The 144,179-nt window shown below is 41.3% G+C and overlaps 1 protein-coding gene across 1 annotated transcript; it reads left to right on the forward strand.

The window, feature by feature from the left end:
• The first annotated feature begins 18,708 nt into the window (after window positions 1-18,708).
• Window positions 18,709-104,107, forward strand: PRKCI (protein kinase C iota). The gene is made up of 18 exons (XM_031009716.3): window positions 18,709-19,146; window positions 31,642-31,763; window positions 56,361-56,450; window positions 59,470-59,520; window positions 64,015-64,100; window positions 68,493-68,633; window positions 71,361-71,415; window positions 73,301-73,359; window positions 78,297-78,473; window positions 79,245-79,342; window positions 79,958-80,044; window positions 82,543-82,678; window positions 89,946-90,033; window positions 91,474-91,599; window positions 93,999-94,078; window positions 95,406-95,495; window positions 97,103-97,218; window positions 101,156-104,107. Exons 1-18 carry the CDS (start codon window positions 19,046-19,048, stop codon window positions 101,241-101,243), a joined length of 1,791 nt encoding a protein of 596 aa, XP_030865576.1. The 5' UTR covers window positions 18,709-19,045; the 3' UTR covers window positions 101,244-104,107.
• Window positions 104,108-144,179: the final 40,072 nt, after the last annotated feature.

Below are 144,179 nucleotides of genomic sequence, written 5' to 3' on the forward strand. Positions count from 1 at the left end.
CTTACCTAAAAGTTGTGTTTGACTTGAGGACACAGACTACTCAGCAGGCTGAACTAACTTTCCAGGTCACAGCTTTAAATTAACAAGGGAAGCAGAAAATAAAGACTTGCTCTGCTTGTTGTTGCTGGGTTCCCTCTTATCACACTAAGATTCATTTTAACACTCAAGTGTATATAAACCATAGGCTCATATTTGTTGAGTTCCTACAGTTTTCTATGTGCCAAAAAGAACTTCAAAGGTAAGTTTCCTGCCTCCTGCTTGAGGCATCTAATGACAGTGGGAGCTTTGCTTTAAAAGGCTCAGTGTATGGAGCCCTGGGATGATTTAATTATAGGGGGCTTCCTAATTTGTTATTCTTATCCAGAATACGAAGCCATTCAATTCAGTAAAATATCTCCTGCTTGAGTCATGGGGTGAAAAGCACAGGGTGCAGGTGAACTAAAGCAGCTTTATCTCTGGAGTGCTATTCCCATTGACATTGTATATGTGATTAGGCAGCCAGAAAATCATCATAGACTATGAACTCTGCTTTCCCCCTGATTTATCAGTGGCCCAAAATAGGATATAGTTTAGTTTAATTCAAGGTCAGCAGAAATTCAATATGAAAACACTTGAGTCCATTAGGAAATAGGTGGAAGTGGTGGAGAAAATGAGCTAGTCTTCTGTGTGGGGGGAGCAGTTAGCAACTTTGTTGGGGGGAGGCGTTTACTCCAGAGGCTGTGGGAGAGAACTCAATAATTGAAGGAGGCCATTGTGGAGGTGGTGAGGGGCTGTAGCAGGGATACTATTAAAATAGGTTTATATCTTCTTTCTCTCTCTTTTTTTTTTTTTTCTTTTCTTTTGAGCCAGGGTCTCATTCTGTCTCCCAGGCTGGAGTGCAGTGATCCAATCTCAGCTCACTGCAACCTCCGCCTCTGCGGCTCAAGCGATCCTCCCACCTCAGCCTCCCCAGGGGGACGACAGGGAGGGACTGGGACTACAGGCGTGTGCCACCACGCTTGGCTAATGTTTTTGTTTTTTTGGTTTTTTTTTTTTTTTGAGACAGAGTCTCACTCTGTTGCCAGGCTGGAGTACAGTGGCGCCATCTCACCTCACTGCAGCCTCCGCCACCCAGGCTCAAGCGATTCTCATGCCTCATTCTTCCAAGTAGCTGGGACTACAGGTGGGAGCCACCATCCTCGGCTAATTTTTCCATTTTTTGTAGAGACAGAGTTTCACCATATTGTCCAGGCTAGTAATGTTTTTTGTTTGTTTGTTTTTGTTTTTACTTTTTTTTTTTTTTTTGTAGAGATGAGGTCTCACCATATTGCCCAGGCTGGTCTCAAATTCTTAGGCTCCTTCTGCCTGGGCCTCCCAAAGTGCTGGGATTACAGATGTGAGCCACCAACCCTGGACTAGGTTTACATTTTCAATTGAATGTGCCACCCTCAAAAACAGGTCTGCCTTTTTAAATTGGAGGGTGGCTTACATGTTATGGTTGATTGTTGTCAGTGACAGTGTACTTGGTGCAAACTCTTTCAACATGTCATTTTATTAGTCTACTTTGCCTTTTAGTCTAGCCAGACACAAGTGGGTTCTCAAAGAAAAGAAGAAGAGTTCTCAAAGAATATGAGGTAGACTTATGTGCTGTTGCAATTTATAATTTACTGACACATAGCTGGCACTATTTTGCATTTTTTCTCTTCACTAGTATGTGACCTGACATCACATCTGGATTGTAACTTTCTTGAAAAAATGGAGAGGGCATAGTGCTTGACACCAGTTAACCCTGTCAGAGTCAATTATCTTGAGGTTTCTTAGACTTCTTTGAGTAGTCACTGGCTTTCATTAAATGAGTGTTCCATAATTCTTTTTTTTAACTGTTGACTCCTCTGGTTAATGGAACTCCCCATCTGTGGTTCATTAAAACAAATCTCTTCTTTCACTTGTTTTTTTTGTATTAACATTGTCCTACCTTTTTTTTTTTTTTTTTTTTGAGACAGAGTTTCGCTCTTGTTGCCCAGGCTAGAGTGCAATGGCGCGGTCTTGGCTCACTGCAACCTCCACCCCCAGGTGCAAGTGATTCTCCGGCCTCAGCCTCCTGAGTAGCTGGGATTACAGGCACCTCCCACCACATCCAGCTAATTTTTTTGTATTTTTGGTAGAGACGGGGTTTCACCATGTTGGTGGGGCTGGTCTCAACCTTCTCACCTCATGTAATCCACCTACCTGGCCTCCCAAAGTGCTGGGATTACAGGCGTGAGCCACCACACCCAGCCTGTCCTACTTTACATTTTAAGAATTAAGCAATTAATCCAACCTCAGGAAATCCTTATTAAATAAAGAATGTCATTACCCTTGTCTTACAGATAAGGAAAATGTACCGAAGTGGTATTGTTCAGTGTCAACAGATGTTATTCAACACCTACTATGTGCTAGGTACAGGGGGCAGAGAGATGAACAAATGACAGTTTCAGCTTTGTAGACGTGCCCACAAGAAAGTAAAGTACAGGCTGGGCACGGCAGCTCACGCCTGTAATCTCAGCACTTTGGGAGGCTGAGGCGGGCAGATCACCAGGTCAGGAAATCAAGACCAGCCTGGCCAACATGGTGAAACCCTGTCTCTACTAAAAATACAAAAATCAGCTGGGTGTGGTGGCGGGCGCCTGTAATCCCAGCTACTTGGGAGGCTGAGACAAGATAATCACTTGAACCCGGGAGGCAGAGGTTGCAGTGAGCTGAGATCACGCCATTGCACTCCAGCCTGGGCAGTAAGAGTGAAACTCCATCTCGAAAACAAAAAGAAAAGAAAGTACTATGATACTGTGCAATATGTACTGTAACTGATGTATAAACCGATCACAGAGCAGGAGTATAGAGGAAGAGAAGGAGTGAAGATAATGGACACCTAACAGCCTGGGTGAAAAGGTTAGTTTGTGAATAGTCCCTAGAGAAGGAAAGTGAAAGTCAGGCAAGGATAGTGGGGATTGAGTTAGGGGTGGCATTTCAGGATAACCAGTGGGTCCTCTGTATATAGAGACGGAGATATGTGTCACTGGCATCAATAAATGAGCTCCCCTTTCTGTGATTATCAGGGAACATATGACATTAATTAATTTTTTATATTACTTTAAATTCAAAGTAAAGGGCCGGGCATAGTGGCTCATGCCTGTAATCCCGGCACTTTGTGAGGCCGAGGCAGGTGGATCACCTGAGGTCAGAAGTTTGAGACCAGCCTGGCCAACATGCTGAAACCCCATCTCTAATAAAAATACAAAACTTAGCAAAGCGTGGGGGTGCTGTGCCTGTAGTTCCAGTTACTCAGGAGGTGAGGCAGGATAATCACTTGAACCTGGAAGGCGGAGGTTGCAGGGAGCCGAGATCGTGCCACTGCACTCCAGCCTGGGCAACAGAGCAAGACTCCATCTCAAAAATAAATAAATAAATAAATAAATAAATAAATTTGAAGTAAAACAATTACATTTCAAAGGCAAAACAGATTAAGGCTCAAATTGCTATATGTCATCATCTGTAGTGTGAGTGAGATTGGGTAACTATAATGTAAAAAAGTCTATAAAAAGTACTCTCCTATAATGTAAAAAAGTACTCCCTATAATGTAAAAAAGGAGTGAAGGGAGTACTCAGAGATGGCTTACAGATAAAGTTGGCAACATCAGTGGACTGGTGAAGGGGATAGAATAAGGGAAAAAAGGAGGCAAAGAAGTCATGGGGACATGTGTTTGTTTGCTGTCTATGCTAACTCAGTGAGATTAATTAAGAGAAAAAAAGCGAAATTCTCTCATGAACCTCAGCTGTCAAAACTCCAATAAGAAGTTTTGGTCATTTCTGGGCACAGCTTCTGCCCTGAAGCTTAAGTTAAACAGTTAATATGATATAGTCATATGCTTTATAATGATGTTTTGGTCAGTGATGGACTGCATACAGGTCAGCAGTGGTCCCATAGCTGAAAATTCCTATTGCCTAGTGATGCCATAGTCATCCTAACATTATAATGCAATGAATTACCTTTTTAATGTTTAGGTATGTTTAGATATACAAAAATATTTGCCATTGTCTTACAGTTGCCTACAGCATTCACTATAGTAACATACTGTACAGATATGTAACCTAAAAGCAATAGGCTATACCATTTAGTCTAGGTGTATAGGAGGATGTACCATCTAGGTTTCTGTAAGTACACTCTACACACAATGTTCACCAGATGATGAAATCACCTAACGACAAGTTTCTCAGAACATATTCCTGTTATTAAGCAATGCATGATTGCATTAAGACATGATTGGCCGGGCACAGTGGCTAATGCCTGTAATCCCAGTACTTTGGGAGGCTGAGGCAGGCGGATCACCTGAGGTCGGGAGTTCAAGACCAGCGTGACCAACGTGGAGAAACCCTATCTCTACTAAAAATACAAATTAGCCAGGCACGGTGGTGCATGCCTGTAATCCCAGCTACTTGGGAGGCTGAGGCAGAAGAATCACTTGAACCCAGGAGGCGGAGGTTGCGGTGAGTCGAGATCACACCATTGCACTCCAGCCTGGGCAACAACAGCAAAACTCCGTCTCAAAAACAAAACAATACAAAAACAAATGATCACTGGCCGGGCTCCCTAGCTCGTGCCTCTAATCCCAGCATTTTGGGAGGCCGAGGCAGGTGGATCACTTGAGGTCAGATGTTCAAGACCAGCCTGGCCAACATGGTGAAACCCCATCTCTACTAAAAATACCAAAATTAGCCAGGCATGGTGGCAGGCACCTGTAATCCCAGTTACTCAGGAGGCTGAGGCAGGGGAAACGCTTGAACCCAGGAGGCGGAGGTTGCAGTGAGCTGAGATGGCACCACTGCACGCCAGCCTGGGTGACAGAGTGAGACTCTGTCTAAAAATAAATAAATAAATAAAAATAAAAATAAATCACACAGGACCTGTGTCTATTGCTTCTTTTCTCATTCACCATTCTCCAACTAGGTTATTTCTTTGCTCCACATTAGGACAACCACTCTGATGATTATAAAATGAGAATCTTGGCCAAAATATTTAAAATCTCTTAAGCCTATGGGATTAATGAACATCAGTAAATTAGTTTTGTCCTATTAAAGGTATCACAGTGAGCAACGGCAAGAATAATTTAGCCGAGCGCCCAATGCTTATCTCCACAAGATCACAAAATCACTTCAAATAATGAAGACTTCTAGTTAAATACTTTTCTCTCCTTTTTATGACATTATCACATGCTCTGTGTAACTGCTGAAAAATGCTGGGTTAAGGGTGACAGGCTTCTGTGAAGTTGAGGGTTTAAGTAAGCACCATTTTAAGTACAGCAGAAATAAAATGGGCTGCGAGGCTTGTTCACAATGTCTACCATTGGCTTCCCATTTTATATCATTTGATTCTCAGTTAAGAAACAGTCATCAAAGAGCCAGCAGCAAAATTTTAAAGATGATATAAGGAACATAGCAAACACATTTTTATATTTGATCCTCGCTGCCTGGTATACTGGTAAAGCTAATTAAGACTGAATATACAGGTCTACCTATTCTGATTAGCTATTTTCTTGGTAAAACAGCTGAATTTGTAGAAAGGAAACCAAATTTCCTGAAGATATGATTAATCTTATGCAAGTTTCCTTTTTTTTTTTTTTTTATTGTTTTGAGACAGAGTCTCGCTCTGTCGCCCAGGCTGGAGTGCAGCGGCACAATCTAGGCTCACTGCAAGCTCCGCCTCCCGGGTTCGCCATTCTCTTGCCTCAGCCTCCCAAGTAGCTGGGACTACAGGCGCCCGCCACCATGGCCAGCTAATTTTTTGTATTTTTAGTAGATGCGGGGTTTCACCATGTTAGCCAGGATGGTCTTGATCTTCTGACCTCTTGATCCACCTGCCTTGGGCTCCCAAAGTGCTGGGATTACCAGCTCCCAAAGTGCGTGAGCCACCGCCCCTGGCCTGCAAGGTTCCTTTTATACCCTTTTACTCAATCCTGTTTTCTTTAAGCTAAAGAGATGGCACAAGAGTTTCCAGTATTTTGTTACCAAAAATGACATAATTTTTGTGCCCTGATCATCTTGTATGCATAATTCTTTCTGCCTTGTATCTATTTTAACTATATCATATTGACTTTAAAAATTAATGTCAGAGCACTTCCAGAATGAAGACATGATGAACTCACTAGACATTTTCCCCAGTAAAATAATCATAACTTGTGAAAATTATAAATAAACAATGACTGTTGGATCAGTCTGTGGAGTAATTTATGCCACAGGACAATGTCAAAACCACTGGAGCAATCAGCTAGTAATTAGCAGAGGCTAACAGCTGGGAGTGATATTAACAAAGATAAACCATCCAAAAACTTGACAGGGAGATGACGAAAAAAGTCAAAGAGAACCTGGTTAAAACCACTGTTGGTGGAGCGCGGTGGCTCATGCCTGTAATCCCAGCACTTTGGGAGGCCGAGGCGGGTGGATCACGAGGTCAGAAGATCGAGACTATCCTGGTTAACACGGTGAAACCCCGTCTCTACTAAAAATACAAAAAATTAGCCGGGCGTGGTGGCGGGCGCCTGTAGTCCCAGCTACTCGGGAGGCTGAGGCAAGAGAATGACGTGAACCTGGGAGATGGAGCTTGCAGTGAGCCGAGATCGCGCAACTGCACTCCATCCAGCCTGGGCGAAAGAGCAAGACTCCGTCAAAAAAAAAAAAAAAAACAAAAAAAACAAAAAATCACTGTCATCCCTGAGGAAGGAGGAGGAGAGAGTCAGGATAACAGTGTGCATTGCAAAACTGCACTTTTCTGAGGAGCACCATCAGAGGCTGCACACTGTGAGGGACATAGACTCTGCTGAACTAGTCTAGCCAAGTCACTAAACAAATAAACAAGCAAACAACAACAAAGACAACAAGCCCTGGAGACAGGGGTCAGTATCCAGAGTTGCTGCAATGGAAATGTACAGTGTACAACAAAAAAATTACAAGACATACAAAGAAACAGGAAAGTGTGACCCATTCACACAGAAACTGCCTTGAGAGGACACAGATATTGGGTCTAGCAGATAAGGACTTCAAAGTAGTTATTATAAATACATTCAAAGAACTAAAGAAAACTATGCCTTAAAAATTAAAGAAAGGGGCTGGGCATGGTGGCTCACACCTGTAATCCTAGCACTTTGGAAGGTCGAGGCGGGTGGATCATGAGGTCAAGAGTTTGAGACCAGCCTGGTCAAGATGGTGAAACCCCGTCTCTCCTAAAACATACAAAAATTAGTCAGGCGGGGTGGTGGGTGCCTGTGATCCCAGCTACTCGGGAGGCTGAGGCAGGAGAATCACTTGAACTCAGGAGACGGAGGTTGCAGTGAGCTGAGATCACATCACTGCACTCCAGCCTGTGCAACAGAGCAAGACTCCATCTTAAATAAATAAATAAATAAAAATTAAAGAAAGGTCTGATGAAAATGTTTTATCAAATGGAGAATATTGATAAAGAGAAAGTTTAAAACAAAAAACAAATATAAAATCTAGAGTTGAAAAGTATGGAAATAAAAAATTTGGCTGTGTGTGGTGGCTCATGCCTGTAATCCCAACACTTTGGGAGGCCAAGGCTGGTGGACCACCTGAGGTCAGGAGTTCGAGACCAGCCTGGACAACATGGTGAATCCCTGTTTCTACTAAAAATACAAAAATTAGCTGGGCGTGGTGGCAGACGCCTGTAATTCCAGCTACTTGGGAGGCTGAGGCAGGAGAATCGCCTGAACCCAGGAGGAGGAGGTTGCAGTGAGCCGAGATCGTGCCACTGCACTCCAGCCTAGGTGACAAGAGCAAAACTCTGTATCGAAAAAAAAAATTCACTATAGGGGCTCAATATGAGATTTGAACTAGCAGAAGACATAATCAGTGAATATATTCTGAAGAACAGAGAGGGAAAAAGGAGGAAAAAAATGAACAGTACATCAAGGAAATGTGGGACACCATTATGTGCACCAACATATGCATAAAGGGATACCAGAAGGATAGAAGAGAAAAAGAAACAAAAAATATCTGAAGAAATGATAGCCGAAAACTTCCCAAATTTGATGAAAAAGTTTAATGTAAACCAATATCTAAGGAACTCAGCAAACACTTAAGTAGGATAAATGCAAAGACATATAAACACAGACATTTCAAGAGCAAAATGTTGAAAAACAAAGAGAATCTTGAAGTCAGCAAGAGAAACATGGCTCATGTACAAGGGAACCCTAATAAGATTAATAGCTGACTTCTCATCAGAAACATTGGAGGCCAGAAAGCAGTGGTATGACATATTTCAAAGTGCTGAAAGAAAAAAACATGACCAAGAATCTTGTATTCAGCAAAACTATCTTTTTATTTATTTTTATTTTTTATTTATTTATTTTTTTAGAGATGGAGTCTCGCTCTGTCGCCCAGGCTGGAGTGCAGTGGTGCAATCTCGGCTCACTGCAAGCTCCACCGCCTGGGTTCAAGTGATTCTCCTGCCTCAGCCTCCTGAGTAGCTGGGACTACAGGTGCACGCCACCATGCCTGGCTAATTTTTTGTATTTTTTTTTTTTTTTTAAGTAGAGACGGGCTTTCACTGTGTTGCCCAGGCTAGTCTCGAACTCCTGAGCTCAGGCAATTCACCCACCTCGGCCTCTCAGAGTACTACGATTACAGGCATGAGCCACCACACCCAGCTCAGCAAAACTATATTTTTAAAATGGAGATGAAATTAAGACATCTGCAGATAAGCAACAACTAAGAGAACTTGCTGTGAGCTAAAACGCCTTATAAGAACATGAAAGGAAGTTCTTCAAGCTGAAAGCAAGTTACCCCAGATGGTAAATCAAATCTACATGGAAAAAGAAAAAAAAATGATAAAAGTAATTATGTAAATAATTATAAGAGTGTGTATAATTACAAATTTTTTCTCCTTTCTTTCCTTAACTCATTCAATTGTATGAATATAATTGTATTTTTGGATCTGTAACATATAGGTATGTGATATATTTGACAATAACTTCACAGAGAAGGTAGGTAGGAATAAAGCTGTACTGAAGTAAGGAAATAATACCAGATGGTAACCAATCTACAAAAAGAAATGAAGAGAACTGGAAATGGTGAATAAAAAGGTTAACATAACAGGCTTTATAAATATATGCTTGCTTTCTTGTCTTGTCTTAGCTTCTTTAAAATACATAAAATTACATAAATAATTATAACAACTGGTTTGTAACATACATATGTAATATATATTACAAAAATATTAGCAATATGGGAGGGAGGAATAATTATATAGAAGTAATGTTTCTATATCTCATTGGGATTAATTAGCATACATTTGAGGTAGATCCTGATACGTTTAAAAAGTATAATCTAGGGCCGGCGCAGTGGCTCACGCCTGTAATCCCAGCACCTTGGGAGGCTTAGGCGGGCGGATCACGAGGTCAGGAGATCGAGACCATCCTGGCTAACACAGTGAAACCCAATCTCTACTAAAAAATACAAAAAATTAGCCGGGCGTGGTGGTGGGCACCTGTAGTCCCAGCTACTCGGGAGGCTGAGGCAGGAGAATGGCGTGAACCTAGGAGGTGGAAGTTGCAGTGAGCCGAGATCGTGGCACTGCACTCCAGCCTAGGCAACAAAGCAAGACTCTGTCTAAAAAAAAAAAAAAAAAAAAAGTATAATCTAAGCCCTAGAGCAGTTACTAAGAAAATAACTCAAAATATGTATATTCAGAAAGTCATTGAAGGTATTAAAATCATCCACCAGAAAATATTCACTTAATGCAAAGGGAAGCAGTACAGAGTAACAGAGGAACAAAAAACACATGAGACATAGAAAACAAAGAGTAAAATGGTAGATGAAATTCCAGTCACATAAATAACATAAAAATTAAATGAATTAAATAACTTTTTTTTTTAAGATGGAATTTCGCTCTTATCGCCCAGGCTGGAATGCAGTGGTGCAGTCTCGGCTCACTGCAACCTCTGCCTCCCAGGTTCAAGTGATTCTCCTGCCTCAGCCTCCTGAGTAGCTGGGATTACAGGTGGCTGCCACCACACCAGGCTGATTTTTGTATTTTTAGTAGAGGGGTTTCACAATATTGGCCAAGCTGGTCTCGAACTCCTGACCTCAGGTGATCCCCCCGCCTCGGCCTCCCAAAGTGCTGGGATTACAGGTGTGAGCCACTTGCACTCAGCCAAATAACTTTTTTTGTTTGTTTATTTGTTTTTTTGAGACAGGGTCTCACTCGGTCGCCCAGACCGGAGTGCAGTGGCATGATCTCGGCTCACCGCAACCTCTGCCTCCCAGGTTCAAGTGATTCTCTTGCCTCAGCCTCCCGAGTAGCTGGGATTACAGGCATATGCCACCACGCCCGACTAATCTTTGTATTTTTAGTAGAGACGGGGTTTCTCCATGTTGGCCAGGCTGGTCTTGAACTCCTGACCTGAAATGATCCACCCGCCTCGACCTCCCAAAGTGCTGGGATTACAGGCATGAACCACCACACTTGGCCAAGTTAAATAACTTAATCAAAGATGGAGATTGTCAGACTGGATAACAAAACAAGTTCCAACTATGTGATATTATATATACAGGATATACACTTTAGATTTAAAGACGCAAACAGATGGTAAGTTAAAAATTTTTTTTTAAAGATATACCAGCTGGGCGCAGTGGCTCACATCTGTAATCCCAGCACTTTGAGAGGCTAAGGCAGGTGCATCACCTGAGGTCAGGAGTTTGAGACCACCCTGGCCAACATGGCGAAACCCCGTCTCTACTACATATACAAAAATTAGCCAGGCATGGTGGTGCGTGCCTGTAATCCTAGCTACTCAAGAGGCTAAGGCAGGAGAATCGCATGAACCCAGGAGGTGGAGGTTGCAGTGAGCCGAGATCATGCCATTGCGCTCCAGCCTGGGCAACAGAATGAGACTCCATCTCAAAAAAAAAAAAAAAGATATGCCATCTAAACAGCAACCTTAAGGGAGCTGCAATGTCTATATTACTATCAGAAAAGATAGACTTTAAAACAAAAAATGTTAGCTAGGTGTGGTGGAATGCACCTGTAGTCCCCACTACTCAGGAGGCTGTGGTGGGAGGATTGCTTGAGTCAAGAAGTTCAAGACTGTAGTGTGCTATGAGTGCATCTGTGACTAGCCACTGCACTCCAGCCTAAGCATCATAGTGAGACCCTATCTCTAAATAAAATAAAAACAAAAAAGACAGAAAGATTACTAGAAATAAATTGGGACATTTTATAATGAAAAAAGGGTTAATTCCAAAGTATTAATATATAACAGTCATAAACACATATGCCCCTAACAGCACAGCCCTAAAATAAATGAAACAAAACTAACAGAATTGAAAGGAGAAATAGACTCTTCAACAATTATGGTTGGATACTGCAATATCCTACTTTCAATACTAAATAGTATGACTAGGCAGTAGGCCAACTAAGATATAGAAGACTTGAACAACAAGATAAACTACATTTATTAATAACAGATATCTGTAGAAAACTCTACCTATTAACAACTGAATACACATTCTTCTCAATTGCATGTGGAACATTCTCCCAGAAGACCATATGCTAGACATAAAATAAGGTTCAATAAAGTTAAAATAATTGAAATTATACAAAGCATGTCCTCTGAGCACAACAAAATGAAATTAGACATTGATAACAGAAGGAAATTTGGGATATTCAAAAATATGTGCATATTAAGCAACACACTTATAAAAAGACAAAATCACAAGGGAAAATGGAAAATACTAAGAAATGGATGAAAATGCAAAAACAGCATACCAAAATTTATGAGATGCAATTAAAGAAGTGTTTGGAGTATTTCTTTTGATAGCTATAAACACCTATATTAAAACAGAAGAAAGATCTCAAATCAGTAACTTAAACTTCCATCTTAATAAACTGGAAAAAGAAGGACAAAGTAAACCTAAAGCAACAAGAAGTAAATAAATAACAACAATTAGAGCAAAAATTAATAAAATAGAGAACAGAAAATAATAGAGAAAAATCAACAAAACCAAAAATTGGTCTTTGAAAGATCAACAAAGTTGATAAATTTTAACTCACCAAGAAAAAAAAGAAGACCAAATTACTAAAATCAGCAAAGAAAGAGGGAACATAACTACCAACTTCACAGAAATAAAAAGAATTATTAAGAATTATTAAATTCTAATTTTAAAGAATACTATAAACAATTATATATGAAGAAATTAATAAATGAAATGGGCCAATTCCTAGAAAGATACAATCTACCAAAACTGACTCAAGAAAAAAATAGAAAATCTGAATAAACCTATAACAAAAAAGCAATTGAATCAGTAACTTATTATTATTATTTTTTTGAGACAGGCTTTCGTTCTGTTTCCAAGGCTGGAGTACAGTGGTGTGATCACAGCTTACTGCACCCTTGACTGCCTGGGTTCAAGAGATCCTCCAGCCTCAGCCTCCTGAGTAGCTGGGACCACAGGCAGGTGCCACCACACCTGCTAATTGTTTAAATTATTAGTAGAGATGAGGTCACATTATATTATCTAAGATGGTCTTCAACTTCTGGGCTTAAGCCATCCTCCCACTTCAGCCTCCCGAAGTGTTTAAGATCTTCTTTTTTCTTTTTTCTTTTTTCTTTTTTGAGACGGAGTCTTGCTCTGTCGCCAGGCTGCAGTGCAGTGGCACGATCTTGGCTCACTGCAACCTCTGCCTCCTGGGTTCAAGGGATTCCCCTGCCTCAGCCTACAGAGTAGCTAGGACTGCAGGTGCGTGCCACCACGCCTGGCTAATTTTTTGTATTTTAGTAGAGACGAGTTTTCACCATGTTGGCCAGGATGGTCTTGATATCCTGACCTCGAGATCTGCCTGCCTCAGCTTCCCAAAGTGCTGGGATTACAGGCATGAGCCACTGGGCCTGGCCAAGATCTTCTTAACAAAGAAAAGTGAGAACTGGATGGCTTCACTAGTGAATTTTCTTAAAAATTCAAATAAGAATTAATACTAATTCTTCACAAACTATTCCAAATAACATAAGAAGAGGGATTACTTTCCAACTAATTCTATAAGGATAGTTACCCTGATAACCAAAACCAAAGTCATCACAAGAAAAACAAAAGCTACAGAACAATAACCAGTATCTGTTATGAGTATAGAGGTAAAATTTCTCGCCAAAATATTAGGAAACTGAATCCAGCAACATATAAAAAAATTATACACTATAACAAAATGGAATTTGTTCCAGGAATGCAAGGTTGGCTTATCTCCAAAAATCAATTAATGTAACACACCATATCACACAATAAGAAACAAAACCACATGATTATCTCAATGGACATAGGAAAAACACTCAACAAAACTCAACACCCTTTCATAATAAAAACAGCAAACTAGGAATAGACTGACACTCAATGTGATAAAGGACACACACAAAAAACCTAGAGCAATCATCATAACACTTAATGGTGAAAGACTAAAAGCTATGCATGTAAGACTGGGAACAAGACAAGAATGTCCACACTTCTTCTTCTATTTATTTATTTATTTTTTTGAGACAGGGTCTCACTCTGTTGCTCAGGCTGGAGTGCAGTGGCACAATCTTGGCTCAGTGCAACCTCCACCTCCTAGTCTCAAGCATTCCTTCCACCTCAGCCTCCTGAGTAGCTGAGACTACAGGCATCTACCACGCATCTACCACCATAACTGGCTAATTTGTTTTTATTTTTATTATTTATTTTTATTTTTATTATTATATTTTTGAGACGGAGTCTCGCTGTGTCACCCAGGCTGGGGTGCAGTGGCGCGATCTGGGCTCACTGCAAGCTCCGCCTCCCAGGTTCATGCCATTCTCCTGCCTCAGCCTCCCGAGTAGCTGGGACTAACAGGTGCCCGCCACCACACCTGGCTAATTTTTTGTGTTTTAGTAGAGACAGGGTTTCACCGCGATAGCCAATATGGTCTCGATCTCCTGACCTCATGATCCACCTGCCTCGGCCTCCCAAAGTGCTGGGATTACAGGCGTGAGCCACCGCACCTGGCCTTGTTTTTATTTTTAATAGAGGTGGGGTTTCACTATGTTGTCCAGGCTGGTCTCAAACTCCTAGGCTCAAGTGATCCACCTGCCTTGGCCTCCCAAAGTGCTGGGATTACAGGCATGAGCTACTGCACCCAGCCTCTTCTTCTATTTATCTTGGTAGTGGAGGTTCTAGCTAATATGATCAGGTAAGAAAAAGAAATAAAAGGCATCCAGATTGAAGAGGATAATGTAAATCTATCTGTATTTTATTTTATTTTATTTTTTTTGAGACAGAGTCTTGCTCTGTTGCCCAGGCTGGAGTGCAGTGGTGCGATCTCGGCTCACTGCAAGCTCTGCCTCCTGGGTTCACGCCATTCTCCTGCCTCAGCCTCCTGAGTAGCTGGGACTACAGGTGCCCACCACCACACCCGGATAATTTTCTGTATTTTTTTTAGTAGAGACGGGGTTTCACTGCGTTGGCCAGGAGGGTCTCCAACTCCTGACCTCGTGATCTGCCCGCCTCGGCCTCCCAAGGTGCTGGGATTACAGGCATGAGCCACCACACCCGGCCTCATTTTATTTATTTTTTAATCTGTATTTTAAAATGACAGTCTTGGCTGGTCGCAGTGGCTCACGCCTGTAATCCCAGCACTTTGGGAGGCCGAGGCGGGTGGATCACAAGGTCAGGAGATTGAGACCATCCTGGCTAACACAGTGAAACCCTGTCTCTACTAAAAATACAAAAAATTAGCTGGGCATGGTGGCAAGTGCCTCTAGTCCCAGCTACTCAGGAGGCTGAGGCAGGAGACTGGCATGAGCCTGGGAGGCGGAGCTTGTAGTCAGCCCAGATCGTGCCACTGCACTCCAGCCTGGGCAACAGAGCGAGACTCCGTCTCAAAAAAAAAAAAAAAAAAAAAAAAAAAAAAATGACAGTCTTATATGCAGGAAATCCTAAGGAATTCACCTAATAAACAAGTTCTGCAATACAATATCAACAATATGCAAAAATCAACTGCATTTCTATATAGTAGAAGTGAATAATTCAAAAAGGAAACTAAGAAAACAATTTGTTTACAATAGCATTATAAAGAATAAAATAAGAGTAAAAGAAGTGCAAAATGTATACTCTGAAAATGGGAAAGCAATTAAAGCTGCCTAAATAAATGAAAAGTTATCCCATGTTCATGGATTGGAAGGTTTAATACTGTTAACATGACAAAAACCACACAAACTGATTCACAGATTCAAGGCAATCGTTATCAAAATCTCAGCTGGCTTTCTTAAAGAAATTGACAAGGTGATCCTAAAATTCACATGAAAATGTAACGGATCCAGAATAGCCAAGACACTCTTGAAAAAAAAAAAAGTTGTAAGACTCAGACTTCCTTGTTTTAAAAGTTACTAAAAAACTACAGTAATGAAGACACTGTGATTATTGTCGAAGGATAGACAGATCAATCAATAGAATAGAATTTAAAATCCAGGAATAAACCCTTAAATTTTGGTCATTTGATTTTTGACAATGGTGCAAACAATTAAATGGGAGAAAAAAAGTCTTTTCAACAAATGATGGTGGGATAACTGAATATCCACATGCAAAGAAATCAATTTGGACCACTTACATTAGACACAAAAATTAACCCAAAATGGATCATAAGCTAAAAAGTAAGAGTTTAAACTATAAAACTTCTAGAAGGAAATATAGGTGTAAATCTTCATGATCTTAGATTACACAAAGCCCTCTTAGACACGACACTAAAAACATAAATAACATATAGTCTGGCACACAGTAAAACAAACAAAAACCATACGTGACAACAACAAAATAAATTAGACCTCGTCAAAATTAAAAATTTTTATGCTGCAAATAATACCATCAAAAATATGAAAAGATTAAAAAAATGAAAAGATAATGCACAGAGTGGGAGAAAATATTTGCAAATAATCTAATAAGAGATGTATTTCCAGAATATATAAAGAGGTCTGGCCAGGCACGGTGGCTCACACCTGTAATCTTAGCACTTTGGGAAGTCAAGGTGGGAAGATCACTTGAGCCCAGGAGTTGAAGATCAGCCTTGACATTATAGGAAGACCTAGTCTCTACAAAAACGAGAAAAACAAATTAGCTGGGTGTGGTGGCATATGCCTATGGGCCTAGCTACTCAGTAGGCTGAAGTGGGAGGATCGCTTGAGCCCAGGAGTTGGAGAGCTGTGATCATGCCATGCGCTCCAGTCTGTGCAACAGAGCAAGATCTTGTCTTGAAGAAAAAAAAAAGAAAAGAGAGAACTCTTACAACTCAATGAAAAAAGACAACCCAATTTAAAAATGATTAAAGGATCTGAATAGATAGTTCTCCAAGAGGATATATAAATGGCCAATAAAAACACGAAAACATACCCCAACATCATTAGTCATTAGGGAGATGCACATCAAAACTGTAATGAGATACCACTTCACAACCACTAGGATGGTTATGATAAAGAAGATGGGAAAAAAAACAAGTATTGGCAAGGACATTAAAAAAAACTGAAACCTTCACTGGGTATGGTGGCTTACACCTGTAATCTCAGCACTTTGGGAGGCTGAGGCAGGCAGATGGCTTCAGTCCAGGAGATTGAGACCAGCCTGGACAACATGGCAAAACCCCGGCGCTACAAAAAACACAAAATTTAGCCGGGTGTGGTGGCACATGCCTGTAGTCCCAGCTACTAGCGATGTTCAGAATAGAAAAATTCACAGCAACAGAAAATATATTATTGGTTGCCAGAGGTTGAGGAGAGTGGGGAGTAACTGCTAATGGATATGCAGTTACTTTCAGGGTGCTGAAAATACTCTGGATTTAGGTAGAGGTGATGGTTGCAAAACTTTGTGAAGATACTTAAAACTATCAAATTGTACACTTTAAATGAGTAAATTGTATGGCATGTGAATTATCTTTTTTTAAAAAAATGAGACGGGATCTCACTGTGCATTGTGTTGCCCAGGGACAGAGTCTCGCTGGAGTGCAGTGGTGCAGTCTCAGAGGCTCACTGCAACCTCTGCCTTCTGGGTTTCAGCGATTCTCGTGCCTCAGCCTCCGGAGTAGCTGGGATTACAGGTGCCCGTATATTTTATAATATATTCCATAATTAATCGCTCCGTATTAAACTTGCTGATGCAGGTCTCCAATTGCTGAAAAACCTGATACCAAGTTTTTCAATGGGATTTTTTTGTTTGTTTGTTTGTTTAAGAGATGGGGTCTCACCATGTTTCTCAGGCTGGCCTTGAACTCCTGGGCTCAAGTGATCCTCCAGCCTCAGCCTCTCAAAGGCTGGGACTACAGGCATGTAGCACTTTGCCTGACTCAAGGGGAATTTTTAGTAAGAGTATATAATCCAAGTCTGTAGCAGTTGGAGGATGTCGTACCACGCTGAAGTGTCACACATAACTGATGACTCAGTCCCCCAAGCTTATTTTATCATCGTAAAGAAAGCTATTTCTTTGATTATTCCAACTCTTTCAGCACCAGGACTGCTGCAGGGGCTGGATTCATGCTACCTGTAGTTACAGTGTATATTATGTGTCAGAGCCAAGATCCTAGGAAAGTCAAAGACTAGGTTACAAGAGCGATTCTTTTTTTTTTTTTTTTTTTTTTTTGAGACAGAGTCTTGCTCCGTCGCCCAGGCTGGAGTGCAGTGGCACAATCTTGGCTCACTGCAACCTCCGCCTCCCTGGTTCACGCCATTCTCCTGCCTTAGCCTCCCGAGTAGCTGGAACTACAGGCGCCCGCCACCACGCCCGGCTAATTTTTTGTGTTTTTAGTAGAGATGGGGTTTCACCATGTTAGCCAGGATGGTCTCGATCTCCTGACCTTGTGATCCGCCCGCCTCGGCCTCCCAAAGTGCTGGGATTACAGGCTTGAGACACCGCTCCCGGCCAAGGACGATTCTTTCTAATCTTTGGTAAGCCAGTTTTTACAGAATGAAATGCTCTTGGATTGACTGACTTGATTGGGTAAGTATTCATTGTGCTCTTGTTCCATGCAAGGGCAGTCTGCAAGGGCCTAGATATGGGGGCCCCCAAAGAAGAAAAATCGGTTTTTCATCATATCTTCTGGTTGAGTTTCTTCCTTTATTATATTTGTTACATATGTTATTAAATTATTTCCATAAAAGAGGTTATGCTGAGCAGGTAACCAAATTCTTGTTCCCCCAAAAGACATGTATAATTCAGACGATTTATGCAATTAGAAGAAGGGAGACTTCATCAGTTAATAAAGTCTAGAACGTGAGGAAGCCCAGTCATTTCCAGGACCTTCAGATGCCCAAGCTGGATCCAGGTTTTCCACCCCGACAGCTCCAAGGAGCACGCTGGAGAGACAGACTTCACCAGCGGGAAGGCGCGGCACCCTACGCGCAAGGAACCTCAAGTCCCAGAATCCCATGAGGACTCCAAATCCCAGAAACCTGCACGCAAATCTATCCCGGGTGCCAAGTCGGCCGACCGCAGACGTGACCAAGTTGCGAGGCTAGGGTGAGGTGTCGTAGAATTTGTCCCTACCATTGTCCCTGCAGGGAAGAGACTTTAGTGATCTAGAGCTGGTCATTGTCTCTTTCACAGCTCGCGTGAAAGCACCCCTCCCGGGGTGTTTGATGCCATGATCAGCGTCTCCCATTCCCTCTGTCCCCTTTCTCTGCCCCCGTAAGGATGGTTCAGCCCGGCATTGAGGCTCCTTGAGCTGGCTGGATGGTTGCGCCCGCCCTACCCCGGAATGTGGGCCTTTGGAGCGAGCGAAGTGGGAGGGACCGACGCAGGAGGTGTCTTGGGCCCGGGCGGCTGTAGAGGCGGCGGCGCCTACGAGCAGTAGGAGGAGCCGCGCGGTTCCGGCTGCTCCGGCGAGGCGACCCTTGGGTCGGCGCTGCGGGCGCGGTGGGCAGGTAGGTGGGCGGACGGCCGCGGTTCTCCGACAAGCGCAGGCGGCGGAGTCCCCCACGGCGCCCGAAGCGCCCCCCCGCACCCCCGGCCTCCAGCGTTGAGGCGGGGGAGTGAGGAGATGCCGACCCAGAGGGACAGCAGCACCATGTCCCACACGGTCGCAGGCGGCGGCAGCGGGGACCATTCCCACCAGGTCCGGGTGAAAGCCTACTACCGCGGGTGAGTGTCCTGGGGCAGGGCGGTGGGCGGGAGGGGACAGGCCGGCTCCACTCTGCGTGGAGGAGGGGAGGGTGAGGGGCTGGAGGTGTTGTGGGCGGATTGGGCTGGGCGGGCGGGCGGCTCCGGTGACTCAGGATGAGTGACGAAGTGATAGGGGTGGGGGCGAAGCAAGGGGATGCAGTACTGGGGGCGCCCCCAGGTATGGCGGTGCGGGGGGCCAAGGGGCCAGAGTAGGGTCCGAGGAGGAAGCTAGGGTTAGAGTAGGTGCACCTGGTGTGGACGAGAGACTCGCCTCCTGAGAGCTTTGTAGGGGCCTTGCATCCTTAAGTCTGGGTGTATTTGGGGTTGCGAGTTGAGGATTCCAAGTGATGCCTTAGTTAACTCAGTTTGCTGTGGGGATAGAAAACGGGACTTCTTCAGTTAGCTGGCCGTTTTGATTACCAGCAGGCCTAACGCCTCTGGTTCTCTTAGATATACCTTCATCCCCGTTGTGTTCACGTAGTGTATCTGCACTGCCAGTATATTAGACATAGGGGTTGTATTTAAGAATCAAGTCGATGCGTTTTCAGGGACGTGCAGTGGGTACTTACGTGTCGTCAAGATTAAGTTGCATGTGTGTAAATCAAAATTTTGTGAGCCTTTCTTTCTCAGTGTTGTTTCAACGACTACCCGATAGGGTGAGATACTGCAAGGTGAGGAGACTAGCCTAGTTACAGTTTTAAATTCTCTGATCTTCACTCCCTTGCTATGGTTACAAGAAAAAAACCCAGTTCTAAGTTCATTGTGTTAAATCATTTTCTATCAGTGACGCAAAGTGCCCCCCTTCCTTTAAATTCAGTTGTGGTTTGAATTTTTTTTTTGAGATAATTATGTTTGGGAGCATTAGAAACATGAAATGTTAGTGTGACCATAAAGGTTGGAGACTGAGAAGTCACAGAAAACCCAGCTACTTTGGCTTGCCTTACTGCTTGTCCAGGTAGAAGTAAATTGCTTTAAAAAACTCAAGCAGTGCTAGGTTGAAATTGCAATGCATACTTTTACATTCCTGAGAGGATCAGTGAAGATAGCAAACTCTCAAACTGCCTCTCTTGTTTTGATTTCAAAGAAAATCTAAGCCCCTAAATGTTGTATTGATTTGATGTGAGGACTTTTTTTTTTTTTTATTATACTTTAAGTTTTAGGGTACATGTGCACAATGTGCAGGTTAGTTACATATGTATACATGTGCCATACTGGTGTGCTGCACCCATTAACTCGTCATTTACATTAGATATATCTCCTAATGGTATCCCTCCCCCCTCCCCCCACCCCACAACAGTCCCCAGAAGTGTGATGTTCCCCTTCCTGTGTCCATGTGTTCTCATTGTTCAATTCCCATCTGTGAGTGAGAACATGCGGTGTTTGGTTTTTTGTCCTTGATGTAAGGACTTTTAAATTTGCTGCCATGAAGCCTCTGGCCTCTGTTTATTATTAGCTTGACTGTATGCAGGAGTAGTTTATTGGAGTTATGTTGGACAGTATGATAACTTTGTGTTTAAGCAGGTAAAACTGATTAAGGAGGTTTTGATTTTAAATCAGTACCAAGAAACATGTGGATATTTTTTAAAGTTTGTAGTTGTCACAAGAGCTGTTTTGACTTGAGGATGGTCAGCCATGAACTTTGCAAGGTGAGAAAAAAGCTTCCTTTGCTTTTTTTTTTTTTTTAAACCCTTACCTGTAATTTGGTGAATGAGATGTTTCACTTTATTCTTTTATTTTATTTTTGTTTGTTTGTTTTTGAGACAGGGTCTTACTCTGTTACCCATGCTGGAGTGCAGTGGCACAATCTCGGCTCACTGCATTCTCCGCCTCCCGGGTTCAAGCAATTCGCCTGCCTCAGCCTCCTGAGTAGCTGGGATTACAGGCATGCGCCACCACACCCGGCTAATTTTTGTATTTTTAGTAGAGACGGGGTTTCGCCATATTGGCCAGGCATGTCTTGAACCCCTGGCCTCAAATTAGGGGCTCGCCTTGGCTTCCCAAATTGCTGGGATTACAGGCATGAGCCACTGCGCCTGGCCCTAAGGCTTTCAATAAATTCTTATTAAGTGAGATCATCTTCTCCAATGAGTCTATGAAAGGTAAGAAATTAGTGCTTCTATTTTCCCATTTGTATTAGTTTGACACATGTAAATAGGCCCAGTTAGTAAATGAAAATCATTGTAAACTCCTTTGAGAAGAAATCAAAGTCTTGCTGTACTTCATGGATTTAGATAGCAAATTATCTTGGCTTATTGCTCCAGTTATTAAAAAGAAGAGAATAAGGACATACAGCTTCTTTAGTGTTTGACTACAATTTTTCCAAGACATTCAAGGTAACATTGTCTTTTAAAATCTGTGAAATTTTGCTGCGGCGCAAATAACCTCTTGCCCATTGTATACTGGTCTTTGCTCAATGAAAGCTTTCTAATGGTACCTTCATTTCAAGCCTCATTTAAAGACAATATCAGCACTCTAAATTGTACCAAATTCCTGTCCTCTGAAATTAGATGTTAAGATTATGCGTTTGTATAGTCTAAACTGATGATTGTGGTATTACATAGTCAGCTGCTCATTAATATAGATGAAGCTAAAATGAGTCACGGACAAGGATAGTTAATAAACAGGTTGGCTAACTAGAACACCTACCTGATTTTAAAATAGAAAATCCTTCCTTTATACCAAGAAATGTGAGAACATTCTGCATTTGAAAAAGTTTTCTTTTCTCTCCAGTCTTCTGAAGGGCCATTATTACATAGCATTTCCTCTATCCCTCTACCCTTTTCTTTTCTTTTTTTTTTTTTTTTTTTTTTTAAATAGAGACAAGGTCTCACCGTGTTGCCCAGGCTAATCTCAAACTCCTGGGCTCAAGTGATCCTCCTGCCTCAGCCTCTCAAAGTGCTGGGATTACAGGTGTGAGCCACTGTACCTGGCTCCACTACCCTTTTCTAACAATATTTCTTTCCAGTGAATGTTGACTCATTTAATAGCCAGCATTTTTTTAGTGGAAAAAATTGCCCTCTCTTTTCAAAGATGTGTATAGTGTTATTATTCTGTTAAGCTTGATCTCAGTGAAAACGTGTAATCTCTCTAGATCTAATAACATTTAATTTTTTTCTAATTTTTATTTTATTTTATTTTATTTATTTATTTTTTTGGAGATGGAGTCTCGCTCTGTCGCCTGAGCTGGAGTGCAGTGGCGTGATCTCGGCTCATTGCAACCTCCGCCTCCCAGGTTCAAGGGATTCTCCTGCGGCTGCCTCCCGAGTAGGTGGGACTACAGGCGCCCACTACCACGCCCAGCTAATTTTTGTATTTTAGTAGAGACGGGTTTTCACCATGTTGGCCAGGTTGGTCTCCCAACTCCTGACCTCAAGTGATCCACCCACCTCGGTCTCCCAAAGTGCTGGGATTACAGGCATGAGCCATCTTGCCCAGCCAATTTACATCTAGTTTTTAAGCAAGAGATTAATAGCACTGAAAATTCGATTTTATTGGACACCGCATCTTACTTAGATGCCTTTCTCATGGCCTGCACCCGTCTTTTCCTAGCAAGGAAGCTTTTCAGTGAGGGGCCTTCAATCATTACCTAGTGCTAGTAGTTTGGAGGAAGAGAAACAGGTTTCATTAATTAGTGATAAACTGTCAATGTATGTGCTTATCCTTATATAAAATTACTTGCTATTATGGGATAGACTTTAAGAAGGCAACATCTGGACTGCTCATTTCTTTACATTATATATGTATGGAAATTTTTGCAGAAAGCTTGTAAAAGTTCTTTTTAAACCGCTGCTGTCAAGTAGTAATAACAATACAGAGGATTCCTTCTGTGCACATCTAGAAATAAAAGATTAACTCTTTGCATATTTGGAATAGCTGCTTCAGTGAAGAAGTATGTAGGATTTTTCTTACTGTGAACAAGTCTTGGCAAGACTTGTTTTTGAAAGAAGTGCAAGATTATTTTAGCAATATACTTTAGTAATGGTTCTGAGGAAATACAAGAGGTATCTTGAGGGTTGGGGGGATGTTAGCTAATTGGTCTTAGAGCTTCAGCCATGGCACCTACTCCTAGGGCAGCTGATCCGTAGCTTGGCCAAAGAGAGAAAAAAATAGAGCATGCTAGCCTGGTGCCAAAAAACCCAAACTAAACACAAAAAACCCTCAGAAATTTGAATGAGAAAATATGGAGATAAAATTGGTCAGCACTGGGAACTGAAGCTGGAGTTGGAGGGAGAGTCTGGTGAGGCCAGAACTGACAATGTGCAAATGAAAGATGTGAAGAAGCAGAAACTGAGGAAGCAAAGGAGAAAGAAGCAACTCTGCACAGAAAAATTCTCCCCACAGGTCCTTAGTTCATGATGGCTTTCTAATGCAACTGCAACCCCCCTTTTACAACTTTAATGTCTGTTTTTTTTATGATTGAAATGAGCCTAATTAAAACATAGATTTTAAAAATTCCGGTCTTGCTTAAGATTTCAAATATAACCAGAGATTATTCAAACTGAGTTTAGTAAATATTGTTGAACATTTGTAATCCAGGCACATGATGCTGTCGTAGGCACAGAGAATGTAGAGGTAGGTAAGGCTCTGCCTTTAAGGAATTAAGAGACTTGTGGAGGGAAAGACATATAAGAGTTACAATAGAAACAATTAAATTTGAAGTACGTATGTAAGGTATTTGCAGGAATGGATATTGGGGAGGAGTTTGGGGTGATGGAAGCCTTCCTAGAGGAAATGTCTGAGGCTTTTAAAGGATAACTAGGAGTTTGCCTGGTGAATAATGATGTTAGGTGGGTGTTATAGGCATTAAACAACCACATGGTAAGTTTGCAGAATTAAGATCACTTTGGCTGTTAGTCTCATATTCATTCCTTATTAGGATATGAAGTATGAAGTGGGCAGTGATGAGAAATGAGGCTAAGAAAGTTCACAGGGGCTAGATTGTAAAGACCCTTGAATGTCATACTGCAGAGTTTAGACTTTTTCTCATTGATGAAAATTCTAAGTAAGAGAAATACATGATCAGATTTGCATTTTAGAAAGATAACACTTGAAATTAGTATGGGAGATGGATTGGTGATGGATGAAACTAATTTGGAGGCTTTTGAAGTAGTCCAGATGAGATATTTTAAGGAGAGAGAAAAGAGTATATGGATTTGGTAGAAATTTTAAGGGGTAGTATCAGTAGAATTAAAGATAGCCTTGCAGGGGTGACGGGAGTTGGACAACTCATAGGTTTCTCGTTTAAGAGAGACTGGGGAATGTGGAAGAGATTTGTGGGAGAAGTTAATTAATTGGCTGAATCAATTCACTGAATTTTGAGTTCTAGGTGTTTATGAGGCATTCAGGAGGAAATGTCAGAAAGAATGGAGCAATTATTTACTGTCTGTCTACTCTGTTGCAAGCACTGTGCTTGACAGCTAACCTATGTAGGAATGTGGCTGAGAACGATAATAGAAACAAAAATGACACCAGTGGCCAAATACAGATCACAAAGGCAAGGCACTAAAACTAAATTTTAAAAATATAGAAATACAGAAAGAGGCTGGGTACGGTGGTTCATGCCTGTAATCCCAGCACTTTGGGAGGTCAGGGCAGGTGAATCACTTGAGCCCAGGAGTTGGAGACCAGCCTGGGCTGAATGTGGTGAAACCCTATCTCTACAAAAAAATTAGCCTGTAGTCCTAGCTACTAGGAGGGCGAGGTGGGAGAATCACCTGAGGCCAGGAAGTCAAGGCTGCAGTGAGCTGTGATTGCACCACTGCACTCCAGCCTGGGCAACAGAGTGAGACCCTGTCACACACACACACACACACACACACACACACACACACACATACAAACACACACACACACACACAAAATATATATATATACACACACACACACATACATATACATACACACACATATGAAGTTCCCCTGTAGTCTCTCACTCCCACCTTATTTTATTTTATTAGTTTATTTTTATATATTTAAAGAGTACAAGTGCAGATTTCTTTCTTACATGTTTGTATCATGTAGCCATGAAGTCTGGTCACTTAGTGTACCCATCACCTGAACAGTAAACAGTAAAACCTAGAAAATTACCTGTACCCGATAGGTAATTTTCAACCCTCACCCCCCTCCCACCTTTTGTAGTCTCCAAAGTCTACTATTCCCGCTTTATGTCCATGTGTACCCTTTGTTTAGCTCTCACTTACAAGTGAGAATATGTGGTATCTGGCTTTTTGTTTCTGATTTTTTTCACTAGGGATAATGGCCTTCAGTTCCATCCATGCTGGTGTAGAAGATGTGATTTCATTATTTTTTATGGCTGTCTCGCTCCCACTTTCTAGAGATAGCCATTGTTAACAGTTTGGGATATTCTATATCATATCGGTATATTTATAAGTATAGATATGTATGTGCATACACACACACAGACATACCCTTTTATTTTTCAAATAAATGAGTTCATATTTCCACACATGCATCTGCAACTTGATTTTAAAAATCGTGGTCATCTTTTCATTCCAGGGTAGACAGACCTCTTTATAGTTGGTAATATAGTGTTCTACAGTTGTTGTTGTTGTTGTTTTAAGAGACAGAGTCTGATTCTGTTGCCTACGCTGGAGTGCAGTGGCATGATCTAGGCCCTCTGCAGCCTCAACCACTCTGGGTTCAAGCAGTCCTCCCACCTCAGCCTCCTGAGTAGCTAGGATTAGTTCATGCCACTAGGCTCAGCTAATTTTTTTTAATATGTTTTGTAGAGACGGGGCTGGTCTCAAGCTCCTGTGCTCAAGCGATTCTCCTGCCTTGGCCTCTCAAAGTGTAGAAATTACAGGCATGAGCCATTGCGCCCAGCCACCATAATATGTTTAATCTTTTTTCGGATTGATGAACATTTAAAGTTGTCTTCATCAACTCACTATTTCAAATAATGTTGAAGGAACCTCCTTATATTTAATACATATTCTTGTAAATATGGTCAAAGATATGCCTATCTTGAAATTTGATATTGTTTCCCAAAAGAGCTTAATTTACATTCTTAGCAACAGGACTAGTGAAGCTTCTTCCTTATATTCCCATTGCATGTTATCTGTCTTTTAAATTTTCGACTGTCAGATTGGCAAAAAATGGTAATTTATTTTTACAAGCATCTTTTATATATTAATGATCATTTGTATTTCTTCTGGATTGTTCCTATTTTACCCATTTTCTATTGTATTATTTTTCTTATTAATTTGTTGACAGGACATTGACATTTTGTTAAAGTTGCCAGCATTTCCCCAATCTGTTGCTAGTCTGGAGTTTTTCGTTTTTATGTCATCAAACCTGTCCTTTTTAAAAATTTCCTTGATAGTTTCTGGATTTACTGTCTTAGGTAGAAGTGTTTTTCATCTAAAAATATTCTATTTTTCTTCTATTATGCAACTTTTTTTTTTTTTTTTTTTGAGACGGAGTCTTGCTTTGTTGCCCAGGGTAGAACACAGTGGCGTGATCTCGTCTTACTGCAACCTTTGCCTCCTGGGTTCTAACAATCCTCCTGCCTCAGCCTCCTAAGTAGCTGGGATTATGGGCGCACGCCACAACACCCGGCTAATTTTTGTTTGTTTTTTGAGACAGGGTCTTGCTCAGTCGCCCAGGCTGGAGTGCAGTGGCACGATCCTAGCTCACTGCAGCCTCTGCCTCCTGGGTTGAAGTGATTCTCCTGCCTCAGCCTCCCAAGTAGCTGGGATTACAGGCATGCGCCACCATGTCCGGCTAATTTTTTATTTTTAGTAGAGACAGGGTTTTGCCATGTTGGCCAGGCTGGTCCCAAACTCATGACCTCAAGTGATTCACCCGCCGTGGCCTCCGGAAGTGCTGGGATTTTAGGCGTAAGCCACTGTGCCTGGCCTATTATGAAACTTTTAAAGTGATTATCTTTTCAGTGAATCTGGTATTTTGGGGTTTAGTCATTTATAGGGTACTGACACAACTTTTTTTTTCTCCAAAATTTATTCTAATACCATTATTGGGCAGATTGTCCTTTCACCACTGATTTGAAATGGTAACTCTGTTATGTACTAAATTTCCCACAATGTGCATAGGTACTTTCTATTGTTTCATTGATTTTAGGGGAGAGATCTATTTTTGCACATACCACTATTGGTTTAATTATTGTAATATTATAGTTAACTTTGATATATGTTATGGAATGGCTTGATTCATTATTTAATTTTTTTTTTGTTTTTTTTTTTTGAGATGGAGCCTTGCTCTGTCACCCAGGCTGGAGCGCAGTGGCGTGATCTTGGCTCACTGCAACCTCCGCCTCCCAGGTTCAAGCGATTCTCCAGTCTCAGTCTCTCAAGTAGCTGGGATTACAGGCAAGGCGCTACCATGCCTGGCTAAGTTTTGTATTTTTAGTGAAAATGGGGTTTCACCATGTTGGCCAGGCTGGTCTGGAACTCCTTACCTCAGGTGATCCATCTGCCTCGGCCTCCCGGAGTGTTGAGATTACAGGCTTGAGCCACCGTGCCCGGCCTATTCCTATATATTTTATAATCATGTGCTTTTGTGAATGGGGTCTTCTTGTAGACCTATTACATACTGTTTTCTTTTTGTATGTTTAAATTAAACTTTCCACCTTACTAATAATTTAACTGTCTTAGAATTTTTAAGCTAGATAATGTCATCTGCAAGTAGCAATTTTGCCTCTTCTTTTCTATATCTTGTTTATTTATTTATTATTTATTTTACGTTTTTTGAGACAGAGTCTCACTCTGTCGCCCAGGCTGGAGTGTAGTGGCGTGATCTCGGCTCACTGCAACCTCCGTGTCCCAAGTTCAAGTGATTCTTCTGCCTCAGCCTCCTGAGTAGCTAGGATTACAGGCGTGCACCACCACACCTGGCTAATTTTTGTAGTTTTAGTAGAGATGGGGATTCGCCATGTTGGCCAGACTGGTCTCGAACGCCTGACCTCAGGTAATCCACCCACCTTGGCCTCCCAAAGTGCTAGGATTACCGGTGTGAGCCGCTGTGCCCAGCCTTATTTATTTTTAGCCATAGGCTAGAATTTTCTAGACAGTATTGAATTATGGTAATAATCTCTTATCTTAGTGAAATATAATAGAAAAATTTCTGTCAATTAAAGAAAAAAGCTTTTAAAGAATTAAAGTTAGTGTTATTCAGAAATGTTACTGAGGCCGAGTGTGGTGGCTCACGCCTGTAATCGTGCCACTGCACTTCAACCTGGGTGACAGAGTGAGACTCTGTCTCAAAAAAAACTCAACTGAAAAAAGTGGAACAAAAGAAAAAGAACCATGATAAGTATTTTGCACTTTTTTTTTTTTTTTTGAGGCACATTCCTACTCTTGTCACCCAGGCTGAGTACAGTGGTGTAATCACAGCTCACTGCAGCCTTAACTGCCCAGGCTCACGCAGTCCTCCTACCTCAGCCTCCCAAGTAGTTGGGACTGTAGGCACACACCACTATGTCTGGCTAATTTTTAATTTTTTTGTAGAGACAAGGTCTCCCTGTGTTGCCCAGGCAGGCCTCGAACTCCTGTACTGAAGTGATCCTCCCACATTGGCCTTTCAAAGTGCTGGGATTATGGCATGAGCCACCTTGCCTGGCTGCACTCATTTATTTTCATTTATTTTTCATTTTTGAGTCAGTGTCTTCCTCCATCACCCAGGCTAGAGTGCAACGACATAGTCACAGCTCACTGCAGCCTCAACTTCCCGGGCTCAAGCTGCACTTATTTAGTCTTCATGATAATACTCAGAGGCAGATATGATTATCTCCATTTTTCAGATAACATTGAGACTTACTAACCCACAATACAAAGCGGGGTGTGTTTTTTTTTTTTTAGAGACAGAGTCTTGCTCTGTCGCCCAAGCTGAAGTCCAATGGCTCGATCATGGCTCACTGCAGCCTTGAACTCCTGGGCTCAAATGATTCTCGTGAGTAGCTGGGACTACACTATGCTTGGCTAATTACAAAAAAAATTTTTTTAGAGACAGGGTCTTGTTCTGTCACTCAGGCTGGCCTTGAACTCCTGAGGCGATCCTCCCGCCTCAGCATCCTGAGTAGGTGGGATTACAGGCACGAGCCACCTTGCCCAGCCGAAACTGGACCTTGAACTTCAAAGAGATTTCTCTTTTCCCCTTACTACATTGACAGGGCTTTATAACATTGCTTTTTTACTTTATTGTTACATTCATATTTCACAATTGTTATTTTTGAATTCACTATCTTCTTGATTATTAAAAGGTGGAAATTGCTTTGTGACCTTTTTTATAATAATTTGGGGGGGTGACACTTTGAGATTATATGAATACTCTAGTCCCCCAAAACATTTTGCCCAATGGTCTTATCATTCATGGATAATCCTGCCTAAACCAATTATTATAATGGTTATTGCAAATAAAAGTATTTTTTCAAATAGCCTAATTTAGAAGAAAAGCTTACACTGAGGTAGCAGAAGGACTGAATGTGATTCTTTTGGGGGTTTATTTTTAAAAGCAATTAGTCCTAAGGAAAAACTTTATAATAGATTCTGTATTTTAGAATATAGGCACGTTGAAAGCAGTTTGTCTTCTGAAGCTCAATAGCAAAATTAAAAATGCTTAAAAAAATTCAGCTAAAACCATATCTAAATTTGCCATTTTGGGAATCTTTGTGATAAAGCAGATTATATTCTGTTGAGGATCAGTGGTAAAATAATTTATGCTAGTGCTGAAGTTAAACTGGAAAAAACATCATACATGCATAATTTGTTTCATACCTTTAGAATGTAATATCTTTATTTTGCAGTTCATTTTTAGCTTTGGTACTGTAACAAGGATCTGGTGATTGTGGAATGTTATGAACATAGTGGTTTCGCAATTACTGAGAGAAGTGTTTATATAAAACTCCCTTGAATGTTTTAGTTCCTGGAACTTAAGGAGTGGTAGTTGATAAAGCATAACTCCTTCATTGAGTCTCTGATGGGTATCTATACTTAAACTTTTTTTGTTTTGAAACGGAATCTCACTTTATAATCCAGGCTGGAGTGCAGTGACGCAATCACAGCTCACTGCAGCCTCCGCCTCCTGGGTTCAAGCGGTTATCCTGCCTCAGCCTCCCAGGTAGCTGGGATTATAGGCGCCCACCACCATGCCTGGCTAATTTTTGTATTTTTAGTAGAGACGCAGTTTCACTGTGTTTGCCGGGCTGATTTTGAACTCCTGACCTCGAGTGATCGCCTGCCTCAGCCTCCCAAAGTACTGGGATTACAGGTGTGAGCCACCACACCCAGCCTATACTTACACATTTTTTTTTTTTTTTTTTGAGATGGAGTTTCGCTCTTGTTGCCCAGGCTGGAGTGCAATGGTGTGATTGGTTCACCGCAATCTCCGCCTCCCGGGTTCAAGCGATTCTTCTGCCCCAGCCTCCTGAGTAGCTGGGATTACAGGCATGTGCCACCACACCCAGCAAATTTTTTATTTTTAGTAGAGGCAGGGTTTCTCCACATTGGTCAGGCTGGTCTCGAACTCCCAACCTCAGGTGATCCATCTGCCTCAGGCTCCCAAAGTGCTGGGGTTACAGGCGTGAGCCACCACGCCCAGCCTTATACTTATACTTTTTAAGTATTACACAGATGTCTTAAAAGTATTTGTATGTTCTGATAAGTGTTTTTTAGCTTTTGAAAAGTAAAATTTATGAAAAAGCCTTGTTGTTTACAAATATGTTTACCTTTCTGTTAATTTTAAATGTGGACTTTGATAAGGAAGTTATATTTCGATGATATCCAGTGTAACTAATTTTTTCCCTCTTATTCAAGAAAGATAATTTTACACTTATTCTTTGACAGAGAAATTTCATAGAATTTTCTTCTTCTAGTTTAATTCCAGAATACGTTCTCTCAACCCTATGCCCTCATACTAGTAATCTTGAGGGTTCTTTTAAAGAAAGATTGCTTTAAAGCAAGCAATTCTCTTTTGTCATTAAAATAAGCTATTTTCTATTTTTATTTTTAAAAACTATTTAAAACAATATAATTATGCAAGTGTGTATATATGTATTTGATTTTTTTGTTTTCTTTTGTTTTTATTTATTTTTTTGAGACAGTCTCCTCTGTTGCCCAGGCTGGAGTGCAGTGATGTGATCTCAGCTCACTGTAACCTACACCTCCCATGCTCCCCGCCTGAGAAGGATCCTCCCACCTCAGCCTCTGGCTAATTTTTTTTTGTATCTTTAGTAGAGACGGGGTTTCACCATGTTGCCCAGGCTGGTCTTGAGCTCCTGGGCTAAAGTGATCTGCCCAGCTCAGCCTCCCAAAGTGCATGAGCCACCGTGCCCAGCTTGATATTTTAATTTTTACTTGAATGAAATCACTTACTGAAAGCAATACATGTTGATGCACACACAAAATTACTGAAGTTCATCAAATTGTCAAGCATTCAGTAATATATAGAGCATTATTATTTTTAATCATTTTCAAACTTAAAACTCCTTTTCTTTTTCAGGGATATCATGATAACACATTTTGAACCTTCCATCTCCTTTGAGGGCCTTTGCAATGAAGTTCGAGACATGTGTTCTTTTGACAACGAACAGCTCTTCACCATGAAATGGATAGATGAGGAAGGTGAGTGGTAAAGACAGGGCTGCCTGTGTAAGCATTTTAAGATCTTATTCTATCATTTGTTCTAAAAATATAATGAGTCCTAAAAAGTTTAAGAGGAAAGACTATTAGAAATTTGATGCCATTCTTGTTTTTTCTTTAAGTATTTAAAAGAATACTGAAGAGCACAATCTTTTTTTTGCCCCTTTTACGCCAGAATGATGTGAAATTAACTTGACTTTTTTTTTTTTTTTTTTTTTGAGACGGAGTCTCGCTCTATCGCCCAGGCTAGAGTGCAGTGGCCTAATCTCGGCTCACCACAACCTCCACCTCCCGGGTTCAAGCGATTCTCCTGCCTCAGCCTCCCAAGTAGCTGGGACTACAAGCGTGCACCACCATGCCCGGTTAATTTTTGTATTTTTAGTAGAGACGGGGGTTTCGCTATGTTGGCCAAGCTGGTCTCAAACTCCTGACCTTATGATCTGCCCACCTCGGCCTCCCAAAGTGCTGGCATTACAGGCGTGAGCCACTGTGCCCAGCCTAACTTGACTTTTTTAAGCATAAGGTAAGCATCTCATCAAATAGTGTGATGTTTTACTTTAATTTTGTTTTTTCTTTGAATTAAATTTTTTTATTTTTTATTTTTTAAAGACAGGGTCTTGCTAAGTTGTCCAGGCTGGTCTCCAACTCCTGGCCTCAAGTGATCTTCCCATCATGACCTCCCAAAGTACTGGGATTGCAAGCAGGAGCCACTGCATTCAGCTTCACTTTATTTTTTAATTTAAATTTTTTTTTTTTTGAGACAGAGTCTGGCTCTGTTGCCCAGGCTGGAGTGTAGTGGCATGATATCAGCTCACTGCAACCTCCGCCTCCAAGGTTCAAGCAATTCTTGTGCCTCAGCCTCCCAAGTAGCTGGGATACAGGGGTGCACCACCACACCCAGATAATTTTCGTATTTGTAGTAGAGACGGGGTTTTGCCGTGTTGCCCAGGCTGGTCTTGAACTCCTGGCCTCAAGTGATCTGCCCACCTAGGCCTCCCAAAGTGCTGGGATTACAGGTATGGGCCACCACACCTGGCCCCCAGCTTCACTTTAATTTTGAATATGTGTTGTCTTATATTTTAATTTAAGAGATTACCTATTTTTAAGCTGAATATTACCTTAAAGAAAATATTGTGGAATGAAAGTGATTTTGACAATCATTATTTCAAAGTAGTGGCAGAAACCTGATACCTCAGTGACTTGTGCTCAGAAAACATTTATCATATATGTAGGCTTACGCCTGTAATCCCAGCACTTTAGAGTCTGAGGTGGGAGGATTGCTTGAGGCCAGGAGTTTGAGAACAGCCTGGGCAACATTGTGAGACCCTGTCTCTACAAAAAGTTTTTAAAACTTAGCTGGGTGGTAGCGTGCACCTGTGGTCCCAGCTACTTGGGAGGCTGAGGTGGGAAGATTGCTCGAGCCTGGAAGGTCAAGGCTGAAGATGGGCCCTGATTGTGCCACTGCACTCCAGCAACAAAGCAAGCAAAGCAAGACCCTGTCTCAAAAAAAAAAAAAAAGAAAAAGGAAAAAAGAAGCAAATATCTGTGTGCTGAGGACAGACATTTCCTATCCTCAAACTCATAGTCTGATAGGGAGATGGACACATGTGTAACAAATGTGATAAATTCTGGAACATAAACGCATAGGGGCCTTGAGGAATACAAAGGAAGACACATCTATAATACATCTGCAATGTTTGACCTAAACCTGTAACAGAGTAAAAGTTTTTGAGGTAGAGGAGGTGAGGAGAAAACCATATAGGCTGAAGAAGAATATGTAGAAAGGCACAGAAATGTGAAGAACATGATGAGTGAAAAGCAGTAATTCACTATATCTGAAGTATGAAGTGGTGAAGTATGAATTGGCCTACAGTTTAACAGGATCCACGGGTGAGTTGTATGAATACAGAAATTTGTTTGAGAAGCATGAGACTAGATCCCCAAGAGCTTTGCAGATCACATTAAATTTTATTTTACATGACTATTGTGGAAGTCTAGTTAAAAGGTACCCTAAAGAAAGGGTGGGTTGGGGGTGAGGGATAAAGGCCTACATATTGGGTACAGTGTACACTGCTCAGGTGATAGGTGCAGCAAAATCTCAGAAATCACCACTAAAAGAACTTACTCATGTAACCAAACACCACCTGCTCCTTGAAAACCTGTGGAAATAAAAAAAGAGAGAAGATACCCTAAATATACTGCTTTTTTACAATAGTTTTCTGTTAATTGTTATACAAATAGAATTTCATTTTAAGGAATGTCATAATATTTAGCTCAATATTTGGGATCATTTCTATCTTCCCTGATATAAAGAGCTCTGGAAAGTCATTATTGAAGCTCCAAGCTATAGGTAAACACAAACACATTCTCATTTTTTAAAACAGTGTTCCTGAAGTAATTCATGTTCACTGTTCAGGAAAAAAAGTAGTGCAAAAATTTATGAAATGTAAAAAGAAGCCTCCTGTTTTTCCTTTTTTCTCTCTCCTCCCTCACCAATTCCAATTGTAAGAGAAGAATAGCTTAGTATGTATCCTTCTATATATTTTCTATGCATTTGCAAACATGTATGTTTCTATAAATTCTTTATTAACAGTTTTATTAACATGACAAATGACATACAGCTGATATTTTGCAGTCCTGGTGGGCATGGGGAGCTTGGAGCCCAGTGCCACCCACCCTGGCCCTCCACGGCCTTAAAAAAAAAATTATATGGGGCCGGGCATGGTTTCTCATGCCTATAATCCCAGCATTTTGGGAGGCCAAGGCGGGTGGATGACCTGAGGTCAGGAGTTTGAGACCAGCCTGACCAGCGTAGTGAAACCCCATCTCTACTGAAAATAGAAAAATTAGCTGAGCATGGTGGCAGGTGCCTGTAATCCCAGCTACTAGAGAGGATGAGGCAGGAGAATCACTTGAACCTGGGAGACAGAGGTTACAGTGAGCCGAGATTGTGTCGTTGTACTCCTGCCTGGGCAACAGAGCGAGACTCCATTTAAAAAAAAAAATTATATACGAATCGTTATGCAGTGTTTTCCTTTATAGTATGCGCTGGACATTTTTTCATTTCAGTGTACTTCAATTTGCATCATTACTCTTTTTTTTTTAGTACTGCATAGTATTACATATTATAGATGTTTCATGATTAATCCCTTGTCAATGGACATTTGGACTATTTCTAGTTTTTCACTACCATAAACAATATATAATGAACATTTCTTTTCTTTTCTTTTTTTTTTTTTTTTTTGAGACAGTCTCACCCTGTTGCCCAGGCTGGAGTGCAGTGTCTCGATCTCCGCTCACTGCAACCTCCTCCTCCTCCTGGGTTCAAGCAATTCTTGTGCCCCAGCCTCCTGAGTAGCCGGGATTACAAGCGTGCAACACCATGCCTGCCTAATTTTTGTATTTTTAGTAGAGATGGGGTTTCACCATGTTGGCCAGGCTGGTCTTGAACTCTGGCCTCAAGTGATCCACCCGCCTTGGCCTCCCAAAGTGCTGGGATTACAGGCATGAGCCACCACTCCCAGCCTTATTTATTTATTTCTCTTTTAATATAGAGGCTGGGTTCTCACTATGTTGCCCAGGCTAGTCTTGAACTCTGGCCTTAAGTGATCCTCCTGACCTGCCTCCCAAAGTGCTGGGATTACAGGTGTGAGCCACTATGTCAAAACATATGTATATCGAAACATCATGTTATATACCATAAATATAATTTTTGTCCATTAAAAAAATTAAACTAGTTTTTCACACAACTACATGAAATGAGAGGATTTTTTCATTCTTGCCCTTACCAACCTTAGATATGAATCATTAACATTTTTAAAGATCAGTGAGTGAAATGCTAACCTGGTATTTTAAATTTTGCATTAAGAGGAAAGTTGAGTATCTTTATCTTTTTGACCTACCCTATCACAAAGATAGTTTAAATATGGTTACTTATAAATGTCATGACTATCTCACAATATGTCTTCAGCCAGAAAATGAGACTATATATAATTTAGCACAGTGTGCAACTTATGCTTAGCATTCAATAAAATGCTTCTTATCATAAATGAATATTCTTATTTTAATCCTGATCATTTAATACCATTTATTTGCTGATTAGAGTTGTTTTTCAGTCAATGATTTTCAAATTGCAGCACACAAAGGAATCACTGGATAATGCTTTTTATTAGACGTACTTAGTTTAGCGATAGTCCATTAAACATTTTTATAATACCTTTGTATTATCCTTGCCTGGAGAGTTCTGTTCCCAGATTGTCACCTGGCTGTCTCTCATCATTCAGGTTTTAACTCAAATGTCATGTCCTCCAAGAAGTCTTCCTACCTCCATTCATTTTGTATCTTCTTGCCCTGTTTTTTCTCTTGGGTTTTTTTTTTTTGTATGGTAGAGTGTAAGCTCCATGAGAGCAGAGGTCTTGTCTGTTGTGTTCATGTTGGAGCTGCAGTGCCTAGAACAATACTAAATAATACTATGCTCAAAAAATATTTGTGGCTGAGTGCGGTGGCTCACGCTTGTAATCCCAGCATTTTGGGAGGCCAAGGCAGAAGGATCCCTTGAGCCCAGAAGTTTGAGACCAGTCTGGGCAACATAGTGAGATAGTGAGACCCTGTCCCTACAAAAAAATTTTTTTTTTTAGTTAGCTGGGCATGGTGGTGCACACCTATAGTCTCAGCTACTCAAAAAGCTAAGGTGGAAGGATTGCTTGAGCATGGGAGATCGAGGCTTCAGTGAGCCATGATTGTGCCACTGCACTCCAACCTAGGCGACAAAGCAATATACCCTGTCTCCAAAAAAAGATATATGTGTATATATAAATTTGTGAGTTGTACAAAAGGCTAGCAGCAAGCCTTTCCCTGGTTTAATTTTGCTTCACTTATTGGAGACTTAAGCATTGACAGTTACTGTTTATTCTGGTTTTTTTTTCTTAAAGTAGCACTTTCTGATGAAACAGTCTTATTGTAATGCATTTCATACTTCTTTCTCCCTAAGTAGCTATTAAGTTTCCTAGTTTTCTGGGGAAAGCTGTGAAGCTCTAGGCTTTGTCTTGTTCAAGTGAAAGGTTAAATTTTTCATTAAGGTCTGTTGATTCCCATGCGATCCTTCTTACCTTGCTTAATTCTGATACCAATCTTTTCTTAATTTTAGGCATACAGAGCCAACAGTAATTATTTTTAAGTTACTTTCAATTAGTTTTCAGTTGTAATTTTGTCACCTTTGTTTTTAATCATGTAGGCATTGGGGCATGTCGGTCTGATCTGGAGGAAAAAAATTCTCTAGGATCAAAGACAGGACAGTCACTTGATTTCTCTGGCATATGAGAAGTGCTGTTCCTCAAGCCAAACATTTAATTGTTGGGATTTTATGTTGGAGCAAGTAAAGATCTTAAGCTTACTTCATCTGTTTAAAGAGATTTAAGACAACTGCCCTTTTTCCTTGTACTCAAAACCAGTCTTAGTGATTTGTTTTACTGTGGAAAAACTGGTTTGCTTAATCTAACTAAACATTTTAGAATGAGTAGTAATTTTGTAACCATCATGCCACACTCCTCTTTCTCATAAATTCTTGTGTAACAAAAGTGTGGGACAGGGAATGACAAATGTGACTTTATTTTTTTAACAAATGTAAGTTTTCAGTTCTTTTTTTTAAATTTTTAATTAACAGATAATAATTGTATATGTTCGTGGGATACAGTGTGATGTTTCAATACATGTATATGTTGTGGAATGAAAAAATCAGGGTAATTAACACATCTATTACCTCAAATACTTATTTCTTTGTGGTGAGGACATTTAAAATCCACTCTTTTTGTTATTTTGAAATACACAATACATTATTATGAATTGTAGTCACCATGCTATGCAATAGATCACCAGAACTTACTACTCCTGTCTAACCACAACCTTGTACCCTTTAACTGGCACCTCCTTTCTCTATCTAACTCACTCCCTCCAGCCTCTGGTACTCTCTACGTGTATGAGTTCAACTTTTTTAGATTCCACATATCATGTGGTATTTGCCTTTGTATGCCTGGCTTATGCTTATTTCACTTAGCATAATGTCCTCTAGGTTCATCCATGTTGTTGAATATGACATAATTTTCTGCTCGAGGCTGAGTAGTATTCCATTGTGTGTATATGCCATATTTATTTCATCCGTTTATCCATTGATGGGCATTTCAGTTGTTTCCATATCTTAGCTGTTGTGAATGATGCAGATGCTACAGCGTAGTTCACCTTTGTTTTGAGAGAGAGAGAGAGAGAGAGACAGAGAGAGAGAGAGAAAAGGCCTCACTCTGTTACCCAGGCTGGAGTGTACTGATGCAATTATAGCTCACTGCAGCCTCAAACCTATGGGCTTATGAGATCCTCCCATCGCAGCCTCTTAGCTACAGGTGTGTACCACCATGCCTAGCTACTTTAAAAAAAATTCTTTTGGCTGGGTGCAGTGGCTCACACCTGTAATCCCAGCACTTGGGGAGGCCGAGGCAGGAGGATCACCTGAGGTCGGGCCAACATGGAGAAACCCCGTCTCTACTAAAAGTACAAAATTAGCTGGGCGTGGTAGTGCATGCCTGTAATCCCAGCTACTTGGGAGGCTAAGGTAGGAGAATTGCTTGAACCCGAGAGATGGAGGTTGCGGTGAGCCGAGATCGTGCCATTGCACTCTAGCCTGGGCAACAATAGCAAAACTCCGTCTCAAAAAAATTTTTTTTGTAGAGACAGGGTCTTGTTACATTGTTGCCCAGGCTGGTCTTGAACTCCTGGCCTTAGCCAGGAGTTGAATTCAGCCAACTCTTTGGCTGAATGTGTAGCCAATGCTACTTCACCTATTTAGATAGCTGTATTATGGCTCCAAACCTGAAAACTGAAAAATTAATATTAACAGCCAGGCATAGGGCTCATGCCTGTAATTCCAGCACTTTGGGAGGCTGAGGCAAGAGGATTGCTTAGCCCAGGAGGTTGAGGCTGCAGTGAGCCAAGATTGCACCACTGCACTCTAGCCTGGACCACAGAGTGAGACCCCGTCTCAAAAGAAAAAAGAAAAAGACAAGACAAGAAAAGAAAAAATTAACAGCACTTAGAAAAGGAAAGCTAAATACCTCCAAGCATATCTAGTTTTGTAACTTATATAGTTTTCCTTTATAATGTTAAAACATTATAATGTTGTAAAGAACTTATACATTATGAATTATTTATTATACGTTATTACATTATTTATAATGTAATGTAAAGAACTTCCTTTAACATTTCTTTTGTTTTTGTTTTGTTTTGTTTTGAGATGGATCCTTGCTCTGTCGCCCAGGCTGGTGTGCAGTGGTGTGATCTCGGCTCACTGCAACCTCGACCTCCTGGGTTCAAGCGATTGTCCTGCCTCAACCTCCCGAGTAGCTGGGATTACAGACACCTGCCACCATGCCTGGCTAATTTTTGTATTTTTAGTAGAGATGGGGTTTTGCAGCGTTGGCCAGGCTGGTCTCGAACTCCTGACCTCAGGTGATCCACCTGCCTCAGCCTCCCAAAGTGCTGGGATTACAGGAGTGAGCCACTGTGCCCGGTCTCTTGAACATTTCTTATAGAGAAGTTCTGCTGGTGAGAAATTATTCATGTTTTTAATTTCACTTAAAAATAGATTTATTGAGGTATAATTGACATATGTATGTATACATAATATATATAATAAGTTATACATATTAAAACTTTACAGTTGGATGAGTTTTGATACCTAGGAACCCATCAGCACAAGCAAGGTAGAGAACGTATCTGTTATCCCCAAATGTTTCCTTGTGCTAAGCAGTGCCTCACTCCTGCTCTTTTGTCCGCAGGCTACTACTAATCTGCTTTCTGTTACTACAGATTAGTTTGCATTTTTTAGAATTTTATATGGATAGAATCATCATATAGCATGTACTTTTTGGTGGGATGTGTGTATCAGTAGTTCATTCCTTCTTATTGCTGAGTAGTATTCTATCCTGTGGATGTACTACAATTCATTAATCTGTTGAAGATCATTGGGATTGTTTTTGGTTTTGGCTGTTTTAAATAAAGGTGCTATGAACAGTCATGTACAAGTCCTTCCTTGTATGGAAATATATTTCCATTTTTCTTGAGTCAAACCTAGAAATAGAATAGCTGGATCATGTGGTAGGTATATATGCTGCTTTTATAAAATGGAAAAAGAAGATTTTGAAAAGGAGATGAGATGGGGCACTTCATCCCAGGCACATCCTTGGGCAGATGGTTTTTAGTAAGGAATTCACATGGAAGTTGAGGATCAGGAAATTGATTCCTTTTAAAAACTGTCTATGCCTGTTAGTCCCTGAAAAGTTTTCCTGTACTCCAGGGGTGCTGTATTCCAATTAGAAGATAGCTGACTTAGAGATGTCCCCAGCTACTTCTCTTAGTTCTGGCCTCTGCCCCAGCTCTGTTCTTCAGATGGACCTTATGCCCAGGAAATTCTGGCTGCCATCTTTTACACACCAGGCTGTCTGGAGGCCTGGGAGAAAAAGGAATTAGACTGGAGTTCACCTGGGAGAAACCCTTGGCAGTGGTGGAGTGGGGATGGATTCAGAAGTGAGGTATGATACTATAATATAATGAAAAAACGTATCTGCTATTCATCGCTGGTTCCTGACAGTGCCTAAAACCCTTGTTCAAGTAAAAGGTTAAATTTTTCATTAAGGTCTGTTGATTCCCATGAGATCCTGAGTAATAGAAGTGAGAAGAGCATCTTTTGTGATTTATGATAAGCCTCTGCCAACCAAACCTGATTTTATGCTAATGAGGTGGCTCTTGGAGGATGGCTTCTGGTTGCCAGAGGAATCAACCATGTGGTTATCTCTAAGGTGGGACTTTCAGCCTACCTCCCCCTTATTTCTGAGGAGGGCAGAGGGGCCTGGAGATGGAGTTAATCACCAGCAGCCAGTGGTTTAATCAGTCTTGCTTAGGTAATGGGACCCCCTTAAGAACCCAAAATGTAGGGGTTCAGAGAGCTTCCTGCTCGGTGAACAAATCAAGGTCCTGGGAGGGTGGTACATCTGGACCCGGCTTGGAAGCTCTGCGTCCCCCCGTACCTTGTCCCATTACCTCTTCATCTGGCTGTTCATTTGTATCCTTTATAATATCCTTTATAATAAAGTGTTTTTGTAGCAAATTGTTTAACATGAGGAGGGGGTTGTGGGTGTAGGGGCCAGGGAAAAGCTTCCCCATTGCTCTCCAAAGGTTTGCTGAAAAATCAACTCACAAGAGGCAGATTAATTGGAGAAAAGTCATACAGATTTTATTACATGTACACGGGGGAACCACAGAGATTACTCATCCCCCAATGGGGTTCGGAAGCATATATAATATCCTGGCAAAACAGGTTATATGGCTGGTCCAGGTGCAGTGGCGTTTACAGCTAATTGATCACAGCCAGTTACAGATTTCTTTGTTCCTTCCACTCCCACTGCTTCACTTGACTAGCCTAAAAAATTAATTAATTAAATAAAACAGGTTATAGGAGAAGGGAGAAGAGGAATTCTGTTGTGAGGATTACTAGGAAGAATGAATGGATCAGGGAAGGGAGATTAACTTGTACATTATCTTGTGGAAGGATCTGTTCAGGTGTGATTACATTCTTGGTCTTACTGGGAGGGGAATGCAAAACAATTGTTCTCGGTGGGTCTGGATTTTAGGCGATAAAGGAACTTCAGAGAACGTCATTCTGACTTTGGGAGAAGTCAGTTGTAGGGGTGGGTGGTTGGGGGAAGTCAGAGAGACCCTGAGGTATTGGTTACTGAGTCCCAACATGGGAATGCCCAGTTTGTAGCCAAGTCAGACTAATTTGACTGATTAGTGGCTAATTTGAGGATCCACTACTTGCAATTAGCATCTGAAGTGGGGGGGTAGTCTGTGGGACTGAGCCCTAAACCTACGGGGGTCTGTGCTAACTCCAGGTGGTGTAAGAATTTAATTAAATTGTAGGACGCTCGATTGGTCTCCACAGAGAATAGAAGATTTGCTTCTGGAAAACTCATACATCTGGTGTCGGAAGCTTTGTGAGTGGAGAAACAGTTTTTTATTTATGAGGCAAGAGAGGCTATGGGGGTCTTGAGGCGGTATTGGGGACCTTAGATGCTATCATCTGCTCCAGTATCTGGGAAGGTCTGTCCTCCTCATTGGCATCCCGTCTCCAGTTGCCCTGTCTTCTTCCTCTCCCTCATAGACCACTGTTCACGCGGGATACACTTATGATCCCCACACTGTTTTCTCCTCACTCTCACTTCTCCATCCCTAGGCAATCACTGATCTGCTTTCTGTCACTATTCCATACATATAAATGACAAAATATAGTGGGTTTTTTTGTTTTTGAAAGACAGGATCTCACTGTGTTGCTCAGGTTGGCCTCCAACTCCTGGGCTCAAGCAGTCCTCCTAGCTGAAACTACAGATGCACACCATGACTCCTGGCTCAAGCACAGTGTTTTTGTGCTTTTTGATAAATGACATTATATATCCCATATTCTGAAATGTCTCTTTTTTCCCTGGATGTTATGTCTTTGTTGTTGTTTTTTTTTTCTTTCTGACACAAATCCTTTCTTTGTCACCCAGGCTGGAATGCAGTGGTGTGATCATGGCTCACTGCAGCCTACCTCTCAGGCTAAAGCAGTCCCCCTGCCTCAGCCTCCCGAGTAGCTGGAACTACAGGAGTGCTCCACCACGCCCAGCTAATTTTATTTTCTTTTTTTTCTTTTTGAGACAGAGTCTCGCTCTTGTCACCGAGGCTGTAGTGCTCGCTCTTGCCGCCCAGGCTGGAGTGCAGTGGCATGATCTCAGCCCACTGCAACCTCCGCCTCCCGTGTTCAAGTGATTCTCTTGCCTCAGCCTCCTGAGTAGCTGGGATTACAGGCGCCTGCCACCATGCCCAGCTAATTTTTGTACTTTTAGTGGAAACAGGGTTTTGCCATGTTGGCCAGGCTGGTCTCGAACTCCTGACCTCAAGTGATCCGCCCGCCTCGGCCTCCTAAAGTGCTGGGATTAGAGGGGTGAGCCACTGGGCCCAGCCTAGATTTTTTATTTTATTTTTTTGTAGAGACAGAGTCTTGCTATGTTGCCCAGGCTGGTCTCAAAACTCCTAAGCCCAAGTGATCCTCCCGCTTTGCTCTCCCAAAGTGTTAGGATTACAGGCATGAGCCACCATGCCCAGCAGATGTCTTGAGATCTGTTAATGTAGTTAGAGAACTAGTGTACCCTTTAAAATTTTTTTTATTGTAATTAAATATAAATAAGAAAATTTACCAGTTCAACCACTCTTAAGTGTACAGTTCAGTGGTATAAGCACATTCACAGTGTTGTACAACTATTAACAGTATCCTTCTGTTTCCAGAACTTTTCACCATCCCAATCAGAAACTGTACCCATTAAACAATAACTCCCTATCCCTCCTTTTGCAGTCCCTAGTAACCTGTATTAAACTTTCTGTCTATGAATTTACCTATGCTTGGTCACCTTTGTTTTTGTGTTTTTGAAAGATGATTGTGATTGGTAAATAACTCCAGGTTGGAAGTTTTTGTTTTTTTTTTTTCTTTCAGTACCCTGTCTTATAGCTTGCATTGTTTCTGATGCAAAATCTGCTGTCAACTTGCTTTCTGTATGTGAAGCATGTCTTCTCTGGCTGCTTTTAAGACTTTTTTGTTTTGTTTTGTTTTGGAGACAGAGTCTTTGCCTGGAGTGCAGTGGTACAGTCATGGCTCACTGCAGCCTTGACCTCCCAGGCTCAAGCAATCCTCCCACCTCAGCCTCCCAAGTAGGTGTGCGCCACCATGCCCAGCTACTTTTTTAGTTTTTTTTTTAATAGAGATGGGATCTTGCTATGTTGCCCAGGCTGGTCTTGAACTCTTGGACTCAAGCAATCCTCCCACCTTGGCCTCCCAAAGTGCTGGGATTACAGGCGTGAGCCACTGCAGCTAGCCTTAAACCACTGTTTAATCCAGTGTTTTAAAATTGTTTTAGCGGGAGGGTTATGTCTATTCCTATTACTTCATCTCTCCTGATGTGAATGTTGAGGCTGGATGCGGTGGCTCACACCTGTAATCCCAGCACTTTGGGAGGCAGAGGCGGGCGGATCACCTGAGGTCGGGAGTTCGAGACCAGCCTGACCAACATGGAGAAACGCCGTCTCTACTAAAAATACAAAATTAGCTGGGTGTGGTGGTGCATGCCTGCAATTCCAACTATTTGGGAGGCTGAGGCAGAAGAATCACTTGAACCTGGGAGGTGGAGGTTGCAGTGAGCCAAGATCGTGCCATTGCACTCCAGCCTGGGCAACAAGAGCGAAACTCTGTCTCAAAAAAAAAAAAAAAAAAAAAGTTGAGGATGAGCGGCTTCATGGGATGATGGCATGTATTTCTGTAACCACTGACTTCCACCTCCCAGAAAAAGGAAGCAACAAGCCAAAAATTCACTACTGTTGTTATTGGGCCTGATAGTGAAAGGATGACCACCTAAAAATTATGGCATCCTTGGAAAATTTTTGCAAATCTGTATTTTAAGCAGTGTAACCCTTTACAGTAAGGGAGTAGTACAGTGACTTTTGCAAGTGGTTTAGCGTTCTGACTGCATATCCAGAGGCAGGATGGCAGTACGAAGGTCCTAGTGGGAACAGAGAGTGAGAGTCTGTGAGTCTGTGGCTAACTCAGACGTCAGGGAGAAGAATGTGTGATACTGTCTCAGAGGTTGCCAACTTTGGTATTAGGCTGTGTTCTTTGAAATGTGGGGCACTGAATTTAGGCATATACTGAAATAACTAAATAAAACAAGAGTTACATATATGTTTCATGTTCTACACCCTGTCAGGTTATCTCATATAAATAATTGGATTGTGAATATTTACCTAACTTTTTGAGGTCTAATGCCTTAATTTGCTTCTTTCTTTTTGTAGGTAAAGAACAACAGCAGCAACAAAAACAAAAACAGTAGATATATTGGGGGGGGAAAAAGCCTGCTGGTTAACATACAGATTTCATTACCTTGAAGTTCACTGCACTGAACAATTCTCACTCTGGATGTATTCCTGCTCTAGGATGTGAATTTAGACTTTTGTAATAGAGTGGGCTTTGAGAAATAGCTTTTCTGCTCATTTTAGTTTCATGATGACTGCATGGAATGTTTTGCTTCACGCTTATGCATTCAGTTTTATCAAGCATTAAGCAGTTGGCCGAAACAGGTAATACTTGAACTAAAGACATTCAGTCCAAGAAAAACAAAATGGATTTGAACATACGTAGAATCAGTAACTCTTATTTTCATACTTCCTTATGGTTATTCAGAAGTGTTGGTCTCTAGGTACATTTTGAAAGCAAGTACTTGATCTGGCTTAGGTTTTAACTAACAGCAAGCAGATACTGGCCTGATAAAAAGATGATGTACAGCAAAAGTGAGATGGTTAGAATTGGCTTTTTTCTTTTTCTTTTCTTTTTTTTTTTTTTTTTTTTTTTGACAGGGAGTCTTGCTTTGTCACCCAGGCTGTAGTGCAGTGGCATGACCTCAGTTCACTGCAAGCTCCGCCTCCCGGGTTAATGCCATTCTCCTGCCTCAGCCTCCTTTGTAGCTGGGACTACAGGTGCCCGCCGCCACGCCTGGCTAATTTTTTTGTATTTTCAGTAGAGACGGGGTTTCACTGTGTTAGCCAGGATGGTCTCGATCTCCTGACCTCGTGATCTGCCCACCTCGGTCTCCCAAAGTGCTGGGATTACAGGCATGAGCTACTGCGCCCGGCCAGAATTGGCTTTTTTCATCATAGACTACTACAGTAAAATCATCCTAACTGCAGAAGTCACTTGAAATGTGGAAATCACAGTTTGCTATGTATTGGATTTGGTTCAATCTTCTTTTGGCTTTCTGGGACATCAAAATCAGCCAGTGAGTCTAGGGAAACTTGGACTTAAGGTTTTAATGTTTAGATTTTGAAAAGCCAGGATGCTTATAAAACACCCATTGGTATCATTTATGACAGAGAGAGAGAGAAGAGAGAGAAAGGAGAGAGAGAGAGTGCATGTGTGTGTTTGTGTGTGTATGTATATCTTGTTTAAAAAACAGTCTGGACTCAGTTTTCTCACCTGGAACATTAGAAATGAAGTGTTAGCTGGGCGTGGTGGCTCACGCCTGTAATCCCAGCACTTTTGGAGACCAAGGCAAGAGGATTGCTTGAGCCTAGGAGTTTAAGACCAGCCTGGTCAACATAGGGAGATGCTGTTTCTACAAAAAAAGAAAGGAAAAAAAGCCAGGCATGGTGGCATGAGCCTGTGGGATTCAGCTCCCACCTTGGAAGGCTGAAGTAGGAGGATTGCTTGAGCCTGGAAGGTCAAGGCTGCAGTGAACCAAGATCATGCCACTGCATTCCAGCTTAGACGACAGAGTGAGACTCTGTCTCAGAAAAAAAAAAAAAATGATACCAACTTTCATATTTGTGGCAAAATGAGATAAATTTACGTAACTGAAAAAGGGAGTCTTTTTTTAATGAATTACTTTATTTCTTTGTGGAAAAATAAAACAGATTTGTAAACTTTGCTCCTGGACTAGAATGCTACTTTGCAGGCAAACTTACTTTTGTAAAAATGCTAGACTCTGGCCAGACGTGGTGGCTCACACCCATAATCCCAGCACTTTGGGAGGCCTAGGCCGGTGGATCACCTGAGGTCAGCAGTTTGAGACCAGCCTGGCCTCTGTCTCTATTAAAAAAATACACACACAAAAAAATTAGCTGGACGTGGTGGCGCACACCTGTAATCCCAGCTACTAGGGAGGCTGAGGCAGGAGAATCACTTGAACCTGGGAGCTGGAGGTTGCAGTGAGCCGAGGTGTCACCACCACACTCCAGCCTGGGTGACAGAGTGAGACTTGGTCTCAAAAAAAAAAAAAGCTAGACTCTACATTCTTTAAAAAAAAAAAAACAACTTTGCTAAGATGTAATTCACCAATGTAAAGTGTACAATTCATTGGTTTTTAGTATAATCACAGAGTTGTGCAGCTGTTATCACCATCAATTATAGAACATTTTCATTACCAACCCCCCCCCCCAAAAAAAATCTCGTGTCTTATTAGCAGTCGCTACTTGTTTCCCCCCTACCCCTTTGCAGGCCCCAGACCTAGACAACCACTAATCCAGGGTCTGTTTCTACAGATAGACTGATTCTAGACATTTCCTATACAGTGTCATTACTAATTCCTTTTATGGGTGGATAATATTCCATTGTATGGATATACATATTTTATTTATCCATTTATCAATTGATGGACAATTGGCTATTGTGAGTAATGTTGCTACGAACATTTGGTTACAACTTTTTGTGTGAATATGTTTTCATTTCATATGGTAACTGTTTAACCTTGTGAGGAACTGCCAGTTTTCCAGAGTGGCTACACCATTTACCTTCCTACCAGCAGTGTATGAGAATTCCAATTTCTCTATATACACTTAGACTTATTATTTATCAGTGTACTGAGTTTTGATCAAAAATAGTGTACCTGTGTAATGTGGTTAAATCATGTTGACCTCACTCTCTTTCATCTAGCCTCTTAAAATATCAATACTAAGACTTATAAAATGAGCATATGAAAACCAGTAACTTTCCTTCCTACAGATTGAAAATACTCAATCAGAAAGTATATTCAAAGAAAATATTTAATCCACAGTAGCGACATAAAAATTGGTTTTAAAAAAAATCTAGTAATAAACCCTAGAGAAATTTGAAGAAACTATATAAAGAAACAAAAAACTAAACTGAGTGTCATAAAACGAAACTTGAATGAATGGTTTGGGAAAAAGCAACATTATACAAAGTGAATTCCCTGCATATCAATCTGTGAAGAAAACATTTCTCCCAAATTTCCAACAGGATTTTAAATCTGACAAAAATTTCATCAGGAAAAATAAATGCTCAAAAATAAACAGGAAATTTTTGAAAAAGAAAGTTTGGAAAGAGAAGACTTTTCCTAATGTTGTATACAGGAATGGTAACAACTGAGAGAAAATATTTGCAACATTTACAACAAAGGATTACTATCTCTATTGTACAATAAATGCCAAGAAGAAATAGATGAAAAATCTACATAATGAGGTATAAATAGTCAATTCATAAATAACAGGCTCAAAAATCACTAATAATTAAAGAAGTTTTGAAATATCAAAGTGAGACATTACTTTTCACCTATTGGACTGGGAAATACAGAATTTAGTAATTATCTCTAAGAAATAGGGCCAGGTGTGGTGGCTCACACCTGTAATCCCAGCACTTTGGGAGACCAAAACAGGTGGATCACTTGAGGTCAGGAGTTCAAGACCGGCCAGGCCAACATGGTGAAACCCTGTCTCTACTAAAAATACAAAAACTAGCTGGGCATGGTGGTGGGCGCCTGTAGTCCTAGCTACTCAGGAGGCTGAGGCAGGAGAATTGCTTGAACCCAGGAAGTGGAGGTTGCAGTGAGCCGAGATCACGCCGCTGCACTCCAGCCTGGGCAACAGCAAGACTGTCTCAAAAAAAAAAAAAAAAAAGAGAAATTAGGAAAGATTGGCCGGGTGTGGTGGCTCACGCCTGTAATCCCAGCACTTTGGGAGGCCGAGGCGGGCGGATCATGAGGTCAGGAGATCTATACCATCCTGGCTAACACAGAGAAACCCTGTCTCTACTAAAAATACAAAAATTAGCCAGGCGTGGCGGCGTGTGCCTGTAGTCCCAGCTGCTGGGGAGGCTGAGGCAGGAGAATGGCGTGAACCCGGGAGGTGGAGCTTGCAGTGAGCCGAGATTGCGCCACTGCCCTCCAGCCTGGGTGACAGAGCGAGACTCCGTCTCAAAAAAAAAAAAAAAAAGAAATTAGGAAAGATACCCTGTTGGTTGAATGAATGTATGTGTCATAACTCTTTTGGGGGACAGTTGGAAATACTTGGCCAAATTTTAAATGGGCAGACTTTTTTTGTTAATTTTTTACTTTAATTTTAATGGATACATAGTAGGTGTATGTGTTTATGGGGTACATGAGCTATTTTGATGCAGGCATACAGTGCATTATCATGTTGCGTAAATGGGATATTCATCACCTCAAGCATTTATCATTTATTTGTGTTACAAATATTCCAATTACACTCTTTTAGTTATTTTTAAATATACAATAAATTTTGTTGACTGTAATTACCCTGTTCTATCAAGTACTAGATCTTTTTTTTCTTTTTTACTTTTTCTAACCTTTTTTTTTTTCTGAGACAGTGTCTCACTCTTGCTCAGGCTGGAGTATAGTAGCATGATCACAGCTCACTGCAGCCTTGACCTCCCATGCTCAAGCAGTCCTCCTGCCTCAGCCTACTGGGACTACAGGCTTGAGCCACCATTCCTGGCTGTTTTTTAAAATTTTTTGTAGAGACGGAGGTCTCACTATGTTGCCCGGGGTGGTCTTGAACCAAATACTAGATCTTACTCATTCTGTGTGAGTATAGTTTTGTACCCACTCTCCACCACTATCGTTCCCAGCTTCTGGTAACTGTCATTCTACTCTCTATCTCCATGAGTTCAACTGTTTTAATTTTTAGCTTCCACAAATGAGTGAGAACATAAGGTTTGTCTTTCTGTATCTGGCTTATTTCACTTGACACAATGTCTTCCAGTTTCATCCATGTTGTTGCAAGTGACAGGATCTCATTCTTTTTTGTGGCTGAATAGTACTCCCATTGTATTGCTAGACACTTAAGTTGCTTCCAAATCATGGCTATTGTGAATAGTGCTGCAATAAACATGGGAGTGTACATATCTCTTCAATATACTGATTTCCTTTCTTTTGGGTGTATATCTAGTGGTGGGATATCTGGATCATATGGTACGTGTGTGTTTAGTTTTCTGAGAAATCTCTATACTGTTCTCCATAGTGACTGTACTAAAGTACATTCCCACCAACAGCATGAGAGGGTTCCCTTTTCTGCATATCCTTTCCAGCATTTGTTATTGCCTCTCTTTTGGATAAAAACCATTTTAACTGGAATGAGATGATATCTTGATGTAGTTTTGATTTGCAGTTCCCTGATGATCAGTGATGTTGAACACCCTTTCATATACCTGTTTGCCATTTGTATGTCTCCTTTTAAAAATGTCTATTCAGGAGCCGGGCACAGTGGCTCAGGCCTGTAATCCCAGCACTTTGGGAGGTTGAGGTGGGCAGATCTTGAGGTCAGGAAATTGAGACCATCCTGGCTAACATGGTGAAACCCCGTCTCTACTAAAAATCCAAAAAATTAGCCGGGCGTGGTGGCGGGTGCCTGTAGTCCCAGCTACTCAGGAGGCTGAGGCAAGAGAATGGCATGAACCTGGGAGGCAGAGCTTGCAGTGAGCCGAGATCGTGCCACTGCACTCCAGCCTGGGTGACAGAGCGAGACTCCATCTAAAATAAAAAAAATGTCTATTCAGGGCTAGGGATGGTGGCTCACGCTTGTAATCCCACCACTTTGGGAGGCCGAGGAGGGCGGATCACTTGAGGTCAGGAGTTCCAGACCAGCCAGGCCAACATGGTGAAACCCTGTCTCTACTAAAACTACAAAAATTAGCTGGGCATGGTGGCACGTGCCTGCAATCCCAGCTACTTGGGAGGCCGAGGCAGTAGAACTACTTGAACCCAGGAGGCAGAGGTTGCAGTGAGCCGAGATTACACCACTGCACTCCAGCCTGGGTGACAGAGCAAGATCCGTTTCCAAAAAAAAAAAGGAAAAATGTCTATTCATATCTTTTGCCCATTATTTAATCAGATTATTAGGTTTTTTTTTCCTATTGAGTTGTTTGAACTCCTTGTCTATTCTGGTTATTAATCCTTTGTCAGATGCATAGTGTGCAAATATTTTCTCCCATTCTGTGGGTTGTCTCTTCATTTTTTTGATTGCTTTGTTTTGTAGAAACCTAAGTTGATGTGATCCCGCTTACCTATTTTTGCTTTGATTACCTGTGATTGTGGGGTGCTACTCAAGAATTACTTGCCTGGACTAGTGTCATGGAGAGTTTCCACAGTTTTTTCTTTTAGTAGTTGCATAGTTTGAGGTTTTGGATTTAAGTCTTTAATTCATTTTGATTTGATTTTTGTATATGGCGAGAGATAAGGGTCTAGTTTCATTCATTCTTCTGCATGTGGATATCTTGTTTTCCCAGCACTATTTATTGACAGTCTTATTTATTGAAGGCTGTTTTTTCCCCAGTGTATGTTCTTGGCACCTTTGTAAAAAATGAGTTCACTCTAGATGTATGGATTTATTTCTGGGTTCTCTCTTCCGTTCCATTGGTTTATGTGTCTGTTTTTATGCCAGCACCATCCTGCTTTGGTTACTACAGTTTGTAGTATAATTTAAAGACATAGAATGTGATCCCTCCAGTTTTGTTCTTTTTGTTCAGGCTAGCTTTGGCCATTCTGGGTCTTTTGTGGTTCCATATAAATTCACAATGATTGTTTTCTATTTCTGTGAAGAATGTTATTGGTATTTTGATAGGGATTACACTGAATCTGTAGATTGCTTTCAGTAGTATGGACATTTTAACAGTATTGATTCTTCCAATCCATGAACATGGAATATCTTTCCTTTTTTTTTTTAATGTGTATGTCTTCTTCAGTGTCTTGCATCAGTATTTTATGATTTTCATTGTAAAGAAAGAGATCTTTCACTTTTTTTTTTTTTTTTTTTTTTGAGACAGAGTTTCACTTTTGTTGCCCAGGGTGGAGTGCAATGGCACGATCTCAGCTCACCGCAACCTCCACCTCCCGGGTTCAAGTGGTTCTCCTGCCTCAATCTCCCGAGTAGCTGGGATTACAGGGATGCACCACCATGCCTGGCTAATTTTGTATTTTTAGTGGAGACGAGGTTTCTCCATGTTAGTCAGGCTGGTCTCGAACTCCTGACCTCAGGTGATCCTCCCACCTTGGCCTCCCAAAGCGCAGGGATTTCAGGTGTGAGCCACTGCGCCTGGCTGAGATCTTTCACTTCTTTTGTGATACTTATTCATAGGTTTTTTTTTATTTGCAGTTACTGTAAATGGAATTACTTTTTTGATTACTTTTTCAGATTATTTGCTGTGGCATATAGAAATGCTACTGATTTTTGTATGGTGATTTCATATCCTTCAACTTTACTGAATTAGTTTATCTGTTCTAATAGTTTTTTTGTGGAGTCTTTAGGTTTTTCCAAATATGTAAGATTATATCATCTGCAAACAAGGATAATTTGACTTCTTCTTTTCTAATTTGGATGCCCTTTATTTCTTTCTCTTGTCTCATTGCTCTAGCTTGGACTTCCATTACTATGTTGAATAATGGTGGTGAAAGTGGGCATCCTTGTCTTGTTCCGAATCTTAGAGAAAGACTTTCAATTTTCTCCCATTCAGTATGATACAAGGTGTGGGTCTGTCTTATATGGCTTTTATCGTGTTGAGGTATGTTCCTTCTATCCCCAGTTTTTTTTGGATTTTTGTCATGAAGGGATGTTGAATTTTACCAAATGCTTTTTTTTAGCATCAATTGAAATGATAGTATGGTTTTTGTCCTTTATTCTGTTGTATCATGTTGTATTCTGTTCTATCATGTGATATATCACGTTGATTGATTTGCATGTGTTGAACCATCCTTGCATCCCTGGAACAAATTCCAGTTGGTCATGATGAATGATCTTTTTAATGTGTTGTTGAATTCAGTTTGCTAGTGTTTTGTTGAGGATTTTTGCATCAATGTTCATCAGAGATATTGACCTGTAGTTTTCTCTCTTTTTGACATATTTGTCTGGTTTTAGTAATACTGATGGGTATTACTGGGTCTTAGAATGAGTTTGAAACTATTCCCTCCTCCTCCATATTTTGGAATATTTTGAGTAGGATTGGTATTAGTTTTTCTTTAAATGGCACTGAAGCCATTGGGTCCTGGGCTTTTCTTTGCTGAGAGACTTTTTATTATGGCTTCAATCTCATTACTTGTTAGTACTCTAGTCAGGCTTTGGATTTCTTCATGGTTCAATCTTGGTAGGTTGTATGTGTCTAGGAATTTATCCATTTCTTCTAGGCTTTCTGATTTGTTGGCATATAGTTGCTCATCGTAGCCTCTAATGATCCTTTGAGTTTCTGCAGTATTAGTTGTATTGTCTCCTTTTTCATCTGTGATTTTATTTCTTTGGGTCTTGTATCTTTTATTTTTAGTCCGGTTAAAGGTTTGTTGATACTATTTGTCTTTTAAAAAAATCAAGTTTACATTTTGTTGATCTTTTGTGTGTTTTGTTTCAATTTCATTCATTTCTGCCCTGGTCTTTATTACTTCTTTTCTTCTACTAATTTTGTGTTTGGTTTGCTCTCGCTTTTCTTGTTCTTTAAGATACATCATTAGTTTGTTCATTTAGCGCCTTTTTCCTTTTTTTGATGTGGGCACTTATTGCTTGCTATAAACTCACCTCTTAGTACTGCTTTCACTGTATCCCATTGGTTTTGGTAGTATGTTGTGTTTCTATTTTCATTTTTTTCAAGAAATTTTTCAATTTTCTTCTTAATTTTGTATTGACCCCCTGGTTAATAAGGAGCATATTGTTAACTTTCATGTGTTTTTGTAGTTCCCAAAGTCCATCTTGTTACTGATTTCTAGTTTTGTTCCATTGTGGTCAGAGAAGATACTTGTTAGTTTTTGTAGGTTAATAACAATATTTGGATTATACTAAGGAGTTTTTATTTAGAGTTACAGAGATTTTCTTAGAATGCTGCCATGGTAGAGAATAAGTGGGTGGGTATATAGGGGAAAACAACATTTTGAAATATGTTTCAAATTTTCCAGATTAAACAGTTAAAAAGAACAGTTGGTGAACCTAGAGAATAGTGTTTTAGAAACCGAGACACAGGATTTCTTAATAGTGGGCAACTTTGTCAGGGGGTGCAAGAGAGATCACCTAGAATAAGGACTGAAAAGATGTCATAGGTTTCAGCAGCTGGTTTCATGACCTTTGCAACCACAGTTTTGGTGGAGTGTTTGGGCTAAAACCTGGCAGCAGCATTTTGAGAAATGTGTGAAAGGTAAGAACATGGAGAAAGGATATGATCACTATGTGAAAAAAAGTTGTTTCATTATAAAAGATTACAAACTTACGATTTTTAAAATATTAAAGAGAAGTGACAAAAAGACCCTGCCCCTTTTCCTTTCTCATCTTCTCACCTGTTTCCTCCAGTTTTAGTCTCTAGTTTTACTCTTGAGATTTGTGGCTACTGAATGAATGGAGTGTCAATCTGAATGGGAAAGAGAATTTTTTTTTTTTTTGAGACGAAGTCTCGCTCTTGTTGCCCAGGCTGGAGTGCAATGGTGTGATCTCGGTTCACTGCAACCTCCGCCTCCCAGGTTCAAGTGATTCGCCTGCCTTAGCCTCCCGAGTAGCTGGGACAACAGGCACGTGCCAACAAGCCCAGCTAATTTTTGTGTTTTTGTAGAGACGGGGTTTCACCATGTTGGCCAGGCTGGTCTCAAACTCCTGACCTCAGGCGATCCACCCACCTTGGCCTCCCAAAGTGCTGGGATTACAGGTGTGAGCCACTGCACCTGGCCTGAAAGAGGTTTTTGAGAGGGAGACTCAGAAACGCCTTTGCCTGAGAAGAGCTAGGAAATAGAAGGAAAGAAAAAAATGGAACAGAGGAGCTCAGAGAAGATAAAAGGAAGTAGGGATGCAGTGGTCAAGTGGGAGACAAAAAAGGAGAGGCACTCTTTTCTTTGAGTAGCCAGGAAAAAATGACTTTGTTTTTCTTTCTCAATTAGCAGACCAAGCTGTATGCTGGTGATTGAGGTTTGGATAGGGTTGGTGGCATCTAGTGTGTAGTGACTATGGGAATTAGCAAATCAATGGCAGAGTGAAGGACTCACTTTCACTCGCTCAGGTCCAAACTAGGCTTTAAATGACTTCTTCTTTTTTTTTGAGACAGTCTTGCTTTGTTGCCCAGGGTGGAGTTCAGTAGCACAATCTTGACTCACTACACCCTCTGCTTCCTAGGTTCAAGCGATTCTTCTGCCTTAGCCTCCCGAGTAGCTGGGACTGCAGGCACACACCACTGTGCCTGGCTAATTTTTGTATTTTTAGTGGAGATGGGCTTTCATCATGTTGGCCAGGCTGGTCTCGAACTCCTGACCTCAAGTAACCCGCCTGCCTCGGCCTCCCAAACTGTTGGGATTACAGGCCACCACACCTGGCCTGAATGACTTTTTCACTGAGGAATGCCATAGTCCAGGCAGATGTGCCACCTTATTGATTGCCAGGGATGACTCAGTTGTCTGGCTAGTTGGGTAAGGGAGGTGTTTCTTCCATCACTTCTGTGTGTCTGTTACTAAAACTGTTCATTTATATTTCATAGCAGCTCAAGTGCAACTGTTCTTCAGTACTTTTGTAGCTTTTCATTTCTGTGACTCCTTTGAGGAGGCTCTGTCATGTGAAAGGAAAAATTTGATAAAATGATTACATGGAGACTTCTAACTAATCGTATTGTGGCAATGGAACTACTTTCACTTCCTCTTTTAAAGAAACAGGTAACAGAAAGCCTGCTTTTTAGACTTTCCCATTAGACACATAGCAGTGACAATTTAAACTGTGGTCAGTAGCCAGGCATGGTGGTGCACTTCTGTAGTCCCAGCTATTTGGAAGGCTGAGGCAGGAGAATCGCTTGAACCCAGGAGGCGGAGGTTGCAGTGGGCCAAGATCACACCATTGCACTCCAGCCTGGGCAACAAGAGCCAAACTCCATCTCAAAAAAAAAGAAAAAAAATGTGGTCAGGAATAGATTCTGTTTGCTGTATTTGGGATATATACAATGTTAAGAACAAAATGGCCAGGTGTGGTGGCTCATGCCCATAATTCCAGCACTTTGGGAGGCCCAGGCGGGAGGATTGCTTGAGCCCAGGAGGTCGAGGCTGTAGTGAGCCGTGATCATGTCACTGCATTCAGCCTTGAGTGACAGAGTGAGACCCTGTCTCACCAAAAAAGAAAACCAAAGAACAAAATTTTATATCTATATACATTGGTGTCTGTGAACCTCATGTAGTATTTTTATGCAAATAGAAATGGAAGTTATATGTTACCTACTTCAGAAAATTGAATTGTCTAAATAAATATCTAAATATTTGTCCTTAGGCCAGGCATGGTGCTTCACGCCTATAATCCCAGCACTTTGGGAGGCCGAGGCAGGCGGATCACCTGAGGTCAGGAGTTCGAGACCAGCCTGGACAACATGGTGAAACCCCGTCTCTACTAATACAAAAATTAGCTGGGTGTGGTGGCTCACACCTGTAATCCCAGCTACTCGGGAAGCTGAGGCAGGAGAATCGCTTGAACCTGGGAGGCAGAGGTTGCAGTGAGCCAGGATCATGCCACTGCACTCCAGCCTGGGCGACAAGAGCAAAACTCCGTCTCCAAATAATAATAATAATAATAAGTAAATAATAAATATTTGTCCTTGTCATATATTTGTTTATAAATATGAGATTATTTTTTCTAAAAATTTACATTATGAAATTTGTTTAGTAATCATCACATTTAGGGGTTTTAAAGTGACCTTTACTTTACTTTTGTGTTTTTTAGGAGACCCGTGTACAGTATCATCTCAGTTGGAGTTAGAAGAAGCCTTTAGACTTTATGAGCTAAACAAGGATTCTGAACTCTTGATTCATGGTAAGAGAGTAGTCATTTCATACTCGTCCAGACTGATAATTTCTTTGAAATCACTCTTTATTCTTGACCATTTTGAAGCATAATCTTAATGTCATTTTCTCAATCTCTGACTCATGCCTAAGTAATTGTCGTTATTTAGTAGTTTTTCACGTGCTACAGAAGGTAAAATTAATCTGCTTCTTATAGTCTGGGGAATTTTGTGGTCTCTGTATGTCTTGTTGGATATTAAAATGTGATATCTCAGTGTATCACAGCAAGTTTATGATAGAACTTAAAAATTGAGAGCCTGGGGAATCTAAGTCATCTACTTGAAATTTTGTAATGTATACAAATAATGACCTCCAAAGGTAAGGTATCTTAAATATCCTTTCTTTTGCTTAAAGGTTAATAGTGAAACTACATGATTCCTTTATTTATTTTTGAGACAGTCTCACTCTGTCACCCAGTTTGGAGTACAGTGGTATGATCTCGGCCCACTGCAACCTCTGCCTCGTGGGTTCAAGCATCTCAGCCTCCCAAGTAGCTGGGATTACAGGTGTGCACCACCATGGCTGGCTAATTTTTATATTTGTAGTAGAGACAGGGTTTCACCATGTTGGCCAGGCTGGTCTCGAACTCCTGGCCTCAAGAGATCCGCCTGCCTTGGTCTCCCAAAGTACTGAGATTACAGGCATGAGCCACTGCACCAGGCCCATTTACATGATGCTTTAGAGACATTAATATGTTTATACCTCAGCAACCTTGAGATGTAGGAAGTGGCATAGAAGAAGTAACCTAAACTCAGTTATCATTGTAACTGGCACATTGTAGACCTGGATTGTGAATCTAGGAATTCTGATTCCAAATTTGTGTTTCATTCAACTATGCTAACCATCAAAAGTCATGTAAAATTTTTTTTTGTTTGTTTTTTTGAGGCAGTTTCTCTCGCTCTGTTGCCCAGGCTGGAGTGCATTGGTGCAGTCATAGCTCACTGCAGCCTTGACTTTCCAGGTTCAAGCGATCCTCCCACCTCAGCCTCCTGAGTAACTGAGACCACAGGCACTGCCGCACCACTATGACTGGCTAATTTTTTTTTTTTTTTTGTATAGATCGGATATCACTATGATGCCCAGGCTGGTCTCAAACTCCTGTGCTCAAGGAGTCCTACCACCTGGGCCTCCCAAAGTGCTGGGATTAGAGGTGTGAACCACCATGCCCAGCCAAGAACCTCTTAATATACCGCATTTAATTGCAATATATTGACAGTATTTCGTTGAACATTTTTGAGAGCTATGAGACCAGACTTAGGAATCTTCTAAAAAAGTGAAACAAATGTAAATCTTTCCTTAAGTATAATGAATCATGTCAGTGCCTTATTATTATTTCTTTGTATTTTCCTTTACAGTGTTTTTTTTTTTTTTTTTAAAAACAGTGGTTTGATTTTATCTTTTTTTTTTTTTTTTTTTTTGAGACACAGTTTCACTCTGTTGCCCAGGCTAGAGGGCAGTGGCACAGTCTCAACTCACTGCAACCTTGGCCTCCTGTGTTCAAGTGATTCTCATGCCTCAGCCTCTGAAGTACTTGGGATTACAGGCGCCTACCACCATGCCCAGCTAATTTTTGTATTTTTAGTAGAGATGGGGTTTCACCATGTTGGCCAGGCTGGTCTCGAACTCCTGACCTCAGGTGATCTGCCTGCTTTGGCCTCCCAAAGTTCTGGGATTACAGGCGTCAGCCACCACGCCTGGCCTGATTTTTTTCTACCTCCAGAATTTGACATAGTGACTCACAAGGGATCCATAATGTACTTTGTTGAGATTCTAAAAGAGCTTTAAGAGTCTATTTTTTTTGTCATCTCTTTCCAGAATAAAATTACAATGAATACATAAAGAAGTGATTGATGAATGGTATTAAACAGTCAGTTTTAAGTCTTATTGCCTCTTAATACTACATCACAGATGTTTTCAGAAGCTAGCTTACGTTTCAGCTTTAAAAAATATGCATTAGGAACTGTGCTTCCTGTAGTCTGTGCTCTTTATTAAACTGTGTCCTTTAGTACATCACAGACTAGGAATAGCTGACTAGATATTCATAAATACATTGTTGCTTTATATTCTACCTTGTTATAAAAATGGTTTTAATTAGTATATAAATTTAAAGTTTCTAATGTAAATTTACATTTTTGATTTTGGTACTGTTTCTGGTGTTAATTTATTCCTAAGTTTAGTATACATCTTTTAAAAACCAATATTTTATGTTCCATATTTGTATACATTTTTGTAATTTAATTTTCATCCTTCATTGTGACAAACTTGTCCTACTATACCAAGGATTTAAGGAGATACTAGTTAATGATTTCTTTAAGGATAAGAAAATAATTCATGATGTAACAGGGACTGGAATTAGTCATTTGAGCTTCTGATGCATTGGTTTTTTTGTTTTGTTTTGTTTTTGTTTTTGTTTCTGAGATGGTGTCTCACTCTGTCACCTGGGCTGGAGTGCAGTGGCATGATCTCAGCTTACTGCAACCTTCGCCTCCCAGGTTCAAGCGATTCCCGGGTCTCAGCCTCCTAGGGAGCTGGGATTACAGGCACACCACCATGCCAGGCTAATTTTTTTTGTATTTTTTGGTAGAGACAGAGTTTTACCACGTTGGCCAGGCTGGCATCTCCTGACCTCAAGTGATCCACCCACCTTGGCCTCCCAGAGTGCTGGGATTAGAGGCGTAAGCCAACGTGCCCAGCCTAATGCATTGTTTATAGACATGTTTGTTTTCATAAGACCTTTTTTCTTTCTTTCTTTCTTTTTTTTTTTTTTTAGCATCAACAAAGCAAGGCAAATAAAACCTTCTTTTATATGGCCTTGGTAAAATGAATCCCTTTGGCAAATAATATTGATCACATGCTGAGTATCTTGTCTCAAGTGAAGAGAGGGTCAGGTTGAAATCTGGGTCAGTTTCTTTTACATTTGAATTTTAAATTCTGTGTAATTTGTATGTTTTAAATATGCTGTTAACTCATGTTCGTTTATTTTCTTTCAGTGTTCCCTTGTGTACCAGAACGTCCTGGGATGCCTTGTCCAGGAGAAGATAGTGAGTGTTTATATACTTCATACCTTTTACAAGAGTTACTATGCTATGGTACAAGTGAAAAAGAAATCAGAGATAGAATTTTTAGCTAGGTGCAGTGGACAGTGGCTAATGCCTGTAATCCCAGCACTGTGGGAAGCTGAGGTGGGAGGATCGCTTAAGCCCAGGAGTTCAAGACCAGCCTGGGCAACAAAGTGAGACCTTGTCTTTCCAAAAACACACAAAAAAATTAGCACGGTGTGTGCCTATAATCTCAGCTACTTGGGAGGTTGAGGTGGGAGGATCCCTTGAGCCCAGGAGTTTGAGGCTACAGTGAGCCAAGGTCGCACTACTTGCACTCTAGTGTGGGTGACAGAGACAGGCCTTGTCTCAAGGAAAAAAAAAAAAAGGAAATAGAAATTCTAATTCATTTGATTTCTTTTCCATTTTTCAGTCAATTTAGATTAGTGGCTGCCCAAATGCTACTTTGCCAGATCAAATTCAGATAGTTCTTAGTTACAACTTACATGATTGCCTTTTGCACATATGAAAGGAATATTAAGTTAAATTTAAGTTTTAAAATTCAATTTTGGAAATGTTCAAACCTATACAGAAGTTGAAACAACATGGAAAACAAGGATACCTATATATCCTTTGCCCAGATTTACCAATTTTTAACGTTTTCCCTGTTTGCTTTATCTCTGTATCTGTCTATATCTCATATATGCATGCACAGTTATACATAACAAACACATTTGTTTTTTTTTTTTTGGTTATACCACTTGAGACTGACATGACACTCAGCACATGTAATTAGGAATTGGCTTTTTTTTTTTTCTGCAGTGTTTTTTTCTTAAACAAGTATTAAGTCACTTTTTTTATTGTTGTTTATGAGACAGAATCTCGTTTTCTCAGCCAGGCTGGAGTGCAGTGACGCAGTCTTGGCTCATTGCAACCTTCACCTATGGGATTCAAGCAATTCTCCTGCCTCAGCCTCCTGAGTACCTGGGATTACAGGCGCCAACACCATGCTCAGCTTATTTTTGTACTTTTAGTAGAGTTGAGGTTTCACCATGTTGGCCAGGCCGGTGTCGAACTACTGACCTCAGGTGATCCACCTGCCTCAGCCTCCCAGAGTGCTGTGATTACAGGTGTGAGCCACTGCACCTGGCCCCACGTCACTTATTAAATGTCTTTAAATATTGCAGACTTCCTACAATTGACCCAGAGAAATGTGTATATTTATTAGATCTCCAACTCCTAGTAACTTCAGGTAACCAACCAGAGTCCACAGTGGAATGGTGATTCTTACCCTTGGACACATTAAAATTGTGGGATGGAGGGAATGATCAATGCTAAATTTCCATCCCCAAGCTTAATGAATTAGTGTGGAGGTGAAATCTGGACATCTTTGTATTTTAAAATGGACTCTCAAAATGTAGCCATTGGGTCCCACAGCATCAGCTTCACCTGAGAACTGAATAGAAACTGCACTCCAGGCCGGGTGCAGTGGCTCATGCCTGTAACCCTAGCACTTTGGGAGGCTGAGGCAGGCAGATCACCTGAGGTCAGGAGTTCAAGACCAGGCCAACATGGCCAACATGGTGAAAGCCCATTTCTACTAAAAATACTAAAAAAAGTTAGCTGGGTGTGGTGGTGCATACCTGTAATCCTAGCTACCTGGGAGGCTGAGGCAGGAGAATTGCTTGAACCTGGGAAGCGGAGGTTGCAGTGAGCTGAGGTCGCGCCAGTACATTCCAATCTGGACAACAGAGCGAGACTCTGTCTCAAAAAAAAAAAAAAAAGAAAAAAACTGCACTCCAATCTACGTGATTCATAAACTCTTGGACTGGGGCTGAGCTACCAGATTTAACAAGCTCTTTAGGTGATTCTGATGCACACTAAAGTTTGAGAACCACCATTTAAAAGCTTCCCCAGGTCAGGAATTGTTAACGGAATTTCTTTGGAATATCTAAGCCAATGGTTACTATTAATGAGATGAACTAAGAGTGTCCAACTACTCTTTGTTCTAATGTAATTTAATATGCAAACTTATGTTTGATTGTAAGTTATTGCTTTTGGTATTTTGGCATAATTTACTAATTGTGGATATTAGGCAACTCATTTTCATTTGTGGTTTCTGCACATGCCCATCACTTTAGAAGGAATAGTGGTAAATGCTTTGCTTTGAATTAATTGAAATAGCTCTAAACTTTCTTTTTTTTTTTTTTTTTTTTTTTTTTGAGATGGTCTTGCTCTGTCGCCCAGGCTGGAGTGCAGTGGCGAGAACTCGGCTCACTGCAAGCTCTGCCTCCTGGGTTCACGCCATTCAGCCTCCTGAGTAGCTGGGATTTTAGGTGCCCACTACCATGCCCGTCTAATTTTTTTTTTGTATTTTTAGTAGAGATGGGGTTTCACCGTGCTAGCCAGGATGGTCTCAATCTCCTGATCTTGTGAACTGCCCACCTCGGCCTCCCAAAGTGCTGGGATTACAGGCGTGAGCCACCGCGCCCGGCCTAAACTTTCAATTCTGTATTAAGCTATCCTGAGATTTCTAATTGAGCGCATTGCAACTGGTCTTTAGTATCTTAATTTTAAATAGTAAACCCATTGCTATATTTGCTTTAAAATATTACTTTGGGAACCTATTGTAATCTTTCTGTGGTATTAACTATTACTGTTATTACCATTACTGTGGGATATTATTATTAATGACTAATAGACAATATATATAATAATGATGGACTTAAAAATATGAAGGTGGACTAGATTTGATCGTTTGGAACCTCTTTCTCTAACTATATTTAAGAAACATATTAATATAAAGACCACTGGATGAAAAGTTGTTGGGGAAAAAGATATGCTTCTGGTACAAAATATCACTTTACAGATTAGTTACAAAGAGTGAAATGTACCTTTACAATGAAGAGATCTAGCAGTCACTACCTTTAATGGTTATTGAACATCAGTAGTGGGAGTTGATAATCCGACATTTGTGTACCTCATGAAAAGTAATGAGATAAGAAATACACAACACTACCTATGTGTTATTTTTGCCAAAGGTATTTAATACTGCCTCTAATCGTAAGTAAACAGACAAATCCAGAACGTGGGATATAATATGAAACAACTAACCAGACTCTTTAAAAAAAAAAAAAGTCGACATCATGAAAAGGAAGTAACAACAAATAAGGCAGAGTGAATGTTTTAAAATGTTAAGGAGACCAAAAAAAGCATGATCAAATGCAGTCCCTGAATCTTGATTGCATCCTGGATAGAAAAAGTGAGCTTTGAAAGTCACTTTGGGGCCGGGCATGGTGGCCCATGCCTGTAATCCCAGCACTTTGGGAGGCTGAGGCAGACAGATCACTTGAGGTCAGTAGTTTGAGACCAGCCTGGCCAACGTGGCAAAACCCCATCTTTACTAAAAATACGAAAATTAGCCGGGTGTGGTGGTGTGTACCTGCAATCCCAGCTACTCGGGTGGCCGAGGCAGGAGAATTGCTTAAACCCAGGAGGCGGAGGTTGCAGTGGGCTGAGATTGCACCACTGGACTCCAGTCTGGGTGATGGAGTGAGACTGTGTCTCAAAAAAGAAAGTCACTTTGAGACCAGTTAGGGAAGTTTGTATATGAATTGTATATTGGTTGATATTGAATTAATGTTGATTTTCTAAGACATGGTAATGGTATTGTGGTTAGGTAGAATTGGGTGGCGGGGGGGGTGCGGAATATCCTTAATCTCAGACAATGGATACTTGGGTATTAAAGGGTATTTAAGTGCCATGATGTCTGCATTTTACTTCCAAGTAATTCAGAAAAAAAAAAGTATTTTTTTTTTGTAGTGAAGAAAGTAAATATGACAAAACATGAATAATTGGTAAATCTCGGTGAAAGATGCAGGTGTCTATTCTTTTACCTTTTCTGTGGGATTAAAAGATGTTCAAAATAAAAAGTTGGAGGAAAGTTTTTAAAAAGAAAAGCAGTAGTAGGCCGGGCATGTTGGCTCATGCCTGTAATCCCAGCACTTTGGGAGGCTGAGGCGGGCGGATCAACTGAGGTCGGGAGTTCAAGGCCAGCCTGACCAACATCTAGAAACCCTGTCTCTACTAAGAATACAAAATTAGCTGAGCATGGTGATGCATCTCTGTAATCTCAGCTACTTGGGAGGCTGAGGCAGGAGAATCACTTGAACCCAGGAGGTGGAGGTTGCAGTGAGCTGAGACTGTGCCACCGCACTCCAGCCTGGGTGATAGAGCAAGACTCCATCTCACCAAAAAAAAAAAAAAAAAAAAAAAAAGGACAAGCAGTAGGCAGTAGTAGTCAAATATTTATACTCTGTGGTCTTTATTTTTATCTGGTCCCTTGATGAATCTATTTTACTTTTTGACGTTCAGGTTTTTATCAGTATTTTTTTTCTTGCAATGAGTATCATGAAAAAATTACAGCCTTAATTATAAAATGATTTTTTACTCAAACTTGCTCTTTTTTCTTTTTTTTAACTATTACTCTGTCTTCAGAATCCATCTACCGTAGAGGTGCACGCCGCTGGAGAAAGCTTTATTGTGCCAATGGCCACACTTTCCAAGCCAAGCGTTTCAACAGGGTAAACATAGTTTGTTGAATGTCGATAATGTGAAACAGCTATTTTTTCCCTTTCTACTATGAAAGAAAGGTAGTTTGTTATTAAGTCTTGTTATACACTTTTAAATACATAAGTAGCATGACCTTACATTTCCAGTTTGCCTGAGGCAGTATGCCTATAATTTTTATAGGCAGCCCCGCCTGACTGGTTTTCGTATTTTTTTGGTGGAGACGGGGTTTCGCTGTGTTGGCCGGGCTGGTCTCCAGCTCCTAACCGCGAGTGATCTGCCAGCCTCGGCCTCCCGAGGTGCCGGGATTGCAGACAGAGTCTGGTTAACTCAGTGCTCAATGGTGCCCAGGCTGGAGTGCAGTGGCGTGATCTTGGCCCGCTACAACCACCTCCCAGCCGCCTGCCTTGGCCTCCCAAAGTGCCGAGATTGCAGCCTCTGCCCGGCTGCCGCCCCGTCTGGGAAGTGAGGAGCGTCTCCGCCTGGCCGCCCATCGTCCGGGATGTGAGGAGCCCCTCTGCCTGGCTGCCCAGTCTGGAAAGTGAGGAGCGTCTCTGCCCGGCCGCCATCCCATCTAGGAAACAAGGAGCGCCTCTTCCCGGCTGCCATCACATCTGGGAAGTGAGGAGCGTCTCTGCCCGGCCGCCCATCGTCTGAGATGTGGGGAGCACCTCTGCCCTGCCGCCCCGTCCGGGATGTGAGGAGCGTCTCTGCCCGGCTGCCCCGTCTGAGAAGTGAGGAGACCCTCTGCCTGGCAACCGCCCCGTCTGAGAAGTGAGGAGCCCCTCCGCCCGGCAGCCGCCCCGCCCGAGAAGTGAGGAGCCCCTCCGCCCAGCAGCCACCCCGTCTGGGAAGTGAGGAGCATCTCCGCTCGGCAGCCACCTCGTCCGGGAGGGAGGTGGGGGGGTCAGCCCCCCGCCCGGCCAGCCGCCCCGTCCGGGAGGGAGGTGGGGCCAGCCCCCCGCCCGGCCAGCCGCCCCGTCCGGGAGGGAGGTGGGGGGGCCAGCCCCCTGCCCGGCGAGCCGCCCCGTCCGGAAGGGAGGTGGGGGGGGTCAGCCCCCCGCCCGGCCAGCCCCCCGCCCGGCCAGCCGCCCCGTCCGGGAGGGAGGTGGGGGGGTTAGCCCACCGCCCAGCCTGCCGCCCTGTCCGGGAGGGAGGTGGGGGTTCGGCCCCCCGCCTGGCCGGCCACCTGGTCCGAGAGGTGAGGGGGCGCCTCTGCCCGGCCGCCCCTACTGGGAAGTGAGGAGCCCCTCTGCCCGGCCAGCCGCTCCGTCTGGGAGGGAGGTGGGGGGGTCAGCCCCCCGCCCGGCCAGCCACCCCATCCGGAAGGGAGGTGGGGGGGGGGGTCAACCCCCCGCCCGGCCAGCCGCCCCGTCCGGGAGGGAGGTGGGGGGGTTAGCCCCCCGCCTGGCCAGCCGCCCCGTCCGGGAGGTGAGGGGCACCTCTGCCCGGCCGCCCCTACTGGGAAGTGAGGAGCCCCCCCGCCCGGCCAGCCGCCCTGTCCGGGAGGGAGGTGGGGGGGTCAGCCCCCCGCCCAGCCAGCTGCCCCGTCCGGGAGGGAGGTGGGGGGTTAGCCCCCCGCCTGGCCAGCCGCCCCGTCCGGGAGGTGAGGGGCGCCTCTGCCCGGCCGCCCCTACTGGGAAGTGAGGAGCCCCTCTGCCCGGCCAGTCGCCCCGTCCGGGAGGGAGGTGGGGGGGGGTCAGCCCCCTGCCCGGCCGGCCGCCCCTACTGGGAAGTGAGGAGCCCCTCTGCCCGGCCACCACCCCGTCTTGGAGGTGTACCCAACAGCTCATTGAGAACGGGTCATGATGACAATGGCGGTTTTGTGGAATGGAAAGGGGGGAAAGGTGGGGAAAAGATTGAGAAATCGGATGGTTGCCGTGTCTGTGTAGAAAGAGGTAGACATGGGAGACTTCATTTTGTTCTGTACTAAGAAAAAATTCTTCTGCCTTGGGATCCTGTTGATCTGTGACCCTACCCCCAACCCTGTGCTCTCTGAAACATGTGCTGTATCCACTCAGGGTGGAATGGATTAAGGGCGGTGCAAGATGTGCTTTGTTAAACAGATGCTTGAAGGCAGCATGCTCGTTAAGAGCCATCACCACTCCCTAATCTCAAGTACCCAGGGACACAAACACTGCGGAAGGCCGCAGGGTCCTTTGCCTAGGAAAACCAGAGAACTTTGTTCACTTGCTTATCTGCTGACCTTCCCTCCACTATTGTCCTGTAACCCTACCAAATCCCCCTCTGCGAGAAACACCCAAGAATGATCAATAAAAAAAAATAATAATAAAATAAAATAATAATAAAAAAATTAGCCAGGTGCAGTCACATGCACCTGTAGTCCCAGCTACTCGGGAGGCTGAGGCAGGAGAATCACTTGAGTCTGGGAGGCAGAGGTTGCAGTGAGCCGAGATTGTGCCACTGCACTCCAGCCTGGGCAATGGAGCAAGACTCAGTTTCAAAAAAAAGAAAAAAGCTCCAGATTGGATGATTAATTATTCCACATAATATACCCTAGCTGTAAGAAAATTGAATTTTAAAATATAATTTAAGGCAGCCAGAAAATAAGCAAGGTTTATTTATTTAATATTAATCTTTATTTTTCCAGTTAGTGTTGTAATTTGATTTTCACTGTTTAGAAAATAATAATAGCAAACACTCATCTGGGTTGTACTATGTACCAGGCACTTTTCCAAATGCCTTATATACATTGATTCATTTCATCCTTACAACAACCCTGTAAGATAGGTACTATATATTTTCACTTTATAGATGGCAAAACTCAAGTGCAGGACAGTAACTTGCCCAAGATAATACAGCTAGTAAGTGATAGAACCAAAGTTTGAAAGCAGCAGTCTGTCTTCAGAAGTCAGTTATTCATTTATTATTTATTTATTTATTTTTTATTTTAAAGACGGAGTTCCGCTCTATTGCCCAGGCTGGAGTGCAGTGGCACAGTCTCAGCTCACTGCAACCTGCATCTCCTAGGTTCAAGCGATTCTTGTGCCTCAGCCTCCTGAGTACCTGGGACCACAGGCATCAGCCAACAGGCCTGGCTATTTTTTGTATTTTTAGTAGAGATGGAGTTATACCTTGTTGGCCAAGCTGGTCTCAAACTCCTGACCTCGCGTGATCTGTCTGCCTCGGCCTCCCAAAGTGCTGGGATTACAGGCTTGAGCCACCATGCCTGGCCAGAAACGAATTTTTTAAATACTCTTGATAACCACAAATTTTTGGATGCCATTTCCATTCTAAAACTAATGCCATGTAATTAATTAATGTAAATAGAAACGACCACCCAAAATCCCTCTCCAAACTCTCTTACCTCCAGTAGCACTGACATTTAAGAAGGCTTTGAGGCTGGGTGCAATGGCACATGCCTGTAATCCCAGCAGTTTGGGAGGCTGAGAAGGGGGAACACTGAAGCCCAGGAGTTTGAGACCAGCCAGGGTAACGTAGTGTGTGATCCCATCTCTACAAAAAATACAATCATTAGCAGGGCATGGTGGCACACACCTGTAGTCCTAGCTACGCAGAAAGCTTGAGCCCAGGAGGTTGAGGCTGCAGTGAATCAAAGTGACTCCACTGGACTCCAGCCTGGCTGACAGAGCAAGACCCTGTCTCTTAAAAATAAATAAATAAATAAAAAGAGAGACCAAGCGCGGTGGCTCACACGTGTAATCCCAGCACTTTGGGAGGCCGAGGTGGGTGGATCACCTGAGGTCCAGGAGTTTGAGACCAGCCTGACCAACATGGTGAAACCCCATCTCTACTAAAAATACAAAACTTAGCCAGGTATGGTGGCGCATACCTGTAATCCCAGCTACTCTGGAGGCTGAGGCAGGAGAATCACTTGAACCCGGGAGGCGGAGGTTGCGGTAAGCCGAGATTGTGTCATTGCATTCCAGCCTGGGCAACAAGAGTGAAACTCTGTCTCAAAAAAAAAAAAGAAAGAAAAGAAGAAGAAGGCGGCTTTGAAATGAGAAGTCACTTTAGGTTATTGCTGTTTAAGAAAACAGAGCTTTGGTTTGACCTCTGAACAGCCTGCAAGGTTTATGTTTGCTTAGGAGTCCTTCAATGGCTTTTTCTGCCATATGTATTTCTAGTTTAATTCTGTTTTCATTATTTTGAACTTGATTATGTAAAGACTGAAATTCTTAGACTTATAACAGAAAGAAATGTGGTTGCAGATTTCACTGTCTCTTTAAAATAAGCTCTGTTTTTCGCTGACCTTCATAGCTTTTAAAAAATTATGTATGAGGAAGCTTTGTTTTGCTTTTGTTTTTGTTTTTGTTGTGGGCTGACAGTTGACACTGTGACAAAGGGAATTGAGTCAGCAAACTATTTGGGAAATGATTATGACCTTCTTGGTTAATAAAATATTGTTGAATTACTCTTTTCAGCGTGCTCACTGTGCCATCTGCACAGACCGAATATGGGGACTTGGACGCCAAGGATATAAGTGCATCAACTGCAAACTCCTGGTTCATAAGAAGTGCCATAAACTTGTCACAATTGAATGTGGGCGGCATTCTTTGCCACAGGTAAGATATCTGTCCTTTTTTTTTTTTTTTTTTAAGAGCGTGCTTGATAACACTGCTAGAACAGAGTGCTAAAATAGGGAGGTGTTCAGGAATTACAGCACAACAGAGTAGCTACAGAGTGTGGGGAGGAATACCTTACGTTACTGTTAACATACCGTGAACTTTGGAACTTCGAAATATCTGTGGTAATATTTGTCTGTGGGACACAGTTAACTTCTTTACCTGCTATAAAATCCTCTGGTCTAAATTAGGAAGCTATAGAGAGAACCATTTAAGAGTTTTTTCCCCCTCTCCTTTAATCTGAACATATTAGTTTATAGCTCACATTATTCTAGCTTCTATCCTAAGCAGATATCAGGTAAGAAGAGTCAAAGGTATCACGTTTGTTATTTAAACTGTGAGATTACTGGCGAGGAAAGCATTTAAAATTTTTATTTATTAATTTCTATTTTAAGTATATAAAACATGTTTGTTATCAAAAGAAATTCAGAATACAGATGAATAAAGAAAATTAAGTAAAAGTCCACATATATTCTACCATGTAAAGGTAATTGTCATTTGGTGGATATCCTTCCAGAACTTTTCCTGTGCAAATTTATATGCATAAACATTTTTAATTTTCCATATGGAAAAAATGTAAACATGTATAAGAGTTGGTGGAACACTATAATGAACTCCCATTTACTAGACATCCAGCTCCAACAGTTATCAACTCATGTCTAATCTTGGTTTCATCTGTACCCCCATTCACTTAACTTCCCCTTGCCCTGTATTATTTTCAAACAAATCTCAGACATATTTCAGTATGTACCTCTAAAAGAGAAGGACTTTTTTAAAAACCTAACTAAAAAACAAATTCTTTATGTCAAATATCCAGTAAGTGTTCTCATAAATATTATAATTTTGTTTTTATAGTTTTCATTATGAATCAGGATCCAAATGAAATCCACTTGTACAATTGATTGATCTCTTAGATATTCTTTAATTTACTGGTTCTTTCTTCATTTCTCTCTCTTCTTTTTTTCCTTACAATTTAATTGTAAAAGAAACAGTTATTTGTCATTTACACTGTTGCAAAATTTTGCTCATTACTTCTGCATGGTTATGTTCAGTATGTTATTGTCTTCTTTATTCTTTTATCTTGTACAGTAGTTGGATGTCGAGGTTTGATTAGATTCTGGGGTTGGTTGGTTTGTTTTGGTGGATTGTTTTTGAGTCGACTTTACAGAGGGTTGTTTATCCACCAGAAAGCACATGTGCTTGCCTGTGTCTTTTTTGTTATTGTTTTGAGACAGAGCCTCGCTCTGTCTTCCAGGCTGGAATGTAGTGGCACAATCTTGGCTCACTGCAACCTCAGCCTCCCGGGTTCAAGCGATTCTCCTGCCTCAGCCTCCCAAGTAGCTGGGATTACAGGTGTGTGCCACCACGCCCAGCTAATTTTTGTATTTTCAGTAGAGATGGGGTTTTTGCCACACTGGCCAGGCTGGTCTTGAATTCCTGACCTCAGGTGATCCACCTGCCTCGGTCTCCCAAAGTGCTGGAATTACAGGCATGAGCCACTGCACTTGGCCAATCTTAGTGAACTTTCTGGCAAATCTTACTTCCTTAAGGATCCAGAATTAGAATTACTGGGTTAAAAGATACGCATTTAAAAAAATACCTGGATGCAGCTATCTAAGCACACTGCCTATCGATTAGCCCTGCTCCACAAGGAACAGTCAAAAAAAGAAAGAAAGAAAAATACCTGGATGCATCTTTCTAAATTGTCCTTTAGAATTGTTATTCCATGTTTATTCATGAGACTTGCTTTGGACATTGTGAAAGCAGGTTATTACCGGTAGCTCTTTGGTATTAGAATCTTTAATTAGTTCATATAAGCTTAGGAATGGATTTGTAGTAAAGGGGAAAATCCAATCTTAAGGAAAAACAGAAGGCTGAATATTTCCAACATAATTTATGTAGGTTACTGTTAATATTTTTGAGTATTCTTTGGTGACATATGGAAGGAAAGGGGGCAGGGTTAGTGATTATATTGAAATTTTAAAAATCCTTAAGCTTACTTGTGAGCCTTTCTTTAACGCAGCCTTGAAATGCTAACTGTATCATTAATGTTCTTTCTGAAGTTTACTTTTTCCTGCTGGTATTCATTAAATGTGAGTCTAAGAATAAATCAGTAATAACTTGGGTTTGAATTTACCTTTTTCCTGAGATTATTCGCCATTATTTGGGTAAGTTGGATTCTAGAAAGTATTTCTTTTCTCTTTTTTGGGGCCACTGACACCGTTGAGAATCTTCAGGAAAATGGGAAACCCACAGAATTTTACATGTAATTTTAAGAGGTTATAGACATCCTGAAATCTACCCCGGACCCCAGCTAAAGAATGCATATTCCAGAGACTTATTTTTGCCAAAGATCTGAAGTGGAGCTTGAAGGAAGAATAGGTAGTGTTGAGGAGAAGCAAAGCAGAATATATGGCAGTTTAATATGATTTCTAATTGGTGGTCTGAAATTAGTTTTGTATTTTCTTTTCTGTAAAATGTGACTAACATTACCTCATTCACAGCAGTATTGTATAGTTTCATAAAACAAAATTAAAAGTAAATTCTCACTTAAGTTATATTCTTTCAAAATTAAATTTTAATATGCTGTGTGTTGTTGAAATAGTGTTATTTCTGGTGTAACAGAGGTACTCCACTGAGTTACTGTGTCTTTGGAAATGTTTGTAGGAACCAGTGATGCCCATGGATCAGTCATCCATGCATTCTGACCATGCACAGACAGGTAAGAGTGGTGCTGGCACAACCCATTGTTCATTCACAGAGTAGCATGTAAAGACTTACTTAGGTGACTCTCTTACCCAAGTTTAAAAACATTTATTTCTTCCCAATTAAAAGTAAATACATATATTTTGTAGTGGTGAAATCAGTCACACTATTTAACATACACATTTGGCATTTTTAAAAGACAACTGTGGGCTGGGTGCGGTGGTTCACACCTGTAATCCCAGCACTTTGGGAGGCTGAGGCAGGTGGATCACCTGAGGTCAGGAGTTCGAGACCAGCCTGGCCAATGTGGTAAAACCCCGTCTCTACTAAAAATACAAAAATTAGCAGGGTGTGGTGGCACACTCCTGTAGTCCCAGCTTCTCAGAAGGCTGAGGCGGGAAAATCGCTTGAACCCAGAAGTCGGAGGTTGCAGTGAGCCAAGATCATGCCACTGCACTCTAGCCTGGGCGACAGAACAAGACTCCATCTCAAAAAAGAGAGAGAGAAAAAAAAAAGACAACTGTGGGCCGGGTGTGGTGGCTCAAGGCTGTAATCTCATCACTTTGGGAGGTCGAGGCAGAAGGATCCCTTGAGCTCAGGAGTTCAAGACCAGCCTGGCCAACACAGGGAGACTCTGTCTCTAAAAAAAAAAAAAGTATGTAAACTACAACAAATGACTATTTTTTCTAGTTCACATAAATTTCTTTTGAGACGCCTTTAAATTCAGCAAACTCAGTTTTTTTCCATAATGAAAAACATGAAGCTGATTTTGTGGCCCATGTTGACTGTGTTCAGGTGACTCGCTTTTTTCTTTTTCTTTTTCTTTTGAGACAGAGTCTTGCTCTGTTGCCCAAGCTGGAGTGCAGTGGCGTGATCTCGGCTCACTGCATCCTCCACCTCCCAGGTTCAAGCGATTCTCCTGCCTCAGCCTCCTGAGTATCTGGGATTACAGGTTCATGCCACCATGCCCAGCTAATTTTTTTGTATTTTTAGTAGAGATGGGGTTTCACCATGTTGGCCAAGCTGGTCTCGAATTCCTGACCTCAAGTAATCCACCCGCCTTGGCCTCCCAAAGTGCTAGGATTACAGGCATGAGCCACGGCACCCAGCTGAAGTGACTTGTTTTTATTAAAAGCTTTATTATCAGAAGTAGAAATTATGTGAAACATAGAGAGATGCAATATAGGAAATTCCAGGAAGATGGTGTAACTGAAAACGTTAGATAGATACAAAACCTTAAACACGTATCTGGGAAATTTGGAGAGCAGTGCAAGGAGGTAGAACAGCATGATCTTCTCTGGACTAAATCAAGAAAGGGAAAACAAGGGAGTTTCTCTGGAAAGACAAAATGCAATCTCGTAGTCATAGAATGATCAACTCTATGAAATGCAGGCTCTTTTTTTTTTTTTGCCCCAAGTAGCTTTAAGAAGTAGAAGTTCCATCCTTGTCTGTTCTTTACTTGACCATTGTGGTAGTTAGGAAAATTCTGAGTACAATGGAGTGAGAAGTGAAAACCAGAGGTCCTGTATCTCTATGTCTTAGTCATACTAAAAAATTTAAACATATAGAGTCATTCATTTAGAAGGAAGTGTTTGATTAATTTGTAAAGAAGAGAAATGTTTTAAAAATAACGAAAGTACTTGTTAAAAGCAGTACTTGGCTACCAGGTTGTGATGCTTGCTCTCTTTACCCTCACTAAAGATAAGGATTTAACTATTGTATTTACATACAATTTGTTATTAGTAGCACAGATATTCAGTTTTAAATAATGAAAATTTATTCAGAAGTAAAAACTAAAATAAAAATCAGGAGACAATTTTTATTTCAAACTCATTAATGGTTGCTGTTTTTTTCTCCTGCACCTTTTTTTTTTTTTTAAATGTTTGGTATTGGGTTTTTAGTAATTCCATATAATCCTTCAAGTCATGAGAGTTTGGATCAAGTTGGTGAAGAAAAAGAGGTAAGATAATTTGTCTTATTGTACATTATATCATTAGCTTTTTAATAAGGCTCAGGAGTTTAAAAGTATTGACCTGCTTAGACTTTAGATCATAATGGTGAAATGCAAAAATGATTTGTAATGATTCCAGAGTTTTATTCTGATTTAATTTAGTAATTAAATTACTAATTTAAACTAGGAAATAATTTAGTGGGGTAACATTTTCATTTTAAAATAGCTTAATCTGAAAATTACAATGTATTTAAGGATACTGTTTAAAATACTTGGTAGTATTGTTTAAAATATATAGTAGACCCTTCCGTTTTGTGCCTGAATTGCTTATTTAGACAATAAATGATTAAACATATTAACTGTCATTGTTTTTTTGACTATTAAGTATTTTATCAGTTTTTAAAACAAAACAAATTCTTAATTAAAATGATTTGATTAAAATAATATTCAGTTTTTTGAAAAAAGCTTATAGTGAAAAAGATAATCATGTCTCCCACCTTCCACTCCCAGTTTGGCTTCTTGGCAACCTTTTAAACCATTTCTAGTTACGTCCATAATATTTATATTTCTGTTTTTCAATTTTTCATTTTTGTGTATTTCTGGACATGAAAGATTTAGTTCACACTGCCTCCTCTCTTTCCCGTATCTTTCTTTTTTATTTTTTTCAGTTGGGGTCTTGCTGTGTTGCCCAGGCTGGAGTGCAGTGGTGTGATCATGGCTCACTGCAACCTTAAACTCCTGGGCTCAAGTTATCTTCCCACCTTAGCCTCCCGAGTAGCTAGGACTATAGGCCTGTGCCACCACACCCAGCTAATTTTTTCATTTTCTATTTTGTAGAGACAGAGTCTCACTATGTTGCCCAAGCTAGTCCCGAACTCCTGGCCTCAAGCAGTTCTCCCAAATCAGCCTCTCTAAGTGTTAGGATTACAGGCATGAGCCACCATGCCCAGCCAAAACTTTGAAACATAAATAAAAGTAAACAATAATATAACAAAGCCCTTGTATCTATTGTTAGTTAAAACAGCTATCAATTCATGTCTAGCCTTATTTTGTCTACTCACTTCCCTCACTCCTGTATTATTTTGAAGAAACCTGTTAGTCACCTATTTGATGTTATGTTTTAGTTTCTTGTTCTGTTTGTCTGAAAAAGTCTTTTTTTCTTTTTAACTTTTTCTTTTTTCTTTTTTTTTTTTTTTTTGTGAGACAGGATTATTGCACAGGCACCCGTGCAGTGGTGCAGTGATGGCTCACTACAGCCTCAACTTCTTGAGTTCAAGCCACCTCAGCCTCTCAGGTAGCTGGGACTACAGGCATATGTCACCACTGGACCCTCATCACAATACACAAAAATTTACTCAAGATGAAATAAAGATTTAAATGTAATACCTCAAACTATAAAAATCCTAGAAGAAAACCTAGGAAATATCCTCTCGACATTGGCCCTGGCAAAGAATTTTTGGCTAAGTCTCCAAAAACAATTGCAACAAAGCCAAAAATTGACAAGTGGGACCTAATTAAACTACAGAGCTTCCACGCAGCAAAAGAATCCACCAGTAAACAGACAAGCTACAGAATGGGAGAAAATAGTCACAAACTATACATCCAACAAAGATCTCATATCCAGAATTTATAAGGAACTTAACAGCAAAAAACAACCCCATTAAAAAATGAGCAAAGGGCTGGGCATGGTGGCTTACACCAGTAATCCCAGCACTTTGGGAGGCAGAGTCAGGCAGATCACTTGAGGCCAGGAGTTTGAGATCAGCCTGGCTGACATAGTGAAACCCCATGTCTAGTAAAAATACCAAAAAAAAAAAAAAAATTAGGGCGTGGTGGCACACATCTATAATACCAGCTACTTAGGAGGTTGAGGCACGAAAATCATTGGAACTGGGGAGGCGGAGATTACAATGAGCCAAGATCATGCCACTGCACTCCAGCCTGGGCGACAGAGCAAGACACTGTTTAAAAAAAGAAAAAAAAAAGGGCAAAGGACATGAACAGACATATCTCAAAATAAGACCTATAAGCAGCCAACACACATGAAAAACCACTCATCATCACTAATTATCAGAGAAATAGAAATCAGAACCACAGTGAGATACCATCTCACACCAGTCAGAATAGCTGTTACTAAAAAATCAACTTGGGCGTGATGGCTCACACATGTAATCCCAGCACTTTGAGAGGCTAAGGCGGAAGGATTGTTTGAGCCCAGGAGTTCAAGAGCAGCCTAGGCAACATAGTCTCTACTAAAAATACAAAAAATTAGCCGGGCGCGGTGGCAGGCGCCTGTAGTCCCAGCTACTCAGGAGGCTGAGGCAGGAGAATGGTGTGAACCCGGGAGGCGGAGCTTGCAGTGAGCCGAGACTGTGCCACTGCACTCCAGCCTGGGCGAAAGAGCGAGACTCCGTCTCAAAAAAAAAAAAAAGAAAATTACAAATAACACTTTTACTGTTTCTCTAGAAGATGCAGTGACCTTGGCACACCTTAAATTCATTCCTTTTCCATTCCTGCCTTTGGGTGTTATTATTATCAGAGTTTAAAATTCTGTGTGTGTATATTTGTTTTTTTAAACAGTTATTCCTTGTGTAGATTTACCCACATTTTACCCTTTTTGTTTTTCTTTCCTTCCTGCGTCTTTGTTCCTCCATCTGAGATCATGCATTTTCTCCTTCAAGAACTCAATTTAGTTTTGCCTTTAGTGAGCACCTAGTAGTGATGGATCCACTCAGTTTTTGTTTGTCTGAAAATGTTTTTCTTTCACTTTCACTTTGTGAGCTACTTTTGCAGGATAGAGAATTCTAGGTCAGCTGTTTTCTTCTTTTTTAGGCCCTTTGAAGATGACATTTCACTGTTAAGTGGCGTCTATCATTTCATTCAGCCTTATTATTGTGTCGGTGAAGTTAACTCTATCTTTTTTGCTCCACTTCATTCTCTCTTATAGTTTCCAGTTAGCCATATTTCAAGTCTATGTGTTGACTTATTTTCTTACAATTCTCTTCTTTCTTAACCTGCCCAAACCTGGTTTCTTTTCACTCTGCTGTATTTACCCTTGCGTGTTAGTCTGTTTTGTGTTGTTACAAAGGAATACCTGAAGGTTGGGTGTGGCAGCTCACACCTATAATCCTAGGACTTTGGAGCGGGAGGATCATTTGAGGCCAGTAGTTCAGGACCAGCCTTGGCAACATAGCAAGACCCCCCATGTCTACAAAAAATAAATAAAAATTAGCCAGGTTTGGAGGCACATGCCTGTAGCCCCAGCTACTTGGGAGACTGAGGCAGGAGGATCACTTGAGCCCAGGAGTTCATGGCTGCAGTGGGCTATGTTCGTGCCACTGCACTGCAGCCTGGGTGACAGAACAAGACCTTTTCTTAAATAAATAAATGAAGGAAGGAATAAAGGAATACCTAAGGCTGGGTAATTTATACAAGATTTATTTGGTGCACGGTTCTGCAGGCTGATCAGTAAGTATTGCACTAGCATCTGCTTCTCAGGAAGCTTTCAGTCTTGGCAGAAGGCAAAGGGGAAGCAGGTGTGCCACATGGCAAGAGAGGGAGCAAGAGAGTCAGGGGAGGTGCCACACTCTGAACTCACTCATTACACAGGAACACACCAAGCCATTCATGAGGAATCTGTCCCTGTGACCCAAACACGTCCCACTAGGGATCACATTTCAGCATGAGATTTGAGATTTGGAGGGGTCAGATATACAAACTGTATCACCTTGTTACCAAATCAAATTATTATTATTATTACTATTATTGACAGGATCTCACTTTGTGATGCAGGCTGGAGTGCACTGGCACAATCACAGCTCACTGCAACTTTGACCTGCCCGGCTCAGGTGATCCTCCCACCTCAGCCTCCCAGGTAGCTGGGACTACAGTGCACACCACCAACATCCAGCTAATTTTTGTATATTTTGGTAGAGATGAGGTTTCTCGGCACATTGCCCAGGCTGGTCTTGAACTCCTGGGCTCAATCAGTCCACCTGCTTCAGCCTCCCTAAGTGCTGAAAATATAGGCATGAGCCACTGTGCGCAGCCTAAATTATTATTTCTAAGTTTTTAAGTTGTCATTCTCACTCAGTTTTTCTAATACCCTTCTTTCAGTTTTGTGCTTGCGGGTTTCTTTATCTTTCTCAAAATTTACTATTTGCTTTTCTTGGTATTCTTCACTTCAGAGATTTCATACTTTATTCTCATGGGTCCATTGTGTGCTGATGATTTTGCAGGCATCTAATAAAAGACTGTCTTCAGGCTTCTCTGTAAATTGCCAGAAGCTTACATTTGTAGTTGTGAATGAATTTTAAGGCTTACTTTGTCGTCCCAAAGGGGTCTTGGTATTCTGTGGAAAAGAATGTCTTCCATTCGCTGAACTACTTCATGCTTGTTTTCTGTCTATAGCATCCAAAAACGCCTCTGAATGTGTGCTCTCACTAGCTTACATTCTATGTATCAAGCTTCCAGCAGACTCTTTCGTCTTGATGTCTTGTTATAACTTCTGAATTTATCATGAAAAACCCAGTCGTTCTCTCCAGTAACTTTGTCAATCTTATCCTAGCCACACACTTGACGTTCCCTGTCAGTGGTACCCCCAATCTCTTGGTCACCAAGGTTAATGTGTTTTTTTAATTCCTGCATCTCTATTGCCTCTGTACCCAAAAGTTATTGTATCCTTTTTAAGACATCCTTCGATGTTTTTGTGATTTCAACTCCCTCCCCATTCTTATTACCATCCCTCTTACCTCAAAATTCATCCATATAATCTGGATAGTTAGATTATATGGTTTGGAATGACATTTGAAAAATATTAAGAACTTAAAATATTTTTATGTTAGGAAAATATCTTTAAATCGTTATAGGTACAACTAGGTGTTAGAAATATAATGTACTGTGCAAAGCATTTCCCATTATAACTCTGATACAAATGTTCTCAACAGGCAATGAACACCAGGGAAAGTGGCAAAGCTTCATCCAGTCTAGGTCTTCAGGATTTTGATTTGCTCCGGGTAATAGGAAGAGGAAGTTATGCCAAAGTACTGTTGGTTCGATTAAAAAAAACAGATCGTATTTATGCAATGAAAGTTGTGAAAAAAGAGCTTGTTAATGATGATGAGGTAAGCACTGCATATTTTATTGCTTCTAAACTGCTTGAGAATACTATTCTTTTTTTTTTTTTTTTTTTTGAGTTGGAGTTTCGCTCTTGTCACCCAGCCTGGAGTGCTAGTGGTGCAATCTTGGCTCACTGCAACCTCTGCCTCCCAGGTTCAAGCGATTCTCCTGCCTCAGCCTCCCAAGTAGCTGGGATTACAGGCATGCACCACTATGCCCAGCTAATTTTTGTATTTAGTAGAGATGGGGTTTCACCATGTTGGCCAGGCTGCTCTTGAACTCCTAACCTCAAGTGATCCACCCGCCTCAGCCTCCCAAAGTTGCTGGGAATATAGGCGTGAGCCACCGCACCCAGCCAAGAGTACTATTTTAAAGAAAACCTCTATGTTTGTGCTTTATTATCTCATTCTGCTTTTCTAAATATGTGCTAAGTAAATGAAATATATTATTTCGGTTTACTTTTCTTATAGATGGTATAAGATATTTAAAGTAATTTGATTATTATTAGATGTTTTTAAAAAAACAAAAATCAAACCACATTATTATCAGGAGAAATACTTGAGCTTTGTAAAAGTTTTCTAGACAGTTTTATAATACTGAAAGATTGACTAGTGTTATTTTTCTCTTTGTGTGTAAATTTTCGTTTCATGATTATCAATGGTTTTGATATTTAGCCTAGTTAACCATTGCATTTGTGACCATTGAATTGCTCAGAGCAAATTTATCATTAATTGTGATATCAGTTTGACATAGATTTCTTACATGTTTCAAAATAGGATATTGATTGGGTGCAGACAGAGAAGCATGTGTTTGAGCAGGCATCCAATCATCCTTTCCTTGTTGGGCTGCATTCTTGCTTTCAGACAGAAAGCAGGTAAGATTGAAAGATAGTAGAATGATTACTGGGCTTCATATTTTTGGTCATATTACACAGTTAGAACCTTTCTGCCCTAATTCATGAAGTAGATATCATGGAGGATGCAACAGTGTTAGGCTTATAACTTCCTGCTAATAATACTGCCATCAGTGATATCAGTTTGATATTAGATCAGCATTAGGAAATGACCTACTTTAGGCAGAACAGGAAATAGCCGTGTCGTAATTATGGCAGTGGAAATCCAGCCTTTTAAATATCCCCAGTATTCTAGTTTTATGACTTAAAATTTTCTAGAATTTAACAAGGAGGAAAAATACCTTGACAGTTGAAAATGACTTATTTAGCAAATGCTAAAATTAGGATGGTAATGAGTGGCTCTGGATTGCAAGTGGTACTACTTTAGAATAGAAGTAGTAGGTTACAAAATTATTATGCTGGTTTCCTCTTTCGTATCTTCCGTACCCTAGATACCCTTTGTTCCCACCAAAATTTTGGCGTCTTTTTAAAGGCTAAATAGTAGAGAATGCTCTCTGTTGTGATGGTTTCTGAAAATGCAAAGTTACACTACCTTATTTTGGATCTTGATTTCATGGGTTCTCTCCTGTGTTTTAGATTGTTCTTTGTTATAGAGTATGTAAATGGAGGAGACCTAATGTTTCATATGCAGCGACAAAGAAAACTTCCTGAAGAACATGCCAGGTGAGTTTTTGTTTACTGTTTGTGTTGTTTTCTTTTTGGGGCCATGTGGCTTATGTGCAGTGGTTGGAAACAGTAGATAAATAATTTATTTTGATACTAGTTAATTATTTATAAGTCATGCAGAGGCTGAGCTAAAAGTTAATTTACATTATATATATGTAAAACAATTATATATTCTTTTACATTTATACACATACGTGTACATACACATGCACACAGTGCTTCCTAAGCAATTGAAAAGTGTAAACAGTATTAAAAGGGAAACCTTTAGTCTACTAAAACCAATCCTTTTCAAATATTATGTCTATTTAGCATCAGCCATTTAAATAATTGAGACTAATAAACACTTATTAGTCTTTTCAGGTTTGTAGTGGTCTCTCAGAGAGTTCTTCACGATAAGAGTGCTATTCATACATACTTGAGAGTAATTAAACGATCCCTCTGGCTGGACACAGTGGCTCACACCTCTAATCCCAGCACTTTGGGCGGCTGAGGCGGGCGGATCACCTGAGGTCAGGAGTTTGAGACCAGCCTGGCCAACATGGTGAAACCCTGTCTCTACTAAAAATACAAAAATTAGCTGGTCGTGGTGGCGGGTGCCTGTAATCCCAGCTACTCAGGAGGCTGAGGCAGGAGAATTGTCTGAACCCGGAAGGCGGAGGTTGCAGTGAGCCCAGATCGCACCACTGCATTCCAGCCTGGCCAACAGAGCAAGACTCTGTCTCAAAAAAAAAAAAAAAAAAAAAGATCCCTCTTAAACTAGTATATACTTCTGACTGTTCTTCCTGTGATTTATTGTTCTTTGGCTTTTTTTCCCTCTAATCCCATAATTATTGATGAATAAAAGAATATCGAATAGGCCAGGCACAGTGGCTCATGCCTGTAATCCCAGCACTTTGGGAGGCCGAGGCGGGTGAATCATGAGGTCAAGAGATTGAGACCATCCTGGCCAACATGGTGAAACCCCATCTCTACTAAAAATATAAAAATTAGCTGGGCGTGGTGGCGGGCGCCTGTGGTCCCAACTACTTGGGAGGCTGAATTAGGAGAATCGCTTGAGCCCGGGAGGCGGAGGTTGCAGTGAGCTGAGATTGCGCCACTGCACTCCAGCCTGGGTGAAAGAGCGAGACTCCGTCTCAAAAAAAAAAAAAAAAAAAAGTATTGAATATTAATTTTGTGCCCTTAATTTGATATTAATATACAAGACTGTAAATTGTTTGTGTGTTGGATGGAGGAGATAGGTGGGAAGGGATCATGGCCTTGAGTAAAAAGTTTAATCCATCAGTACCATGTTTTGTTTCTTATTCATAATCAGCAGTAATTCTCACCCTTTCCTACTTCACAAGAGTAATGCCAAAATGAAGCATGTGAGTTTGTATATGTATATTATTATCATGCAGGGAATAAATATTAGAAATTTCATTTAAATTAAAAACTTGTAGAAAATTTGCTACTTCATTATTGCTTGTCAAAAATTTCATAAGAAGGTGTAAATTGTACTTGTCTAATCTTGAGGCCAACCTGGGTTTTTTGTTTATTTGGGTTTTTTTGTTGTTGTTTTGGTGTTCATTTATGTTCATTGTGTATTTATGCCTTATCAAATGGTCACCCTTCATAGAGCCACAGATGATATTTTGAATTGTGAACATAGCCAATATTTGTTCCTTGTTTGTTCAGTTGAATGTGGGAAAGCTAGTCTGGTTTTTACTATATTAATGTGCCAGTTTTGGTTTTATACCATCTTTGCTTTTGTAAGAACTAAAGCCCAGGACAAGGGCTTAAGTTCCCAAATCACGGAATTAAGTAGCTAGGAGGTGTATGTTATGTACCTCCACACATGATCATGATAATGTGCCACCAAAGCAGCCATACATCAGCTCAGGCATTCCATTTTCATTATTCAGGCCAAAAGTTCTGGGTTGTCACCAGTGAGTTGGTAGCAGTTTTTTTAAGTTCTTCATTTAATATTAAATTTTACAGTTGTTTATAGTTGTAGAATATTTTCATTTAATTCCTTTTCTAAAACCTTCATGAGGATTTTATAGTATTGAGTAGTCAGCTTGTAGTATTCTTTCTATTCTCGACCCCATTAGTGGTTCTTAGCCTTCTCGGAGGATCACGGGTCCCTTAGAGAAGTGATGAAAGCTTTGAGGACTCTGTAGATACTGTGCATGTACATACAGGCATACACCTTTGTCCCCAGTTGTAGAAGTATGGACTGCCTGAAGTTCACCCAAGGACCCAGATTAAGAACCCCTGTTTGAGACTATCAAATTAATAGCTTTATGAAAAATGTGAGTTTAAGTTAGACAGGAACTTTTACAATTGTGTCTTGGGCTCAGATGTTTTAAAGTGGTACTTCAGTTCATTTTTTAAATTTGTTCCTAAAATCACTGGGAGAAAAAAATATGTTTTAATGTGAATTTTTGTGTTTCCAGTTGTAAATGTAGGACTTAAATATGGTTGAATCAAATGACTTATTTTTTATGTTATTTTAGATTTTACTCTGCAGAAATCAGTCTAGCATTAAATTATCTTCATGAGCGAGGGATAATTTATAGAGATTTGAAACTGGACAATGTATTACTGGACTCTGAAGGCCACATTAAACTCACTGACTACGGCATGTGTAAGGTGAGGAAAATTTTCTAGTTATTTTAAAAGGTCTTCAGCAGCTAGTAGTCTTTGTAAAATAACTTCATGTTTAAAGGTGAGGAAATGATTACTAATTTTGCTAATTTACTTAAGCTTTGTGGAATTCTAGCACAACGACAAATGTACTTTTTTTTCTAGCCATTTGCAAAATTTGTATCTTCTGTGTTATGTGTACTACAATAAGAGCTAACTTCTTTTTATTATACATAACTTTTTATCTTGAAAGTTGAAATACAATTGAAGAAAATTTGGAAATAAAAATTGTCTGCAATTCCACTACTTAACCATTTGCATATGACCTTCCAATTTTTGCCATTTAGTAGTGAATCTTATATAATGCATTCAGGATTTTCCTCAGAAGTCAAACATTTTTTATATTTAAATTTTAAACATCTGACATAAAGCATAATAGGATAAAACAAGAATTTCAGTTACTCCCAGAATATGTCTTCTTTATTTCTTTTTTTTTTTTTTTGGAGGCGGGGTCTTGCTCTGTCGCCCAGGCTGGAGTGCAGTGGCGCAATCTCGGCTCAGTGCCAGCTCTGCCTCCCGGGTTGACACCATTCTCCTGCCTCAGCCTCCTGAGTAGCTGGGACTACAGGCGCCTGCCACCATGCCCAGCTAAGTTTTTGTATTTTTAGAAGAGACGGGGTTTCACCATGTTAGCCAGGATGATCTCAATCTCCTGACCTCGTAATGCGCCTGCCTCGGCCTCCCAAAGTGCTGGGATTACAGGCGTGAGCCATCGCGCCTGGCCTATTTCTTGATGTTTTATTCTTTTTATAACAGTGTTCCATTTTAAATGTCTGGTATTTTCCCACTAAATGTGTAAGGAACTATTCCTTGTTAAGGTAACTGGTACAAAATTATCCTCACATAGTAATACAACAACCAGTATGTAAATGTGTGAATTGCATTCCCTGTTCACCTGTGGTAAGTGCCTCCAGAGCTTGGAGATTATCTAAATGCTAATAACATGGCATATGACAACCTAGTTGTATTGAAGATTTAACTTTATTATCTGTTCAGCATGCATTAAAGAATAAAATCTTCACTTAAACTATGTTTGCTTTTATGTACAGAATTCAACCGTACTTTTCACATGATACTTATTAATTAATTATTATTAATTTTTTTTTGGAGACAGAGTCTCGCTCTGTCATCCAGGCTGGAGTGCAATGGCACAATCTTGGCTCACTGCAACCTCCGCCTCCTGGATTCAAGCCATTCTCCAGCCTCAGCCTTCCAAGTAGCTGAGATTAAGGTGCGCCCCAACCATCCCTGGCTAATTTTAATTTTTTTTTTTTTTTTTTTTTTTTTTAATTTTTGAGACAGAGTTTTGCTCTTATTGCCCAGGCTGGAGTACAATGGCACAATCTCGGCTCACTGCAACCTCCACCTCCCAGGTTCGAGCAATTCTCCTGCCTCAGCCTCCCGAGTAGCTGGGATTACAGGCACCTGCCACCATGCCCGGCTAATTTTTTTGTATTTTTAGTAGAGATGGGGTTTCACCATGTTGGCCAGGCTGGTCGCGAACTCCTGACCTCAGGTGATCCACCCGCCTCAGCCTCCCAAAGTGCTGGGATTACAGATGTGAGCCACCATGCCCGGCCCTTACGTATTTTTATTATACAAGTTTTCAATCATAAACAATTAGAAAGCTTAGCGAGTGGAACCCCTGTGTACCTATCACTTATATTTGTGGTACCTTTTTGATCTCTGTGTCATTTTTTTTCCTAAGGGATTTTTTTCTCATTTCAGAAAAAAGTGACAGTGATAGAGGAGTCTTATCCCCAAGAATACATGAAACTGAACAAAAAACATGGAGAGTATTACCCTTTATACGAAGTGCACAAATTAAAACAATGAGGCTTTTTTTTTTTTTTTTTTTGCCTGTGAGATACGGGTTTTAAAGTTAGAATAGCCTGTATGTACAAGAGTTTAAAGAAATGGGCATATGTCACTGGTGTGTATATAAATTGTTACAAACCTTTTGAGAAGCAGTTTGATGGGGGAATTATCAGGAATCCTAAAGATGGCCATGTTCTTTGATCCAGTAATTCTGCCTCTTGGATATTCCGAGTAAATATTTTGGTTTATGAGGAGAGATTTCTGACCAAAACTTTTATTGTAGTTTATGATCAATATTATAAAGTCATTTAAGAAGATCTTTATTTTTATTTTATTTTTACTTTTTTTTTTTTTAAATAGAGACGAGGTCTCGCTGTGTTGCCCAGGCTCGTCTCAAACCCAAGAGTTCATACTGTTAGCATTTAGATAATCTCCAGGCTCTGGAGGCACTTTCCTCAGGTGAATGGGGAATGCAGTTCATACAGTTACATATTTGTCATGTTACTATGTGAGGATAATTTTGTTCCAGTTATCTTAACAAGGAAAGCAAGCCACCACGCCCAACTGAAGATATTTGTAAAAAATGCATAACACATGATGGCTCAGACCTGTAATCCCAGCAATTTGGGAGGCCGAGGCAGGCAGATTGCTGGAGCTCAGAAGTTCGACACCAGCCTGGGCAACATGGCAAAACTCCATCTCTACAAAAAATAGGAAAATTACACTGGCTTGGTTGTGCTTGTAGTCCCAGCTACTTGGGAGGCTGAGATGGGATCACTTGAGCCTGGGGCTGTAGTGAGCTGTAATCGCACCACTGCACTCCAGTCTGGGTGACAGAGTGAGATCCTGTCTAAAATATATATATATATATATATAGAGAGAGAGAGAGAGTAATAAATATATATATGTATACATAATGCTTATAACAGATGAAGTCTTAACATATAGAGTTGTCTGATTCTTTCATGTATCATTCTGTTATGTAGCATCACATGTTGATTCTGTTTACTTTTCAGCATTTTTCAAGTTGTTATTTTAAAATGTTATGTTAAATGTGGTTACCAATTGCATTACAGTACACTAATGCATTTTAATAACATTTTTAAATGTTATTTTTAAATAACACCTTTAATGGAATCACTGCATTGTTTAAACAATCAAAATGGGCAGGGTGTGGTGGCTCACACCTGTAATCCCAGCACTTTGGGAGGCCTGGCAGGCAGAAAACTTGAGGTCAGGAGTTTGAGACCAGCCTGGCCAACATAGTAAAATCTTGTCTCTACTAAAAACACCAAAAGATTAGCTGAGCATGGTGGCACACCTGTGGTCCCAGCTACTCAGGAGACTAAGGCAGGAGAATTGCTTGAACCTGGAGGCAGAGGTTGCAGTGAGTGGAGATTGAGCCACTGCACTCCAGTCTGGGTGACAAAGTGAGACTCTGTCTCAAAAAAAAAAAAAAAAGAAAATCACAAAAATGAATTAAGACTTTTCTCTTGGCCCGATGCGGTGGCTCACACCTGTAATCCCAGCATTTTGGGAGGCCGAGGCGGGTGGATCGCAGGTCAGGAGATTGAGACCATCCTGGCTAACATGGTGAAACCCCGTCTCTACTAAAAATACAAAAAAATTAGCCAGGTGTGGTGGCGGACGCCTGTAGTCCCAGCTACTCGGGAGGCTGAGGCAGGAGAATGGTGAGAACCCGGGAGGCGGAGCTTGCAGTGAGCCGAGATCGCGCCACTGCACTCCAGCCTGGGCGACAGAGTGAGACTACGTCTCAAAAAAAAAAAAAAAAAGACTTTTCTCTTTTTGTCTTTCTTAGTCTTTTGTTACTCTTACTGGAAAATAATATTGGCTTCTTATACATTTTCATTTCTTACAGGGATCCTCAATCAAGTTAGTCCAGGTCTTTCATAAATCTGAGATCTTTATTGAGTAGGTCTTTAAATCAAATGTCCTCCTACCTCCCTTTCTGCCTTTCCTCCTTCTCCAAGAGCTACCTAGGGCGGGTGCAGTGGCTCACGCCTATAATTCCAGCACTTTGGGAGGCCAAGGCGGGCGGATTACTTGAGGTCAGGAGTTTGAGACCAGCCTGGCCAACATGGTGAAAACCCATCTCTGCTAAAACCACAAAAACTAGCCAGGTGTGGTGGCGAGTGCCTGTAATCCCAGCTACTTGGGAGGCTGAGGCAGAAGAATCTCTTGAACCTGGGGTGGGGTGGAGATTGCAGTGAGCTAAGATCACACCACTGCACTGCACTCCAGACTGGGCAACAGAGCGAGACTCCGCCTCAAAATATATACATATAAAATAAAATAAAAAATAAAGCTTATGAGAAATTAACCCTCCAAAAGTTTGAATGCTCTTTTATGACTTAGAGTCAATATTTAACTTACCTGAAGCTTGACTTCATGCAAGTGTTGGATGAATTTCTTTATAAAGATTGCAGAGGATAGTGATGAAAACTTGAATTAGTATCTTTAGAGTTATGTTTGAAATATTTTATGAACATTGATTTTATTAAGTGGCAGCCTTTCGTGGTTTTATGAACTGATGTGCCTTTAAGTGTTTTTTTCATCAACAGAGGAATTCTAATAATATCTGTTATGCTGCAGAAAACTTAGCAAATGGACCTACATTCCGACATTCAGTCAACAAGTGAATGATTAAGCATAGCTGTTACAAGTTAACAGACTACATCTCTTACCTCTGACTATTGTACTGAAAGTACATGTCATTTTTCATGAGAATGTATTGCCGTTGCCAATAATAGAAAACAATAAAAACCATATTCATATTTCTAAAAATAGCATATAATATCCCTTTTAGAAATCATTTTAAAATTCTTGGAGTCACAATATATTACTAAATATTCTAGATGTTTATAGCAGTGTTATATATAACAGGGTGAAATTTGAAGAAAAATATGTTCACCATGCCCAGAATGTCTCTGGAGGGCCACATAATAGTGGTTGCCTCTAGGGAGCTGGAACTGGGTGAGTCAGGGACAAGAATGGAAGGAAGGGCCGGGCACAGTGCTCACGCCTGTAATCCCAGCACTTTGGGAGGCTAAGGTGGGTGGATCACCTGAGGTCAGGAGTTTGAGACCAACCTGGCCAACATGGCAAAACCCCATCTCTACTAAAAAAAAAGCCAGAGGCTCGGCACAGTGGCTCACTCCTGTAATCCCAGCACTTTGGGAGGCCGAGGCGGGTGGATCACTTGAGGTCAGGAGTTCGAGACCAACCTGAACAACATGGTGAAACCCCGTCACTACTAAAAATAAAAAATTAGGTGGGCGTGGTGGTGCATATCTGTAATCCCAGCTACTTGGGAGGCTGAGGCAGGAGAATCGCTTGAACCTGGGAGGCAGAGGTTGCAGTGAGCCGAGATCACACCATTGCACTCCAGCCTGGGTAACAAGAGCGAAACTCCATCTTAAAAGAAGAAAAAAAAGCCAGGTGTGGTTGCATGCACCTGTAATCCCAGCTACTTGGGAGGCTGAGGCGTGAGAATCACTTGAACCCGGGAGACAGAGGTTGCAGTGAGCCAAGATCACGCCACTGAACTCCAGCCTGGATGACAGAGCGAAACTCGGTCTCAAAAAAAAAAAAAAAAAGGAAGGCTTGATTTTTATACTGCCCCTCTTTTTTGGTTTAGAATTTTGTACCGTATAATCTATAGGAAAGTGGTTAAGTTCTAGGTACATATGTTCTGTTGAATTTCATATAGTTGTTAATATTAGAAAGTCTTCAGTTGTGTAGGAAATGCTTATAAAGTTTTAAAACATGCTTAATTATGTATGATTCAGTTGTCTTTAGACTTTTTTATTGTTGATTTTTTTTTTATTTGCCTTGTGGCCAGAGAATGGTTTGAATATTAGTTCATTGGAGTACATTGAGATTTCCTTTATGACCTAATATATGGCCAGTAGCCCATGTATACTTAAAAGGATATATAATCTTTACATGCAGGGAGTCTCTCTCTCTAATGTCTCTCTTCCTTCTCCCTCACTCCACACACACATATAGACATACATATATTCTACATATATATGTATTTTGTATATATATGTATATATTTTAACTCTAGCTTTTTTCCAAATCTTTCTCTGCCTACTGATTTTTAGTATGTGTGATCTATCATTTTCTAATATAGATTATTCTCATATTAACTTCTCCTATTATGATTGGAGATTGTGAAATTCTCCTAATAATTTTGTCCTTTTTTACTCTTTGTATTTTGAGGCCATGTTGTTGAGTGTATGCAAGTGTATATTTGTTACAATTTCTTGGTGATTGTCCCATTAATTATTGGGTGGTTCCTTTACTCTGCCTGTTAGTGTGTTTTGCCTTATTTTTTTCCATCCTATAGCTATTAAAATACAGGCCTGGCGTGGTGGCTTATGCCTGTAATGCCAGCACTTTGGGAGGCCGAGGTGGGCGGATCATCTGGTCAGGAGTTTGAGACCAGCCTGACCAACATGGAGAAACCCCATTTTCTACTAAAAATACAAAATTAGTTGGGTGTGGTGGCACACGCCTATAATCTCAGCTACTCTGGAGGCTGAGGCAGGAGAATTGCTTGAACCCGGGAGGCGGAGGTTGCAGTGAGTTGACATTGTGCCATTGCACTCCAGCCTGGGCAACAAAGTGAAACTCTGTCTCCAAAAAAAAAAAAAAAGGTGTTCTTAGGAAAAATAAACAGAAGGAAAATATTGTAGTCTTATCAATGGTTGTATTAGGAGGTGAGATTTAAAGTGCTTCTTTTCTTCATGAAATATGCCTTATTCTACTAATATTAAAATTTTGGTATTAAATTTTAACTTGTATGTAAATTATTTTAAATTCAAGTCGTACCTTAATTGAATCAACTCTAGCAACATCTAATGAGGACAGGTTTTCTTCAAGCTATTTAGTGGTGATCTGTGATTTTAATAATAAAGGCATTTGCCAGGCATGATGGCTCATGCCTGTAATCCCAGCACTTTCGGAGGCCGAGACAGGTGGATCACTTGAGGCCAGGAGATCGAGACCAGCCTGGCCAACATGGTGAAACCCTGTCTCTACTAAAAATACAAAAATTAGCTGGGTGTGTTGGTGCATGCCTGTAATTCCAACTACTCAGGAGGCTGAGACACAAGAATTGCTTGAACCCAGGAGGTGGAGGTTGCAGTGAGCTGAGATCGTGAGATCGTGCCACTGCATGCCAGCCTGGGCGACAGAGCAAGACCCTGTCAAAAATAATAATAATAATAAAGGCAGTTGTTCTAGTGATGTTAAGTGAGCTTAATGTATCACTGCAGATGCTGAACTTATATGATAGGTGAAATAGAAAGGGTGAATTTAAAACAGAATTTTTTATCTCATTCTTTCTTTCTGTTCTTTTTAATAAAAGGAAGGATTACGGCCAGGAGATACAACCAGCACTTTCTGTGGTACTCCTAATTACATTGCTCCTGAAATTTTAAGAGGAGAAGATTATGGTAATAAATAAATTGGTGGTATTATTTTAGCTATTGCTAGATGGGTGGTAAAATGTGGTACCAATTGCATTACAGTACACTAATGCATTTTGACATGATCTTATTAATATAAGGATTCTTGATCCTGTTAAAAACTACATGGAGAGTCCCAGACTTTGAAATCAGAGACAGTGGGACCTTGGCAGTATTTGGGGGTACCAAGCTGAATAATATTTTATTAGTGACAAACACTGAACAGTAGCAGGCACTATTCTAAGCAGTTTACATATATTAACTAAGTTAATCCTCTTAACCGTGTGAGGTAAGTACTATTAATTCTCCTTTTACAGTTGAAGAAACTGACATACAGAAAGTTTAAATAACTCGCCTAAGGTCAAGGATTCAGAACAGCACCCATGTGACTCCAGAGTCATGAACCCCTGGAAAATTTTTCAGATTTCCTGGGATATTTGCCCCAGGAATCTGAAAGATGATGGAAAGATTAACTGTATCTCAGGCACCCGAAGATACACTTATCTTGAGAAAACATTTGACTTTTTGGGTTTTGGCCCTCTGCCTTCAGCAGATATAAAGGACAATGTGGTACTTGTGAGAGCTGCTCAAAGTCTGAATCCACTGTCCTTCACTGGTCTTTATCAGCTAGCAAAAGATCAAGTTTAAGACCAAGGAGGCAGGAGAATGGCGTGAACCCGGGAGGCGGAGCTTGCAGTGAACCGAGATTGTGCCACTGCACTCCAGCCTGGGCGACAGAGTGAGACTCTGTCTCAAAAAAAAAAAAAAAAAGCCCCTGTCCACACCTCCAGCAGTTGCCAACATATAGCCGGGCGCAGTGGCTCACGCCTGTAATCCCAGCACTTTGGGAGGCCAAGGCAGGCGGATCACGAGGTCAGGAAATCGAGACCATCCTGGCTAACACGGTGAAACCCTGTCTCTACTAAAAACACAAAAAATTAGCCGGGCATGGTCGCAGATGCCTGTAGTCTCAGCTACTCGGGAGGCCGAGGCAGGAGAATGGCGTGAACCAGGGAGGTGGAGCTTGCAGTGAGCCGAGATTGCACCACTGCACTCCAGCCTGGGCGACAGAGTGAGACCCCGTCTCAAAAAAAAAAAAAAAAAGACCAAGGAGATTACTCTGAAATACAATTTAATTATATCCTCAACACACAATATTAGATATTGGGCATGAGTCTGAAAGTAGAAATACATGGAGAAAGAAAGTTTTTTTTCTCATAATTTTATTTTTAAAATTATCTTTTAGGTACCTACCCTTGTTGATAAATGAAGCATTTCTGTAATCTTCAGTGCCTACCATGATAGTTGGAATGCATTTAGAGTTTACTTTTTCATTGTTTCTTTTTCCTTTATGTGATAAAATTTCCAGTTACTGACTTTCAAGAATGCGAAGTGTATAATTTATTGCTTTAAAATTTCTTTCTGAAGGTTTCAGTGTTGACTGGTGGGCTCTTGGAGTGCTCATGTTTGAGATGATGGCAGGAAGGTCTCCATTTGATATTGTTGGGAGCTCCGATAACCCTGACCAGAACACAGAGGATTATCTCTTCCAAGGTAATTTGGAGTATTTTACAGAGGTTCTCTGAGAAAAACCTATTCTAGAGTACAAATGAGAGTGATTCAGGTTACTACTTTGAGTAAGAAAAATGAGCATAATCTGGAAAATATAATCCTGACTCGTGGTATTAGGTTTTATTGTTGTTTTTGTTTGTTTTTGAGACAAGGTCTCACTCTTTTGCCCAGGCTGGAGTGCAGGGGCGCAATCTCGGCTCCATGCAACCTCCACCTCCCTGGTTCAAGCAATTCTTCTGCCTCAGCCTCCCGAGTAACTGGGATTACAGACACACTCCCGAGTAACTGGGATTACAGGCACACACCACTAATGCCCGGCTAAATTTTGTATTTTTAGTAGAGACAGGGTCTCACCATGTTGGCCAGGCTGGTCTTGAACTCCTGACTTCAAGTGATCTGCCCACCTCAGCCTCCCCAGCGTGCTGAGATTACAGGCATGAGCCACTGCGCCTGGCCCCTGTGTATTAGGTTTTGATGTTTTTTAATACATTCTTTCTTTTCTATAGTCTTCACTCCTGTTCACAGTTACCTTCTCATACTCAAAATCATAACAGGGGTTATTTAGAATTATCCATCACAAACAGATTGGAGAAAGGAATCCTGTGGCTAGAGAGATAATCTTTACACAGGGACCCCGAGGCTGAGTGCATAAGTTCAAGAACAGTATGAGGGGAAAATAGAGCACCAAGATGATGAGTGATCAGAAGATGGGGAAAAAAGGCCCCACATCAGGGAATATGCAGAATTGACAGAAACAAGCAGACAAGTGCAGGGACCTCTAGCACAGAATCCAAAGAAGTATGATAACTACTATAAAATTCTACATTTAATAATTAAAGCCATCACAGGATATAAATAGGCATTTCATGCCCAAATGGCCATGGAATATGTGAAAAGACATTCAGTCTCACTAGCAATTAAGGGAATGCACATTAAATGTTAATGAGTTACCATTTCATATCGGTACATTTGATCAAAATATTAAAGTTGGGTAATACCAGTGCTGGTGAGGATGTGGAGCAACTGGAACTCTTCTAGACTGCTGGTAGGAATGAAAACTGACACAACAGCTTTAAAGAATAATTTGGCAGTGTCCAAAAAAATTGCATATTATATATGCTAAGCATTTTACAAATGTTAACTCATTTAAACCTCATAACAATCCTATGAAGTATTTTTTTATTCCTATTTTACAGATGAGGAAACTCAGGCACAATTAGGTAGTCAAAGAATAAGACATTCATGTAAATGATAAATAGTATTCAGATTAGAGGCTTTCTCTGAGAAGATGGGAAAAGAAGGGGTTTAGGAAAGTACAGGAGGCACTTCAGTTATATATGTAATATCTTATTTTTTCTCCTGGAATGCCTTAAATATCTTATAATAAAAATTTAAAGATTGCACCCAGGCATAGTGGCTCACATCTGTAATCCCAGCACTTTGGGAGGCCGAGATGGGCGGATCACTTGAGGTTAGGAGTTTGAGACCAGCCTGGCCAACATGGCAAAACCCCATCTCTACTAAAAATAAAAAAAAAATTAGCTGGGCCTCGTGGCGAGCACCTGTAATCCTAACTACTCAGGAGGCTCAGGCAGGAGAATCACTTCAGCCTGGAGGCGGAGGTTGCAGTGAGCTGAGATCGTGCCACTGCACTCCAGTCTGGGCAAGACAGTGACACTCTGTCTCAAAAAAAAAAAGAAAAAAGAAATTTAAAGATTGCCAGGTGCAGTGGTTCACACCTGTAATCCCAGCACTTTGGGGGTCCAAGGCAGGAGGATTGCTTGAACCCAGGAGTTCAAGACCAGCTTGAGCAATATGGTGAGACCCCTATCTCTACAAAAAAATTTAAAATTAGCCAGCCATTGCTGGGCGCAGTGGCTCACACCTGTAATCCCAGCACTTTGGGAGGCTGAGGTGGGCGGATCACTTACCTTCATGAGGTCAGGAGTTCGAGACCAGCCCGGCCAGCATGGTGAAACCCCATCTCTACCAAAAACACAAAACTCACTGGGCATAGTGGCACACGCCTGTAATCCCAGCTACTCAGGAGGCTGAAGTGGTAGAAGCACTTGAACCCGGGAGGCAGAGGTTGCAGTGAGCTGAGATCATGCCACTGTACTCCAGCCTGGATGACAAAACAAGACTCCATCTCAAAAAAAAAAAAAAAAATTTAGCCGAGCGTGATGGTGGCGCCTGTGGTCCCAGCTACTTGGGAGGCTGAGGTGGAAGGATTGCTTAAGCACGGGAGGTCAAGGCTGCAGTGAGCTGTGATTGCACTACTGCACTCCAACCTGGGCAACAGAGCAAGCCCCTTTCAAAAAAGAAAAAAGATTAAAGCCATGTAAAAGTTAAATATAATACTATAATTTTTATCTTTCTAGTTATTTTGGAAAAACAAATTCGCATACCACGTTCTCTGTCTGTAAAAGCTGCAAGTGTTCTGAAGAGTTTTCTTAATAAGGTATAAATTGTGTATAAGAATATTTTGTGATTTGTCTCTTTCTATATATATCAAACTGGTCAGTAGCGGTTTGGGAAATGTAAAATTCCAAAACAGTAGAGAATGTAACTTTTTCAGTTTGACCCAGAATTTGTCTCTTACCCAAAGAGTAATTGACAGCATTAGATCCTGAGATAAGTTAGTTGTCCTTTCCATTTTGGCAATAAAATTTACTCCCCAGCTATATATTACATAATTTTTGTGTGTGTGTAAATAATATATACCATATTCTCACATAGGGGAAGAGTTAATCTTTGGGTTTAGCCATAATTGTACTTTGAACTCTGTTTCCATTTTCTCTGTATCATTATCCATATAATCTATTTATTACCATGTACTTTTTGAGCACGTGGGCCGCAGTGCTCCCTACAAATTCTCATGTCAAAAATGCTATAATTAGGTAAGATTCGGAAGAAATGAAATGCTATCTTTGGCTCTTAAAAATGTGAACATCATTCAATTGTTTGTTGCTGTTGGTAGGCTAGAGGAGTTTTAGGATCTAGGAGTGTGGTCTTGGCAATTATAAATTCTACTTTAAATAAATGGTATGATAGAAAGGTTGATGTACATTTACCTTCTAAGGTAAATAGATAAGATAATGAGTTTTAATAAAATAAGAAATTGAAGCCTTTTAAAAAATGAACAATTTATGTGAGGAAAGATTTAAACTTGAAACCTAATTTTTCACATAGTGAAAAATGAAGGCAAGAGGTGTTGATATGCAAAATAAAATACCTTTTATCAGAAAGAAAAATGGGAACATATTCTCATTCATAGTGATGAATAAGCCAAGACTTTTTATAAGTTGCAGGCTCCTTCTCAGTCCAGTGATTCAGATAATGGTTGTATCATTGTCTTACACAGGTGGTGGTTTGTTGCTATAATTGGGCATGGGGATTTTAAATTAAGCTAAAAACAAACTTCTCATGAAGTTTGGAGGTTTGCATGTTTTGACTCTCACACTAGGTCATGCCAAAGAAATGGCTGGGTGCTGTCAAATGATTCTGCTGTTCTCTTTTTCCTCCTGTTTTTCTTTAGCAAGGAATTGGTGATGATTCTCTGTTTTAATTACATGATGGGTGGAGAAAGTGCCTTGAGGAAATCTTACCTATCACAAGTTTCAAATAACTCAATTTGTTCTGGAGTTGTACTTTCTAGAAATAAAAGGTAGACCATTCCAACTTCAGAAATAAGAGTATCATGTGAGGGCACAAAACACAGATCACAAAGGTGATTTATTTTAAAGCATGACATTCACCCAATTCTTGAAACATTTCTTTCACCATAGGACCCTAAGGAACGATTGGGTTGTCATCCTCAAACAGGATTTGCTGATATTCAGGGACACCCGTTCTTCCGAAATGTTGATTGGGATATGGTATGTAAATTTTGATTACTCAACTATTAGGTTTCATTATTATCTTGGGCCAATTTTTTGTTGTTGTTGTTCTGTTTGTTTTTAGACAGAGTCTTGCTCTGTCACCCAGGCTGGAGTACAATGGCACGATCTCAGCTCACTGCAACCTCTGCCTCCCGAGTTCAAGCAGTTCTGTCTCTGCCTCCCTAGTAGCTGGAATTACAGTCACTCACCACCATGCCCAGCTAATTTTTGTATTTTTAGTAGAGATGGGGGGGGGGGGGGCTTCACAATGTCGGCCAGGCTGGTCTCGAACTCCTGACCTCAGGTGATGCACCCACCTCGGCCTCCCAAAGTGCTGGGATTACAGATGTGAGCCACCACACCTGGCCTATCTCGGGCCAAATTTTACTGTCTTAGCTAACATATCACAGCTTTAAAAACTTAAAACCACTTTCTAAACTGCTTTTTAGAAAACTTTTAAAACAAAAAAAAATTCAATTTTTTTTTATTTATTTATTTTTTCTGAGACGGAGTCTCATTCTGTCACCCAGGCTGGAGTGCAGTAGTGTGATCTCTGCTCACTGCAATCTCCACCTCCTGGGTTCAAGCAATTCTGCCTCAGCTTCCTGAGTAGCTGGGATTACAGGCACACGCCACCACACCCAGCTAATTTTTGTATTTTTAGTAGAGACGGGGTTTCATCATGTTGGCCAGGCTAGTCTTGAACTCTTGACCTCAAGTGATCCACCCGCCTCAGCCTCCCAAAGTGCTGGGATTCCAGGGGTGAGCCACCATGCCCAGCCAAAAAATTGAATATTAATGTAATAAAGCAGGTTGTAATGTTATTGAGGCCCATATCAATGTTTATACTTGTTTTTATTTTTTTAAGAGAAACAGTCTCACTCCGTTGCCCAGGCTGTAGTGTAGCTCACGACAGCCTTGATTGAACTCCTGGGCTTAAGAGATCCTCCTGTGTAACCTCCCAAGTAGCTGGGATTACAGGCATAAGCCATGGTACCCAGCTAATTTTCAATTTTTTTTTTTTTTTTTTTTGAGATGGTGTCTTGCTCTGTCTCGCAGGCTGGAGTGTAGTGGCACAATCTCAGCTCACTGCAACCTTCACCACCTGGGTTCAAGCGATTTCTCCTGTCTCAGCCTCCAGAGTAGCTGGGATTACAGGTGTGCGCCACCACGCCTGGCTAATTTCGGTGTTTTTAGTAGAGACGGGGTTTAGCTATGTTGGCCAGGCTGGTCTTGAATCCCTGACCTCAGGTGATCTGCACACCTTGGTCTCCCAAAGTGATGGGATTACAGGCGTGAGCCACTGCACCCAGCCAATTTTTAATTTTTTTATAGAGATGGGATCTTGCTATGTTGTCTGGGCTGGTCTTGAACTCCTGGCCTCAAGTGATCCTCCCATCTCAACCTACCAAGCGGTTGGGATTACAGGCGTGAGCTGCCATGCCCAGCTCATATTTGTAAATTATGTTCATCATTGCTAATATCATTGAACCATGCTTCGGGACTCACTTTAATAAGGTAAACAATGAGTGCAGAGGAGAACTGTAGAGGTGGAGTTTTTCTAAGAGTACAGACTTGAGCTGTCATCCAGTATGTCTTTTCAGATGGAGCAAAAACAGGTGGTACCTCCCTTTAAACCAAATATTTCTGGGGAATTTGGTTTGGACAACTTTGATTCTCAGTTTACTAATGAACCTGTCCAGCTCACTCCAGATGACGAGTAAGTAATTCTGTACACTGAAATTTTTTTTTAAGTTCTTTGAAAATCCCATTTTTAGTGACTGTGCAATGTTTCATTATCAGATTATACTATAATTTTTTTATTTTCTATTTTATTTCATTTTATTTTATTTTTGAGATGGAGTCTCGCTCTGTTGCCCAGGCTGGAGTGCAGTGGTGCAATCTCGGCTCACTGCAACCTCTGCCTCCCAGGTTCAAATGATTCTCCTGCCTCAGACACCCTGAGTAGCTGGTACTACAGGCGCGTGCCGCCACGCCCAGCTAATTTTTGTATTTTTAGTAAGGACAGAGTTTGCCATGTTGGCCAGGCTGATCTTGAACTCCGGACCTCAGGTGATCCACCCACCTTGGCCTCTTAAAGTGCTGGGATTACAGGCGTGAGCCATTGTGCCCGGCCTATACTATAATTTATACAACCATTCAGTTACTGGTATTTGTATCTACTGTACCATTATAAGTTTTAATAGTAACTGTCATTTTCTCCTTTGCTTTATAGTGCATTATCTTATTTTCACAACAACTTTGTAATCTAGTTACTGTCATCTTCGTTTTACAGATGAGGAAACCAAGGCTCAGAGAGGTTAAGCAAAGTTACACAGCTATCAGGTGGCAGAGTCAGGATTCAAACCCAAATCTGACTGACTAAGGCCTGTGCTCTTTCTACCACGCTGCACTGTTTCCCATTTGACAAGGACTGTCTTTGAGTTCCTGAGTATTGCCTTAAGATAGATTCCTAGAAAGAGAATTAGGTCAGAGGGTATTAACATTTTAAAGCTCTTGTATTGCCAAATTGCTTTTTTTAAGAAATTACATTGAGTTATTAAATCCAGCCATCAGTGATCTGGTATATTTTTTGTGCTTATACTTCATCTTTTAAACATGTAGTTTGGAATAATTGGGAGATATTTTGATTATTTACCTGTTGTTACAGATTCATTCTCTCTAATCTCAGGGAGGCCCTTATTGTTTGGCAGTCATTTCACTTCTATCTCATTTCTTACCACATTTCTCCCAGCACCTGCTCCAAACAGTCTCTTCATTTCAGAAGCCTTCAGTTCTACTCCTTTTTCCATCACTGTTAATGGATTAACCTTGTCTTAATTTGATGCAAGGACTGATAACCTCTCTGAAGTGACCTTGCCTCCTTTCCAGCTGTCCCCAGACCACCTTGCATCTCAGAATTGCTTTCTAACTCTTTTCATCATTTTCTTATTCCCTACTCTTGGAAGACTCTCCTTTACAAGGGGTGTCCCTGCTATTTTCCTAGACCTGTTTCCTTAGTTTTCTCCAAGATTTCATTTTGTCAGTTATCTTTTTATTGGACCTTCTTTGATTTATTTTTTTCTAGCTTGTTTCCCTCTGTGTAAGCATGCTCAGATCCTCTGATTTTTCCCCCTAACTCATGGCCCCTCTTTGAACAACCACGTTTTTCCTCATTTTCATTTCATCTTAAAGCCTCAAAAAAAAAAAAGTTAATAGATGTTCATGGTCAAAGAAAAATAAATACACAGCACCTCTAATCAAACTTCTTCAGACTAGTCAACATTGATTGTCTTGAATTTTTTTTTTTTTTTTTTTTTACTGTCAACACTTCAACCCCCTTACAACCGAACCTGTCCTCCAGCTTTTGAAGGTTGAATCAATTTCTTAATTTCTAAATTGTAAAGCATTTTGGGGTCAGTCCTCCTCTCCCTTGATGAATGTAAAGCATTTGGTACTCATGGCTTTGCCTTGGGTAGCACTACCTATTCTGGTTCTGTTTCATCTCTGTGACTACTTTCCTCTCATGTGTTTTCCGTGTCCCCTTGAGACCAGGATGCTCCATGGTTCTGTTCATGACAGCCTTCTTTTTGCTATATGCAGTTTGTACCTTGGAGATTTTAGCCAGCCCTGTAGCATAGATACCAGCTAATTAAATGGCTCTCAGTTAAATGGCAAATGGTTATTGAGCAAAAGGTGTTATGCTAAATACTAGACATTCAAAGACAATCAAGACAGTCTGATCTCCCCAAAAGCGTACTGTCTACTAGAGGAGAAAGATGTGTACCAAGTCATTATTTCTGACAGCATTGAGTATTAGAAGGAACACTGGATTTAATCAAAAGATAGGAGTTTGAATCCCGATGCCACCTCTTACCAACTGGGTAACCTTGGATAGGAATTGCATAACTTCTCTGAGCCTGTTCTCAAATTGCCTACCTCATAAGGTTGCTGTGAAGCATAAATGCATGATGGTTTCTGAAGCACTTATCCCCTGCCGTTAGATCTCCTGAGCTGCATTTCTGTTTAACATGGCCCCCAGTTTGTCAGCCAAGCAGCTCAAATATGTGAAGTCTAAAATGAAAGTAATGACCCTTTATGATCTCTTTCTATTGTTCTCAATCAGTTCCTTTTTTTTAGTTACCTAGTTGTGCTCACGGTGTGTCCCTGTTGTTCAGATTCCAGATGTCAGTGATTGTGGACTCCTCCTTTTTCTTAACAGATTACATAATACCTGCAGCTGCCAAGTCTTTGTCTGTGTTTTCATTATTTCATCATTTACATCAGATCCTTCTTTTCTCTTCCCGTTGACACACCCTAGTTCAGGCCTCATTCAAGTCATACCCAGAGTATTGTATCAGCCTCCTAATTGATCTTTACTCCTTCACTTTGCAACCTATTCTGTATGCCTTGTGAAGTACTACTCCAATTCTTGAACCCCTTTAATTAGAAACCTTCAGTAACTCCTTCATTGCCTATCAGGTAACATCTATCCTCTTGGCTAGCATTTAAGGCCTCCCCACATCTGCTCCAGCCTGACTTTCTAGCGATACCTCTCACCATAATACAAACAGTGTTCTGATCAGTCTTAGCTACTCACCATTCCCTAGTAGTATTATTGTCTCTGTTTCTGCCTGCTCATTCCTGTGTATCCCGCCTTCATTTTTACCTATTGAAATCTTCCCATCTTTCAGAGCCACCTCAGATGCAACCAGATCTTTGATGGATCAAGGTGAAACTCCTTAGTGTAAACATCACTGGCCTCTTTGATTTAGCCATTATTTTTCTTCAGCATCATCTAACACACTTCTATTCCTGTGCTCCACCCTAATTACTTGCATTTCCCAAGACCTACCACAGTCTTTCATCATTCCATTCATTAAGTGTTTGCAGAATGAATACTGCCTTCCTTGATTTCTCCAACTAGAAGTCACACCTTTCTTTAGAACCATGGTTAGAACAGGACTTAGCTTATTGTGTATAAAATTTAACAAGTACTGCTTTCTCTTCCAGTAGGAGTTACCTCCCTTCCTTGAAGGAAGGGACTGTATCCTCTGTAACTTTGTGCTTCTTAGTATGGCATAATACATTTATGTGTTAAATATTTGATAGCACTACTCACTGTATATTAAAGTAGAAGCCCAGTGTAACAAAATGCCAACCTCTCCCCTCTCTGTGACCCATGATCTCCCTGCGGTGTTCTCTCCTCATTCCAGGTCTCTCAGTGTACTTGTTCCTATTGCCTTTTCCTTTTGGCTAACTTCTTCTGGGCTACACTATCTAACATCTGGCTGTTGAGGTGACTACTAAATTGAATGCTAATTCAAACCTGGATGTTCACCTGTAACTAGGAATGTTGTTCTGGTCAAAAGTTAAGATTAACTGGAATGGTGACAACTGGTGTCTTTTTTATTCGCAGTCCTCAGTTTTGAACTCCTTTTTGGCTCTAAACTTGCTTGTGGGATTATCGGGGTTTTTTTTAATTTTCAGTACTCCATTCTTGATTCGTCTAGAAAATCTGGGGGATTAATCTAAAAATTTATAGATTTCCTTTCAGTACAATTAGCCTAATTACTTGTTTTTTAATCTTATTTTACCATTTAAAGGTTGAAGAAATCTTGATTATGATGAAAATAAATTTATTTTTCTTTCAACAGTGACATTGTGAGGAAGATTGATCAGTCTGAATTTGAAGGTTTTGAGTATATCAATCCTCTTTTGATGTCTGCAGAAGAATGTGTCTGATCCTCATTTTTCAACCATGTATTCTACTCATGTTGCCATTTAATGCATGGATAAACTTGCTGCCAGCCTGGATACAATTAACCATTTTATATTTGCCACCTACAAAAAAACACCCAATATCTTCTCTTATAGACTATATGAATCAATTATTACATCTGTTTTACTATGAAAAAGAAATTACTACTACTAGCTTCCAGACAATCATGTCAAAATTTAGTTGAACTGGTTTTTCAGTTTTTAAAAGGCCTACAGATGAGTAATGAAGTTATCTTTTTTGTTTAAAAAAAAAAAAACACTGCATTAAAAAAGTATCTGTTGCATTAAGGCACATAGTGGGATTACATCATAAACCTCCCATAATTTTTGTCATTCTGTGTTAAATCATTTCAGGGTTTAATTTTGAAATAAAAGATTAATATAAAATGCAACAACTTTTTATATTACCTATTAGTTTTGGAGTTCTTTATGTTTAAAAATTCAGGTGTAAATTTTATTGCCTTGGATAAATTATTGATCTTTTTTAAGGCAGCAGTTATTAAATTGGTAATAGAAGATGCTGCTTGCTTAGAATTGGGAAATTCAGCTGGGTGCAGTGACTCAATGCCTGTGATCCCAGTACTTTGGGAGGTTGAGGCGGGCAGATCACTTGAGGTCAGGAGTTTGAGATTGGCCTGGTCAACATGGTGAAATCCTGTCTCTACTAAAAATACAAAAATTAGCTGGGCACGGTGGCACATACCTGTAATCCCAGCTACTCGGGAGGCTGAAACAGGAGAATCGCTTGAACCCAGGAGATGGAGTTGGCAGTGAGCCAAGATTACTCTAGCCTGGGCAACAGTGAGTGAGACTTGGTCTCAAACAAAACAAAACAAAAACCAAATTGGGAAAGTCTTCTTGAGTTAAAAAAAGACACTTTTTGTTATGAATCAGATTCCAAATCATTAACTATTTTTGCAAAACTGGCACAAGTGGTTTTTCTTTTTAAGTATATTAACGGGGTAGCTCCTGAGCCTATCCCTTTATTGGAAACTTTAACTGCAGTGTTAATATATACACTGCAAAAGACCAAGGATGCGGTTGAATGGAAAATTACTCAGTGTATAGAAAGGAAAAAAACCAGAAATTTAAAATAGATACAGAAAAGTACACTGGTAATATTTTTATTTCCTATTGGAGAGTGAATCCCCACAGTTGCTTTTTGTGACTTGATTCAAATGAGGCACTCATTATTGTTACCAAACTTGTAAAAGCATTCCATGTATTCAGTGGAGGCAGAATGTATAATATTTTTTCCTTATAATTTAGCATACAGGAAAATTATTTATTTTTTAAGTAGGGTATCTTAATTATGCTCATTTCTTCCCCTAAACCACATTATCTATATGATTGGACCCTTTAGTGAAATCAGAAAAATAAAGTAGGCATGAATAAATGTTCAGGACACACACATACACTCACACACATCACAGTATCAGCTCTTTCAGTGAGTTTTTATTAACTAGATAACACATGTAATACATAGTAGAATACATTTCAGAGGCAGAGTTCCTCGGATTATTTTTTATGGATATTAGTGTTCAGCAGCTTATTATTTAAAGGGGTGCCAAATATAGCATCCTTCTGTTGTTTATTTTAAATATTTTTTTAATGAAAAGGGACTTAAAAAGTAAACATGATTATCTAAATTACTTAAAATTTTTTAATCTTAGTAAAACTTAATTTTAGGAAAGTTATCTAGTTTAAATTTCAAATGTTTTAAAATTTGTAGGCATTTAATAAATTATCTTTTTTTGGAGGGGTAGATGCTACATTTCATTGGAAATGTCATTTTTCCAAAGTTTCTAGCTGTGTACTCTCCTTCAAATAACATAAGTCTGAAAGCAATGAAAACGTCAAAGGAAAATGTTTATATACATCCACATGTTTATTTAATATGTTTCTCTTAACACCTGAAACTTGTTTTAAAACAAAAAGCAGTATTCACTTCAAATCATAAACTTAGAATTCTGTATCTCATGTCAGAAATATGTTTATGGCCTTGCTTTTAAGTGGTGCTGTTTCCCATAGGGCATTAGTTCTCAGATTTTGGAATGTGAAATAATCACCTAGGAAGTTGGTTTAAAATGCACACTAGTGAGCCCACCTTAGACTTCTTTTGGGGCCTTCAACCTCACTTTGAGAAATACCTTCTTCAGGTTATTCTTTATGTTTGTCCTGTGGTTAAATATTAGAGTATTCATGATAAAACATTTTGAGAAGGGGTAAGCAGTGAGTTATTACCCACAATTTAAAGCAAATTTTGAATGAATCTTTAAGTTAGGTATCTACCTTCCCACCAGCCCCCCAAAAAACCTCTCAGTAGTTTCTTTCAGTGTACAAAATGATGAGCATTTTTCTATGATGAGGTTTTAACCATTATTCAGGGTGGTCTTTTGTTTTTAAATCTTTTTTTAACTAATAAGATTTACGGTGTGTATTTTATACAGAAATGCATTATAAATGTTTTTAATTGTGTTCTGTTTTTTGCAGTCTTTAAGTGCCATGCCAATTGTTCTTATATTCTATAGAAGTTCACTCAAAATACTCAACAGGGGAATAGGCAGCGGACAGTCAGAATGGTTGGAATTTTGGCGTTCTAAGAAAAACTTTATTTTGCATAAGCATGTGGTCAGATCATTTTGTGCATATGCAGCCTGGATTGGATGTTAAGTAAATGCTTGTTCAGTGCCGGTACATTTACTTAAATCTGTTTTTATTTTTGTCATGTAGAATACTACTGTGGTCATCATAATATAATCTATTTCTGTACCTTTTTTTTTTTTTTTTTTTACTTTGAAGTCTTTAAATAAAATGTATAATACCCATTGAGAGTGGATCATTTTTCATATGTAGTATGTCAGAAATTTGTATAAGAACAAAGATGCATCAAAATTTGTTCAAGAAAAAATGAAAATTTCAGTTTGGAATTTTGCTGTACTTAAAGCAGCATTCTGGTAGAACTGATGCTGTAGTATTTACATTTAATAATGTTACATTTAGCTGGACATAGTGGCTCACACAGCACTTTGGGAGACTGAGGTGGGAGGATCACTTGACCCTAGGAGTTTGAGTTCAGCCTGGGCAATATAGTGAGACCCCATCTCTACATACAGAAAAATAAGAAATTAGCCAGGCATGCCGGCAAAGTGCCTATAGTCCCAGGAGGCTGAGGTGGGAAGACTGCTTGAGCCCAGGAGGTTGTGGCTGCAGTGAACTATGATCATGCCACTGCACTCCAGCCTGGGCAACAAAGTGAGACCCTGTCTCTCAAAAAATTTTTAATGTTATATTTATTAATGTAGATATTATTAAAAATTAGGAATTAAAATATTCTCCATTGTTTTATTTATTTTAGCAACAGGGTCTCACTCAGTCACCCAGGCTAGAGTGCAGTGGCATGGTCATAGCTCACTAATAACCTTGAACTCATAGGCTCATGGGATCTTCAGCTTGGAGTAGCTGGGACTACAGGCATACACCACAGACACATGGCTATTTTTTTTTTTTTTTTTGGTAGAGATGAGGTCTCGCTATGTTGCCAAGGCTGGTCTCAAACTCCTGGGCTCAAGTGATCCACCCAATTTGGCCTTCCACCACCACACCCAACCCTCTCCACTGTATGTATTTTTAACTCATCTTTCCATTCATCTCTTTTAATTGGAAAACAAATTAGTAAGACATCAGCTGATCATAGAACATTTTAACTGGTTTTAAAACTGAAGCAAGGCTGGACACAGTGGCTGACGCCTGTAATCCCTACACTTTGGGAGGCCGAGGCGGGTGGATCACCTGAGGTCAGGAGTTCGAGACCAGCCTGGTCAACATGATGAAACCCCGTCTCTACTAAAAATACAAAAAAATTAGGTGGGCACCTGTAATCCCAGCTACTCAGGAGGCTGAGGCAAGAGAAGCTTGAACCTGGGAGGCAAAGATTGCAGTGAGCCGAGATCGCGCCGCTGCACTCCAGCCTGGGCAACAAGAGTGAAACTCTCAAAAAATAAATAGTGGGCGCGCTGGCTGACGCCTGTAATCCCAGCACTTTGGGAGGCCGAGGCGGGCGGATCACGAGGTCAGGAGATCAAGACCATTCTGGCTAACACAGTGAAACCCTGTCTCTACTAAATATACAAAAAAATTAGCCGGGTGTGGCGGCGTGCGCCTGTTGTCCCAGCTGCTGGGGAGACTGTGGCAGGAGAATGGCGTGAACCTGGGAGGCAGAGCTTGCAGTGATCCGAGATCGCGCCACTGCACTCCAACCTGGGTGACAGAGCAAGACTGTCTCAATAAATAAATAAGTAATAAATAAAACCGAAGCAAATTTAAAGATTCAGAACAGATTATCTCTTCATGCTTTACAGTAATCTAAAATCTAATATTTCTTCTTTTTCAATTGTAACCAGTGTCCATATTGTAGCTAGTGTCTATATAAACAGTGTGAATGCCTTTACTTTCTTTTTTCTTTTCTGTCTTTTTTTTTTTTTGGTAGAGGCATGATCTCACTGTTGTCCAAGCTGGCCTTGAACTCCTCCATCTTTCTGCCTGAGCCTCTCAAAGCACTGGGATTACAGGCATGAGCCACCATGCCCATCTCTACTTCTTTTCTTGATTACAGGCATGAGCCACCGCACCCCGCCTTCCCAGATAGGATAAGTATTTTATCCTAATTTCAACTCTTGCTTAAAATGAAGTTCTAGGCAGTATTAAGAAAGTACTTTCCAGGCTATTCCCTGTATCACATCATAAATTTGGTGGTTTTCTGTGAGTGAGTAAAATCCTAAAACAGACTCCACAGAGGAACTTGAAGCTTTAGGGAAATTTTTCTTTAAGGCATTCCATCACTGGGATAACCAGTTTCTCCCCGAAAGGTACAACCAATCTCCAGTCCTTGAAATTCAACAGCTTGCTTTGTGGACAATGGCTAACAATGAGTCATTTGGTCTATCTGAAGGTCTCCTTTCCTAGATTTGCTCTTGTTTACTCTAGGACTTAAGGATCAGTTAAGAACCAGATGGCTGGGCGCAGTGGCTGACACCTGTAATCCCAGCACTTTGGGAGGCCAAAGCGGGTGGATTGCTTGAGACCAGGAGTTCGAGACCAGCCTGGGCAACATAGTGAAACAACCGTCTCTACAATTTGCTGGGCGTGGTGGCATATTCCTGTCATCCCAGCTGCTTGGGAGGCTGAGGTTGGAGGATTGCGTCAGCCCTGGAGGGTGAGGCTGCAGTGAGCACTCGAGTCTGGGTGACAAAGCAAGACACTTGTCTCAAAAAATAAAAATCTGAATAGTTTATATCTCTAGCTTATTCTAGAATATACTGGAATTTACTGTGCACGATGCTAAATAAGGCTAATAAAAACAACCTCTGCCCTTGATGTTAAACGTAGAAAACAGACATACTGAGATGTTCATCTCCACAATGAATATTCCAGTGACAAAAGCCAAATAAATGCATGAAAATACACATTATGTAATCACGATGGTTCACTAATGAAACTTTTAGGAATTTTATTTAACACTCTTTTGTAATTAATGCTGGACATTTTTCAGGTTTATGGTAGATTCCACAGCTTTCTGGGTTTATATATACACAATAAGAATAGAATATTTAGATCAATCTCTTAACATACACACTATGAGATTGTTTTTGGCTTTTGTGCTGAGAAATATGAATTGGATTTTGCCTGGGAATGGGAGAGCAGATTGTCAGCTGCTTCTGCTTAGATTAGATCTTTTACAGTCCATCTCTGAAATTTATAATTAAAATGAATCCAGCTCAGAATTTAAGAGTGATTTTTGTGGCAGTGCGATTCACTTTCATGTAACTTGTGCCTTACTGGTGTTGACATTTTATTTTTACTCCAATTACTATTTTTAGTATTTGTATGGATAAACAAATTATAAGTACCTAAGAATTAGTGGCTGTTTAATGTGATTTTTACAAGATATCTGAAAATGAAAGCCCATGCCAGATGGATTCACTAGACTTGAGAGGGTTAAGTTTTCATCAACAATTTAGCTGGTCAGAAGCAAATTCCAATTGTTTAAGAAAGAGCCTGTTGAAACGCTCTAGCAAAATTTTTGAAAATTTAGATGCTTTGTTTTTTCCATAAAAGGGAAGTGCTGGGTGGTTTCTAGAGGTAGTGCCACATAACCAGATTTAAAACTTGCATGAGATAAACTATCTGCAATGTGGGTGGCTACACTTGATGATTTTTACATTATTCATAATATATTTAGGAATAAAAACATATAAAGGAACTTAAATACAGAAAATACAGAAATTTAGCTCACATTTTACAGCCTTTTACAGAAAATTTTTAAGAAAAAAATTTTTTGAGGCAGTAGATTTTTATTTAAACAGCCAGATTTTTTCTTTTTCTTTTTTTTTCTTTTTTTGAGACAGTAGTCTTGCTCTGTCACCCAAGCTGGAGTGCAGTGGTACGATCTCAGCTCACTGCAACCTCCGCCTCCCAGGTTCAGGTGATTCTCATGCTTCAGCCTCCCGAGTAGCTGGGATTACAGGAGTGTGCTACCACCCCCGCCTAATTTTTGTGTTTTTAGTAGAGACGGGTTTTCACCATGTTGGCCAGGCTGGTCTTGAATTCCTGACCTCAAGTGATCCACCGCCTCGGCCTCCCAAAGTGCTGGGATTACAGGTGTGAGCTCCCGCACCCAGCTCAGATTTTTTAATTTAAAGATCATGAAAGAACATGCATTTATGTACAGTTTGGCTCAAGTTTATCCAGTTAGAAAGTATTCATTTTCTAACAGGGAAATTTGAATCAGCGTGCTAAAGACTTGCTATCTTCCTAGATTATTTTATGTTTTAAATTTTAATTTATGTATTTATTGAGGGCCTTATAATGTGTCTAGCACTATGCTGATTCTGCAGGATTTGGGAAAATGTTAAATAATTTTTTGTGACAGAAGGAATAAATGCATTTCAGAAAAGTTGGCTTAAAGTTTAAAAAAAAGGCCTGTGTGTATGTTATTCCTTTACTTAGAAGATATTTCCCATGATTAAAATAAAAATGAATGTTCTCCCCCAATAGTGGGGAGTACGTGGTAAGGGGGCGGGGTAGGCCTGGTGGACTGCAGTGTGCCTGGTTGGCAGAATACTGATTCTATCTGCTTCACCACCACCAGGGGCCAGTCTCTTGCTATAATGAAGGTCAGAGTTACCAGCACCATAGCCCTCTGGAGGAGCCAGTGTATTCACTACAGGCAGGTTACCTAGAGGTTCCAGGATTTTATCAGTGCTGATCACGTGTATTTTAATTTTACGGAACTATTAAAAGTCAATATACCGGCCGGGCGCGGTGGCTCACGCCTGTAATCCCAGCACTTTGGGAGGCCGAGGCGGGCGGATTCCTTGAGGTCAGGGTTTGAGACCAGCCTGGCTAACGTGGTTAAACCTCTTCTCTACAAAAATACAAAAACTATCCGGGTGTGGTGGTGCATGACTTTTATCCCAGCTGCTTGGGAGGCCGAGGCAGGAGAATCGCTTGAACTGGGGAGATGGAGGTTGCAATAAGCCGAGATTGCACCGCTGCACTCCAACCTGGGCGAGAGGGCGAAACTCCGTCTCAAAAAAAAAAAAAAACAAAAAACGTCAATATACCCTTTGAACTGTTCTTCAGAACGCTCTAATATGTTATCAGGGAACCTGGAAGGTTTTGTACTAGAATTGCTCTGCCTACTTTAACCATTCTGGATGTTAGAACTTCCATATAAATTAAACACAAATAGGGCCTGTTAAGTGCCAGGCACTGGAGATTCATCAAGCAAGAGTCTAATTGTGTCATGTTTCATCTGTGAAGAATACTTTCAGTTGAAAATAAAACCAGGGCTGCTTTTGGTCATTAAGACACAAAGGAATTCAATTAAAACAAAATCCAGGAAATTATCCACATTCTTCAGTTGTAAACTTTTTTTTTTTTTTTTTTTTTTGAGACGAAGTCTCGCTCTGTCTCCAGAGTACAGTGGTGCGATCTCGGCTTACTGCAACCTCTGCCTCCCGGGTTCACACCATTCTCCTGCCTTAGCCTCCCGAGTAGCTGGGACTACAGGTGCCTGCCACCGCGCCTGGCTAATTTTTTTGTATTTTTTTTTTAGTAGAGATGGGGTTTCAATGTGTTAGCCAGGATGGTCTCTATCTCCTAACCTCATGATCCGTCCGCCTCGGCCTCCCAAAGTGCTGGGATTACAGGCGTGAGCCACCGTGCCTGGCCAGTTGTGAGCTTTCTATATCAAATGTTGCGTGGCATTAAAATAGTGTCATTTACTATGACCTGGCATTCATATGCAAAGAAAAACTTTTTAAAAATAGTGTTACTCACAAATTTAATCCATGGATATTTACAGACACTCAAATTGTCAATTAGAAACATGATTTCAGTGGTGTTTTGATTATGTTGCTATTTCACAAACACTACTTTTTGGAAAAAAAAAATAGAGATGGGGTCTATGTTGGCCAGGAAGGTCTTGAACTCCTGGCCTCAGGCGATCCTCCTTCCTCAGCCTCCCAAAGTGCTAGGATTACAGGGATGAGCCACCACACCCTGCCCACTAAACACTTATGTACTGGAGGTAAATATTTGAAATGTGTTTTCCCAAGGAAAGACATTTATCTTTTAATCCTATTGAAAATTAATTTTTGCCATACCTCAATTCCAGGCAGTTATTTACCTCATTGCCCAAAATAACTGTACAATGTGCAGTAAGTTGCATTAAACAACCTCAGATCTTCTCCATAGATTTTTTTCATCAACAACTTTTTAGATTTGTTGTGTTATTGACAACACTTTGTAATCTGCTCATTTTAGCCAGGTGTGGTGACTCACAGCTGTAATCCCAGCACTTTGGGAGACTGAGGCAGGCGGATCACCTGAGGTCGGGAGTTCCAGACCTGCCTCGCCAACATGGACAAACCCCGTCTTTACTAAAAATACAAAATTAGCTGGGCATGGTGGCACATGCCTGTAATCCCAGCTACTCGGGAGGCTGAGGCAGGAGAATAGCTTGAACCCAGGACACAGAGGTTGTGGTGAGCAGATATTGCGCTATTGCACTCCAGCCTCAAAATAATAATAATAATAATAATAATAATAATAATTGCTCATTTTAACTTGGTAGTAAATCAGGAAGTATGAAATCTGTCAATTACAAAGTACAAGAATTTTTAGGCTGGGCACGGTAGCTCACACCTGGAATCCCAGCACTTTGGGAGGCCGGGGCAGGCAGATCACTCCTGAGGTCAGGAGTTTGAGACCAGCCTGACCAACATGGCAAAACCCCATCTCTACTAAAAATATAAAAAATTAGCTGGGCTTGGTGGCACACGCTTGTAATCCCAGCTACTAGGGAGGCTGAGGCAGGAGAATCACTTGAACTCGGGAGGCAGAGGTTGCAGTGAGCCGAGATCATGCCACTGCACTCCGGGCTGGGCAACAGAGGGAGACTGTCTCAAAAAAAAAAGAATTAAAAAAATTTTTAAATAGAGGGGGAGGCTGGGCACGGTGGCTCATGCTTGTAATCCCAGAACTTTGGGAGGCTGAGGCAGGTGTATCACCTGAGGTCAGGAGTTTGAGAACAGCCTGGCCAACATGGTGAAACCCATCTCTACTAAAAATATAAAAATTAGCCGGTAGTCCCAGCTACTTGGGAGGCTGAGGCAGGAGAATCGCTTGAACCCGGGAGGTGGAGGTTGCAGTGAGCCGAGATTGAGCTACTGCACTCCATCCTGGGTGGCAGAGTGAGACTCTGTCTCAAAATAATAATAATAATAATAAATAGAGGGGGAAGCTGGTACCTTATAACCGTAATGGGGCCTGGTGTTTTTAACTTATGTTTGATTTTCAGTGATGCCAAAGTAAGTTAACTTTCCCAAAAGAAGTTACTCCTCATGTTAGGTCCAGTAAATGGAAATATTATTTATGGGTTATAATTGCTGACCTTGTCCAGACATGTGTTAAACATTTTGTACATGTCTCATTTAATTCAAACAGTCCTCTGACAGTGTTTCCCACCCCAGAACTACTGAACTGAAATCTCTGGGAGGTAGGATCTGGGACTAGCATCTCAGGTCAGCCTCAGGTTAAGTTTTGAGAGCCACTAGCCTGTACGAATATGTGCTATTATACCCATTCAATAGATGGAGGGGGAAATAGATGTAAGGAAGTTAGGTAGCTTATTCATGGTCCGTATGGCTACAGTACACCATTGCCTCTCAAGAAAACAAATACAAAATTTGCACTAAAATATCAGTTTCAGGCCAGGTGCAGTGGCTCACGCCTGTAATCCCAGCACTTTGGGAGGCTGAGGCAGCCAAATCACCTGAGGTCAGGAGTTTGACACCAGCCTGGCCAACATAGTGAAACCCCGTCTCTACTAAAAAAAAAAAAAAAAAAAAAAAAATTAGCTGAGCTTGGTAGTGTGTGCCTGTAATCCTAGCTACCCAGGAGGTTGAGGCAGGAGAATTGCTTGAACCTGGGAGGTGTAGGTTGCAGTGGGCTGAGATCACACCATTGCATTCCAGCCTGGGTGATAGAGTGAGACTCTATCTCAAAAATTGAAAAAAATAATAAAAATAAAAACAAAATAAAATATCAGTCTCACTGGGAGAAAGTACACACAACTAGTGCACTGTTTGTCAGTGTCTTGCTTACTTCTTGGTGGCCATCTCTGGGTATCTGTTTAAGGCCTTACTTCCTTCTCTGAAACTGCATTGACTCAACCCTGCCAGGCTTTTTCCATAATGTTGTGCTCTATCTTTCAATGGTTTGAGCCTCCAATGTCATGTACCTATGAAATACACTTTCTCAGGCAGCCCAAGATCCCTTTCTTTGAAATTCTCAGAACTGTGTGGTAGCCCATCATAAATGACTCCTACTGCCATCATGGGATGTGAGCCTGTCCAACAAAATAGTACTGTTGCTGGCCTCCTCACTTGACTATGACTCCCTTGGATAAAAAAGTACAGGAGGCTGCTGATTTCTAGGAAAGGAGGGAGGGTGCCTCTAATCCACTAGATGACTGCTGGGGTTAGATCTCTTGAATATCTTGGAATAGTTATCTATGGTGACCATCCAAGATGTGCCTCCAGTAACCCAGCCTCCCTCCCATCCTGCTCTGTTCTTGCCCTTACCAAACTCAACCTTCCCTTTGTCCTCCCCTCCTTTCTCCTGTGCACACTGGAACCGTCTTTCGGAGTAAATGAGCATCTATGTTCTCAGCTTTTTCATCGCACTTTTCCCCTACTGACTATCCCGACGACATTGCTTTTCTTGCCACCCTCTCTCAAGAGGAGGCTGCGTATTCTCTTGCTGTTTCCCTGAGTTCCGCGTTCTGGCTCCTTCATGCTGCTTGTGTGCTATTACTCCTCCATCACGTGTAAAAAAACCTGTGTCTTTGGGGTTTACACTACGTGGCTGTGTCTCTTTGCCATATGCCACATTGTTGCTTATCAAATTTCATCTGAGGAAGGTTTGGCACCTGGGTCACTGATTGCTCTATCCCAAGGCCTGCCATCCTTGATAACTTCAGTGTCTAAACAGGCCAAGGATCCGACTGCAATCAAACACCAAATCCCATCCCTTCCTTCTTCTTAGTGTGTCCTACCACGCTTGTTTCCACCTAAGGATCTTAACTCATGTTGTCCCCATACCTGAATACACTCCTTCCCTCTTTCCCTTTATAGCCTTCAGGTTTGTGTCACTTCCCCAGAAACGTGTACTCAAGGCCATCTTATCTAGTGGTTCCCTCTGCTATTCTCTATCAATGACCCTTCATAGCGCATCTTCCTCCTAGCATCTCTCACTGTGTGTGTGTGTGTGTGTGTGTGTGTGTATTTGCTGGTTTATTTCATTGTTATCTGTCATTTCCAGCAATCTGTGTGTCCCTCAAGGACAGGGGCCATGTCAATTTCATTTACTTTTGGAGTCTCAGCATAAGAACAATGCTTGGCACACAGACCCTCCAGAAATATTTATAAAATAAATAAATAAATGAGTGGATAGACTTAGCTCTGTACTTTGAAAGGAGAGAGCTCCCACTGGCTCATGGTTCCACCATCAGTAGAGGTTGGCAAGGAAACTTTCACTGCTCCTGCTGGGTGAAGGCTAAGGAACCAGTAATGTTTTAAGGCAGAAGTGCAGAAGCAACAAAGTATTTTTGGCTTTAGTTTTTAAAGTATTACGCTTTTTTTTTTTTTTTTGAGATGGAGTCTTGCTCTGTCGCCCAGGCTAGACTGCAGTGGCGCAGTCTCAGCTCACTGCAACCTCCATGTCCCAGGTTCAAGCAATTCTCCTACCTCAGCCTCCCAAGTAGCTGGGATTACAGGTGCGCACCACCACGCCCGGCTAATTTTTGTATTTTTTTAGTAGAGATGGGGTTTCGCTACGTTGGCCAGGCTGGTCTTGAACTGTTGACCTCAAGTGATCTGCCCGCCTCAGCCTCCTAAAGTGCCTCCCAAACAATTAATAAGTGTTTAAGAAAATATTTAGTAAGCTTGTTCTGTATTCCTATACAAAAAGTATAACAGCAACATATTCCACAAGAGTAAAGCAAAATAAGTAAAATTATTCCAAGTAAACAAATTAGGAGGCTTTTTATGAACTGGGCAACTGTTGGAACTAAGCTGGTATGGGGTTGTTAACTGATTATAATGTGCCCAGAATTAGAATATTGATCCAGATTTTTACATTACCCATCTCTTTTGGGTTTTTTTTTTTTTTTTTTTTTTTTTGAGCAACAATTAGAGATCACTGGTTGCTTTACAGGAATAAGCAGGGTTAGCCTAAATTGCAGAAACAAACTGAAAAATAACTAATGAGACTAGAATTTAATAACAAGTATACCATAGTTTTTGAAACATAATATTTTTCTTTCCAGTTTTCCATTTTTATTAAAGACAAATTATAGTAAGACTGATTTGCTTTATTATACTTGACTTGATTATTTGTATAAAGTGCAGCAAGAATATATTTTATATAGGCTTTTAAGAAATGGGCTTTAATGGAACTTTGTTCCATAGAAGGAATATTTTATTTTATTTTATTTTATTTTGTTTTATTTTATTTTGAGATGGAGTCTTGCTCTGTTGCCCAGGCTGGAGTGCAGTGGCACCATCTTGGCTCACTGCAACCTCTGCCTCCTGGGCTCAAGTGATTCTCCTGTCTCAGCCTACCAAGTAGCTGGGATTATAGGTGTCCACCACTGCACCCAGCTAATTTTTGTATTTTTAGTAGAGATGGGGCTTCACCATGTTGGTCAGGCTGGTCTCGAACTCCTGACCTCAGACAATCCGCCTGCCTTGGCCTCCCAAAGTGCTGAAATTACAGGCGTGCACCATCGCCCTGGCCTAAATGTTTACATTTTTAAGACATTTTATTTTACCAATAACCTTTAAAACTGTCTTTATTTTTAAAAGATTACTGGTCATGTGAACAAAAAGGCATTAAAGTGTCTATTTTTCTGACAAAATATTTTATTTAAGCGCTTATTTTTTAAGCCAATTAATTAGAGCTCTTTTACATATAAACATACAACACATATAAATACACAGACAAAAGATTTAGCACTTGTAAGATTTTTCTATTTGCCAGTTTTTTAACTGGATTACTGGCTTCAGGGCGGAGCCCTTGGAGGAACAGGGCCAGGAAAGCTTGCGTTTCTAGGGCCAAATAAGCAGCAAATAAGCAGCTGAAAGCAAAGACAGATCCCCAAAGTTAAGGGTGCCATTTTATACTGGTTCCTGGATTCCCAAAAGGAAGGAAATACTACGGGAGCAGGCGGTGCAGTGCTTCTACTCTGCATTTCATTGCAAGGCAACGCAAAGCCAGTCAGCCCATTTTATAATCAGCCCATTCCTCATGGGAGTTTTATTTCCCAGTGGGGTTGGGGTGTTTCCCTATCTTCTAGGTGGCCAAGAGCATGCTTTTTTTATTCAAGTATGCAAAGAGTCAAGTATCCCTTGATAGCTATTATTAGCCATCCCTTAAAGTATATTTCCTACCTAGTTATTATATTATAAAACACCAAAGCTTTTTCATAATGGGAAGTAATTTCTGATACCCCCAAAACTCAAAACCATTAGATAACACAATGCAAAACAGAACAGAGCCTTTGATTTTTTAGAGCGATCTGTCTGCTTTTAATTCCTGGGGTTTCATGAAGAAAACAGAGGTTTTTTTTTTTCCCCCCAAAATGGAGTCTGTGGCGCCTCCTCCGTTTTTCCCAAGGAGTCCCAGGCTACCAGAAGTTACCTTAGGGCCCCTCATGTATGCATTGAGAGTGGCAAAACAAACAAACAAACAAAAAATGGAGAAAAATAATTCAGTCGACTGAAAAGAAAAAAAAAACTTTTCCAGAAAAGCAAGTTCCAAGAAGAGAAAAACATAAAGGCCTTTTAAATATATCTAGAGCTTGTTTATCCACTTTTAATTAAGCTGACTTTCAACCATAGTGCTCTTTAAAAAAAAAAAAAAAAAGACATTTTTTCAGATCTCTTGTTACCCGACTGTAGCCATGCCAAGCAGCCAAAATTTCCAGCTTTTGAACTTTACCAAAGGTAAACTTCTAGGCGCTTAGAGAAAGGAAAATTTAGGACAGTCCACGGAGAAGAGAATAGACAGGGTCACTCAGATATTACACCAGAAATGACTTATTTCCTAGGCGGGGAATCGAACCTGGACCACTAACTGTGAAAGTGCAAGATCCTAGTTACTGAGCTACAGTGGGCAGCATTCTGTGTGTGTGTTTGCTCAGAAGGAGCCTAGAGTAGTTAATTTTGAGCTTGCAGAGGCTTCTAACTATCTAATATGATTTTTAGAGCTAACTATGACATGAACCCTAAAATTCCTGTTCCCTGGAAGGCAGAGACCAAGAGAAAGTACCACCACATGGTTAAAAGGTCACGCTCCCAAGAACATAAAACAAAGAGGAGACTTCATCCAGTTTTTTTTGTTTGTTTCAGGGACCTACAGCCAAGTTTCTTACTGACCAGCTTGCTGGGTCGTTTTGAAAAGCAGGCTTACAGGTGTTCTAAGCCCATGTTTTACTCTAAAGTACCCTCAACACAGAAAAACAAATTTACAACACGAAATACACCAGTTTAAGATTAGCCTTAGAATTTTTTTCACATTAATTAAAACTTTACAGAGGAGATCAACACTGATTTATTTATTTGTTTATTTATTTATTTTTCCATTTATTGAACCATTTTCACAGAGAGAGAAGCCAGAAATCTGACTGGTAGGAAATTCTTACCCTTTTGCCAGCATGCCAGGCTTCTGGGTTCCCTTTCCCTGAGCGGCATTACTGATCAGGCTTGTGGCACCATCGTCCTGGGGACCAAGCCGCATCATAAAGGAAAATTATTTGTTTTTGTTCTGGCCAGAGCAAAATACATGTGATAAAACATAGACATGGCAGGGCGCGGTGGCTCAGGACTGTAATCCCAGCACTTTGGGAGGCCGAGGTGGGCGGATCACGAGGTCAAGAGATCGAGACCATCCTGACCAACATGGTGAAATGCCATCTCTACTAAAAATACAAAAAATTAGCTGAGCGTGGTGGCACACACCTGTAGTCCCAGCTATTCGGGAGGCGGAGGCAGGAGAATCGCTTGAACCCGGGAGGCTGAGGTTGCAGTGAGCCGAGATCACGCCACTGCTCTTCAGCCTGGGCAACAGAGGAGACTCCGTCTTAGACAAACAAACAAACAAACAAAAAACATAGACATTAGCCACTCTGCTTAGCACCCAATATCAAACTGGCGAAGCTTAAATTTGCCCCCAGATGGGCCCCGTCATCTTTGATCCAACCTCTGACTTGGAGTTTCAATACGTGGTCTCTGGGCAAGATGGTCGCCTTGAGTAATAGAAAAGATAGAAAGGGAAAGGAAAAGTAGAGAAGGAAAGTATTGCCTGCAGCAGGGTGGGGAAGTCCAAATGATCAGGGAGGCCAGAGAAAGATCCCCTCATTGCAGCGACGCTTTAAAGTTCAGGTGGCTGCGGCTGCTGTCGTTAAGGGGTTTTTCCCAGCAGTCCCGCCAGCTCTCAAGTTTCCCCTTTCAGGAAGGAAAAAGCTCCCCATGTCCCACGATCCTGTACAGGCCTAACCCTGTCACCCACAGCCATCAGCAAACAGTGCAAGGCAGATTAATCCAAAGAGAATTGCAGTTAACATCCCATAGTGCTGAACCTGTTCTTAGCCGAGAAGGACTTTACCTAGAGGGGTCTCTAACCTTTTAAATCTTAGAAGGGACTCTAACTCTCCTAAGTTGGGCCTCTAACCCAATCCCATTCTTTTTTTTTTTTTTGAGACGGAGTCTTGCTCTGTTACCCAGACTGGAGTGCAGTGGTGTGATCTTGGCTCACTGCAACCTCCACCTCCCGGGTTCAAGCGATTCTCCTGCCTCAGCCTCCCGAGTAGCTGGGACTACAGGCGCCCGCCACCACACCTGGCTTTTTTGTATTTTTAGTAGAGACGGGGTTTCACCACGTTGGCCAGGATGGTCTCGATCTCTTGACCTCGCGATCCACCCAATCCCATTCTTTACCTGGGTATACGCACCCTACTTACGCTCAAAGTCAGCCGACTGGTGAGCGCAGATGATTTTCCTTTGGGTCGGGAGTCTCTACAGTATGGTCCCTTTTGTGGTTCGCGAGAAAGATGTTACAGGACCCCAACACTTACCCAAAGGTAGCCGTTGGGTCGCGATTTCTGCACTATAGTCCCTTCTGTAGTCGCCAGAAATATCTTACAGGACAGAAAAATATGTTACAAGAATGGGGTCCCAATCCAGACCCCAAGAGAGAGTTCTTGGATCTTGCACAAGAATTCAGGGTGAGTCCCTAGTGCGAAGTGAAAGCAAGTTTATTAAGAAAGTAAAGGAATAAAAGAATGGCTACTCTAAGGCTGGGCGCTGTGGCTCACGCCTGTAATCCCAGCACTTTGGGAGGCCGAGGCAGGTGGATCACCCAAGGTCAGGAGTTCGAGACCAGCCTGGCCAACATGGTAAAACCCTGGCTCTGCTAAAAATACAAAAATTAGCTGGGCACGGTCGCACACACCTGTAATCCCAGCTACTTGGGAAGCTGAGGCAGGAGAATTGCTTGAGCCCGGTAGACGGAGGTTGCAGTGAGCTGAGATTGCGCCACTGCCCTCCAGCCTGGGCGACAGAGCAAGACTCTGTCTCAAAAAAACAAAAAAGGCTACTCTATAGACCGAGCAGCCCCACAGCCCCGAGGGCTGCTGCTTGTTTATTTTTACAATTATTTTTTGATAATATGCTAAACAAGGGGTGGATTATTCATGTCTCCACTTTTTAGAACATATAGGGTAACTTCCTGACGTTGCCATGGCATTTGTAAACTGTTCTGGCGCTGATGGGAGTGTAACAATGAGGACAACCAGAGGTCACTGTCGTCACCATTTTGGTTTTGGTGGGTTTTGGCCGGCTCCTTTACTGCAACCTGTTTTTATCAGCAAGGTCTTTATGACCTGTATTGTGTGCTGACCTCCTATCTCATCCTGTGACTTAGAATGCCTTAACCGTCTGGGAATGCAGCCCAGTAGGTTTCAGCCTTATTTTACCCAGCTCCTATTTAAGATAGAGTTGTTCTGGTTCACCTGCCTCTGACACTATCACCAGGTAGACAGTGTTTGTTAGAAGTGAGTTAAATTGTAGGACACTCAGTTGTAATCCACTGGAGAATTGCTTGGTTGTCGACAGGGGGACATCCCCACACATTCTGGTGACCGGAGGGGAAGTATTCTGTGTTGAGTGTTTTGTGTGAGAGCAGGAAAACACTTTGTTTTTTTTGTTTTGTTTTGTTTTGTTTTGTTTTCCCCATCCTTTTCAAAGACTACATTAAACGCTAAGGAGAAAGGTAGTTCAAAGAGAAAGGCAGTTTAAAGACTCCAAATAAAAGATAAAGCTAGATATTTCCTATATCATTCCAAAGCTTGCTTTGTCATTGTGCTTTTACGGCCTTTCCATGTTTTTAAGTGTTATAACTACATTTTGAAATGAGGATCTGTTTTGATAAAAATACGAAAGCTATAAAGAGAAATATGTATGCAGCCTAAAAGTTGGACTGACCAAAAAATTCTTTAGAGACTTATGTCTTGCCGGGCGCGGTGGCTCACACCTGTAATCCTAGCACTTTGGGAGGCCAAGTCAGGTGGATTGCCTGAGCTCAGGAGTTCAAGACCAGCCTGGGCAACATGAAGAAACCCCGTCTGTACTTAAAAAAAAAAAAAAAAAAAGCCACACGTGGTGGTGTGTGTCTGTAGTCCCAGCTATTTGGGAAGCTGAGGCACGAGAATCGCTCAAACCCGGGAGGCGGAAGTTGCAGTGAGCCGAGATCGTGCCACCGCACTCCAACCTTGGTGACAGAGCAAGACTCTGTCTCAAAAAAAAAAAAAGAAAAAGAAAAAAGACGTATGTCTTTTGGCTAAGTGGACCTGCAGAAGGAATTATAAGTTATGGAATGATAGAATTTTAAAAGGATATGCTAGGTAGGAAACAAATTCTTCGTTACAGGACTCGACTTATTTGAAATAAGAGGAGAGAAAACAAATGGATGGTTTAAAAGGAAATGTTTGACTGCAGCCTGCTTTCTGTACCCATAGCTACCTGCCCACAAGAATGTGGCTCCCTGGTGACAGCTGCACTAATTATAGAAAAACAAGTTGAGTGGAAGAAGATGAATTATGTAAATTTACATTGACTGAGGATCCTGCTGGAGCATTTAGGAATGTTGATTATTAAGAATAAAGTGAGGATTTTCTTACATTGAAAATCAATGAAAAGAGGAAGGGATAATTTGCTATAGTCTTAGAATAAACTCTGGATCAGCCAAAATATCATTTATTAATGTTACTGTAAATTTGTTGCAGGTGACAGCCATTTTGTGGATTTGAGAGGAACTACCAAGTGGGTTTTAGGCTGCAAATTTACCTTATTTTTTGTTTATATACGAAATGAAAGGTACTAAAAAAGTCACATTTTTTGTAAACCCTTGCTGTTATGTAAAATAGAAGTCTCCAACTATCTCTGCTTGGCTTTATGCAGATTTCTTATTTTTAAATATCAACCTAGATTAAAAGCTGATGATTAGAAAATAATAAAGAATGGAAAGCCAACCTTCCACAAGAAAACATTTTCTTGTGTGTTTCCAAAAATGGTCCATATGAAATCAAATACCTTAATAAACATGCCAAACATGAATCTTTACACCCGTAGAAATGTGACAAACTCAGTTTTAGTGAATATGTTGCAAAAACAAATGAAACTGGTATTTAACATTTTTCTTAGTGAAATATTACTGAACACTTAATTAACGTGCTGTAATTTTAAATGAATCCATTTTCCTACGCAGACACAGTAGAAATGCAGCTAAATTGTTTCAGTCACCCACTCACTGAACAAACAAAACAAAACATAAACCCAACCATGTATTATTTGTTACATATCAGGAAGGTTAAGAGTCTGCCACAGAAACAGCACAATTCCAATTCGTAGGGAATGTTCTTCTCTCACTCTGCATCAGATCATCACACTTCCAGTAAGTGGAGAAAGCACTGTTACATCGGGGTCAGAAAACTGTGCTAATGCAAAATGTCCTGTGTTTACTGCCATTCTTAATTCCCAAATACGTATATTTTAGTGACCTACAGTCTAAAACAGAATAGCCAAGCCTTTTTCCAAATGCAGATCTCTCTCACAATTTGCGTTACACAGAAAACCCCTGGGCAGACAAAGGACAGCTTGAGGATACCCGAATGTTCACATTTAGCACTGACACAGCACTTTCATCTGTAACGTGCCTTACAAACATTAACTAATTAAGAGAAACAACACCCCTGCAAGGTATTTAGCAGGATATAAAAATGAAAATCTACAAGCAAGACAGCCAGAATGCATAAATCATGAAGTGTTAAATCAACATGACCTGAAAACCAGCAGGACTCCCTCCCTCTTTTCTTGCCATGACTGTCTTTTGGGAAGGGCAAGAACTTAGATTTTATGCCACGCGAAGATGGGGAGGGGGTGATGTCTGGGTGGAGGTGGGTGGGAGGACTGTAATAAAATTCTAAGAATCACATTTGCAAAGGGGAAGTGTTCTACTAACTCAGAGAAGGGGCTTCAAGAATATAACCCTTTTAGAAGTGCCCCAGAGAATACAAAATCAATACAGTGTTTAATTAATCTACTACAGATTGACTTCACATAAAGCAGCCCCAACCAGGAGAGTTCCATGCTGGGAAATCAGACAGATCATGGTTGGAGGGTATGAGTGGCCTGTATAATATGCATTTTTTGTCCTTTCGGGAGATGGAGGAGGGCACCGTGACTGCCCTGTGGTCTGACTGCACAGACTTTGCTTGCTTGCTCTATGAAAGCATCCTCAATAGGTAACAGCATTACAAAACAGTAAGTGAAATGAGCTCAGTAGCTTTTAGAAGAGGCAATGAGTGTTGTTCAGAAGAAAAAAAAAAAGGAAAAAAAAATGGGATTCTAACTAGTTCTATGACTCCATTTCTTCATGTTTGATATAGTTTAATAAGCTCTACCTCAAAGTAGGTGCTAGAAAATTAAATGAAATGGACGTAAAAGTGCTTAACTGAAAAGTAGAGGTTTAATGAGTTGTAATTCACTTCTTACCGCCTTGGGTGTACTGCAGAGATGAGGCAGGTTCAGTTATGTCTCAACCCCAAGACGTCTGTCATCAGAAGCAGTTCTAGAGGCAGGATTAAAAGTGCTTAACTGAAAAGTAGAGGTTTAATGAGTTGTAATTCACTTCTTACCGCCTTGGGTGTACTGCAGAGATGAGGCAGGTTCAGTTATGTCTCAACCCCAAGACGTCTGTCATCAGAAGCAGTTCTAGAGGCAGGACTTGTCTCATATATCCGCTAATATCCAGGACCTAATACCTGGGAGCTGTGTTGTCCACCATGGTGGCCATGAGCCACATGTACTACTATTGAGCACTTGCAATGTAGCCAGTCCAAATTGAGACGTGGTGCCACTGTAAACTACATGCTATATTTTGAAGACTTAGTTAAAAAAAGGAAAAATATTTCATTTATAATTTTGATGTTGGTTACTTGTTGAAATGAGAATATTTTGGACACACTGGATTAAATACAATATTAAAATTAATTTCACTTTTTTTAAAAATTGTGTCTATGGAAGACTTAAAGTTACACATAAAGCTCACATTTGTGGCTCACACTATGTTTCTATTGGACAGCATTACCCTAGAACATAAGTCTCAAATATATTGGATCACATACTTCATCAGTTTAAAAAAAGTTTTAGAATGCATTCCCAAATATGCCAAATTTTTGTTTATAAAAATACTATATATACATTTGAGAAAGCATGCAAAAATAGAAAGCAAAAAGAATGAAGCTGGGGATGGTGGTGCATACCTGTAATCCCAGCTACTCAGGAGGGTGAAGAGGGAGGATAGCTTGAGCCCAGGAGGTGGAGGCTGCAGTGAGGAATGAATGGGCCACTGCACTCCAGACTGGGCAACAGAGTAAGAACCCAACTAAAAAAAAAAAGAATAGAAGTCCTAATATCTTCTTCCCACACCCCGTTGATCATCCTGTGTACCCCTGAGATGTGCACATGCCTCTTTGGAGCTGCTACTTTAGAACTGGCTCTTGATGAAGCAAAAGACCCACCTGTCACACTCCTTTGCCGAGGAGGGAAACTGGGTAATTGGAGAAAATCAAAATTAAAATAAAAATTGCAACAATACATAGATTACACAAGTACAACCAAAGTAAAATAGTACAAATTTAAAAAAAAAAAAAGGCTGCCTGTAGGCTCCATCTGGCTACAGCTACAGAATTTTGTTTTGGGGATGGGCAAGTGGATGAGGGGCCAAGTAAGAAGTAATGGTTTCTAGCAGGGAGGCTTTTTTAAAGTAGAACATGACATAAAATTGGTTAGACGTCTCTTGTTTGAATGAAAGATTGTGGGAGAGGACTAGGGCAGGCCCCAGTTGCTCCTTGCCACCTTCTCTCACCATCCCCCCTACAGTAAAGAGGGGCGAGCTCTGGGTTTCCAAAGGTTCTTTAAGTGAAGCTATTTTCCTGATTTTCTCAGATGTGGAGGAGAGGTATGGGGGTGGAGAGAAGAAAGTGCTGGGAAAGCAGTAACTGCAACCTGAAAAGGCAGCTGTGTCTATGTTTTCAGGTTCTATGAGCAGAGAAATGCAAGTCCCACTCCATGTAGGGCCCCAAGAGGCAACAAGAACCTTCCGATGAGAGGTTTTAGGGGATGCTAAGATTTGAGGGCAGCAGTGAAAGACTCCTCCCCGCAAGTCTGGCCCAAGAACTGAAGAGATTACAGGCTTGGGCAAGGTGTGGGAACCTATGTGCACTGGGGACCAGAGGGTCTGCCCTGTATATTCAAGAATGCATGAGAACATCTGGGACTCTTGCATGGCCTTAGGGAGAGAGAGAACCCCCAAATCATGACCGATTAATTTCCTGGCAGCAGAATTATTTGAATTAGAGACACATAAAAGTGTGATTTTTAAAATTTAAAATATCTTCTTTTTCTTTTTTGAGACAGAATCTCGCTCTTGTTGCTCAGGCTGGAGTGCAGTGGCGTAGTCTCAGCTCACTGCAACCTCCGCTTCCCTGGTTCAAGCCATTCTCCTGCCTCAACCTGCTGAGCAGCTGGGATTACAGGGGACCACCACCATTCCCGCCCAGCTAATTTTTATTATTTTTCAGTATTTAGTATTTTTAGTAGAGATGGGGTTTCGGCATGTTGGCCAGGCTGGTCTGGAACTCCTGACCTCAGGTGATCCACCCACCTGGGCCTCCCAAAGTTCTGAGATTACAGGCATGAGCCGCCGTGCCCAGCCCTGCTATTTCTGAAGTTTCTGTGTTTTACAATTTAAGGACACTTATGGGAGACAAAAATTCAACACTTTTTACATGCATACACACACACACACACACACACACATACACTTTACCTCTCCTCGCTGCCCTCAGCATAGTTATACACCATTTTTGGTTAATGATAAGGTATTTACATTGCTATGATTATGTCAATGCTTTCCATAGCAGAACCAGGTAATGTATTATGATTTTTCCTTTTTCCTTCTTGAGTAACTTTTTGGTTTTTCTCTTTTTTCTTTTCTTTCTTTTTTTTTGAGATGAAGTCTTGCTCTGTAGCCCAGGCTGGAGTGCAGTGGCGTGATCTCGGCTCAGCGCAACCTCCGGCTCCCGGGTTCAAGTGATTCTCCTGCCTCAGCCTTCAGGGTAGCTGGGATTACAGGCGTGCACCACTGCACCCAGCACATTTTTTATATTTTTAATAGAGACGAGGTTTCTCCACGTTGGCCAGGCTGGTCTTGAATTCCCGACCTCAGGTAATTCGTGCACCTCGACTTCCTAAAGTGCTAGAATTACAGACATGAGCCACCATGCCTGGCCAACTTTTTGGGTTTTCCTACAGTTAATAAGTACCTTAAAACAAAAATTTTGCTTGGTTTTCTATTTACCTATTTACCAATTCACCATCAAAACGTCTCCCTAAATGATAAATCTCTCTCAACATGTTCAAACATTAGGAAATGTGTCATTTTCTGTCACTTCTCATCCTCCTGCATTAATCTGGACTGGTACATGGTTGTGATTCTGCGGCTTCCCTTCACCATCAGTCTCTGTTTGTCCTCTTTGCTTGTATTTTTCATCCTTGTGGGTTTATGCTTATTTTAGACATTTACTTCCTTTTTTATGAGGGTTCAGAAATGTACAGATATTGTTTTTTTGGGGACGGCTTATCAGATACTGGAAACATGACATACCCTAGCCTGAGATGATTCCAACTATCTGTATGACAGTCAGACTTCACAGTGGAAAGAAATGTCCTTGTAAACTCTAGTAATGCTAATTCTGGTCTACAGATACCAGATTTAAGAAACTCATGGCCACTCCTTTTTTAAGTTCTGGAAAGTAGCTCTTAGCTATATGGGAAAGTGAACACTTATGTGGTTGTGGGTCATTCATCTCTAACAACCAAAGGACTCTGTGGCAAAAGTGAGAAATCTGAGTCAAAAACAAACTTTAATGGATTGAGACACATAAAATATGCTCATAAGGACACAGAAAACCAAAACCCAAAAACTCACTTGTCATATTGAGAGGTGACAACATGCTAGCAGCCCTCACTCGCTCTTGGCGCCTCCTCGGTCTCGGTGTCTGCTCTGGCCATGCCTGAGGAGCCCTTCAACCTGCCTCTGCACTGTGGGAGCCCCTCTCTGGGCTGGCCGAGGCCAGAGCCGGCTCCCTCTGCTTGCTGGGAGGTGTGGAGAGAGAGGCGCCCACGGGAACTGGGGCTACGCGTGGCGCTCGCAGGCCAGTGAGTTCTGGCTGGGCACAGGCTCAGTGGGCCCTGCACTCAGAGCGGTCCCGGGCAGTGAGTGGCTTAGAACCCAGGCCAGCAGCTGTGGAGGGTGCGCTGGATCCCCCAGCACTGCTGGCCCGCCGGTGCCACGCTCAAATTCTCACCGGGTCTCAGCTGCCTCCCCGTGGGGCAGGGCTCGGGACCTGCAGCCCGCCATGCCTGAGCCCCTCCACCTCCTGCTCCTGCTCCCATGCAGCCTGAGTCTCCCTGGCGGGCACTGCCCCCTGCTCCATGGCACTAGATCCCATCAACCGCCCAAGGGCTGAGGGGTGTGGGCGCCCGGCGTGGGACTGGCGAGCAGCTCCGCCGACAGCCCTGGCCCGTGGGATCCACTAGGCGAAGCCAGCTGGGCTCCTCAGTCTAGTGGGGACTTGGAGAACTTTTATGTCTAGCTGTAGGATTGTATATGCACCAATCAGCACTCTGTGTCTAGCTTGGGGTTCATGGATGCACCAATCAGCACTCTGTATCTAGCTAATCTGATGAGGACTTGGAGAACTTTTATGTCTAGCTGGAGGATTGTAAATGCACCAATCAGCCCTTTGTGTTTAGCTCAAGGTTTGTAAATACACCAATCAGCACTCTGTGTCTAGCTCAACGTTTGTAAACGCACAAATCAGCACCCTCTGTCTAGCTCAAGGTTTGTAAAAGCACCAATCAGTGCTCTGTGTCTAAATCTAGTGGGGACTTGGAGAACTATTATGTCTAGCTAGAGGATTGTAAATGCACCAATCAGCACTCTGTGTCTAGCTCAGGGATTGTAAACGCACCAATCAGCACCCTGTCAAAATGGACCAATCAGCTCTCTGTAAAACGGACCAATCATCTCTCTGTAAAATGGACCAATCAGCAGGATGTGGGTGGGGTCAGATAAGGGAATAAAAGCAGGCTGCCCAAGCCAGCAGTAGCAACCAGCTGGGGTCCCCTTCTGCCATGTGGAAGCTTTGTTCTTTTGCTCTTTGCAATAAATCTTGCTGCTGCTCCCTGTTTGGGTCTGCGCTACCTTTATGAGCTGTAACACTCATCTTGAAGGTCTGCAGGTTCGCTCCTGAAACCAACGAGACTATGAACCCACTGGGATGGAGGAACAACTCCAGTTGGAAGGAAAGAACAACTCCAGACACACCACCTTTGAGAGCTGCAATGCTCACCATAAAGGTCTGCAGCTTCACTCGTGAAGCCAGCAAGACCACGAACCCACCAGAAGGAAGAAACTCTGGACACGTCCAAACATCAGAAGGAACAAACTCTGGACACACCATCTTTAAGAGCTGTAGCACTCACCACAAGGGTCTGTAGCTTCATTCTTGAAGTCAGGGAGACCAAGAACCCACCAATTCTGGACACAATGTTTGGAGGATGTTCACTATCCTGAAAATAGGTAAACAAAAATAAATAAATAAAACCTCCTTCCTTTCCTGAAAAAAGCTGTATTTTGAGGTAACCAATAGATGATAAGCAAAAGTTCTTCCTTTTAAAAAATTTCCAGCTAGTAAATGAAGATGAAATAAATGATATTGCAATCCCTAATGAAATAATGGATCCAAGCAATGGTCATTAATGGCTGCTGAAACCACTTGCTGAAAACTGATTGGGGAACATTATAATAGATGGATCAGGCTGACAACATCTGAACACACAGATCAATCTTAATATTACAAGAGGGATAAGTAGCTATTATGTGTATCATGTCATGTAAGAGTATACAAAACTGATAATAAAATCTTTTTGCCAGAAAAAAAAACACATGTAATCTGATTAAGTCCCTAGATTTTACTACCATTCTCCATAAATTTTTTCTTAGCAGCTAAAGGGAAAAGAGAGGGAGCCTAAACGTGATAAACTGACATTATAGGGACTCAAAAGGATAATCAAAGTTCAGAATACAAGAAATTGTATAAGACAAATGGTACAGTTTTTTTTTTTTTTGAGACGGAGTTTTGGTCTGTTGCCCAGGCTGGGGCACAGTGGCACTGTCTTGGCTCACTGTACCCTCCATATCCCAGGTTCGAGTGATTCTCCTGCCTCAGCCTCCTGAGTAGCTGGAACTGCAGGTGTGCACCACCACACCTGGCCAATTTTTGTATTTTTAGTAGAGAGCGGGTTTCACAATGTTAGCCAGGCTGGTCTTGAATTCCTGGCCTCAAGTGATCTGCCCACCTCAGCCTCCCAAAGTACTGGGATTACAGGCATGAGCCACAGCACCCTGCGAAATGATAGTTTCTTCCACAAAGTGCAAGAAAAAAGGAGTGCCTGTAGATTAAGGGACGTAAACATACTCAAGCACAGTATGTGAACCTTGATTCAAGCACAGAAACTGTAGAAACAAGCAAACAAATATTTATGAGACAGCCAGAAAATGTGAACACTGGCTAGATATTTGATGATATTATGATATTAAGGAATTATTGTTAATTGTTTAACAATTAAAAGTTATTGTTGACCAGGCGCAGTGGCTCATGCCTATAATCCCAGCACTTTAGGAGGCCAAGGGGGGGCGGATCATGAGGTCAAGAGATCAAGACCATCCTGGCCAACATGGTGAAACTCTGTCTCTACTAAAAATACAAAAATTAGCTGGGTGTGGTGGCACGTGCCTGCAATCCCAGCTACTTGGGAGGCTGAGGCAGGAGATCGCTTGAACCTGGGAGACAGAGATTGCAGTGAGCCAAGATCGCGCCACTGCACTCTAGCCTGCCAACAGAGCAAAACTGTCTCAAACAAAACAAACAAACAAATATATACATATATAGTTAATTGTTTAAGGTACGATACTGGTATTGTGATTGTGGGTTTTATTTTTTATTGTGTTTTAAAGACTTCTTGCTGTTTGGGGATACATACCAAAGTAAAGAGAGGCTTATGTGGCTTGCCTTCCTTGTCCCACAAACTGTTATCCCACAGGGTTGGTTCTCTTTACAACAGTCAGAAAACTGGCATAGACACCCAGGAACCCAGGCCCCCTCTGACTCATCACAAAATTTGCCTATGTGAGTCACCGGAGTCAGCCTGGGTCTGCAGAGCCAAGGTAGATCCAGGGTAGCTGGTCACTGGGAATAGTAGTAATTGCTGAGTGTGAAAATGTTTCCCTGGTCCAGTGATAGGACGTGGTGGGGCCATGGTAAACTGAAGAGTATGCTCTAGCTGAAGGCCTTCAAATTCAATGAAAAAAGAAGGTGGGCCGGGCACAGTGGCTCACCCCTGTAACCCCAGCACTTTGGGAGGCCAAGGCTGGTGGATCACGAGGTCAGGAGTTCAAGACCAGCCTGGCCAAGATGGTGAAACCCTGCCTCTACTAAAAATACAAAAATTAACTAGGCATGGTGCCGGGCACTTGTAATCCCAGTTACTCAGGAGGCTGAGGCAGAGAATTGCTTGAACCTGGGAGGCAGAGGTTGCAGTGAGCTGATATCACACCACTGCACTCCAACCTGGGCGACAGAGAAAGACTCTGTCTCAAAAGAAAAAAAAAAAGAAGAAGAAGAAGGTGGGGAGAGAAAGAGAGAAACACTGAAGACCAAAGAAGTTACATTCTCTGGCCAAATTCATGATCCCTAAAGTAGACCTAAACCTATACTTTGGCCATACTCATCTCCTTAACAGTCAATACAAAACTCTAGCACTTCATCAGAGTGAATTAAAAATATTATGCTTCTCACTGACAAAGCAAGAATGGGTAGGAAGTGCTCTATCAGGAAAAAGGCAATCCCTTGAGGAGCCTGACTGTGTTGATTTAATGATAAGTACACGTAAGTGTGTCAGCCAGCACAGGAAACCCGTGCAGGTGGAGGGTTAGAAGTCCCCATTCAGGACTGATAGCCCGCAGCCACAGTGAAAGGGTCCAAAGGGCAGGCACCCTTTTGCACACAGACAAAGGGCATATTTAGACTGCCCAGTCATGGGAGACTTCCCTGCGCACTGAAAGAGAGTAAAGGCAGGGAGTAAGGGCCTTAGAAAGAGGCAAAAACCTACTTCTGCTTTTCTCTCTGTAATTGGTTGATTTTTTATTCAATTTAAAAATATGGCCGGGCCCGGTGGCTCACACCCATAATCCCAACACTTTGGGAGGCCAAGGCAGATGGATCACCTAAGGTCAGGAGTTCAAGACCAGCCTTGGCCAACATGGTGAAACCCCGTCTCTACTAAAAATACAGAAATCAGCCAGGTGTGGTGGTGGGTGCCTGTAATCCCAGCTACTCAGGAGGCTGAGACAGGAGAATCGCTTGAACCCAGGAAACGGAGGTTACAGTGAGCCAAGACTGTGCCATTGTACTCCAGCCTGGGTGACAGAGCAAGACTCCGTCTCAAAAAAAAAAAAAAGCCGAGTTTTTAAAAAATTATTTATTTATTTATTATACTTTAAGTTCTAGAGTACATGTGCACAACGTGCAGGTTTGTTACATAAGTATACATGTGCCATGTTGGTTTGCTGCACCCATTAACTCTTCATTTATATTAGGTATTTCTCCTAATGCTATCCCTCCCCCAGCCCCCCACCCCACAACAGGCCCTGGGGTGTGATGTTCCCCACCCTATGTCCCAGTGTTCTCATTGTTCACTTCCCACCTATGAGTGAGAACATGTGGTGTTTGGTTTTCTGTCTTTGTGATAGTTTGCTGAGAATGATGGTTTCCAGCGTCATCCATGTCCCTGCAAAGGACATGAACTCATCCTTTTTTTATGGGTGCATAGTATTCCATGGTGTATATGTGCCACATTTTCTTAATCCAGTCTATCATTGATGGACAGTTGGGTTGGTTCCAAGTCTTTGCTATTGTGAATAGTGCCACAGTAAACATACGTGTGCATGTGTCTTTATAGTAGCATGATTTATCATCCTTTGGGTATATATCCAGTAATGGGATGGCAAGGTTAAATGGTATGTCTGGTTCTAGATCCTTGAAGAATCGCCACACTGTTTTCCACAATGGTTGAACTAGTTTACACTCTCACCAACAGTATACAAGCATTCGTATTTCTCCACATCCTCTCCAGCATCTGTTGTTTCCTTTTTAATGATCGCCTGACTTTTTAATGATCTGTTGTTTCCCGACTTTTTAATGATTGCCATTCTAACTGGTGTGAGATGGTATCTCATTGTGGTTTTGATTTGCATTTCTCTGATGACCAGATATGATGAGCATTTTTCATGTGTCTGTTGGCTGCATAAATGTCTTCTTTTGAGAAGTGTCTATTCATATCCTTTGCCCACTTTTTGATGGTTTTTTTTTCTTGTAAATTTGTTTAGGTTCTTTGTAGATTCTGGATATTAGCCTTTTGTCAGATGGGTAGATTGCAAAAATTTTCTCCCATTCTGTAGGTTGCCTGTTCACTCTGATGGTAGTTTCTTTTGCTGTGCAGAAGCTCTATAGTTTAATTAGATCCCATTTGTCAATTGTGGCTCTTGTTGCCATTGCTTTTGGTGTTTTAGTCATGAAGTTCTTGCCCATGCCTATGTCCTGAATGGTATTGCCTAGGTTTTCTTCTAGGGTTTTTAGGGTTTTAGGTCTAACATTTAAGTCTTTAATCCATCTCGAATTAATTTTTGTATAAGGTGTAAGGAAGGGATCCAGCTTCAGCTTTCTACATATGGCTAGCCAGTTTTCCCAGCACCATTTATTAAGTAGGTAATCCTTTCCCCATTTCTTGTTTTTGTCAGGTTTGTCAAATAATTCTTTTAAATTCTTTTAAAGCATTCTTTTAAATGCTAAAAATTATCAGAAGGTGAGAGGAAACTGTTACAAAAAAAGAATTTAGGCTGTGTTTCAATATTTTGCTCATCAGGTAAGATTATTATTTATTGGTGGGTTAGCAGAAAAACTCAATGTATCAACTTCTGCACTGTCAAGAACGAATACTTATTGAGACTACTATGTAAAGGAACCACAGCAAACCTTGAGGACACAGATATGAAGAGGATGCAGTTTCTGCCCTGCCAGATTGTACATGGTAGATGAAGGTTTTACCTGAGGTCAGGAGTTCGAGACCAGCCTGGCCAACACGGTGAAACCCTGTATCTACTAAAAATACAAAAATTAGCTGGTCATGGTGGTGGGCACCTGTAATCCCAGCTACTCAGGAGGCTGAGGCAGGAGAATCACTTGAACCTGGAAGGCGGAGGTTGCCGTGAACTGAGATCACGCCATTGCACTCCAGCCTGGGCAACAAGAGTGAAACCCTGTCTCAAAAGAAAAAATAAATTATCTAAAAATAAATAAATTACATTATAAGACATAATGTGGTAAATGCACGTGAGATTAAGAAAGGTTGAGACGGCTGGGCATGGTGATTCATGACTGTAGTCCCAGCACTTTGGGAGGCTGAGGTAGGAGGATCACTTGAGCCCAGGATTTTGAGACCAGCCTGGGCAACATAGTGAGACTCATCTCTACACAAAATTATAAAAACTAGCTGGGTGTGGTGGCACACACCTGTAGTCACAGCTTCTCTGGAGGCTGAAGTTCAAGGATCACTTGAGTTAGGGAAGTGAAGGCTGGAGTGAGCTGTGATTGCACCACTGCACTCCAGCCTGAGTGACAGAGTGGGAATCTATCTCAATAAAAGAAAGAAAAGAAAGATTCTGGCCAGGTGCAGTGGCTCACGCCTGTAATCTCAGCACTTTGGGAGGCCGAGGCGGGTGGATCACCTGAGGTCAGGAGTTCAAGAGCATCCTGGCCAACATGAGAAAACCCTGTCTCTGCTAAAAATGCAAAAATTAGCTGTGCGTGGTGGCACATGCCTGAAGGCCCAGCTACTTGGGAGGCTGAGGCAGGAGAATTGCTTGAACCCAGGAGGCAGAGGTTGCAGTGAGCTGAGATCGTGTCACTGTACGTCACCTTGGGTGACAGAGCAAGATTCCATCTCAAAAAAAAAAAAAAAAAGAAATAAAAGAATGGCTATTCCATAGAGCAGCCCTGAGGGCTGCTGGTTGCCCATTTTTATGGTTATTTCTTGACCATACGCTAAACAAGGGGTGGATTATTCATGCCTCCCCTTTTTAGACCATATAGGGTAACTTCCTGACATTGCCATGGCATCTGTAAACTGTCATAGTGCTGGTGGGACTGTAGCAGTGAGGATGACCAGAGGTCACTCTCATCACCATTTTGGTTTTGGTGGGTTTTGGTCACCTCTTTTACTGCAACCTGTTTTGTTTGTTTGTTTGTTTGTTTGTTTTCCTGAGGCAGAGTCTTACTGTGCTGCCCAGGCTGGAGTTCAGTGGCGCAATCTCAGCTCACTGCAACCTCTGCCTCCCGGGTTCAAGCGATTCTCCTGCCTCAGCCTCCTGAGTAGTCGGGATTACAGGTGCCTGCCACCACCACACCTGATTAATTTTTATATTTTTAGTAGACATGGGGTTTCGCCATGTTGGCCTTGCTGGTCTTGAACTACTGACCTCAGGTGATCCACCTGCCTCGGCCTCCCACAGTGCTGAGGTTACAGGTGTGAGCCACTGTGCCCGGCCACTGCAACCTGTTTTATCAGCAAGGTCTTTATGACCTGTATTTTGTGCTGACCTGCTATCTTACCCTGTGACTCAGAATGCCTTAATTGCCAGGGAATGCAGCCCAGTAAGTTTCAGCCCTATTCTACCCAGCTCCTATTTAAGATGGAGTTGCACCAGGTCCGGTGGCTCATGCCTGTAATCCCAGCACTTTGGGAGGCTGAGGTGGGCAGGTCACAAGGTCAGGAGATCGAGAGCATCCTGGCTACCACAGTGAAACCCTGTCTCTACTAAAAATACAAAAAATTAGCTGGGTGTGGTGGCACGCACCTGTAGTCCTAGCTGCTCGGGAGGCTGAGGCAGGAGAATTGCTTGAACCCAGAAGGTGGAGGTTGCAGTGAGCCAAGATTGCACCACTGCACTCCAGCCTGGGCAACAGAGCAAGACTCCATCTCCAAAAACAAACAAACAAAAAAAACAAAAAAAGATGGAGTTGCTGTGATTCACGAACCTCAGACATTCCCCCCCTCCCTTTTATAAGAGAAGCCTTAATCCTAAGGGCTGCAGAGGGAAGAAGATCCATCTTCTGTAACTTCTTCAGGCTGAATAGGGGGATGATATTCCTGCCTAACTATGAGGGTCTCTTGCATTCTGGGTAGAGAGGAGCTTAGTCAGAAAGCTTCAGTATGGTAAGATACACTCATAACTCTTGAGTTTCGACAAGAAGTGATATCTGTAAGATTAATAAGTCTTTAAGAAAAGATTCAGCAAACTTGTCCTGTGTTCCTACACAAAGTATAACGACAATATATTCCCCAAGAGTAAAGCAAAATAGGCCAAGCACGGTGGCTAATGCCTATAATCCCAGCACTTTGGGAGGCTGACACGGGCAAGTCACTTGAGGTCAGGAGTTCAAGACTAGCCTGATCAACATGGCGAAACCCCGCCTCTACTAAAAATACAAAATTAGCTAGGCATGGTGGGCATGCCTGTAATCACAGCTACTTGGGAAGCTGAGGCAGGAGAATTGGTTGAACCTAAGAGGTGGAGGTTGCAGTGAGCCGAGATCATGCCATTGCACTCCAGTCTGGGCGACAAGAGCAAAACTCTGTCTCAAAGAAAAAAAAAAAAAAAAAAAAAGAGTAAAGCAAATAAGTAAACTATTCCAAGTTAAATTAGAAGGCCTTTCATGAACTGGACAACTGTTGGAACTAAGTCAATATGGGGTTTTTAGCTGATTGTAATGTGCCCAGAATTAGAATACTGATCCAAATGTTTATATTACCCATCCCTCTTGTTTCTTCTGAGCAACAGTCAGCGATTACTGTTTGGTTCACAGGAATAAGCAGGGTTGCCAGGAATAGTGGCTCACGCCTGTAATCCCAGCACTTTGGGAGGCCAAGTCAGGTGGATCACGAGATCAGGAGTTCAAGACCAGCCTGGCCGGTATGGTGAAACCCCATCTCTACTAAAAATATAAAAAAGTAGCTGAGTGTTGTGGTGCGTGCCTGTTGTCCCAGTTACTCGGGAGGCTGAGGCAGGGGAATCACTTGAACCTGGGAGGCAGAGGTTACAGTGAGCTGAGATTGTGCCACCGCACTCTAGCCTGGGCAGCAGAGCGAGACTCTGTCTCAAAAAAAAAAAAAAAAAAAAAAAGAAAAAAGGAATAAGCAAGGTTAGCCTACATTAAAAAAGCAAAATTTAAAAACAACTAATGAGACTAGACTCTAATAACAAGTATACCATAGTTTTTGAAATATAATATTTCTCTCTCCAGTTTCCCATTTTTACTATAGACAAATCATGGTAACAGTGATTTGCTTTATTATACTTGGCCTGATTATTTGTATAAAGTGCAGCAAGAATAATTATTTTTCACATAAGATCTTTTTGTTTTTATTTATTTTTTATTTTATATTTATATTTTTTGAGATGGAGTCTCACCTTGTTGCCCAGGTTGGAGTGCAATGGCACAATCTTGGTTCACTACAACCTCTGCCTTCTGGGTTCAAGTGATTCTCCTCCCTCAGGCTCCTGAGTAGCTGGGATTACAGACGCCCACCACCATGCCCAGCTAATTTTTGTATTTTTAGTTGAGATGGGGTTTTACCATGTTGGCCAGGCTGGTCTCAACCTTCTGACCTCAGGTGATCTGCCCACCTTAGCCTCCCAAAGTGCTGGAATTACAGGCATGAGCCACTGTGCCCAGCAGAAGCTCTTTTTAAATTGGCTTTGATGTAATTCTGTTCCATAGAAAGAATTTTAGATAAGACTTTTTTAAAGCTGAGCCCAACTATGGGTTTGTAACCTCAAATACATATGAGTTGGGTAAATTTCTTTCCTCTTGAGGTCCAAAATAACTTGGGGCTCCTGGACCTGTCAGAAAGTGACATTCTTTACTCACCACAGGTCAGAAACCCTGCACAGGGACTGTTGTAGGCAAGGTATGAGGCCACTTCCCCACAAGGCTTTTATTGGCTCTATAAGTCAAGTTTAATTCCCTAAAGAAAAACACACCATTCCAGTCAAAGCCTTGGCAAAATAACCAATTTCTCCAGTTGTGTCCCGTTACAAAAGAAAACAGATTCTTATTGCACCTATGCAAATAACTATATTGCTGTAAGTTAAGAATACTCACAACTACTTTCCAAATTTGGGAGAAATCAGGTAGAGAGAAACAAATATGCTCCAAATTTGTTCATAGGAATATACTCAACTGTTAAAAGCTATAAATAGCTCAAAAGAAAAGTTTTCTTGACTCTGAAAAACAAAACAAAGGATCAGCAGCGTTTTAAGCAAAGTTAAAAAGATTAGACTTCTTCAGTTTAGCCCATGTAGTTAACTTCTATTTGATAGTTATTAACATTTTAGTTCTCTATGAGAGTTCTGAAAGCTTTTTCCTCTATTTTGATGTCACAGTCTCCAAAGTTACAGAAAAACCTGCATTTAAGAACACCTGTTAGAGTTCTATAATTGATTATAAACCACCTTCTAAAGAGGATTAAAACAAGACAACACTTGTCTGTGGAAGATAAAAAGTTTCAGGACAGCCGCTATTAAAGCCACAATTGACAAGGAAATTTGGTTACTTCTGTGGCACACAAAATTTTACATAACAATTATAATTACTGATAACATACACTAAGTCATATTAGAATTACAGGAGTTTCCATAACTTTGGAGCTTATACCAATAACACATTTATGCAAATATAGTCCAAAGAAAGCAAAATACCATTCCACATTTGATAATGCTTCCTGTATGATTTTTATACCAAATAAGCCAAATTTCACCTTCACATTAATGTACTATTAATGTTAAACCCAATTTTTAATAAAACCTTATAGACATATTTACCCAATTTTAATGTTTAGCCATAAGGTAAGATTCTTATAAACCTTTTATAACCCCTTCTTTTTTTTTTTTTTTGTGAAAGAGCAGATTAGTGCTCTAAGAAAAACCTGTTGTGCTTTTATTCCAATATTTAATTTATGGAAAAACTGAATAATACCCCTTTAACTTTAGTCAACATGTTCACATACGAATTTCTTAAAATTAATTTTTATAAACCTTCCATAACTTGTTTAAACCTTTAGCTTTACTCTATCTAAGTTAAAGCAATTCTTTAACCCTTTAGGCAATAAAACCATATTCCCATGCCTTGTTATAATCTTTTACCAAAAGTACATTCTACTTTCCTTAGACATCTTACATGTAAAATTGTTTATTCAATAGTCTCAATTACATGTCACAATGTTAACTTTTAGCCGCTTCTACTTTTGGTGAAAACCCTGGTTAGTAAGCCATTTTAATTGTGTACTAGGTGTGAAGCTTAGCCTAGGACACACCACACAGAAGTGCAGATAAGGGCTGACTCTCCAGCATAGCTAGGGGGCAAGGCTAACTCTACACAGCCCCAGGCCTTACCTTACTTAAGCAGGCAAGTTGTACAGTAAGAGTCATAGTGGCATTTTATGAAGCATTTAGGAGACCTAACAACCTTTGAATTGTACATTTCTTGCATAAATTCCCATTCACGACTTACACAGACCATCTGAGACATTCTTGGACTTTGTGACTTGCCCTAAACTTCCCTCCTTTTAAACAACCCATCAATTTACTTTAGAACAAGAATTTATCACACAAGATCTTTTCTTACATAAAATCTCTTTCTTTATAATCTTCTTTGTATAGCTAGGGGGCATGGCTAATTCCACATGTCTGCAGGCCTTATCTAGAATCTAATGGCTTTAAGATAGCCATTGAACAATTTTTAAAAGTTAAAGAAGCAGTTTATGACCTTAAAGCATTTAGCAAACTTAATATTTGACCTGCATAATTTAGACTAAATGTTTTTATCAATAATTTTTAAAGCTGTTTTTATTTCCCAAAGATTACTGAAGTCACATGAACTAAAAGGCATTACAGTTTGTATTTTGCTTTCAAAATATATATATATTTTTTTTGAGCCAGAGTCTCACTCTGTCACCCAGGCTAGAGTGCAGTGCGCAATCTGGGGTCACTGCAACCTCTGCCTGCCAAGTTCAAGTGATTCTCCTCCTTCAGCCTCCTGGGTAGCTGGGACTACAAGCAGGCACCACCATGCCTGGCTAATGTTCGTATTTTTGGTAGAGATGGGGTTTCACCATGTTGGCCAGGCTGGTCTTGAACTCCTGATCTCAGGTAATCCACCCACTTCGGCCTCCCAAAGTGCTGGGATTACAGGCATGAGACACCGCACCTGGCCATGCTTTCAAAATATTTGATTTAAGTGCTTATTTTTGTTTAAGCCAATTAATTAGAGCTTTTTTGTATAAACATTATACACAACACATATATAGGTACACAGACAGAAGAAGATTACTACAGTAGGTGTTAAGATTTTTCATTTGCCAGTTTTTAAGTTTCTTTTTTTTTTTTTGAGACAGAGTCTTGCTCTGTCACCTGGGCTGGAGTGCAGTGGCACAATCTAGGCTCACTGCAAGCTCTGCCTCCCAGGTTCACACTATTCTCCTGCCTCAGCCTCCTGAGTAGCTGGGACTACAGGCGCCCACTACCATGTCTGGCTAATTTTTTTTTTTTTTTTGAGATGAAGTCTTGCTCTTGTCCCCCAGGCTGGAGTGCAGTGGCACGGTCTCGGCTCACTGCAACATCCCCCTCCTGGGTTCAATTGATTCTCCTGCCTCATCCTCCCAAGTAGCTGGGATTACAGGTGCATACCACCACACCCAGATAATTTTTTGTGTTTTAAGTACAGACGGGGTTTCACCATGTTGGCCAAGCTGGTCTGGAATTCCTGACCTCAGGTGATCTGCCCACCTCGGCCTCTCAAAGTGTTGGAATTACAGGCGTGAGCCACCGCGCCCAGCCAATTTTTTGTATTTTTTAGTAGATTCGGGGTTTCACTGTGTTAGTCAGGATGGTCTCGATCTCCTGACCTCATGATCCACCTGCTTCAGCCTCCCAGACTGCTAGGATTACAAGTGTGAGCCACTATGCCCGGCCTGGTTTTTAAGTTTCTTAATTGCATTAATGGCTTTATGGTGGAGCCCTTGGAAGAACATGGCCAGGAAAGGGGTCTCCTGTGCCTCCTGTTTTTCCCAAGGAGTCCAGGCTGTTAGAGCTTGAATATCCACTTTTAATTAAACTGATTTTAACCATAGCACTCTTTATTAAAGTTCCTTTAGAATTTCTTATGCCAAATGGCAGATATTTCTGGCTTTTTAAACTTACCAAAGGTAATCTCCCAGGTACATAGAGAAAGGAAAATGTAAGACAGTCTGTGGAGGAGAAGAGAATAGACAAGTTTACGCAGATATTAAACCAGAAATGACTTACTTCCTAGGTGGGGAATCAAACCTGGACCACCACTGTGAAAGTGTAAAATCTCAGCTTCTGAGCTACAGCATGGGCAGTCCCCACTTCTTTTCCTGGAACGAGCCTAGAGTAGTTAATTTTGAGCTTCCAAAGGCTTTTAACAATTTAATATGATTTTTAGAGATGAATATGATATAAACCCTAAAATTCCTGTTCCCTGATGGCAGAGACCAAAATAAAGTACTGCCACATGGTTAAAAAGTCAAGCTCCCAAGAACATAAAAAAAGGTGGAGACTTCATCCAGTTTTTTTGTTTCAGGGACCTGCAGCCAAGCTTGTTACTGACCAGCTTGCTGGGTGGTCTTGAAAAGTGGGCTTACAGGTGTTCCAAGTCCATGTTTTATCCGAAAGTACCCTCAACACAGAAAAACAAATTCATAGCACAAAATACACCAGCTTAAGATTAGCCTTAGAATTCTTTTCACATTAATCAAAACTTTACAGAGGAAATAAGCACTGTTTTTTGTTTGTTTGTTTGTTTGTTTTGTTTTGTTTTAACCATTCATCAAACCATCTGTACAGAGAGATAAGCCAGAAATCTGACTGGAAGGAAATTCTTACCCTTTTGCCAGCACACCAGGCTTCTGGGTTCCCTTTCCCTGAGCAGCACTACTGATCAGGCTTGTGGCACCATCGCCCTGGGGGCCAAGCCGCATCATAAAGGGAAATTACATTTTTTTTCATTTTGGCCACAGCAAAATATGTGTGATAAAACATAGACATTAGCCACTCTGCTTAGCAACCAATATCAAACTGACAAGGCTTAAATTTGCCCCCAGATGAACCTCGTCATTTTTTGTTTGTTTTTTGTGTTTTGTGACAGAGTCTCACTCTGTTGCCCAGGCTGTAGTGCAGTGGCATGTTCTCGGCTCACTGCAACCTCTGCCTCCCGGGTTCAAGCTATTCTCCTGCCTCAGACTCCCAAGTAGCTGGGATTATAGGCGCCCGTCACCACACCCAGATAATTTTTGTATTTTTAGTAGAGATGGGGTTTTACTATGTTGGCCAGGCTGGTCTCGAACTCCTGACCTCGTGATCCCAAGCGTCAGGCTCCCAAAGTTCTGGGATTACAAGTGTGAGCCACCATGCCCAGCCAGGCCCGTCACCTTTGATCCAACCTCTGATTTGGAGTTTCAACACGTGGTCTCTGGGCAAGATGGTTGCCCTGAGTAACAGAAAAGAGAAAGGAAAATTAGAGAAGGAAAGTATTATCTGCGGCAGGGTGGGGAAGGTGAAGAGCTTAGGGAGCCAGAAAAAGACCCACTCATTGCAGCCGACAATGAAAAGTTCAGGTGGCCGCTTGTCAGTAGCAAAGGGATCTTTTCCAGCAGTGCCATCAGCTCTCAAGTTTCCCCTTCTGGGGAGGAAAAAGCTCCCCATGTTCCATGATCCTGTACATGCCTAACACTGTCACCCACAGCCATCAGCAAACAGTGCAAAGCAGATTAATCCAAAGAGAATAGCATCCCATAGTGCCGAACCTGTTCTTAGCCGAGAGGGACTTTACTGAGAGGGGCCTCTAATACCCTAAATCTTAGAAGGGACTCTAACCCTTCTAAGTTGGGCCTCTAACCCTAAGGTCGGAGAAGCGTTCTTGTCTTTTTTTTTAGACAGAATCTTGCTCTGTCGCCCAGGCTGGAGTGCAATAGCGCTATCTCGGCTCACTGCAACCTCTGCCTCCTGGGTTTACGCTATTCTCCTGCCTCAGCCTCCTGAGTAGCTGGGATTACAGGTGCACACCACCACACCCGGCTAACTTTTTGTATTTTTAGTGGAGATGAGGTTTCACTATCTTGGCCAGACTGGTCTCGAACTCCTGACCTTGTGATCTGCCTGCCTCAGCCTCCCAAAGTGCTGGGATTACAGGCGTGAGCCAACATGCCTGGCTGCATCCTTGCCTTTTATTAAGAGGGACCTCTAATGCACTTTGTTTTAGAAGAGACTCTAACTCTCCTAAGTTGGGCCTCTAACCCGATCCCATTCTTTATCTGGGTACCCCATCACTTACCCAAAGTCGTCCAATCAGTGCTGCAGTCTATTTCCTTTGAGTCAGGGGGTCTCCTCAGTATTGTCCCTTTTGTGGTTCATGAGAAAGATGTTACCAGACCCCAACACTTACCCAAAGGTAGCTGCTGGGTCGGGGGTTTCTGCACTGTAGTCCCTTCTGTGGTCGCCAGAAATATGTTACAGGACAGGGGTCCTGATCCAGACCCCAAGAGAGGGTTCTTGGATCTCACGCAACAAAGAAATCAGGGCAAGTCCGCAGTCCAAAGCAAAAGCAAGTTTATTTATTTTTTATTTCATTTCATTGAGACGGAGTCTCGCACTGTTGCCAGGCTGGAGTGCAATGGCACCATCTCGGCTCACTGCAACCTCTGCCTCCCGGGTTCAAGCTATTCTCCTGCCTCAGCCCCCGGAAGAGCTAGGACTACAGGCGTGCCACCACACCCGGCTAATTTTTGTATTTTTAGTAGAAATAGGGTTTCCCCATGTTGGCCAGGATGGTCTCAATCTCTCGACCTCGTGATCTGCCCACCTCGGTCTCCCAAAGTGCTGGGATTACAGATGTGAGCTGCAAGTTTATTAAGAAAGTAAAGAAATAAACTGGGTGCAGTGGCTCACACCTGTAGTCCCAGCACTTTAGAAGACGGAAGCGGGCGGATCATCTAAGGTTGGGAGTTCGAGACCAGCCTGACCAATATGGAGAAACCCCGTCTCTACTAAAAACACAAAATTAAATGGGGGTGGTGGCCGTGCCTGTAATCCCAGCTACTGGGGCGGGGGGGTGTGAGGGCGGGGGGAGAGGGGGTTGAGGCAGGAGAATCGCTTGAACCCGGGAGTCGGAGGTTGCGGTGAGCTGAGATGGCACCGTTGCACTCCAGCCTGAGCAACAAGAGCGAAACTCCATCTCAAAAAAAAAAAAAAAGAAAAGAAAAGAAAAAAAAAACCAAGAAAGTAAATGAATAAAAGAATGGCTACTCTATACACAGAGCAGCCCCGAAGGCTGCTGGTTGCCCATTTTTATGGTTATTTCTCGATGATATGCTAAACAAGGAGTGGATTATTCGTGCCTCCCCTTTTTAGACCATATAGGGTAACTTCCTGACGTTGCCATGGCATTTGTAAACTGTCATGGCACTGGTGGAGTGTAGCAGTGAGGATGACCAGACGTTACTCTTGTGGCCATTTAGGTTTTGGAGGGTTTTGGCTGGCTCCTTTACTGCAACCTGTTTTATCAGCAAGGTCTTTATGACCTGTATTTCCTGCTGACCTCGTATCTCATCCTGTGACTTAGAATGCCTTAACCGTCTGGGAATGCAGCCCAGTAGGTTTCAGCCTTATTTTACCCAGCTTCTATTTTACATGTAGTTGCTCTGGTTCACACGCCTCTAACAATACCACTTGTAAGTCAAAGTTATGAAGAAAAGAAGGTGTACTTGGCTACCTGGGAGCCTGAGAACTTTCTGGTTCCAGTTACAGTTTTCCTTATAATCCACCACCTCCACGTGACTTAAAGCTAACGGAATGGATATCTACTCATTAACCAAAATTATCTGATTAAATTATATGGACAGGATGGATGAAAATAATGACAAAGTTTTTTGGTTTTTTTTTCTCTCTCTCTCTCTCTCTCTTTTAGTTCTGAGATCCTCTTGGTACAAATACTTTGTACTAAGATGAAAGTCATCTTAGTGTTTATAAGGTGGACATGGCACTTTTATTTGTACGCAAAAGGAATCAACAAATGACATATTAACCAGAACTTTCAGTTTATCTTTCTCTTATCCTGGACTTCTCTCTTTCCCTCCCTCTCTCCTTCCCCTCTTTCTTCCCTGTCTCATAGCTGAAATGAGAGCAATGAGAAATTTAAGATGGGAAATAAAATCAAACTAAGGGTATAGTCAACACACAATCGCAGCTAGCGGTAGCCTACAAGTGTGATCCTGAGCTTCTAAGGAGCTGGGGAAAAAATGTGATTAATAAGAATCCTCTTAGGGCTGGGTGCGGTGGGTCACGCCTGTAATCCCAGCACTTTGGAAGGCCAAGGTGGGAGGATCACCTGAGGTCAGGAGTTTGAGACCAGCCTGACTAACATGGTGAAACCCTGTCTCTACTAAAAATACAAAAATTAGCCGGGCATGGTGGTGTGTGCCTGTAATCCCAGCTATTCGGGAGGCTGAGGCAGGAGAATCACTTGAACCCGGGACGCGGAGGTTGCAGTGAGCCAAGATTGTGCCAGTGCACTCCAGCCTGGGTAACAAGAACAAAACTTTGTCTCAAAAAAAAAAAAAAAAAAAAAAAAGATTCCTCTTAGTTTTTGCAAGACAGAAGCAAAGCAGTTAAGGCCCAACAGAAACTTCTCTCATGGCTTCTCATAAAGAAAACACCGAGTCATCCTCAACCAACAAAAGATAGGTGGCTCCTTCTTAGAAAATCCCATATACGGATAGAGAACATAATGCCAAAAAATCCTCTTCAGAAAGGGAACTCTTCATGTTTTAAGTTTGAACATTTCTGATAGTCTGATTTGATCCAAGGGAAAAATCCAAGGAGGGAAAAATAACATGTCTAAAGAGTAAATGGCCTTGCAGTCCTCCACGCAGTCTTTGATGAATAGCATTCCTCACAATTGTGCTTTGATAAGAATTAAAGTGCAGAGAACTTATATCCTGAAGAACAGAAATTCAATACAGCTGATTAACAGCTGAAGCCTACTTCTGACATTTTGATATTTGAACAATAGATGGAGCAGAGATTATGATTGGTATCATTTTCTGAAGCAAGAAGCCAAACCTGGAGAGGCAACATAAGAAGATCTTCCAGTTTAGGTAGAGATCTCAGCTGAACATCTGAGCAGGTGTGATGCTGCTGGTGAGGTCACAGAGGCCTGCAGGAGACTGGACTCTTACTTCCTATTTATTTTGGCCCACCATGATCTCTGCAATACGTATGTATTTAGTGAATGGCCTCAGAAGTCTGCATCAGTGTGGATGATTGTTTACAACTAAATAATTTTGCAACATTTATTAGCATGTTGTTCTCCACTTTCATAAAATGCAGTATTTATTTTATTAATATGTATTTTAGAATGTGTAAAATATTTAAATATTGAATACTGAAGGCCTG

The sequence above is a fragment of the Gorilla gorilla genome, chromosome 2 (assembly GCF_029281585.2).
Source record: "Gorilla gorilla gorilla isolate KB3781 chromosome 2, NHGRI_mGorGor1-v2.1_pri, whole genome shotgun sequence".
NCBI lineage: Eukaryota > Metazoa > Chordata > Mammalia > Primates > Hominidae > Gorilla > Gorilla gorilla.

Excerpts from the sequence above, each read along its gene's own strand:
- PRKCI (XM_031009716.3), top strand. The coding sequence starts at position 19,046 with ATGCCGACCCAGAGGGACAGCAGCACCATGTCCCACACGGTCGCAGGC. Across the intron at positions 71,416-73,300 it reads TTCTGACCATGCACAGACAG|TAATTCCATATAATCCTTCA; the intron begins GTAAGAGTGGTG and ends TTGGGTTTTTAG. Across the intron at positions 78,474-79,244 it reads AGCTTGTTAATGATGATGAG|GATATTGATTGGGTGCAGAC; the intron begins GTAAGCACTGCA and ends GTTTCAAAATAG.